Below are 144179 nucleotides of genomic sequence, written 5' to 3' on the forward strand. Positions count from 1 at the left end.
CCAAATTGACAAATGAAGCAGATATATCTATATATATTTACCCCAGCACTTGGCAGTCTTTCTTTAATTGCAATGTACCTCTGTCTCTCTGGTAGGTAATAGAGTGGTCTTTTACCATGTTTATTCCATGCAAACATTTCCACATTTTATTCTTTTTAATTATTCTCTTTTAGCATTCTCAGATGTTTTTGTTTTTTTACATTCATTGCCATATTTTGAATCGTTAACTTGGCGTAGCATTTTGCTTCCAAGTGGTCACATTCGAACTGTTTCAACATGTCTTTTTTTATGAAAATAAATAGGCATCTTTGACTGAAAACGATTGCAGTATGTTTATTTTATTATATACTCTGAAATATTTCTCGGTTAAGCAGAGAGAGTGCATTTCTGCGTCCTACAAGAAGCATTAGGAATTATAGAATATATCCGGTGGATCTCTGGGGAAACTTCAAACGGCTTCTTAAAATCAACGAGAAATAAAATGCAGCAAGTGTTCATTTTAATATGCATTTGAATATTCATTCGGCCTTAAGTACATGATAATAAGGGATGATTTGCAATATAGCTCAAATAATTAAATGGCCATTCATTATACTCCTGACAAATGCTCAAATTGGGGGTCTACAATTATATAAAGCATCATTTTTAATCTTTAAGTCTTTCAGTAGGCACGCTGAATGCAATGGCAGATTCACTATGACAGACAGCACACAGAACTGTGAATGTTGGATGTTCTGCATAAATGTTTTTAGAATCAGTAAAGCTCACCGTCACCATTGACGTTTATGCTACTACAGTGCCACCTCATGCATGAAACACTGCCATCTGAGTTATGGACATAACAAATAATGTTTTAAGTGTAGTTCTTAATAAAATGCTTGTCATTTCAGCCTATATGATTTACAATTATACAGAATTCTAATTGTTAACAGTCTTTTGTTCCGTCTTGATGCTTTTCTGTGGGTGTTGTGCTCATGTTTGGCAAGTGTTTTTTTGGTCTCATCAAGGATGTTTGTTACTACAACTGAATTGGCTATAGAGGACAATGTATGATAGGGCGCCACCTACTGGAAGAAGATGAAATAAAAACATGACTGCCTTATTACACTACTACTCTCATGTACAGAAGTAGTAGCAGCTAATGTTTATCTGATACAGCACCTATAGTATCGAGCATACTAAACTATCTGTATGTAAAAGACTAAAACAAATATTGAATTTGTCACAAGCTCATTTACATGCATTTGTTTTAGTGCTCGATCAAATGCATCTAACATAAAAGTTTGTTTATATAATCTCTGTGTGTGTGTATTGTATTTTATATATTTATATATATATATATATATATATATATATATATATATATATAAACAAACGTTTTTGTTAGATGCAATTAATCACGATTAATCGTTTTGACAGCATTAATTTATATAGGTCTACATTTATTCAAAGGCAAAAAGCATTTTACAACGACTAAACGCTGGATGTTGCAGTAATGTAGTTGTCTTCCGTTTAAATGTGTTAAAATAAGGTAAGTGCAATATGACATTAGAAACAAGTTACCCAAGTACCCTACAGACCTACCAGGAAATAACTAAACAGTGGTTTAAACATTTACACACACACACACACACACACACACACACACACACACACACACACACACACACACACACACACACACACACACACACACACAATAAAACTGTTTGTATTTATATCATAATATTGTTCATATTTGTGTGTAGCCTATTATTCGTAATCTTGGATCTAATTATTGTTTGAAGTGAACTAATTTTGTGAAAATAGGAATAGCCTATTCAATATATTAATATAATATAAAAAAGTGCTGTCAATCGATTTTTAAAAAGTGACTAAAACAAATTTCTGTAAATAAGCGCAATTAATCGCCAAATTAATGTAGAAACAATACAACAATACAATTTTAAATATTTGAACTGAAAATAGGCCCATTATTCGCAGAAATCAACGCGGTTTTGAATACAAATACAACATTTGGTTAAGAATATCACGTTTAAGAAGCTAAAAAGTTCAGTTAAATGATCAATTGTCCCTCACATACATGTATGTAAATACAGTATTAAGTAAGTTTGAAGTGTTTTGACTTAATGTGAGCTTTATCAAGCTGTCCTCGTGGTTCCGAACATAATGATGATGTGAAATATGATGTAGGTGTGATGTCATTTACTCACTCAGTCTCAGTCTGGTCTCTGTGGGCATCGCTGTAATGATGGCTGTCTGAAGCGCCGCCGCTCCCACCAGGCGCATCACGCGCTGTGCGTGGGGCACCAAAAATAGCCTAATGAAAAATATATATAATGCCGATATTATTTCATTAGCCTATAGAAATATTATTAGGCACATTTTAGCCATGTATATGTAACACATTATTTTAAAAAGGGGGAACAAGATAATTTAATTGCGCTAGTCTAGAAAGTGCCGCCCCCCCGCGTTGGATGGTCCGTGCCGGACTGCCGGTTGTTCGCGCGGGCGCCTTTGCGAAGGACGCGTTCGCGCGGACGAAGTTTGACAGACAGACAGTAGGCAACTTTTTTGGAAATGGCCCCTAAAAGACAGTAGGAGTTAGGATCTGAGAAAAGAAATAACAAGAAACTGCGAGATGATGCCCGTGCATCAATTGCAGGTAAGTCCATGTTTAATAATTCTTAAATACGGGAAATGTGCTGCTGCTAATCGTAACGCGCCTCGAACTTGCTGACGTTAATGTTAGCAAACTATGTTATTATAACTTATAACTTAGGTGCAAGCTAAATTGAGATTTTACTGTTAAACATTACCTATTTTACAAATAACTGACACCAGCTAGCTGTTACTTTCTTTATTTTGACGTGACGGTGGTTAATACTTTCTCAGTAACAGTTAACGTTAGCAGTCAGTGCAGTGCACATGGTAGGCTAACAATTCCTGTTAAATATATAAAAAATATAAAATGTCATTATGAATGATATAAAGCAAACAATACTGTTTAATTTTGTGCATTATTGCACCTCATTCTATTATGCTTTTATATTATATTATATTTATCAAATAGTTGATAAATAAGGAATAAAGGGGGAGAACTGCTTGGCTGCCATGCTTTCAGTTTTAAATGTTTATAATTGTTTCCGGTATGAGATTCTTTGTTTGAATATTTTGTCTAATAAATGTAATTTATTCAAAGTGACATTGAATTTGGGAAAAACATGTCTGGATTATTTTGATAATTTTTTTTATCTTGCTATTCTGTTTACTGAAGAAAAGTTTGCACTTTCAAATGTGTGTGTGTTGGCTATTCTACATATGTTTACAAAGTCAGCAAAGCTGTGAAGATTTTACTTTCTCATTTTAGTGTTCTTAAGTTTTATACTGTGATGCTGCTATTGTGTTATTGGTATTGAGTTATATGTTTGGTAAGTTAAACTGACAAAAACAAACGTTTTTTTTCTCGGGGTCGGGGTGGGGGGCATCATAAAGGAATTATGCTTAGGGCACCAAAATGGCTAGCAGGGTCTGCCAGAACCTCAAACACAAAGTGACCAGCGGCCTCAGAACAATCACCACAACAGAGAAATGAGACAAAAATGGCTGTTTGAAATGGAAAGTCGTGTAGTATGAAACTCTCCACTGTTCCCATGAAGTGTCCAGACGGCGGGATTCCCAGGAAGGCCTCACCGTCCGGGGGAAAAATGAGTTGGAAAGCTACAGTAGGAAATCATTTGTTTGCAGCTGCCACTAATATTTAACCTAATGCAATTAGATTTAAAAAGGCCTTTTAAAGACCTGCTTGTCGTCATCATAATATTGTACTTATTCTGGACTGTAAAATTAGAGATGTTGGCCTAGTTTTGAATGATAATTTAAGAAATCAATGTTTTGAATATTTCCATAGTTCCATGTGAAATTTCTGAATAATATTGATGACAAACCCCTGTTGCTGGCCTATCTTTTTTTTTTTTTTTTGTCCAAGTTTGCAACAACTGGAATTACGTGTCTAATATAAATGCATATGCACTATGCAGTTAGGACTGAAATACATGAATATTTTCATGAATTCTTCAGAAGGCAAAGTTCTTACATCAAAATGTGATGCGAGTCCACAGTAAGAGCATCTTGTTGAGTTCACTGTAAAGTGCCTTTATTTTAAAAACTAAGTCGTCAGATTTAGTCAAATAAATAATTCAGCAAACCAGCTTTCAGAAGCACCAAAAGTTCATATAAAGCATAAATAAACATTATTCATCAATGTTATTTTAATATTCATAGCTTCAACTAAAATGCAAGATTTTTTCAATGAGCTTTCTCTATGATTGTAAATCATACAGTGGCTACAAAATGTATTTGGACATTAAAATCTGCCAACTTTTTGCTTGAATAGTCTTTAACATGACTGTCACTTGGTTTAATATTCTATTTATTCATTTTTAAGTGTGAGCGGAGTGTTCATATAGTTTTTAAGGCCAATGTACATGTAATTTTGTGAATTCATTGATATTTGCTTTTTGGAAGACCAGATTTATGTGCAGGGAGCGCATTTACATCAGATAACACTTTAGTTAAAGGGACAGTTCACCCAAAAATGAAAATTCTGCCATCATTTACTCGCCCTCAAGTTGTTCCAAACCTGTATGAGTTTCTTTCTACTGCTGAACACAAAATAAGATATTTTAGATAATGTCGGTAACCAAACAGTTGTTGGGCACCATTGACTTCAATAGTAGAAAAAAAATAAAAAAATACTATGGAGGTCAGTGGTGCCCCACAACTGTTTGGTTTCAGTCATTCTTCAAAATATCTTCTTTTGTGTTCCACAGAAGAAATAAACTCATACAGGTTTGGAACAACTTGAGGGCGAGTAAATGATGACAGAATTTTCATTTTTGGGTGAACTATCTATCCCTTTAAGATCTATTGTTGAGAGTGAACTCAGTTTGAATTAATGATGAAACACCGACCTCTAGTGGCTGAATGTTGTACTACGAAGTTTACCTCACAACATAATTACTCCAATAATGATTGACAATAACGAAGACTATAAAAGCTTGACTTCCTGCTAATATCAATTGATGTGTATATGACAATGAATAATTACAAAACACATTGAAACATTTTCAAACCTTTTAATGCGACACATTCAAAGTTCATATAATCATAGCAAGGCACTAGATGTAGAGGAAGACATTGCTGTCTTATAAACCTTTCATGTCCCGATTGATCTGGTCCAGAATTTCATACAGGACTTCCCTGGGACAACTGGTGCATCTGATCACGCTAATTAGGTTTCAATCCTGACTATATACATTAACATTGATGCAATTCATAAACAGTCTTTTGAGGACTAGAGGCTTAGTCCAGTACATTTCGTTGACAGGACATTTTTTGTCGGTTCATAAGGTGAAAGGCTGGTAATCTTCACTTGTTACTTGTATTTGTAGAATCCCTCGCCAGTTTTCTTGCCTAACTTTCCCTCTGACACCAGTTTGTTGAGCAGAGGACTGGTGCCAAACAGGGGGTTATCGGGGTCCATCGCATGCCAACCTACACAAACACACAATTAGAAATCCTCAACACGATACTATTACATTAAAACTGGGTACAGAAAATTCTAAATGCTCACCGTCAATAATAAACTTTGAAGTGTCCAATCCAACATAGTCCAGAAGCTCAAACGGTCCCATAGGATAACCAGCCCCAAGCCTCATCGCCACATCAATGTCTTCCTTGGAGCCGTGACCTGAGAAAAATATACAGCATTATGAAAACAAAAAAATCTGCACCAAAATGTGTTTTGGTATCCGTTCATCGCCCTGACTGCTTCACACACGTACCTCTCTCATGTAGTCGAACGGCCTCCATCATGTAAGGAACCAGCAGACGATTCACTATGAAACCTGGAGTGTCCTGAGAGGAGACAGCAAGTGGAAGCTGAGGGACTTTTTCAAATCTTCAAATCTCGAACCACAACAGGAAACTGAGGCTACAATTTGCACGGTCTCACCAAAATGAGACTATAGAATATTGAAAAAATGTTGCCTGGCCTGATGAGTGACACGAAGAATTAAAGCAGTTCTGAAGGAAAAAGTGGATCCAACCCGTACTAACAAAGTGTAGCTAAAGTGGCCGGTGAGTGTATATACAGTAGTCATGTGAAAAAGAAAGTACACCCTTTTGAATTCATGGTTTTACGCATCAGGACTATCATGTTGTTGTATTTACTGACCTGCTATAGACCAGATGATTTTTATTAATGTCCTGATACGTAAAACCATAGAATTTTAAAGGGTGTCCTTTCTTTTTCATATGACTGTAATAGAAGACTACAAAATGCTTACTTTGCACGAGACGGGATGCTTCCCCAAAGCTTTGCTGAACTCAAGGAGAGCGTCAAAAGTATGTTGGCTTGTTGCTGGAGCTTTAATCACCTGAGATAAGACAGTTAGCCAAGTCAAGAGAATGACCCTACTCATGTTTAAGATATTCAATTCAATGCAAGCTTCAATATCTTGAACAGAATTTGACATTTGTATTAATGTGGATGGTTGTGCAGTGAGTGAATTGTAATTTCAATCCAAACCTCCACCAACTTCATCATTGGGACGGGGTTGAAGAAATGCAGTCCGCCAAAGCGATCTAATCTGGCCGTGGAGCTGGCGATGTCTGCGATCTGCAGGGACGAAGTGTTGCTCGCGAAGATGGTGTGTCTGAGGAGAACACAGACATCTGACTGATACAACACTGAAACAAGCTCTCTTCACCATTCATGCTAACAAGGAAGACCCTTACTTTTACTGCATACTAGTAATGGCTTCTGCAATTTACAACAAAATAAAACAATGGACATTAACCCTTATTTAATCAGCTCTCCTGAATACTAGATTCTGATTGGCAGATCTCTGGATTCTTCATCAAATGTTTTAGTATAATGATGATAAACAGTATAAGTGACATATTTCCAACATATTTCCTAAATAGCTGTGCTCTTTCTTCTGGCATAATATAAATCAGTTAATAATTGTTGAAAACAATCACTTCAGCAGCAAATTCTTGCACCTGTTTATTCTGATAAATAAAACAACAGACTTTTATTCATTTAATACAAAGTCATTGCTATTTGTTAATTTTAAAACTACAGAAAAAATGCAATTTAAAAAAATATTCTGAAAGCTTATTATAGTGCTCAAAGGACAGCCCATAATAATTTAATACAGCTTTACGGTAGCAACAATATGATATTTTATTATAGGCTATGCTATGATTAGCATATATTTAAATTTGATGGTTTCATTATAAATAAGGTGTATTTACCAGAAATTGACCATTTAAATGTCAACAAATGGAAAAGTCAGCCAACTGTTTATTATTATGTTTATCAAGATTATACCCCAAATACCATATTTTCCATATTCTTCAGATATTGCAAAACTGTTGATTTAATTACCTTGAACAAAAAAAAATTTTTGTATCAAAATATCAGTCTCAAAACTATTCTCATTTGCTACATAAATCCATAACATAAAAAAAATGGATCAACTTGGCGCAGAATTGATTTTCTGTTGCTGCTTACGATTGCATGAGTTTTTGCGCCATCTAGTGGTTACAACCCCGTTGGACCTTTAGCTCTGTTGTAGACTCCTATATTGTTTCCTGAGAAATTGAAAAATGATTTTTTTTTCCTTACTCTGGGGCCACTTTGTCCAGAGCTCCAAACAGATCTTGTTTGACTTTGAGGTTTTCCACAATAGCCTCCACCACAAGATCCGTGCCCTGAACTACAGACGCAGCGTCTGAGCTTGTGGAGACATTCTTCAGGACTTTCTGAATGAATGCTTCTCCCTCCTAGAGAATGTGAGCCACAGTTATCCTTCCATGATTTAATGAACAATAGAGTAACATCAGCCATTAAAGGGGTCATATAATGGTACCTGCACTTTTACAAGCTGATTGTACTGAAATGTGTGTTGGCAGTGCCTGTACACAACCATCATAAAATGATAAAAATCTATCCATCTTATATGTTTCCTCCCATCTCAAATCAAGCTGTTCGATATTGTGACGTCACAAAATCGACGCCCCTCCCACGATGGTTGATTGACAGCAGCGTTTCAACACAGACCCGCCCTCGTGAGCGAGCTGTCAATCATAGCCCGCGCCGACCGGCACGTTCATTGTTGATAGCTGGAACACCGAGTAGAATGGTGTCTAAGTTATTGTGGTGTTCTGTTCTTGGGTGTAATAAGGAACACAGCAGTCATATTGATGTTCCTAAATCCGTACAGCTGAAGACGCAGTGGCTGAGTTTGTTTTCGAAGGGAATATTACTCACGATCAACGTCAATGCTTTCATGTTTTGCGCGAATCATTTCACACACCAGACTGCTTTACAAACGAGGATCAGTAAAGCTGGTTATTTGCTAAGAAGCTGCTCCTGAAAAAAGGATCAGTACCAACTATTCGTGTTCCTGCTGCACCTCCAGAAGAACTGAAGTGAGTGTAACGTTTTATTTACCTTTATATTAATCTTTGCAAATCGCTAGCACACTTCACGATGAATGCGGCTATTTTTACACTCAGGGAGGGTGCATTACGGCATGTTTTCTATGTACGACGTTATCAATATAATTCATAATCCCACGTTTATAATGAACGATGCGTTATAGTTATTGTGTTACAAACGGTGTACGCACAGAACAGAGGGGCGGGGTGAGCAAAGCTCATTATCATTTAAAGACACATGCACTTAAACGGCGTGCTGAAAGCAGAGCTGTTTTTGACCAGGTAAAATTAGTGTTTTCTTACAATACTAATGAGAATTTTTAATTAAAGTATATTACAAACTTTTAATTTAGACCCTAAAGAATCATATTAGCTTGTACAAAAATGACATTATATGACCCCTTTAAACCCCACATGAAATCAACAATGTCGGTGCTGTCAAACTAACCTCAGGTTTTTCTGCAAACTTCTTCTTCGCCACTCTCTTCAGACTAGTCTCAATGCCCTTTGCAGACTTCTTCAGTATGTCCTCAGATGTGTCCACTAACACCACTGAATGTCCTGTGGATGCAGCGACCTGAAACATTAAAGGGATGGTTCACCCAAAAATGAAAATTCTGTCATCATTTACTCACCCCCATGTCGTTCACAACCCGTAAGACCTTCAGAACACAAATTAAGACCTTTTTAATGAAATCTGAGAGCTTTCTGTTCCTCCATTGACAGTCTACGCAACTACCACTTTCAAGCCCCAGAAAGGTAGTAAAAAAGACATCATTAAAGTAATCCATGCGACTCCAGTGGTTTCACCTCAATTTTATGAAGCAACGCAAGTGCATGAACCTGTTTAATCGATGATCGATAAGTTTCATCGATTAAATGTATTATCGAAAATTAATCGATTGTCGATTAATCGTTAATATCCCTAATATAGAACATACTTTTTTAGCGGTCATAAATAATTACTAATTCAAAATAAGTACAAACTCATGCCCACACAATGGGTTACTGAAAAAAATTAAGTCATACAGGTTTAGAACGACTTAAGGGTGAGTAAATAATGACAGAATTTTTAATTTAGGGTGAACTATCCTTTTAAGCTATTTATTTGAAGCAATTTCAATATGCTTATAAACACACACACACACACACACACACACACACACACACACACACACACATATATATGTGTGTGTGTGTGTATACACTACCGTTCAAAAGTTTGGGGTCAGTAAGATTTTTTTATGTTTTTAAAACAAGTATCTTCTGCTCACCAAGGCTGCATTTATTTGATTAAAAATACAGACAAAAACAGTAATATCGTGAAATATTATTCCAATTTAAAACAGCTGTTTTCTATGTGAATATACAGTAAAGTGTCATTTATTCCTGTGATCAAAGCTGAATTTTCAGCATCATTATTCCAGTCTTCAGTGTCACATGATCCTTCAGAAATCATTCTAATATGATGATCATCAGATCAAGAAACATTTATGATTATTATCAATGTTGAAAACAGTTATTTACATTTTTATTTCATGATGCTATGATGAATAGAAAGTTCAAAAGAACAGCATTGATCTGAAATCTAAAGCTTTTGTAACATTAAACACTACCGTTCAAAAGTTTGGGGTCAGTAAGAATTTTAATTTTATTTTCGGGGGAAATAAATAAAACAAATCAATGCTTTTATTCATCAAGGATTAGTTCAACTGATCAAAAGTTACAGTAAAGACATTTATAATGTTAGAAAATGTTCTATTTTAAATAAATGCTGTTCTTTTGAACTTTCTATTCATCAAATAATTTTGAAATAAATTTGTACACAACTGTTTTCAACATTGATAATAATAAATATAATTTATGTATATATATCATATGGTATATAAACAAAATCGATAGGAAGGAACACATGATTAAGCATTAACCTTAACTATATGCAGAAGTGGGTGAAAGGTCACTCTAGAAGTAGAGACAGTCGCAACATGATGGGAGAAGTTTGCAACAAATTGGCCACGATTAATTGACACCCATCCTGATCATCGCATTGCAACTACAATATGCAGCTTGAAACTATAAAGAACATTCTTCTTCTTTATTAACTGTGTGATAGCGCTTAGCTTGTAGCCTGAATGGCTACACTAACTCAAATGAATGCAGTGATGATATTTCTCTGTCGTTACCTGTGCAATGCCAGCACCCATCAGTCCTCCTCCGATAACTGTGACATGTTTAATTGCATGTAGTGCTGCAGAAGATGAGAGGCTCCTAATGTACTGGCGCGTGATGAATGCCATGGCGGCTGTTCCGATAATGACACTGAAGACAGCCAAGCTTGAAGCTTCTCTGCGCGTGCTCGTGCTCGTGCTCGAGAACTGAAGCAAGGTTGAACTGATCACGTGGTTTCCTCCTCGCGCAATGGCTTTTTCACATATGGAGTAGTATTACCTGTTGATTTGCTGTCATAATATAAAACTCTTTGACAATGTGTTTAAAGTTCTTGTAATTTTTTTTTATAAAAGTTATTAAACACCAAAAATGTAACGTTTTATCAAAAAATAGTGCAGTTGTTTACCAGGAGACAACAGTGTTATGTTTTGGCCATTTTAAAACCAGTCCGATTTAGCTCATATTTCAAGAGGCAAATTGAAGGACTGAATCAGATTTTGTTTAGTAGTCAGTGATGAAATATGATGAAGTACAAGGCAAATGTTGCTTTTCAGCAGAATATTTTATTGTGCATCATTCCAATCAATCAGTATTTTTTGTCACGTTATATAAAAAGTGTGAAAATACTGTTTATATATAGGACGTGCAATTAGCTCTGAAATTAGCCAGTAGCAAGACAAAGCTGGCCATTTTATTCCAATTTTTTTTTTTTTTTTCACACAATGACATCAGAGCCGATACATCATTTTTAAGATGTGGTGGAAATGACTCTATCCTGGAAATGTTTATGACTTTTAGAAAGAGGTCCACTGTCCATTGTCCCTTTGCCCATTGTTAGTGAACAAATTAAATAAATTAGCAAGTATTATTTAAAAAAAAAAAAGAAAAGAAAAAAAATCTAATGACCTATTTTCTGGCCTACATCAAACAAATGTTTTGTTTTTACTATAACATTGAACAATGAAATAAAATGTTTTAAATCATTTTCGATAATAATTCAATAAAATAATAATAACAGTCTTGTAGTACAGTACAGTAATCCAGTAATCATTTTGAAAAATAATGCAGTTCAGTTTGATTAATTTAAGAAATTAATATTTTAAAACAAATGCAATAATAAAACTGAAATATGCTGATATAATACTTAGGTATTTGTTCTTATTTCTTGAAATTGTTCAGGCAAATTTTACAAAAATAATATCAAACCTTTTGCTTCATCATTCAACTATAAAGCCCTTACTTAGTAGCCTGGTCAACATGGTCCACCAGTGCAATTTACTTCCCAATGATGCCTGTTCAGCGTGCTTTAACACAGACAGTAAATGGGCATGGAGCCAGAGTCAGGCCGAAGCGTCCATGCATGGAGGGAGCAGATTTCCCCTCAGGAAGCCTGAATGTGAAGGCCTGCATTAGACTGGTGAACATCAGAAACATCTCCATCTTAGCCAGCTGTTCTCCCATGCACACCCTGCGACCTGTGGTGTACAGAAACGACTCGTTTAAACATAGTCCTCATCATAAGAGCAGTTGGTAACTTAGGGTACGTTTACATGACAATGATGTCCTAAAAACGGAAACTTTTTTCCTAAGCATTTTTCACGTACAGACGACAGCATTGTCAAAATGTGAACCACGAAAATGACTAAAAGCGCTGTTGTTACGTCCAGAGCCGGAAGGTTTTGTTTGTGTGTACCCAAGCTGTGCTCTGTTTCTCTCTCTCTCTCTCTCTCTCTCTCTCTTCGTAGGAGAAATCGTTTCCACCTGATCCAATAATCAATGCCCTGCTGTGATTGGATGATTGGAGGGGAAGGAGAGTATTTAAACTGCAACCATCATCAGAGCTGTGTTGGTCTGACTGAAGAATTTAAGAGAAAAAAAAAGGAGGAGATATTAAAAGAACATCCTCATCTATTGGAAAAAAGAGAAGAAAGAGATAATACAATGGATGTCCCATTTGGAATGACAGAACTAAAACGAGCACTGAGGAGAATGAGAGAAACTACTCCTGGTCAAGATGAAATCAGCATTATATGATTAAGCAGTTAAGTGAGGAATCGTTGAACGTAATGTTAGAGTTCTATATTAAAATTTGGGAAATGGGGGTACTGCCACAAAGTTGGAAAGAGGCACTGGTATTGCCAATAAGGAAACCAGGGAAGGATCCAAGTAAGCCGGCTAATTTTAGACCAATAGCCCTTACATCTCATGTAAGGGCTATTGGTTACACTTTATTTTAAGGTGTCAGTATTACAGTGTAATTATACATTTAAGTACTGAGTAATAATTAACTACATGTACTTACTATAGGGTTGGGATTAGGATGAGGGTTTGGTTTAGGGTTAATGGAAATCCTTCAAAATCTCTTTGAGTTAAAACAAGGTAGGATAGAAGCACATATTATGTGGGTTCCAGCCCATGTGGGAATTAAAGGGAATGAAGAAGATAGATAAATTAGCCAAGCAAGAAGTAGATGACGAAATGGTAATTGAACTACCACATAGTATAAGAGAAATAAAATCAGTAATAAAAGAGAAAGTGATTAAAAAGTGGCAACAGTATTGGGATAATGAGACTAAAGGGAGACATTTAAATGCAATACAAAAGAAAATTGGAAAAGGTAGAAAGAGTGGGGGAAATAGGAGGGTTGAAAATATAATTACAAGATTAAGGATGGGACATACAGATTTGAATCCAACATTACATCTAATATCTAAACATCCAACGGGAATGTGTGAGAAATGTGGACACTGTAGAACATGTGGTTATAAATTGTAAGGATTATGATGAAGAAAAAGAAGTGCTAAGAGAAGAAATATGGAAGAATGAAGGAAAAGAGTTAACATTAAAGAATATATTAGACTCGGATATAGGAAATAGTATGGCAAAGGTGTTGTTTCAGTTTCTGAATAACATAGGATTAATTAAAAGAATATAGGAGAAATCTATATATAAGAGAGGTAGAGGGTGTGGATAAGATGATGATATACGGTAGGTAAAGGAATGAATATCTGAAGGAAAACAAGGATATAGTGAATTATTGGGAGCTAAAGGGGTGGAAACTGGAGGAGCTGAACATGCAGCGCCAGTGGTATATATATATATATATATATAATGTAGTGGGGATGGTTAGAAAGTGTTAAGAGGAATAGGAAAATGTTTCTGAGCCAAGCTACCTGATGATGGCAGTAATGCACTGTTTAGAGCGGTTGCCAATAAAAGACAGAAGAAGAGGAAGAAGAAGAAGAAGAAGAGCTGTGTTAGTGGTGGCTTGACTGTGTGCAACAGCTTTGAGGTCTCATCTTCAACCCAGACTTGATGTGGTGTTGAAGCAAGTAGTTGGTGGTGTTGTGTATCTTCACCTCATTTGTGTTCTACTTATTGAAGTAGAGTTTCTCTCTTTAGTCTCTTTTGAACACATTCTACTGAGACTTAAAAGGCAGAAGTGAGTGTTAACTTCTATGATTATTCAATGTATGGTTTAATCCATCTGTTTCGATCTTGGTTTACTTGAAGTTTGCTAAGTCATTTGTGGGGTTAGTAGGGAGGTGGGTGCCATTTATATTCTGTTTATGTTAGCAAGGGAGTTAGCTTATTTTGCAAATATTTTTTTTTTGGCAATTCTGAATTTGATAACCCTCTTTTTCTTTTGCTTGATTTGTAAATAAAAACTACTTTCTTCCAAGAAATATTATGTGGTCATTGTGAAACAATTCTGGGTCTGGAGACGGGGTGGCTTCATGCTGTTGCACATTCATTTCAACACCATCCATTTTTGCTGTTGCTTTCCTCCCCAAGACCAATCAGGAAATCGTAACACTGTATTATTCATGCCAGGCCAGTAGATGGCGATGTTACTTTTTGTAAAGAAACACCACACGCCTAAAGACTGAACACAAGTTAGCAAGTTCACAAATTCATGTTTCAAAAGTTAGCTTTTTCAGGCCCCCAAAACGCTTTGTGATGTAAATGAATGGCCAAAATGCATATAAAAAAAGTTTTCAGTTTTTTTTGAAAATAATGTAGTTTTTTTTTGTTGAGAAAGTTAAAAATGTATTAATTTTTTCTTTAAAACTGCGGTGAACCAAAGACAGTCTCAAAAAAGTGGTTTGAAATCGCTGGTGTTTCTGACGTCACAAACTACCTTCATGTCAACGTGTGATCGTCAACGAGTGCATCTCTGAGCTGGTGTGAGTGAGTGGAGGCGGGGCTCATTTGCATATTCATAGAACCACGTATACTAAATGAGGCACAGGTGTAGAGTTACATTCAGGCTATTTTTAGGCATGAAGAACATATTTTCCCTAGCAAAAACCGTTTAAGACCATAGGTGGCCATTATGTAAATTTGATACAAACCCTCATGCAGGAAAGTAAGACTAGAATTATTGACGACTCGTTTGAGGCAGTTCAAAATCTATTATTTTGGGGAGACAATAACTCCATTTATCCTACACTTTGATCTTTGAAACTTTGCAGACCTTTTACATTCACAAACAGCTATATTACACACTATATGAAAGGTAATATATGAAAAACCATAATAGGAGCACTTTAAACGCTAAATATTACTGTTTTTTAGGCGACATTTTGTCATTTGAAAACATACCTATTCCAAATGGAATAAAACAATCTTTCCTGAGAAGCCTGCCCTGTTCATCCAGAAATCGGGCTGGATTGAAGTCATCAGGATTTTCCCACACAGTAGGATCCCTGTGTACTGACCAGAGGTTTGGGATGATAACTGTTCCTTTAGGAATAGTGTACCCTCGGAACTCTGGGAAGAGACAAATTTAGCTGAAAAATTAATTAAAACAATTTAAAGTATTTGTACAGTGATAATATTTGTACAACCTTTGGATTTGATAAAAAAAAAATACAGATTTTAAAGGATAAGGTTGACTATTATCAACCTTGTGGATGATGGCAGAGGTCTAGTTGACCTGGTTCAGTTTTATTCATTAATAATTTACTTTAGACAAACATACAAAAAACAACACAGAAAAAAAAAAGTCCAAATATTTTCAGCTGGGCACTGTATATAAAATATTGAAAATTCTTAGGTGAATCATAATCATAACCAGGTCACATTTCACCTCATCAAATGATAAATGATATATATATATGTGTGTGTGTGTGTGTGTGTGTGTGTGTGTGTGTGTGTGTGTGTGTGTGTGTGTGGTGAGTAAAAAAAAGAAAGAAATACAAATACATACATTTTATTTATACACTACTATATATATATATATATATATATATATATATATATATATACACACAAATACATATGTATTCTTGATTCACCCAAGAATTTTCAATATTTTATAAGTCTATGTAAATTAAAAAAATTATTATAATAATAGCAATAGAAAGTACTACATGAGTAATGTATCACTAACTGTTGTTTTTGCAATACGGTTATGATGATTATTAATTGTATCATTTGTTTTGCATTACGGCAATAGCCAATCATTCTTGGTGTTGTGTATAATGTTTCTGCCGCTAAAAATCTGCTTAATTTTCTTACTGCAGGATCAAATTTCTTATTTCTTTCTTTTTGGTTTCGGGATGAAATATAATCAAGGCACTCAGATTTGCCTCACTTTCTGTATTTTTCTGCCAAAGACCAAAACTCACCAGTGGTTTCGGAGGCCATGTGGGGTATTGACAGAGGAACCACTACAGTCATCCTCTGCACCTCCATAATGGTGGCTTCTGTGTATGGCAAACTGCCCTTATCGGTCAGAGACGGGACTCTCTCGGATCCCACCACGCCATCAATCTCCTGCTGAACTCTCTCTGAGGGGTCACCAGACAAAGAGCTCGTATATTATCAACCAAACCTTCAGATGTTTGTAAATGACATCACCTTTACCTTGCACATCAGGATACAAGGCCATATAGAGAATACTCCACAGAACGCTATTTGTGGTGGTATCAGTGCCAGCGATGAAGAGGTCCCCAATGATGTAGAAGAGATCGTCTTCTGAGAACAAGCACTCTTCTGAACTCTCTTCCCTTTGCTTCGCCAGCATCTCCACCAGATACATATCTATGAAATCCCTGGGATTGTCCGGATCCAGCGTGGCCCTGTGCCTCGCTATGATTTTCTTCAGGAAGGCGGTGATGTCGACCTCGGCGCGCCGCAGCTCCTTGAAAACGCCCCAGGGCAGGTAGTAGAGCCAGGGGAACACGTTGATCAGCAGAATGGAGGTGTTGACGCTGATCTCCAGCCCGTGAGACATGAGATCCAGCATGGTCCGGAACTCCTGGTCCTGGTGATGGAAACGCTGGCCCAGACTCAGGGAGGAGATGACGTTGGAGACTGCATTGCTGATGAGCGGAGTGAGGTCGATTCCTGACGGCCCCGCGTTCTCGATGAGGTCCCGCAGTTCTGTTTTGATCATGGTCAGGCCTTCGCTGATGCACGGCTCCAGACTAAGCTTCCCGAAGCCAAAGCTGCGCAGAGAACTGTGACAGAACTTACGGTTCGTCCGCCACAGCGGGCCATAGGGTGCAAACACAATCCCTGCGAACGACATCCACTTCAAACATACAAAGCTTTGCTTTTTCATATCGAAACGCGATCGTTTTTTTTAGGAACTATTTTTTTTTATTTCGAAAAAATTATTTTATGATCCCCAATAGGGTGACCAATATTTGGTATAATATAAAGTACATTGAATTGGATTTCTGAAACTATGCCCAGGTTCTTTGTTCTATTCTATTCTGCAATTTGTTCCTATTCTGTTCTGTTCTATTCTACTGTGACCTATTCTGTTTTGTTTAATTCTATTCTACTTTATTGTTTTATGTTGTTCATTTCATGCTTGTCCTGTTCAGTTATATCATTCATACTCTATTGTGTTCTGCTCTAATCAACTTAAATATTATCATGGCATGCAGCAATCATTAACTACGACTGGTTTTCTTACTTTACAGATCAATTCTATTCAAGCTCAGAAATTATATTTTCTTCTTCTTTGTTCTATTCCATTCTGCTATTTTTTTCTGTTCTGTTCGGTTATGTTCTATTGTATTGTGACCTATTCTGTTTTGTTTACTTTTTTGTTTTATGTTGTTAATTTCTCGCTTGTCCTGTTCAGTTCTATTATGTTTTATAGAATTATATCATTATGTTCTATTCTGCTCCAGTCTACTCTATTGATCTATTCTATTAAGGCCCAGATTTTATATTTTCTTCTTCTTTGTTCTATTCCATTCTGCTATTTTTTTTCTATTCTGTTCTGTTATATTCTATTGTGACCTATTCTGTTTTGTTAATTCTATTCTACTTTATTGTTTTATGTTGTTTTTTTCTCGCTTGTCCTGTTCAGTTCTATTCTGTTCTACAGAATTATATTATTGTTCTATTCTGCTCCAGTTTACTCTACAGATATATTCTATTCTGGCCCAGAAATTATATTTTCTTCATCTTTGTTCTATTCTATTCTGCTATTTTTTCCTATTCTGTTCTGTTATATTCTATTGTGAACTATTCTGTTTTGTTTTGTTTAATTCTATTCAACTGTATTGTTTTATGTTGTTCCTTTCTCACTTGTCCTGTTCAGTTCTATTCTGTTCTACAGAATTATATTATTGTTCTATTCTGCTCCAGTTTACTCTACAGATATATTCTATTCTGGCCCAGAAATTATGTTTTCTTCTTCTTTGTTCTATTCTGCAATTTTTTTCCTATTCTGTTTTGTATAATTCTATTCTACTTTATTGTTTTATGTTGTTCATTTCCCGCTTGTCCTGTTCAGTTCTATTCTGTTTGGCAGAATTAGGCTATATAATTATGTTCTATTCTACTCCAGTCTACTCTACTGATCTGTTCTATTCTACCATGTTTTATTCTGTTCTATTCTTTCTGGTGTCAGTCTCTAATACCATTCTATTCTGTTCAATTCAATTCTGATCCATTTTATTCTGATCTATTCTATTATTTGTCAATCTCTTCTACTGCTCTATTCAGTTCAATTCTAAATTATTCTATTCTGCTCTAGTCTTTTATAATCTGTTCTATTCTAGTTTGCCCTGTTTTATTCTGTTCTTTTATATTCTGTCTGTCACTTCTACTGTTTTATTCTGTTAAACTCTAAATCATTCTATTCTGCAGTAGTCTATCACACTCTGTTATATTCGATTACATTCTGCCTTGTTTTATTCTGTTCTATTCTATGTCAGTCTCTTCTGCTGTTCAGTTCATTCTAAATGATCATATTCTATTCTGCTCCAGTCTGTCATACTCTGCTCTATTCTATTCTGCACTGTTTTTTGTTCTGTTCAATTCCGAGGCAGTTTCTTCTACTGTTCTATTCATATTATCCTGTTCTATTCTATTCTACTCTATTGTATTCTGCTTTAATCTACCGATCTATTATCATGGCATGCAGCAATCATTAACTACGACTGGTTATCTTACCTTTCCTCTTGGTGATAATAGTAACGAGCGGTATATGTGGTCTGTCAGAGAACACCTCCGGATAGTTTAACATCGCGTCCCGGACAGCGTCATATCCCGTCAGCACGACCATGAGCTGAGGCCCAACAAAAATGCTGAATATGTTTCCATACAGTTTGGACATCTCGGTAAGTCCAGCCTGAGGTGATAGCGGATTTGAGACCGTCTTTGCAAATTCTTCACGATTCTTTGCAAATCGTTTTAAAATAAATGAAGGCACTAAGAAGCCCCCGAAGTTGCCCACGATGGGCCATGGCTTTGGACCTGGAGGGATGTTCGCGTATCTGTGATGATTCTGGTACTGTTGCAGTACATAGAAAACAAGCAGGAACGCAGTTAAACCCACAAGGTTTGCAGGCGAGAACACATACTGCCACACCAGACCCGGGGAAGCGTCCATGACTCTCTCGCTTTTCAGATCCACTGACTCCTAAAACAGACGCACAGTTCCTCCAGATCAATACTTTTATCTGCTGCTGATCAAACACATTTTCTTCCTGACTGTGTTCTTGGAGCTGCCGCATGGGTTGCGTGTTTTTGTATTTCCCATTGGCTGAGAGGAGCACGCTGAGAGCTGATTGGTGAATCAACCGATGACGAGAACGAATGGGTGGGTTCAACTGAGGTCACTATCCAATTGAGGAAGCAGAGAGAAGTTTCACAAGAGATAATAATCCCTTATTATGGGGTTTCACTTCTTTTGTCAAGGAAAACAATATATATAAAGGAGTCAGTTTTCTAAACGAACAATGTATTTTAACAATCTCAAATATCAATAATCATGATTAATAAATACCTTTCTTTAGAGCCTCTACAATAACAGTAAAACTTGAAAAGACATGTAATTATATTTACAGGTTTAAGCATCCCAATTTGCTGCCTCAATGCAATTTTGAAAGAGATAATTGAGAAAATTATGCAACAAGAAGTACACCAGGTGTTAATGTAGACCATTTATTTTTGTAGGTCTTTATGTTTTTAAGACATAGAAAATAAGCATAAAATAAACTAAACTAAAATTGAATGCATGCATTTAAAATATAAAATAGCGTATAAAATTAATAAAACCCAGTTTAACCTGACAAACCTGTTTGTCAACATTATGACAAATCTGTTTTAAATAATTAAATACAAGGTGGGGAAAAAAAACAAGAGGAAAATATGACAACTAAGAAGCATGCACAAACTGATAGATTTGTTTTGATAGAGATTTCCCAAAAATCCATCATTTTACAACCATAACACGTCCAGTAGGCCATTTAAAATACTTACAAAAGTGCTTATTTAAATAGCCACAATGAAGGAATATAAATTAATGGAAAAAAAAAGAAGACTTTTCTAATATTATTAAGTTTTAAAATTTTTGGTCATCATGAGCTGTTTGGCTCTTTGTTAAATGAGATGTAATTATAAACAATAGCCGAACAGTCTTTGGTCTTTGGTATGGTGTAAACACTGTGATAGCCACAAGCCAAAAACAAAGCATTTCCACGTGGTGGTCGAAGCGCATCACTCCTCTCGGCTGCTCTGCACCATGGAATATTTCTTACAGGGGTTCTTCAGGCAGGCAGGGGGCCATGTGATCGGCCAGCAGAAAGAACAGGGCACTTGGGTCTGGACGTTCCTCTCGAAGAAGTTAAACACGGGGTTCCACCAGGTGTGAGTGAGGTAGTTGTTCGGAGAACACTTTAAAGTCTGGTGAAGACAGGACAATATTATTTCTATTATAATAATTAATGTCATACTAAGGATATATACAAATAATAGAAACAATAGAAAGAAAATTTTATGCATGCTCATGGTTTTCTAAAATTCTAAAATCAAAAGTGGCTATGTCAAGGATAAAATAACTAATTTAAATTGAAAGGATTTAATTTTCATGAAAAAAACAGTTTGGGTAAAGTTGGTTGGTTGCACTGTGATGTAATTTTTTATGAAAGCTTGTTTACACCACAAAAAAAGAAGGTAATTGCGTAGAACTGCAAGTTAAAAACGCAGAATTGTGAGGTAAAAGGCAGAATTGCGCATTATAAACTCAGAATTGTGAGGAAAAAAACAATTGCGAGTCATAAACTCAGAATTGCGAGTCATAAACTCAGAATTGTGAGGAAAAAAACAGAATTGCAAGTCATAAACTCAGAATTGCGAGATATAAACTCAGAATTTTGAGGAAAAAGCCAGAATTGCGAGTCATAAACTCAGAATTGTGAGGTAAAAGCCAGAATTGCGCATTATAAACTCAGAATTGTGAGGAAAAAAACAGAATTGCGAGTCATAAACTCAGAATTGCGAGTCATAAACTCAGAATTGTGAGGAAAAAGCCAGAATTGCACGTTATAAACTCAGAATTGTGAGGAAAAAGTCAGAATTGCGAGATATAAACTCAGAATTGTGAGGGAAAAGTCAGATTTGCGAGTTATAAACTCAGAATTGTGATGAAAAAGTCAGAATTGCGAGTTATAAACTCAGAATTTCAAGGAAAAAGTCAGAATTTCAAAAAAAAAAGTTAGATTTGCGAGTTTTAAACTCAGATTTGCAAGGAAAAAGTCAGAATTGCGAATTTTAAACTCAGAATTGCGAGTCATAAACTCAGAATTGTGAGGAAAAAAACAGAATTGCGAGTCATAAACTCAGAATTGCGAGATATAAACTCAGAATTTTGAGATATAAACTCAGAATTTTAGGAAAAAGCCAGAATTGTGAGGAAAAAGCCACAATTGCGCGTCATAAACTCAGAATTGCGAGTCATAAACTCAGAATTGTGAGGAAAAAGCCCGAATTGCGCATTATAAACTCAGAATTGCGAGTCATAAACTCAGAATTGTGAGGAAAAAAACAGAATTGCAAGTCATAAACTCAGAATTGCGAGATATAAACTCAGAATTTTGAGGAAAAAGCCAGAATTGCGAGTCATAAACTCAGAATTGTGAGGTAAAAGCCCGAATTGCGCATTATAAACTCAGAATTGTGAGGAAAAAAACAGAATTGCGAGTCATAAACTCAGAATTGCGAGTCATAAACTCAGAATTGTGAGGAAAAAGCCAGAATTGCACGTTATAAACTCAGAATTGTGAGGAAAAAGTCAGAATTGCGAGATATAAACTCAGAATTGTGATTGAAAAGTCAGAATTGCGAGTTATAAACTCAGAATTGTGATGAAAAAGTCAGAATTGCGAGTTATAAACTCAGAATTTCAAGGAAAAAGTCAGAATTTCAAGAAAAAAAGTTAGATTTGCGAGTTTTAAACTCAGATTTGCAAGGAAAAAGTCAGAATTGCGAATTTTAAACTCAGAATTGCAAGAAATAAAGTCAGACTTGCGGAAAAAAAGTTCTAAACTCAGAACTCGGAGAAAAAAAGTCAAGAATTGCTAGGAAAAAGTCAGAACTGCGAGTTATAAACTCAGAATTGTGAGAAATAAAGTCAGATTTGTGAGATAAAAACTCGTAATTGCTAAAAGATAAAAACTTCTTATTCTTCTTTATTTTTATATTCCATGGCAGAAACAAGCTTTCATATGTTTTAGATCCAAAGCAATTCCATCAAAATCAAAGTTATTATTAAAGGACAGAAGCCCTAAATCAACATCAGGACACACAGACATTATTGTGTTTCCGATCTCTCCTGTCAGGATCCAACAAATCACATTTGCATAAACCTCTCACTGCATTTACATTTATTCATTGATGATTCTTCTGGCTATAACCACCACAAATATAATTTCAGAGATATGACAGTTTTGATAACGTAGGCTACTCTGCTCATAACTGAATGGACAAGTGTGATGTGTTTTGATAGTTTGAAAGGATTTTTTCCTGTGTAAAAGATGGAGATTGGCTCAAATCGAATGTGCTGCACTTTACCATCATCAGGGAGTCATTTCTCAAATGCTCGGCCTAATGGATTTTGATATTCTCAGTATACTCTGAGTCATGTAAACACTTTCAGTAAAAGGCTCAGTGCCATTTTGGTGCCTTAGGTTTAATGACCCCCAGAATCTAAATCACTAATTGAGCTGCAAGCATCCTTTGGTTTCAGTTGTCTACTTTGGGTTTGTAGTTGTCTACACAAGGCTGGAGGTCAAACCTAAGGTCAAAGAAATCAACAATACGCAAAACAAAACATATCAAGCTATACATGTGAACGAGAACTCATTTAAATAAAAACATATTTAGACCCCATGAAATACAAATGTTAGTAGCCTTTATTGTCACTTAGTCACAAGTACCAGCGAAATAATGTTGACTTTTATCTTACATTTAAGCTTTGAGTCAAGCTACACTACCATTCAAAAGTTTGGGGTCAGTATGATTTAAAAAAAAAAAAAAAAAAATTTTTAATACTTTATTCAGTAAGGATGCATTGAATTGATCAAAAGTGTCAGTAAAGACTTATATTGTTATACAAAATATTTCTATTTCAAATAAATGCTGTTCTAACAGCTGCTCTGACACTGGAGACTGGAGTAATGATGCTTAAATTCAGCTTTGCATCACAGAAATAAATTACATTCAAAAAATATATTCAAATAGAAAAGTTATTTTAATATTTTGCAAAATATTACTGAATTTACTGTATTTTTGATCAAATAAATGCAGCCTTGGTGAGCAGAAGAGACTTATTTTAAAAGCATTTTAAGCATCCCCAAACTTTTGAACAGTAGTGTATACGCTAGTGTAAAATATTAACAAAATATATGAATGACATAATCTGATGCTTATTTTAATCCCTTTGATATCATATGACACACCTGATTTTCCTCTTTTAAAGGTGAACTAAGTAACTTTTTTTACCTTAACTGAACAGCTTCGGAGTCATTGGAATGGTTATATTTCTTATTTCGGATTGAATGGTGGTCGTTTCGCACCCCCCTGGTGCCCGTGAGCGGAAAATACGCACTTGCAACTTTGAGCCGGCGGGCCGCCGGCCGCTGCGTCAGGAAGTCTCGCGTGATATCAGGTCTCGCGATGTAAACAATTGCTTTACGGCCAAAAGAAATCTGCTAAAATGCTGTCATTATTGCGCTCCCTCACGCTGTCCGAACCCGAATGAAGAAGACGTTTTAAAGAATGTCCCGTCTGCTTTGATGTCGTTGATCTATAGCCTCTGGTGTCTGAGAATCAACAACGAGTTTTTACAACAGTGTTGTCAAATATCTATTCCGAAGCTGTGGGGGGAGCTCTAGAGAGAAACCTGCGAGCAAAAAGCGAGAATACAGCGAAGAAATCCCGAAGCTACTACTGAGTGCTGCTTTAACCCTCTGATGGTCTATATTTATGTCTACACTCGTGTTTTTTGGGGTCTCCAGAGACCCCAGACAATAACATTTAATTTTGTAACAAGATAATAGTTTTTTTTTTTTACAAATGTAATTTTATTCTGTTTGTTAATGTTTTTACTCAACATTTGTGCAGTTTTTGGAGAATTTATGATATCTTTTAAATTTCTATAAATAAATAAATAAATATTTTTTACAAAAAAACAGCATTTGATGTAAAATTCACTTTATAAAAGACCCAGATTTCTAACTTTCATTCATGGGGATAACATGGATCATTTTAAATGGTTTAATGTAACATTTATGCCCATTTTTTGGAAAATGCAGTTTTAAAATAAAAAAAATATCACTTTAACCACTAGATGGCCATAGAGCTCCACTATATGCTATTTGCTATTTGACTACCTGAAAGATATCTTTTCACAAGTTGGATTCAGTTGGATTCATATCTAAATATTATAAAATCACAATTATAACAAAAATAAATTTTTTTTGTCAAAGTTTAGCATTTTTTTGTACTGAACCCACCCCCCCCCCCCCCCCCCATAATTTTGACAAATTATAGCCCTACAAATGTTCCTGTGTGTGTGTGTGCATGTGTGTGTGTGTGTGTGTGTGTGTGTGTGTGTGTGCGTGTGCGTGTGTGTGTGAGTGTGCACATTTTCAATGTGTCAGTGTCACCAATTTATTTTTGTGGTGGTACTGCATTTTGGATGATTTTATTTGACAAATGATAAGAGAACAGTTTTTATAGTCTCAAAAATGTATTCCTCTATATGTGTGTGTGTGTGTGTGTGTGCGCGTGTTGTGAGCAAAATAATTTAGCATTGTGGATGTTTTTTGCATTGGTGGAAGTGTGCCACTTTATTTGTGCCATTTCTGTCGATGTGTTCTGCGTTGTTTCTGATTTTGATGATGAATTTTGTATATTTTGATTGCGGGGTCTCCAGAGACCCCGAAGACCACGAGTGTCACAATTTTTATCACGCTAACATAAAAACAGATATCATTCCAATTTAATTTTTTTTTTGTAGATCTAGAAAGTGTGAAGAGCCGTAGAAGGTTTCATACCATTTGGACTAAGGGAACATTTTTTTTAATTTGAGCAAAAGTCATTTGGGGTCAAAAAGACCCCGTAAACCATCAGAGGAACACATAACAGGAAGACAACCAAAATCCTTATATAATAAAAGCCCTATTCAAGCATTTCTATTATTTCACATTACTGATATATTTACCTGCAGATTAGCCATAGTGTGATACCAGTAGAACAGTCGTGTGGTGATAAAATATGCCACCACCACGTCCACGCTGTAGTGTTCATGAGCCACCAGGATACACACAACTCCCACAGCAGCCGTTAACCAACACATCAGATGGTACCACCAGAAAGAACGAGGAGAATCTAAAAAAGAAAAGAAAGAGTCAGCGATGAATCATAACGGGATGCTGTGCGAATGCTGAACATGCAAAAATGAAAGTGCCTCAAAATCTTCTGACAGGCTAAAAACAGAATCTAGGTCTGTAATCAACAAACAGCCATTGTATTTGTGCGTCAAAAATCAAGTCTGGCATCTGAGAAAGTGACATACACTCCTTGAGGAAGAGGTACGTGAGCGTGAGAATGACAGTGTGTCCGCTGTACAGGAAGTCTCCACACAGCAGATGGGAACCAGTGATTGATAATCCACCGCCAGAGAGCAACTGCAGAACACGCTGCAGCTTCGCTTGCGAATCTCCGTAGAGCTGAATGAAAGGGTCGGGGAAAGTATGAGTGAAGATACTGAATGTTTAAAGATGAGTGGTTTGTTGACATGAATCTTGAAATGAAAAGTCATTCCAAAAACTGGTAGTCTGAACTTTTTGTAAAGGCCGTGATATTTGTCTCGAGGGAGGCAGAGGATATTACAGATTTAAGAAGCCAAATACCTTCTCTTCTCTTATAATATCCAGGTATAAGATCCTGAGGGGATCATGAGAAGGAGGAACAGCTGAGATACTGTTTTAAATTGGCGTTTACCTTTGGGGCGCAGACCATGTGCATGCCAGGCACGGGTAGAGTGGTGACGTACATGGTTATGCATCTATACATGTACAATGTGCCCAGAAGGAAGAAATATCGTCTTCCTACAATAGCCCTATATGGAACAGAAGAAAATAAGTCATCATTGAATAGATCATTTTTTTTAGTTAGTACGTTTTTTTAAATGTAATATTTATGTGCTACTGCATGACTTTCCCCCCATTCAAAAATGGAACAATCCATAAAATTGTAACCCAATTATTTACATCAGTTGGACCCTTTTTGGCAGGATGGGAGTAAAAAAGTAAATACGTCAATTTTTCATTTGGAAAATTCCCTTTTTAAAAATAGAATTATGAAAATTCATCAAGATCAATTTTTTTTATGGGAATGTTCATTTTTATGAAATTTAAGATGTTCATTTAAGGAATTTAAAATGTCAACAGAATCACACACACACACACACACACATATATATATATATATGTTCAAATGTTGAAAAAAGGTGTAACCTTAGTGTGTGTGTGTGTGTGTACAGAATTACACACACACACACACATATATATATATATATATATATATATATATAGGTAATTATGTTGACAATTAAAAATGGTAAAAATGGTAAACCTCATGTAAAGTATATAGGAACAAAAATATTATTTAGTTCACCTTATTTCGACATTCGAGCACAACATTAGACATTCTACTTACTAAAAGTAACTTTGCAACTACATATCAAATTCATTAGAGTATTAGTGGACTGTTAGGTTAGGGTTCAGGTAAGTAGAATAAGTTGACATGTAGTTGCAAAGTTACTTATAGTCATTAGAATTTAAAATGGCATTTGAAATTTTATATACTATATGTATAATGACAATAAAGTCCAAGTTCAAGTAGAATGTCTGTTGGGGAGCATCAAAATAAAGTGTTAGCAGATATTAAACTAACAGTCTACTAATACTCTAATGAGTGTTAGTTGACATGTAGTTGCAAAGTTACTTATAGTTAGTATAATGTATTAAGTGGACCATCAAAATAAAGTGTTACCTTTAGTTATATAATTAAATATTTTTTGAAGGTTAAGGTCCTTTTACTACTGACCATGCAAAAACTTTTTTAAGAGTGTCAAGTCCTATTTTATACTCTTTTTTTGTGTGGAAAGTGCTTGGTTATGATATCTATGAAATTGATTTTCTCAATGCGATATTAATTTACATAACTGTCCTCAAGTTTCACATTTCATTTTCCCTGATCTACATCATCTTAAACATAACACTAAAAAACCATTACATGCCAGAGTAATCTAAAAGAGCAGATCAATAGCCTATAATGTCATCATCAGTATAATGTTGAGTGATGCATCTTACTTGTATCTGTGAAAGAGCAACTGAATGGACCATACAGACACCAGAACCATTCCATTGACCTCAGTCACGGTAAACGCCCACTGCACGCGGTCTATATAGTCAAAGAACTTATCCGGCAGGGGTGGGCTGTTCTCCTTGGGTGGTACTCTCTCATGAACCACCGTGATCATAACCGTGGTCAAAACCAGGTTCAAAATGGCATAAAACAAAGCGATGAACGTCTTCCACCATTCTGACGGCAATCGGTTGACCTTTCCTTCAGGCACAGAAATTTTGACATAGTCTCGGTGTCTGACCAGTCCTTTCCTCAAGCCATTCCGCTTCGCGTCTTCAGCGGTGTGGCTGTGGACGGGGCAAGATGTGCCAGGGGATGGAGCTCCATCTGTTATGGAAGTGTCTGCGGGGTCCTTGTTTCCTTGGTGGTCTTCTGATGCCATGAGTGCCCACAACTACCCACTAACAACTGACTTCCTTGCCAAGACGCTCTCCTGTAAGGCACTGAAGTTTCCTCTCCTCTGCAGTGATAATGAAAGGCCTCTGTTTTCAGCTCTCAAATGATGTGGCAGGAACAGTCTTTTGAAAAAAGAAAACAGAAGTACATTGAATGGACAAGTACATTGTAGACATATATGAAACATTAAAAGTGTTGCGTCATCTAACATGTAATGGCTATTTTTGACCATGAATACCACAGGGCACACACTTACCCTAAAAGCAAAACGAATGTACTTAATTGACACGATAAAACAAAAGAGTAAGTAAAAAAAGAACATATTAATCCTTTTAATCAGCAAGGACACATTAAATTGATTAAAAGTGACAATAAATTCATTTCTAATGTTACACAAGATTTCGGAATCAAAAAAATGCTGTTCTTTTGAACTTTCTATTCATCAAAAAAGAAAATCAGTTTCCACATGAATTTTAAGCAGCAAAACTGTTTTCAACATTGATATTAATAAGAATGGTTTCTTGAGCAGCAAATCATCATATCAGAATGATTTCTGAAGGATCATGTGACACTGAAGACTGGAGTAATGATGCTGAAAATTCATTAAGTTGTAATAATATTTCATGTTATTACTCTTTCTATGTATTTTTGATTAAATAAATGCTGTTTAAAAAATTAACGCACACACACACACTAAAAATCACTAAATATTAACAGTTTTATTATATGATTAATTAGCTGATTAGCTATTTACTTTCTCAATTTGTACAGTCACAAAGTTGATGCACTGTTTGTATGATTTGATTTTAATATTTTTTTTTAATTTTTCTGTAAGTCTAGAAATCGTTCATCTATACTGTATGAAACATCATCGCAAAGCATATCATTTAAAAGCCGAAACATCAGAAACAACTGCAAAATGCTGTCTAGAGAAAAGCCACATGGACTAAAAGTATCCGTGTTCATGTTTGAGTCCAGCTGTGACTTCTCAACCCAGACACGAGAGCATTTCAGGAATGGCCTTTTCTATTTATCCGAAAGCTTTCAGATCTGAGAACATCTCTTCTCCATCACACCCCAAAGTGCATCTCCAAAACCACAATTACGACGACATACAATATTTATAAACAACAAACAGATCTTCAGGAAATACGCAGAAACAATGATGGATTGTGCGAATCACTCAACACGAAGGCATCGATTTCCTCCAAATCAATTTAGGCTGTATTGTAATTGCATTGGAAATGAGTTCTTATTTCAAATCTGCAACATTTGTCTACAGTACAGCAACAAGAGAAAAACACCCGTCATCATATCTAATAACTCTTCTACATAACTACATTATGTGAATGCAAAAAAAAAACTAAATCACAGATTAAAACAAACTAAGAGTTTATCCAATAGCTATATTTCTCTCATTCAGAATCACTTGCCTGTTGTTTCCTGCAGCTCTACACTCCTCCTCTGACAATCCCTCTCAAACTTACATGTTCAGAGGGGCATGTTTTCCCAGTCTCCACCCTGCGCTCTAATAGTGATGCTTGTGGTGGAGACCAGGCAGGGGAAAATCTCTTCCACATGCTCCCAGAGACAGTAAATGTATGGCTTGGCTCCGCGTGCTATTTCCAGCCCTGACTCCTGCCTCCTGCCTCCTGCCTCCAGACCAAGGCTGTATTTTACTCCCAGGGAGCAGCGCTGCCCGATCGCAAACAAATTGGTAATGATATGTTTCCGAGGCCTGTTGAGCTCCCCCCCCCTCCCAGCTCGCGCGGAGGTTCAATTCAGCATCAAAGGGAAGGACGGAAAAAGCTGAAGAGACCCCGCCCCACACTTAAAAAGATGAGAGAGAGAGAGAGGCTTTTCTTCTCGTGTGCTGACTCTGAGTTGATTAAATGATCCCTTTCAGGCACACTCATGCACTTGCGTTTTTGAACTCGCGTACTTTACTGAATTCGAGCGGCTTGTGAAACATGAAGGATTCAACACTTGTTGTCTGTGTCGTTTGCATAAAGGCATCTGCTTCATGAATAATGTAAATGCACATATGAATACTACACTAACCTACGCTTCTTGGAATATGTTTTGGATGTGGATTGAAAACCAACTTTTAGATATTACCGTTTCAATTTTGACATTGCGTTACATTGTTAAAGGTTGCAGTTGCTACCTTATGATGAGTTATTTCTACACTGCAATAAATAAATAAATAAATAAAATAAAACAATGATTATTCAAGCATGTTTTACAAGAAAAACATTTTTTAATCCAACTTCAAAATGTCATGTTTAATTCAGTGTAACTTGCTGTTTCTTTGCAATTATGGCTGAAATTTACAAGCAGTTTCTGACTAAAAATTGTTTCTACACCAAATGTTTTTCAGTGTGCCTGTTCTGACATTTAGTGGAGCGGCTAAGTGATATAATCGTTCAGTTTATGATACAAGCGTGAAAATTGGCATGAGCAGTCTCCATGGGTCACTTGACAAGAAAATTGTCCGAGCCACTTGAAATTTCAAGATTTTTCTTTTTTCAAGATGGCCAACACCTTAGTAGAGCAGTTAAGTGATATAGTGGTTTATTTGGTGACATAAACATGAAAATTGGCATGAGCAGTCTCTGATGGTCACTAGACAATAAGCCACCCACAGCTACTTGAAATTTCAAGATGGCGGCCATTTTTCAAGATGGCCACCACCTTAGTGGAGCAATTAGGCTCATGGCAATTTTCATGCTTGTATCACCAACTAAATAATTTCTTAAGCCTAATTGCTCCACTAAGGTGGTGGCCATCTTGAAAAATGGCCGCCATCTTGAAATTTCAAGTAGCTGTAGGTGGCTTATTGTCAAGTGACCCACAGAGACTGCTCATGCCAATTTTCATGCTTGTATCACCAAATAAACCACTTTATCACTTAACTGCTCCACTAAGGCGTCGGCCATCTTGAAAAATGGCCGCCATCTTGAAATTTCAAGTGGCTCGGACAATTTTCTTGTCAAGTGACCCATGGAGACTGCTCATGCCAATTTTCACGCTTGTATCATAAACTGAACGATTCTGCCAAACATAAGCACTTAGCCGCTCCACTAATTTAACAATGTCTTTAGTTGACATTTTCTAACGTATTCAGTGATATTTTGACTTGAATAAAAACATGATGTTGATGTAGAAACAACCTAATTGTCAGTTTTGAAAGCTGATGGAGGTGCGTGTACAGGTTTGGCTATGTAAATATAGTGAAAAACGAGCCCCTGATTTGCAATGGGGGTTGAATAATTTCGAGTACAGCTATATATATATACATTATATATTTTCAAACTTTTATGTTAGATGTGATTAATCGATTTGACAGCACTGGTTCTCACTATTTGAAATATGTATACTAGGGTTGGTTTAACATACATCACCACCTCTGAGATGTCTTCACTGATATAGTGAAACCAACATGTGTGTGTAACCATACAATTATGGTCAGATGTAAATGATGAACTATATACACACCCTTTGAAGGTTTATGGGACGCCTCCTTGGCTGGGCTTAAACCACTGCGCCTCTCCCAAGTGATTTGATAGCTGGATGGGAGAGAGGATGGTTGCAATGTAATGATCTGAGTTATTACGTCCTACATAGAGTGCATGTTTGTAATGTTCAGCAGGTTTCTAAATTTAGATTGTGTTCATTGAATTGGACTGTCAATTGAACATTATGTAACCGGAAAAAGTTACAAATTATCTCCGAATATAATCAAAAAGATCCAGAAACAGGATTATAGAAATTCCATTAAAGTTTAGTTCACCCAAAAATAAAAATTCTGTCATTGTTTACTCACCCCCAAAGTTATTCCAAAACTGTATGAATGTCTTTCTTCTGCTGAACACAAACGAAGATATTTTGGGATGTCAGTAACCAAACAGCTGTGAGACACCATTGACTTCCACAGTATGGAAAAATATTATTGAAGTCAATGGGGCCCATCAAATTTTTGGTGCCAACATTTTTCAAAAGATCTTCTTTTTTGTTCAGCAGAAGAAAGAAACTTATACATAAGTAACGTAAATGATGACACTTTTTTATTTTTGTGTGAACTATCCCTTTAAGGGTCGCAATTATACCAGAATTCCAGCTGTCCTTTCTCTTTTAATCCAAAACCGAATATCAAAGCAATGACAGCATCAAATTAGATGTCATAAACTGTCAGGTTTATAATATAACTAATTTCTCGTATTAAAGAAGAAACATTACCTTTTTTCATGTTTAGTGATCTCTTCCTCTGCAGAGTTTGTTTATCATCTCTCGCGCTCAACGCCCTTCACCGCGACCTTTTGCTTTATTAAAGACTGATTTGAGGAGATCAAAGAAATCTGTGTGAAAATGCTGATTTGGTTGCAAAAAATTATGACGTAAAGTTAATTTTGGACCTTTGTAAGATTCGTTAAACTAATAAACATCAGTGCGACTCGTACTCTTTTTACGTATACGAGTTTATAGCCTCCTCTTTTCAGTTGTTTTTTCAAGTGCGTCAGTGAAAACAAAAGCAAGATTTTAAACTAGATTAATTACAAGATTACAAGTCAAAATGTTATACAAAATGTTATGCACTGGCGTGAGGAGCGTACACTCCTGCGCTGGAGTGAGGACGTAACCATAGCAACAACAACGGTACGATGCTGTGCACGATTACTTTGAAAAACAGGACCAGTATTTATTTTTTTATCATTCAAAACAAGTTTGGAAAAAAATTGTGTACTAAATGACATTTCGCGTTTCGAGACTTTGAAACCATGTAACCGCACAGAACCGTAAGGTCACAAAATCAGGTTTTAAAAAAACAGTGTTCTGTAGCGCATTTCTTCTCATACAAATTGAGCACACAACATATCTATACAAATAATTAAGAATAAAATAAAACACTTCTCGATACACTAGTTTTGAATTGATCATTAAAAATAGTTTTGTGCAGCATACTTTTAACTTTACTTTATAAAGTCACTACAAAATAAACATCACATTGATGGTTTGCATATTTCCCTTATTAAAACATAATTAGTGGAATAACGACACAAAAGTGGCATTCACTCACTGTTACGCGATAAAAACCTCATTATATGTTAAACAAACGATTGCAACGTTGTTTTAGGCGTTACTTGTTAATTCTCTTTGATTATAAACATCATAAAACAAGTAATGTAATATAATCGAATTTAATTCGCCCATCAACTTCCCAAAGAGTTGATGGAACTCAAGCGCGATTGTCGGTTTATAGTCGGACTATTTTTAATGTGACACAAACAGTTGCACATGTGTTTCCTAGTGGTTGTTTTGCTCATTTCAAACACTATTGTGAGTAGGTTCACTTCATATTCTTTCTTCATTTATTTTTTACCTGATTGTACTTTGTTATGTCGTGACGCCACGGAAAACGCAGTCAGATAGCAATCTCACATAGTGACTAGTGACATGTATTGATGTGCTTAACTTAAACATTTATGTCCAGTTATTTATTGCACAAAATGACAATTCATGCTGCATAGGAGGTTTTTAGTTATTTATTTTTAGTTATAGAAAGCGTTATTTATAACTGTGCATCTCTTTGTAACTGTGTTCCAGACATTCACTCTCATGTTTAAGTCTTTCACTGGCATAATGCTGCTAAAACATTCATTTGAATCATTTTTAATGAGTCCATCCCTTTATTTCTATTGCAGACTTCAAGCCCTCCACTAGACAGTCAGAATGAAGCAAACTGAGGCACAATCAGACAGAGAGAGCCTCTATCTGGAAGTGTCCAGTGTGAACGGAGCCGTGTCTCTCCCCCTGCACTCCTCCATCGTCCTCTTCCTCCTCTCCTACACAGAGTGCTCATCTTTCCACGTCTACCTGGTCACAGATCAAGCAGACATCCTGCCATCCCTGTCAGGGCTGGTGCCCGGGGGTCTCGCTGTGTCTGAGGTGAGGAGGGACGAGCTGCCACGGCTGGTTAAGATGTGTCGTCTCCCGGCTGCGCTGGAGCCTGATGTTTGCTTTTGCAGAGCCGGGCTAGCTGTCGTACTGAGACACATCATTCAGAGCGCATGCCAGCTGATGTCAAGCCGTAGGGATGTGGCCTCCCTCTTGGGCTTCAAGAACACCTGTCTCAAGGCTTGTGCTGAGGTGAGATTACGATTGAAAAAAACCCCCAGAGGACAAGTGCTTAAAATCCCATTGCATAGTCATAACAGGGCTTAAAACTAACTTTTTGCCACTCCTGCCAATGGCCGGTGAGTCTGTGACTTGTGAAAATGTACCGGCCGAAAATATTTATGGCCGGTACATCTTCACAAGTCACAGACTCACCGGCCATAAATATTGTCTTCCGTCCATGAAACTGTTTTTGCAAAAACAGTCAGTGATGACACCAACATTTTAGTTACCAGTGAAAATTCTCTTTTCCAATTTCGATACCACAGCTAAAACTACTAGCCTACTAGTATATATATATATATATATATGAATAAAAACAAGTAAACCGTCAGTAATAAAATAAGAACAAAAATCAAATTACACAGCAAATGCACAAATAAATACAAATAACAAAGACACAAATTAAATAAACTGCTTTTCAGGTTTTTCATGTAGGTCTGACAGTAGTTTTCAGGTACAGAAATGTAAGTAAAATAACACTGCGTAGTCTTCACTGTATAAGTTAAAGGATAACTGTCGCCAAAATGCAACTTAGGGTCTTTTTGTTAATCTACCCGAGGAAAACTTTCGTTTAAAAGTATAATTAGGATGGAAACGCCACTTTTAAGTTTGACCGTATTTTCATTTTCGGTCAAATTGCCTTTTGAATGGGAGTGCTAGGGGCACTACTATGATAGCATCAAAAATCGCTGCTCGAAGTATCACCAGAGGCTCTTCACATGAACTCGAGCATTGAGAACATTGTTTGTGTACACAGAGTTTACTAAAAATAAAGATTTTGAACAACTCACTGTAGCTGTGTCCGCCGGCATTTTGTCAGTCACAAATAGTCTGTCACTATGTTTACTAGAATTCTCACAATCTTTTGCCTTGAAATTGTGTAAAAAAAATTCTGCATCTTCTTGCGCTTGAATATTTAAATTGTCAAGGCTTAAGCTTTTGTGACGATGCAGTGTCAACTGTCCCGAGCGCCATTCACGTTTGTTCACGTTCATGCAATTGCATTGTTAGAAATTCATAAAAATTTTACCGGGAATTAGCCTAGTTAAAACCAGACCATTCTCAGTAGTAACTGAGTTATGGTCTGGCAAAGCTTCATTAATAACTCATTTCCAAAGGGGCGTCACCAACGGATGTCGCTCAAATGCCTCTGGGGCCTAAAACCAATCAGAGCGATCGTCATCGTGTAAAGCCATATGCTGCGTCCCAATTCGCCTAAGTTACACTACGCCATAAAAGTATGTACTCTTTTTGTGAAGAAAAGGTATTTACTTTTGAATGTGTAGCAAAAAAGTAGGCAAGCTTTGGGACATACTACTTCGTCATCTTTATCGGACGGATCTGTCGCGTGCATCCTGTCACATAAACTGCCCTGTCAATCATCTTGTCACAGTTAAAATCCTCTATTAAATCTAATTTCATTTCCTACCGTTTCGGAGAGAAATGTAGCAGCACGTTCATCTGCCAGTGGGTCTTTCATGGAGACTGTCCTCATGTGTTTGCAATTTTAATATAATAATGCATTTAAAAGTTGCTGCGCCTGGCCTGCGCAATTGGTTAGACCTAAAACCAATCAGAGCGATCGTCATCGTGTAAAGCCCGCCCCAACGTTTCTGATTGGTGCCGCGATTTCGAGGGATTGGAAATGGGCTTGAATGAGCTCTTTGCCAGACTACTTGCAGAGCAAATCTAAATTTGTCGGAAGTTGTCTGGGTTTTCCCAGGCTAACCGGGAATGACACCATTTCATATACTCGGCAACGCAGATTTTTACTCGCATTTGGCGCTTGGCGAGTGTTAATTTTAGGCCTTATTAGTGTGAACTAATCTGTGTGAACTAGCTGTGGGGTGACAAGCATGTTGACATGTTTTGACAGGCATGATCACTTAAATTTTGGAGGTCAACATCACAGAATCACACATTCAGCTCATGACATTTGAGCTCAATGCTTTCAGATAGTAGCTATAAGGCATAACAGAGCAAAAACAAGCTTGGGTTGCTCCCCTGATTATTTTTTTGCTGTCTTTAGAGCCATGGGCTGTCATCGGGACAGGTGTGATGTCTCAAGACACCCGTTTCAGACAAATCTGTCATTTGTGGTTTTAAAATGCCTTAAAGCAACTTTTTTTGGGAAGCTTTTGTTGTGTGTCAGTCAACCTACTACAATTTCAAATGTATGCCATGAGTCATATCGGATGTTTGGGATGACAAATAACGATTAAAATATAGTATAGTATAAGTACACTTAAAATTTCTCTTATGCTAACCAGGGCTGCATTTATTTGATCAAAAATACAATTAAGACTGTGAAATATTGTTACAATTTAAAATCTCAGTTTTCTCTGAATATATTATAAAATAGAGGCAAATCCTGTGATCAAAGCTGAATTTTCAGCATCATTACTCCAGCCTTCAGTGTCACATGATCCTTCGGAAATCATTTTAATATGCTGATTTGACACTTATCTGAAAATTGGAAACTGTTGATTTTTTTTTCCAGGATTCTTTGATGAATAGAAAGTTCAAAAGAACAGCATTAGTTGAAATACAAATAATACACTGTGAATGTCGTTACTGTCACTTTTGATCAGTTTAATGCATCCTTGTTTACTGTTTCTGCTTGTTTTAAGAATTACATCAATTGTCCAGCACTTATTTTATTGGCTATCGACCATAACATAAAAATAATGATCAGCTTTTCAGGATCGGCCACAATTTCAGAATTGGTGCATTCCTAGTTTTCTTAATTACATGAAACTCTGGACAACCATCCAAATAAATCATGGATCGTACATCACATTTATCAGTTATTAAATTATTTCTAACTGTCATTTGCTCCTCAGGTGAGTCAGTGGACTAGATTGTGTGAGCTGGACATTCCCTCTGCAGTGGAGGAACACTTACGAAATCCTGAAGACCAGATGTGTCGCCTTCCTGCTGCGATCCTGAACTTAGAGAAGAGGTTAGGGGAACCCGTCAAGGTCCACAATGACGACAAGATTCGCAGACAGAAGCTACAGCAGCAGAAGAAGAGTGATTCTCAACTAAAAGGCCCAAGCACAGAGAGTGAATCCCACCCGGGAGTCGAGCTCAGTGCCGCTCTGGCGAAGCTCTCTGAGGTCGCGGTTCCTCCTCCCTCCACCAGAGAGAGCTCTGACATCAGGAAAGTCAAGAGCACAGACCTTCCAGAGCTGGAGCACGTGTTTGCAGAAGGGCTGTATTTCACCCTCACTGATGTCGTGCTGCTGCCCTGCATCCATCAATACCTGGTAAAACAAACAAATCGAACATCGTTTTTATCTCATTACGTGTAAATCACTATTCCTCACAAACAGAGCCATTCATTCATTTGATTTTGCAGTAGAGTAGACCATTGAGGCTCACAGGTGCTTTCAAGTTATATCAAACACAGAAGTCTCCCGTGACTCTGACTTCTCCTACTTCAAGTTGATTTTCTCAGTGCTGCATTAAATAAGGCCGGTAGTTTCTATTTCAATTGGGAGTGTGAATTAGATTCATTGCAGTGTGATGTCCCTGAACTCTTTCACTCTCAGAGCTTGCCTCAGTCTGACGCCAGCATTCACTTGACTATTACTCATCAGTGGCGTTTGGTTTATAAAGGCCTCTTCACAACATGAATTATAGCTATGCACTATAATTAAAAATAAAAATATAACTATAAATAAAAATTAAAAATAAAGGTTCTTTATTGGCGTTGATGGTTCCATGAAGAACCCCTCAACATCCATGGAATCTTTCCATTCCACAAAAGGTTCTTTATATATGGAATTTAGTTTTCTCGAATATTAAAATGTTATTTAAACTAAGAAAAAGATTGTTCACTGAAATGTTCTTTAGGGAACCTAAAATGGTTCTTCAATGGCATCACCCCCCCCCCACCCCCCCCCACCTTTATTTTTAATGGTCTGTTAGATAAACAGCGCATTAGCATCTGATGGAGGTGTGCACACTAATAAAATAAAGTGCTTGATGACATTACTGCTGTTATGTTTTATGCCGCATTAAGTGCTAAAGCTCTTTAAGATCTGTTCCTACTAGGGACAATAATTATGACTATGAACTTCGTTCTTATTCTGTGCGAATAGAAAGTCCACAGCTACAAAATATAATACAGAGGAACTATATTGTTGGAATCCCTTTCAGAGTGATTTTTTTTTTATATACAGCTGGTGACAACCAATCAGAATCCATCCTGGCAGACTCTGATTTTGAATCTTTAATGACAGACCTACTCTTAGCTATAAGGTTATTGATTAATGGTATACGCTTGAAGTCATCAGTCGTCACATGAGCTCAACTTATTTTTTAAATAATCATGTTTGACAATGGAATTGCTGGTGAAAAATGTAATTACCCATGATTCTCTCCACCAATCAGAGAATCGAAAGCCACAAATGTTGTTGATTCAGCTTAACTTGAATCTGTAATATTATTAACTTGGAATCTGTAATTAATTAATTAAAAAATTAAAAAATTAATTAACTTGGAATCTGTAATATTCCTTTAATGAATAAAATCATGCTTATTTTCATTATTCACATTTTAATTAGTGATGCATGCAATATGGACAAGAATGATACCTCAATGTATTCCTACACACACACACACACACACACACACACACACACACACACACACACACAAACTTTGCAGTGATATCTAGGGAGCAGAATATCATAGAGACTTTGTCTCTTTCAGACACCCTGCTGTGTCTTTGCGGTGAAGTTTGTGTACGTCTGTCATCCCTTTCTCTTTCTCTCTTGCTCTTTTCTTTCTCCTCTGATGATCATTGTTCATTCTTCTCTCTCTCTGCTCCTGTCATTCTCTCGCTCTCGGCTCTCTGTGGTCAGCGGCGCATCGGTGCCTCCTAGTTTCACACTCCGTCTAGCATGTCTCCCTCCTTCTGTCCTCCTCATCCCTTTCTCCCCGTCTTTCCTCTGCGGCGCGATGATAGCTGGAGCTGATCTCGGTTCAGTGGACACGGCACTCTGATGGGTTACTTAAGTCACAGCATCTCGCTGTCAGTGTGCATTTTTTAATATGCATTTGCGCTGTTTTCGAAAATTCCTCGGCAGCAAAACATGCACACAGAGCCTCCACTGTCTCGCCTATTTGCCATAACGATTGCACATTTGCTTTCTGAAATGTGACCTCAGTTTTTACTCTTAAATTTTGATAAATGGCTTTTGTTTTGTTTATCAATGTCAAGATTCATCAGGCTCAAATTGTGAAAGAATGGTTGGGAGGGAGCATGAAGAATCTTTTTTTTGTTTTGATGTTATTTCCATCAAGAGGTGCATGAAAAGCTACACACTCCATCATTTAGGGTTAGAAGAGCTGTTGCCAAATATATAACATGCTAGAAACATAATAATCACTGTAATAATAATCCAATCATAGACATTTGCCTATTTAAATCCAAACAGCGACTTTTTTTTTTGTTGGGCCGGGCAGTGTGTATATATATATATTACATTTTACATTCCATTTAATCATTTAGCAGATGCTTTTATCCAAATGAGAACAAAAGAAACAAACCAACAATACAATAGTGCAACGATATGCAAATGAATATGTATGTGTGTGTGTGTGTGTGTGAATTATATATATGTGTGTGTGTGTGTGTGTATACGTGTAAATATTTTGATAATATCTATATATTGAATTTTTAGACCAAAAAAAATAATAATTCTGGTAACATTATTTATAATGACAATTAGGCATATTTTACTTCCATATTCTCTTTACTGTAAAGCAAAAATCTCATTGTAACTAATCTCACTGTAATAAAATGTAATAAATAATGATCCATTCCAGGTATTTTTTTTTTTAAACCAGCTTGCATTTAAAGTCAAACAAATACTACCATGATGTATAAATATTTAGCAATTTAAATAATATCCTTATTCTTTTGCACTGCAATAAAGAGAATCTGTGGGGAAAATGTGCTTGATAGTCATAAAATAAAAAAAAAATATATATATTTCATATGTGTGTTTCGTGTGTGTGTGTGTGTGTGTGTGTGTGTGTGTGTGTGTGTGTGTGTGTGTGTGTGTGTATGGGTATATATATGTGGTAATATATATTTTTATTAATGCAATTTGATTAAACCATTCTAGATCTCTATCCAAAAGCACACCCCCTCCACCCTGTCCCATGTGCCCTTGCTGCTGAGATGGTACCAGCGTGTGCAGGAGCTCCCCAGCGTACTGAGGGCCGCAAAGGATTGTGGGATGGCTCTCTTCAGTCTCAGCTCGGTCGACCCTCGCCCTCCTCAGCCAGAGGCCCCACGATCCGGTGGAGCAGAGCAGGACGGCCCCAAACTTAAGCAAGAGCCGTTCATCGGGGGCCCGAGGCCAACTCTCACCAAACTGCAGGTAATTGAATTTCACTCGCTCTCTTTTTCTCCCGCTCTCTTGCTCTTTTATTTTATTCTCCTCATTTCTCTTTCCCTAACTCTTCCCTCGCGCAGAAGGAGATTACACATGCCACGCACAGAAGCGCTTCTCTTTGCCACTTCACTAAACCTGTCAGAGGCGAACTCACATAATCCCTAAACAGCGATCTGCTCTCAATACGTTCAGTGCTGTGCTCTCGTCCCTTTACGGCAGCCCTGTGTGTCACTGCGGGCCTGAACCGTGATGATAAAGGATTTATGCACTCCAGCGAGGCAGAACAGCAGCCGCACTGACTCGCTCTTAACTGATGGGACTCCCTGCCACTTGATACTTTAAGGAGGCTGGTATTACGTGGCTGTCTGACTTTGACAAGCACTGCGAGTTCTTTCAGCTGTTAGTCTGACATTCATTAGTTGTGGTAAAGACGATGTAGAGGTATATAACAGAGCAACTTCAATATACTATGAAATCCTAATCCATAAATCAAAGAAACATTCATGAGCTTTATTTAAAAAGAAATGAATTGTGATCAATTGTGACTCACCTAATTTCATGCTTAAAGCCAGTGGTTCCCAAACTTTTTAGAGTGGCGTACCCCTGAGGAATTTAACATCTTTCTACGTACAGCTTGTCTTCCACTTAGACTGCAGTGACACCTTTTCTATTAAGGGACAATATTTTTTAATATAAATAATGTTTTAAATAAAAATGTGCAATAGAGAAATATGAAATAATGGCAAACACGAAGTGATACTTAAAAAAAAAAAAAACTAAATCCGCCACTAGGTGGCAGTAAGTCACTGTCTTAATGAGTGAGCCATTTGGTCATTCATTCAGCAGCAAAGCTGTATTTATAAATGGGTCATTGAATCATTGACTCTTAATTTGTTCAAAGCTGCAGATGTGTTCACGAAACACTGCTGTATATTGCAGTTCTGCGGTGGTTTTAGTTGGAACTATTATTTAGTTGCAAAATAGAGCAAGCAATAATGTATTTTAAATGTACATCACTTAATATTACCCTTTTGTCTGTTAAACTGTTGTATAAAATAAATATCACATTTGCAATTGTGTGGATATTTGGGAAAAATTACATTCTCATAATATATTATCAACATATAACTCACAGAGGGCATTTTTCTGTATCGAAGAGAGTTTGAGTCTTAAATCGATCTCTATGCACAGTCTATATTTGTTCTTCATGCTAGTACGTGCTAAACCCCCACTTTTACAAAGGTACATTGTCGAGAACGGCAGTAATGTAGTGAGATTTATAGCAGGATACTCTGCAGGCCACCTATCATACACGCTGCTTGTGTGGAATGGAGACTGTCAGTTTTGAATGCAAAAGATGAGGTAATTTGATTGGATGTCACATGCTTGAGCTTTTACGGCATTTTACCTGCTAGAAATACATGCTCGGTTTTAATGTTATTTTAAGGTGGGGTAGAATTAAATGAACGGGAAAACGCAGCATTTTGTTTGCGTACCCCCTCTGTCACTTCACGTGCCCCAGTTTGGGAACCACTGTGCACATTTTTGCTTCATAAAAATAAGGTATTAAATGATTAAATATGTATTAAAATGTATTAAAAATTCACACTTTTGGGCGAGTGGCAACTACAATGCCAAAATTTGTTAAATGATATATGCCACAGTATATATTCCATTTGTTTTTCCACAGTAATCTGTTTAGTATTTGTACAATATATATACTACCGTTCAAAAGTTTGGGGTCAGTAAATAAATAATACTTTAAATAAATGAATCCTTTTATTCAGTAAGGTTGCATTAAATTGATCAAAAGTGACAGTAAATGCTTTTACATTGTTACAAAAAAACATTCTGCAGCTGTTTAACTGTTTTCAACACAGTTGTTTTTATCTTAGCATGAATAAATTACGTTTTAAAATGTGTTAAAATAGAAAACAGTTAAATTGATATAATATTTTTCTATATTATTGATCAAATAAATGTTGCCTTGGTGAGCTGAAGAAATCCTTTCAAAAGCATAAAAAATCCCCAAACTTTTCAATAGTAGTGCAAATAGGTAAATATTAGGCTTTGTTCAGAAAGAAGACATGCATTACTGAAAATATATCAGGTGAAGTATATAGATTGATTGATTTTATTTGAAGTAGAGAACAATTTAATGAGTTTCATATTTTAGTCCATTAAATGTTATTATAAAAAGATGTAACAGTTTAATTCATCATCATTGTCTTTAGGAATCCTACACACCACAGGTTTTCATGTTATTAATAATGATGTATTATAACAAAACTGAAAGAAACAATTCTTTTCTCACAGTTCACCTAATTCCAATTCACAGTTCACTCTATTCACAAACAGAAGATTAGTTTTTCAAACATATTTGTCCTGAAAGGTGGGCTAACGTTTAACCAAAAGTGTAAGATGGAGTTTGTCCTTAAACAAAAATGACTATAGTGACCCTATACCAAGCCAGTCAAGCATCTAGACGTGTGTGTGAAACGTTTAACTATATTAACCAGGGTAAGGGGCCTTTTTTCTTGTGTAACAAGAAAAACTAGTAGAAAGTCCGTTTTTGGACATATATGATGCCAAAGTGGTTTTCTTTGATTATGGTAAAAGTATACGTTGACCTTTAAAAATGTATGCATGTCTTTACACTGTCACAAAATAATAAAACAATTGATATTTCTTTAAAATAAAGATGAAATGTCAATCAAATACAGTGACTTTTAAAAAAAAAAAATTATTGTTGATTTAGTGTTCAAATTGGTTTGGGGCCTCTATATCAAAATGTTTGGTATTACCAACGTTTCTATACCATGGTACCGCCAGCATACTTTTTAAGGGCTGTAACTGATGTCCCTCTCTACTTGCAGACCCCCATGTTTCCTCACCTTTCCAGATAATAATGCACCCTTAAGAGGCTGTATTACATGGACGGCTCAGCTTGTGGCATCATCTTAACTGTCCTGATGAGTGCTGTTTTTCCTCCCCAGAGGAACCGCTGATTCGGTCCATAACCTCCTGCACACAGTCTTCTGCCTGCTTATTCAATTTCCCACCACTTCCATAGCAGTCCTGCTGATTTACCCAGCATCTAAACGGCCCACAAACTCTAACAACACTTCATCCCCGGTGCAGAAATCTGCCGATAATGAGTAAAGAGCCCGCAGTGGTCTCATACACTTCTGGCGTACGACTCCCGCAGGAGAGGCAAACAGAGTAACAATGCTGGGTCTCTATACTGTCTGCCCCGGACCACAATGCTGAAGTCGAGTCCCCAGCAGGTGATAAAAAAACACACAGCTGCCGTCTAGTTTTCAGGCCTGCTGCAGAACTTCCAGCTTTTTATGTGTGTGCTTGGTGTTTTCCACCTCTGGCATTCAGATACTATAAATCAGATATTTCCCGTCACGCTAGTGGATATCAATTTGGTGTGTGTCAATGAGTTGGAGCTCAGCAGGCTCTCTTAATGCATAGCAGTCCACTGGGATTTTCCAGGCTGCGTGCTTTCTGCTTTAGGTCTGCTCTGCAGCTGTTGCTGGTGGCTCATTGCTTTAGACAGAGCAAATGACATTTTCATTCTCGGAGCCAAACCTTATGTCCAGCCTGGATTTGTAATGCCAGAGGAGCAAACATAGATGCACCGTCACAATAGCTACTGTTTAACAAGCAGAACCAGGCTTGTTCTAAATCAGTGACCGAGAGCATCTCAGGAGCTTCATTTGGTGGTTTGAGAGATTTGATACGGTTTTACTCAATTTAGTCACTGCTAAAGAGTGTCATTAGGCTGATTATCAGATTAACTATTTGAAGTCTGTTTTGATATATATTGTGGTTGTGGATATCAGCATGTCTGGAAGGCTGTGTTGACCAATTAGAAGTCAGGATGGGAACTATCCATTTTATAATCTTGTTTTTTTTCAGGTATTACACAATGTTGGATGTATATTTAACTTTTAAACGTATATTTCATTAAGTTTTATAATGTTAATATGCAGAGTTTAACTACCAGAATATTTTTTTTACTTAAAATGTACTGATAACCACCATAATTACAGGTATACAATAGAAAGTCACATGATGAATCTGAGTTCATTGCAAGTGCACAGGGGTCATACACACCATCAGGTAAAAAATAACAAGAAACAAAACTACTTAAATAAAATTAAATCGTGTGTGTCACACAGGGACTTCTCGGAATGTCATTTTACTGTTACTCACTGTAAGTTATATGGTGAAGTTTTTGTGTTAATGCAACCATAATGTTAAACCATTTACAGTTTTTACTGTAATATGGTAAAGTTACTTAAGGTCAATCATTTATTTTAAATCTACAGTGTTTCTCTTCAGACAAAGTGCATGAGTCGTATGGACTAGGCTACAAAAATCTATGGTTCTTTGCATCCTTTTTGAATCTTAAATACTTTAACTTTTCCTTTAGTTTCTTATTGTTTGTACATTTTGTTAAGCAAAAAGTCTTTCCTAGAGGTTTTAACACCAATCTGACACTGTCTCCACTCCGTTCCACATGAGTTTGTTTGGTCATGTAGGTTAATTTAATTCTAAATAGGTGACTAACCTTATCTCATCAAACTGGTGAAAACTTGTTTGGAGTAAAAAAGTACCCTATGAAATCCCCTGACACAACACCATATATTTTCCCTGTGTTCTGTAGCATTGCATGTATTAGCACTTGGTTTGCATCTTATATTCTCAATGAGGAATAATTGTCATAGCACACTTTTTACCCATTCTTGTAGGTCTCTTTGATGATTAAGTACCAACTAGAAAAATGTCAAATCAATTACAGGACTTCAACCTTTAAAGTAGTTTGTAAAGTGGGTTGAACTGCTCTGTAACGGGTTCCTGATTTAATTAGCACCTTGTCTCAGGCGTTCTGAGGAAGTGTGAGAAGTGGTCATGCTGTTGCCTGGAGGCTTCTGTCGGGAGTTTATGGTTTAACCTGTGCTTATGTGTTCTTGTGTCCTGCAGGAAAATGGGATAGACGCTGTTTACACCGCTCACCCTTGCCCGTCATGGACGGTTGATTGGGAGAGCCTACCAATGGCCGTCAACCCCACTGAAGGTAACCTCGGCTGTATTTTCCAAACAAGTGGAACAAAACCCTATACTCTTACCATACCAATAGTGATAAGCATATTTTTGATTCATGTAATATTGAAATATTTTGGTAGTCATGTATCCAATGCATTTTGCAATCCCATTTCCCCTTTCCTTCCACGTTCTCTCCTTGTCTCTATATTCTACGTGTTAGTAAAACCTTGTCATTTGTATAATTTCCATCAGCCAATCCTGTAAAGATGTTGAGAATTGTTTTCCGGCTCTCTAGTGAAGCATTTAAAATTGTAACCCACTATGCTTGACAAGTAATATACTTGTCAAATAAATAACCAAGGAAGTGCTGCAATAGTGTTTTCTTGATTTAATTTTCAACTGTTGCTGGTTCACACAGTGACTACGAAGGAACTGGCTTTGATATGATTTCAGCTATTGATGAAGTGACAGCTTTATGTCTATGATTGATGGGCATCAACTTAGCATATAATAAGCAATCTAAAATCAGTTACGGACACTTTATCTCTTATCTCCAGGCATTGCTTTGCCTTTTTGGAAGAAAATGTATGCTATACCTGTAGAAATGCGTTTCTGAGCAGAGATTGTTCGTGGTTGTCCTGTGTCATGAGCTCCCCGCAGCCGTGTTCTGGAGTCTTAACTAGCTCAAACAGCAGGCAGCTGTTTTTCACCAGGAATGAGCGAGATGCCAATCAACTTGCACAGTGAGTGAGCTCCGAGTGAGCTCCGTGGAGAGACAGAAATCCAGTTCGTTTCAAAATCCAGTCTGGAAACAATCCTCATCGACCCACGCCCCTGAGAGATTAATTTACTTAAGTCGAAAAACTACATATATTTTCTGTTGGTAAGAAAGAAACAAAAAATAAATACAAGGGATTTCAGAGTTTGTGCTCAAGAAATGTAGTACTTAATTGTATGCTTCAGTAGAACTGGGTTTGACAGCTCTCAAAATTGCATTACATAGAAGAGAGCAGCATGAACATTCTTCAAATAGTCTTCTTTTTCTTCCATGGATGAATGGAAATACAGGTTTGGAATGATATAAGTGTAAAAAAAAAAAAAGACAGAAATTTCGGAATGTTTTAGTCCATATAGCAGATTCAATGTTCTGTAAGTACAAAGTAACTCTTTTTTTGCTGCACAGGCCAAGGTCATGATTTTTAGTCTCTCTCAAGATAAAAACTGATTCATCTTCCATTTGCATTCTAAGATTGCTTATTATTTGAGGCTTTTAGGAGATTTTTCCATTCAGCGCAGTCTGTAGTGAACTTCCATTGCTCTGTTCACATTTGCATCAAACTCTGTTTCAGAGATGAACTCCCAAATGACTAAATGATTGTCTGCAACGTGCCGTGAAGACACAAAAATATATTCCCTGGACATTTTAGATGGTTCTTGAGTCATGTTGCCTCTTTTCTGCTGATTTTCTAGCGTTTTAATGCAGGGCCCTTCAGTGAAAACAGTTCTGAGAACAAGTCACACATGTAGATGAACCCCCACATGCAAAAGTATGTTATCTTTTATTTGGTACCATCTTTTTCTTTTACTACAGCAGCTCTGTCTTTCAGCATGCGCCCACACACGCTTCACCGTAATGTCTTTTCAAGTGCTGAATCCATGTGCAGCAACAGAGAGAAGGTGTAAGAACAGAGAGACCTGTGTATGTCCTGCTGTTTGTTATGAATCCTCTATCGCTTCAGCGCTCCACTAATCGCTCCTGTCGTCTTTCAACATTCAGGTATCCCGTAGAGTGAAGACAAGCTCTGTTGTTATGAGATTGTCATAGTCTGCAACTGTTGGAGAAAGTGTATCAGCAGTCTGCCTGCGCCACCCAAAGCTCTGACTCTTGAATTGTTGCATCCTAACTTTTAAACCAGATTACTCAAGCAGACATTTACGTCTAGTCAGCAGATCCTGCCTTCCTACACAAAGGAAAAAACATTTCCTCAGTTTTTAGTGTTAGCCAGTAGAGCTTCTGACTAGAAGATGGGTGTAGGAGTGCCTCAAGGCACTGTGTTGGGCCACTCCACATTGTTGAACTAAACATAGTTTTTAAATATTCTCACTATGTGTGTGGTGATAACCCCAAGTTTTCACTGAGCATTCAGAGTCTCTTCTGGGACATATCTGCTTCTCTTGTAATATTTTTACATGCATTTAGTTGTTTCAGGGTGCGTTAGAGTCGATGACTGCGTCATTGGATAAGATGTTAGTACGTGGGCACATCTATAGAGGAGCTGTCGTATGGACAAGATTACAGAGTCCTGTTTCATTTGGGAGATTGGCTTCGCCACTAGAGTCTTTAGAAATTTGACACGCTTCGTTCCTAAAAAGGCAGCGATATGAATTTATTGGCCGTTTTCTTTGGGAGCCATTTTAGCTAAATATTTAGACGTTTGTGAGACTACCGCAACTACCACCCACATTTTGCGAGCCACCTCCACAGTGCTGATAAATATTGTTTTAAATCGAGGGCAGTCTGTGGGAGGATTGCATCGCCAGGGTGTCTATTATGCAGTTTGTCGAGAGCAGGAGAGAGAACTAGGCGCTGTCACCACTACAGAGCAGAGAGAAACCCCACCTGGGAAACGTGGTTGGCAGTGGTGCCTTGAATGTGAATTCATTTTCACTGTCAACACCAGCCCTGTTGAGCATTAAGAGACTTCACTGTGTTTATGTGGGAAGGGGCCATTTACATGGGAGGCGCATTCCGGACGCATCTGCCTGTTTTGGCAACTACTTGTCTGAAATGCTTCATCTCTAGACAGTTTATGGCCTAGGAGGAGGGAAGTTCAACAGCCTACAGAACCTTCAAAGATGCATTATTGCTCAGTCACATGATTGAATGACTTAGAAATGACTTCTAAACCCTCATAGACACATGCTGCTTCGTCTCAAGAACCAGACTCTGACTGTTGGCAAACGTTCGGTCCATACAGTGTTTTAGACCGGAAGGCCAGCTGTGATGTTAGGACGGATAAATCTGAAATCGGTAATACCTCAGTAAGACGTCGGCATGCAACCCTGTTGCAACCTTGCAAAAATGGCTTTGTTTCTTGACTCAAAATAACCATTGCACCCTGATTCACGGAAACTGTAGAACTTAGCCTGTTACATTTCAAAATGTTCTTGCCATTTTAATGTGCAATTTGCTTTAGACAGTCTTTGGCAGTGCAGTCTGAGGTAGAGATTACACGCTGCTTCACCCATTAGTGCTCACTCCAGTGGCTTGGCTGTATTAACACATTTAGAAGCATTGTGAAGAATTATTGTGGCTTGGCTCATACCTGAATTTGTCAGTGTTGTTGTTCGCACTTCTCAAATTACTATTCACCATTCCGAGTTGAACTAAAAAAGCCTTTTAATTTCCAGTTCAGCTCCTGAATTTAAATGTATGCAGCAAACATTTGAATTTGAACATAAGGATTTAGAATTAAAATAACTTGAAATATATGTAACTATTTTTGAACTGAATGTATGTTGACAAAGCCTTTATTGAAAGGTTTCAAATATTTTTTTTATGATGCCTATGGTATATACATTTGTATTTAGTTTATATATATATCTCATTACCTGTTTTTAGTATTATACATTTTTTTTACAATTACAATCCTTCCTATCATTCAAATTCAACTTCCTGTGAATTGAAAGGGAGACAATTCTTCGATTCTGACAATTTTCGGGATTTACCAGATACTTGTAGACGAAAGTCCCACTTTTTCCCCCATACATGTGCCAGCTACAAATGTCACACACTTCCTGGAGCCGATATTTTATTCAGTTTGATTAATTGAGCCTCAATTTCTTCAGTTAGATTGGTTCAGTTAATCAATACCAATTAAATGTTGCTGTCAAAGCTGGCTTTCAGTTTTGTTGGTCCCAACTGGAGATTCATCAGCACTTTCTCAACTTGGTAGCTGTTCCAATATAGCCTACACTCTAGAGAGCTTTAAACAAGTTTTACTAATTGATGAAATGTTTGAGTCATGAATTTGAGTGCAATACAGCAGTCCTTTTTATTTGTAAAATGCCACCTAATGAATATTCATTCCACTTTCTTAACATGGTAATGTTATTTTCTCATTATGTGAAGAATGTTTTTTGTGGGGGGGGTTTGTACTATATTTACACAGTCTATTCTTCTGTAGTGCTTGGGTGCCAATGGTTAATTAAATTTATGCTGGTATTATAATTTACAGCCTGGTTACAGTGTGAAATAAGCATCTCTTCCGCTCTCTTCTCAGCCTTTAGATTGTCCTAGTTAATTTTCATGCTGTGTTATTCTGTTGTCATTCTGAATAATACATTGGATCAGGCCACAAATAACCGTAAATTACAAGTAGTATTTGCATTTTTTTTTTCGCCCTTGTCATTTACCTGTCTCTCTCTTTTATATATTTCACTGTATCTTCTTTTCTTCCCTTTCAAGTTCTCATTTCATACGCAACATCTATGGTTAACCGTCATCCTTCAGATGCTGACCTCCACCTGTAACTCCTGTCTAGCTGTCAAATTTGTTTTTTCTTGAATGTCGTCTTGGGTAAACTAGATTCCTGCTCTCTGTTGAATGGCTGTCAGGGATTTTTATTATACACCATTTGGCATGAAGACTCAATTAAGAGTTTACTTTTGAGTTAATTTGAGTCTGTTTAGAAGAACACTAGGAGTCGCGTTTAAAATTCCTCTTGCTTTCTCTCCTCTTTTTTTCTGCTAAAGATGTAGTGTTAAACTGCAAAAAAACACCTTATTATCACCTAGCCCTTGTAAGGGGCTGTGAGGAGTTTTATCAAAACTCATTTGAGTTAGTGATCTATGGTGCGGATGGAGTTATTTGGTTTTAGCAATATGGAAGTGATGTGATTTTTTTCCTTTTCTTTTTCTGAACTGATAAAAAAGGCTGAGGAAATTGAAGCATCTTTTGCTTGCGTACTGGGCTTTTTGGCCACATTTGTGTCCTTTTTTCCAATGCTAAGCCTTCAACTGCTGACATGTCTTGAGTGGTGCGATATAGGCCTCATTATGTTTAAAAGAACGGTGAAAAGCCAATGCCAGCCTCCTTGTTTACCAAACAGAGTTATTGAATTGACAGGATGTCGGAATCTTCCACTTTTCCTTTCTTCCTAACAAAAACCTGACAACCCAAGTGATGACTGCCTCAATCTTTTAAAGGGCCTTTTTTTTTAGTGCTATCTACCACTGCTTACATTTATCTGGGATATTTACAGACGTATCACAGTTAGTGAGTTGCGCACCATTTCTGTTTTGTCTACAATGCAGGTGCAAAAAGATGGATGTAGTTCATTCTTGGAATGTGCTGAGTGTAGTAGTTGTCTTCAGGTGTGACAGATATTTCCTGGAGTTCAAACATCAGTCAACGTCATTTCAGAGAGCCAGTGCTTCACTTGAATTTCTCTGTTGAATGATAAAGGGATGTTAAAGGCAAGATCGACACATCAGTTAAGGCTCCTCTGGATTTATTTTTTCCTAGATCACACTTTGAACAAAACTTTGTGTCAAGGTAAGAGAGACTTTTATATGGTAGGGTTTATGGAACAAAGATGAAATGAAACCAAAATGCATCTAGTGCATTTACTTCATGCACCTTTTGTATCATTGAAGGTGTCTCATCACCTCTGACAGGCACGTCTTCATAGGGCGGGTCAGCCCCCAATACGTCTGTTTTTCCAACACCCGCCCTTCCTCGCAACTCAAGTGTGAATTTGAAACTCTTGGGTATGGTGAAGCTGTTAGACAAACAGAACAACTATTGTACACATCGCCGAGGAACAATGTAATCTCTGACGTGTTGTTTGAATGTGGTGTAAGGGTGGTGTTTGGTTTCACAGGCTGTATTTACATTTCTCCAGACTAGGCATGTGTATGTTTTGGCGGCGTCTTTGTCCGACATGAACCCACATACTGAAGGTACGCATGAGGACATCAGTGTTATCATAGCTGCGTTGGATTGGGTGTTAAATACTATTTATTTCCTGTGGAAGTAATGTAGAGTGTGTTGAAGTATAGGGGTGTATGGGTGTTCCCAACTAAATGGCTTTGCCATAACTCTTACCTGAAACCTAACTTTTAAAGCAGCGTTACTTAAATTGACCATTTAGTTCCTCTAATTGCACCACTGAATATTGGGGCAATGTGATTCTTTTATAAGTGTTTAATAATGAAAAATCATCTAGGATATTTCAAGTGTTTGAACTACAATGTAAATAAGGTTTACATTTTAAAACTTCATTCCTCGTCTAAAAAGACACATTTTTGAAGTTAATCTGTGCTTTTGTAAAATATGGATTTAAAAAATAAATAATTATGACAATAGATGTAGTTATGCTCTTATTAATCTTGGTTTTTTATCTGAAATTTAGCATTTGAGAGATTCAATCTGTCTGGATAATTTTGAGGTTAAATGCTCTTATTTCTTTGTCATTGGATAATAGTGATTTGTGAATTTAATGGACGGTGAATATTAAACTTTTAATGTCTGCATGCTAATGGCAGATTTGTGGATACAGTAATTATTTTAGTTGTGTATGGTAAAAAATAATGTCTTTATTTTGAAATGCAAAGTGAGACCCTTCGGGTAAGATGTTCCCATAATTGGGAGTTATTATTTAATAATCCAATGAATTAGATTCCCTGAATTAGGTTCAAACATTTTCATTATTTATCATAACCTATAGGCCAGTTAAATGAAATTATTCAATCCAAATGCATAATCTATTTTACTATGATATTTCTTCAATTAAAAATACAGGCCAATAATTGATTCATAGAATTATAGTGTAATTCAGACTGGGATCGTTTTTTTTTTTTACCAAATTTAGCTGAAAAGGCACACTTTTCTTGAGAGCAACATACTCTATTTCCCTGTATCAAGAATTAACCGTAAGTCACCTAAGATAAAAGCATCATGCATAAATGTAAAATGTGTAAAAGTGTGTCATTCCAGCTGATATAACCAACGATAAGAGAAAAATTGGGAGGGGAAGTTCTGCAATTGTTTGTAAAAAAAAAATGTTTTCATTACAACTGAAAAGCCTGAGTCTAAAACTCGGTATTGAATACATTTTGGGCAAATGTGAGATTTTTAGCCACACAGCTATCAGTAAAGAGTCCCATGTGGCTCGGAGGCCGCAGGATGAGTTCCTGGGCTCCAGCGTCTATAAAGATTCTCTGTTTTCTTTCACAGACAGAGATCATTTCCCAGGCCTCTCTTAAATCCTGACTTAAAGCCAGGCTCCTCTGTACCCGTAGAGTCTTGCTCGTCTTTCTGTGAGAGTAAAACATTTTTCGATTGGATGGTTCCTGTCAGAACTGGAACCATTCTGGCTGAACGCACATAAATCCCAGCAGGCTTTTGATGATTCATGCTTCTGCATCTATCTACCCAGGTGGGTCGCTCTTTTGGACGTCTTTGTCACATTAGGATACAGTCCTTGTCTTGACGGTTCAGTTGTGCACGGTGAAATAAAGGTGCAAAGTCTTCTGGAGAGAATGTAAGGTTGCACAAATCACTTCGTATTTTCTTTCCGCGCCGCCTAATGCCCGTTCTGCCGTGGATTTTTTTGCTTCACTAATAAACCAAAGAGCTACTTGAATCTCTTTATTATTTCTGTTCCCTGACAGCATACCTGCCTGGAAATGGGTCTCCTTTTTCTAGCTGGTCTTCTCTCTTCGTCTTTGTAAGAATGAGAAGCACACGTCCATCAAACACTAGGAGGTCCATCATAGCTGGTGAAAGCTGCCGCGGGACTTTTAGAAGTATGCACTTGTGACCTATCCCGAGTGGAGATGTCAAAAGCTGTAGACAAGGAAAAAGTCCATTCAATCATTTTCAAAACCTTCCAAAAACAGATTGGGCACTTGCAAACACCTACTGTAATATAAAGAAATGTGTGATTTTTAAATGTTGCTTGTTAAAATCCTATTTTATAAGAATATACGCTAAGTCTGACTGAGCATCAATGGAGAAAGATAATGGTCTACTTGCGACGTCAAACAGCAAACGCCAACTGGATCATGCTAACCAGACCTCGATCTCTTCCAAGAGGCTGTTTTCCCCTTTTCACACCATGTTCTTGTAAGAGTGATGTATAAATTGTGTTGTGGGGGAAAATAAGACATTTTATACATCTTTTAGCCCAAAAGCAATTTGAGGTTGCGATTTCGCAGTTATCTTGGCTCTCTTCAGAAACTATGCAGTGATTTTGGTTGCCCTCAGAGCGGCGGTCAGGGAACATCATGTAAGGATGTGAAACACTTTATTTTCAGAATCGCTGCTATGAATGATCAGAACGAAGAGGGACTATTGATTATTTCAACATTTTCTGGTCTTTACAGCATAATTTTTCCCTCTGAAAGTTCCTTACTGAAGGCCAAATTGGCATATAAGTGAGTTCTGTAAAATTTTTATATCTTCTCTTTGTTCAGTCTCTTTTTACGGTGCCTCTGCCTGTTCGTTTACAATTAAACAATGTTTGCAATTTTAATTGGTCAGCATAATCAGGTGCGTTATATTGAGTCCTCCTCTCCTGTATCTGCATTTCGTATTGATCATAGGAACTTTGTCTTTGTAAATGTCTCAGCACTTCATATGTGGCTAACAAACCTGAACATGTACATTTCTGAGAGAATTTAGTACTGATTTCCATACTTCAACCAAGTAAAATACCTTTTACAATGCATTATTTACTGAAAAGAAAAGGTTGGTTTATTAGATGTAGACTTCTTAGCATAGTAACACTTTAAATTTAATAAATATCAATTATATTAATTTATTACATGACTCCATGGCAGTGATTCTGAACTTTTTTGACTCCAAGCCCCCTATATAACAAGACAATATCTGAAGGCAACCCATTATTACAAGACAATATTCAAAGGCCTTGTAATACTTGTACTTTATAAAAATTCCAGAAGTTTCAAAAACTGAAATTTCCAGTTCAACATTTAAAGGTGCATTAAGCAACTTTTCATGTTAAAAATACCCGTTTTCTAACCCATACATGCTTAAACAATTGCCTGATGGGCTGAATGAGCCCTTCTCTGATCACTGAGATTGTCTCTATAATCCTGTAAAGTAAAATAAATAAGAGGGATTCGGGCCAGAATTTTAGACTGGGCGTGACGTCATGCGCGTTCACGGCACGCTCACCTGGCTGTCTGGCAGGTTTGTGTATTCGCCGCCATTCTCCGTAGAAGATGGATTCTAAGAGACCGGCTTGTAGTTCATTTCAAACACCAACGCAAACTCCACGTAAGATTAAAAAAATAAAACTTTTGTCCGTGAGCGTGCACACTTCTGGCTGCAGTTTCGCTTGCCGCCAGAGGGGGCATAGTTCTGCAAAAACTCAGAGACTTGCGCAATGCACCTTTAAGGTTTATATAAGTAAATAAATTAATGATATTAGTAAATAAATAAATAAATATATTTTATTCATTCATTTATTTACCCATTTACTTATATAATTATTAATTAAAGGTGAACTAAGTAACTTTTTTTACCTTAACTGAACAGCTTCGGAGTCATTGGAATGGTTATATTACTTATTTCGGGTTGAATGGTGGTCGTTTCGCACCCCCCTGGTGCCCGTGAGCGGAAAATACGCACTTGCAACTTTGAGCCGGCGGGCCGCCGGCCGCTGCGTCAAGAAGTCTCATGTGATATCAGGTCTCGCGATGTAAACAATTGCTTTACGGCCAAAAGAAATCTGCTAAAATGCTGTCATTATTGCGCTCCCTCACGCTGTCCGAACCCGAATGAAGAAGACGTTTTAAAGAACGTCCCATCTGCTTTGATGTCGTTGATCTATAGCCTCTGGTGTCTGAGAATCAACAACGAGTTTTTACGACAGTGTTGTCAAATATCTATTCCGAAGCTGTGGGGGGAGCTCTAGAGAGAAACCTGCGAGCAAAAAGCGAGAATACAGCGAAGAAGTCCTGAAGCTACTACTGAGTGCTGCTTTAATTTACTTACAAATAGTTCTATCAAATATTTCACACTTGCATAATGTAACGGTGGCTGTAACAATCGCACATTGAGTATTAACTAGAATAATCTTTAATCAGGAATACGTTGGAAACGCAAACATAAACAATAACCAACAAAGGACTAAACTGAACAGAGTATATATGCAGGGGATAATCAGGACATAAATAAGATACAACTGATGATGATTAATCACAGAAACAAACAGGAGCATAATCAGAAACCAAGGAAACTGAAACTAAACAGAGCAGGGAAACAGGAACTAAAGGAAAAAGACCAGAATATCAAAATAAGAGTCCAATTACCTCCTTTTCCAAGACTCTGAAATCTAAAAGTTTTTGAGGTAAAAAATTACAATAAGAAATATGTCAGTTTACATCTTAATTTGTAGCTTAATTTGTTAGCAATTTAAAGAGATTACTATTAGTATAAAACACTGGTTGTTTTAGGGACAATTGGGCCCATCTTGCTTTGTCTGAGAGCTTCAAGAATGTTCTGGAACTCAAGTTTCAACAAAGGCTCTTCACGGGTATGAACTCTGTTTACATTGTGATCTCGGAGATATTGTCGTCTGAGGTGCAGAGCATTGCTGATGGATGACTGATAAGAGATCCTCAGCATATAGAACGAGGAGAGAGTTTTGAATAGATATGCTCTGCAGGACAAACCTTCTCTCACTTATCCTTCAGGCTTTTAATGCAGGTTACCCTCTGTTTTTTTTTTTATTGCTCTGGTTTCTGTGTAAATTCTGTGCTCCTGTGAGGACAGACTGACCTGTGGCGGTTCCAGTGGGGGACGATCTGAAGTGTTTTGGATGGAAAACAAAACCAGACAGTGCTGTACGTGTGAAGAATACACATTGATTCTAATTGCTAGTTGTCACTGTGAGAATGAACAAGGCTCTGGATTCATTTATTACCCTTTTTTATTTCATTGCCCTTCCACAAAAAGCTCACAAGTCAATAACGGGTTGCACTAATCAAGCTGCCATCTTTACTAATGAGTTTCCCTATATTGGTTAACCTCAGAGTCACTTCATAGAAGCATCTTTAAGCTTCCGTTGGCTGCCGTCTACTTCCCCCACCACAGCCTTCCCACACAATCCGCGTGGGCTCCCTGGGAACGTGAGCTCAGCCAGATGGGCCGCACTAGCGCCACCGCTCATGCTTTATTATGGACGCAATACAGCTGTTGTTTTTCTCTCTCAGCAAATGTGTCTGTCTCAAAACGAGAGCTCAGGGCTGGGGAGAGATTGCCGGCTGTGCACCGCTCTTCCAGTTTCCTCTGAACAATGTAATCGTGGAGGAGCAGGCCTTTAGTTAGTCAGAAAACAACCTTCCTGTCATACTTTATGTGTATGTTCTCTTTGAAATCACAAAGAGGTCGTTAAAAAGCCGTTAGATGGTTCAGTTGAAAATGTCTCTGCATTTGTGGAAAATGACCCTCAGGCTGCATACGCATTCAATAACTAATGCTCAATTTTTTTTCTTTTTTTTTTCTTGGGTGACTTGTTTGATAGCTGAAGATATGTTTTGGTTTCTTTTTATTTAAATATTGTGGCAAAACCTTTGTGTTAGACGTGAACTGTGGTAGTACTATGGTTTTGGATTTGCTTGCCGTAACGGTGCCATGATACATTTAATAATCATTTTGCTATATTAACACCAAAGCATCACACAGTCTTGTAATTCATGGGGGGGAAAAGTACATTACAAGGATAATACCATATGTTTTTGTCATGTGCTACATTAACTAGTGTTCAAAAGTTTGGGGATAAGATTTGAAAGAAGTCTCTTCTGCCCACCAAGGCTGCATTTATTTGATAAAATACAGTAAATATAATAATATTGTGAAATAATATTGTTACAATTTAAAATGTCTTCTATTCGAATATATTTTAAAAAGTTATTTATTCCTGTGAATCAAAGCTGAATTTTCAGTATCATTACTCCAGTCTTCAGTGTCACATGATCCTTCATAAATCATTCTAATATGATGATTTGTCATAACTGATGAGATAGAGATGTCATAACTGCCTATTCTGGGTCATTCTACACCTTTCTTCTCAAACATTTAAACGGTATATCAGTGAAACACTGTACCGCCACAGTACTTTTTGTACAGGTTGTGGTGTTATTTTCAGAAACATTAATTTCAAACAGACTTCTTTCATTTGAAGTGTCATGATTTGTGTTTTAATGCAGGTTAATCTTTTAGGCTTAATATAACATTGAAGCTCGTCGTGATGTCTGTCTGAAATATATCGCATACACGCTGGATGTGGATAATTCAAATATGGTTTCAAACTCTTGCTTGCCTACTTTGAGAATTAACCTTGTACATGTTTGACCTGAATGTGTCAGTGTTTGTAAAGTAGAAGTGGATATTTTTAGCTATTAAGTTCAGCAGTCAAAAATGCAATTGATACAAATTTGACCCGTTTCTAACCTCTGCATGGCTCTGTTATTTTTCCATCTGGCAGCATTCTGTCTTAAGCTCATATTTCACTGTGTTTTGCACCACTACATCCAAAACAAGAACCAAATATGTATTTCTTAAATGAGGAAAATCGTTGAATGAGGTCTTTGAGGTTTGGCTCGGTTCCTTCAGAGAGTACAAACATGTATACTGTACATTGAAGCAAAGAAAGTGACACATTTGCTTTTTATGGATTTATATAGAAGCCAGAATGTGAGCATAATGTGGCTTATTTTCAAATCCTCACAATTGTTTAATGCTTTTAGGTTGTTGTTGTTCCCTGAAAATAATCCCTCATTAGTGTTTGTTTCTTATTTGTATGTTACAGTATGAACAAACATCATAGATTAAAGAGTGAAAAACTACCTTTACAAAAAGTGCTGCTGAAGCACAAGTGGTGCTTTAAGTTGCTTTAAGATGCATGGCCTACCAAAAAGGTTCTTGCTTTTCAGTTTATCAAAGGTAACAGTGGGAAGTAATGGTGGGCGGCATGACTACAGTTACATGATCACAAATGTTTTTTATCCCTTCTAACTGTGACTTGAGGTCACGGATTTTGGCCTTTTATCTGTAAACTCTCTAAGTGTTTTGTTCCTGCTCCAGATTGCTCAGTGAAGCTGTGACTGTGAATTGTTAGCAGAAAAACAACCTTGGGGATGTCCTCATGAACAATTCTTGCTTAAATACCTTCATTCAGGCCTCTCCTCATCTCGTAAGCACAGATGTAGCCACTTGAATATGCTATTCTGATTGTCCACTCGAGAGGCCTGTTTTCTTCTGCTTTTGTGTCTACCGTACAAGTTCTCCCTCCCCTGCTTTACACGTTGCAGCAGAAAGGAAGGAAATTGAGGTTTGGATTGCTGGAAAATATTCTCCCCTTGGTTTACTGTTTGGAAGCCTATTGCTTGGATGCCATGAGCCTCTTGTAAGCCGAGTTATGATGAAAAGAGAGTCCCTGTTATTCATTTTCCTGTCCTCCATTCTGTCGATTTTTGAAAAAGCTAGTTCAGTGGGAACATTTCACATTCCAGGAATTTGCTGTTCTGAATCACATATTGATATGCACCACTGTTCAAAAGTTTGGTGTCAGGAGGAGTTTTCATTTAAAGAAAGAAATGTATACTTTTATACAGCAAGAATGCATTAAATTGATCAAAAATGACAGTAAAAACATGTATAATGTTAATTATACATTTATAATTTTTTCTATCTATCAAAAAATACTTAAATTTATAACATTTTCCACAAAAATATATTCGGCAGCACAACTGTTTTCAACATTGATGATAATCAGAAGTGTTTCTTGAGCATCAAATCATCATATTAGAATGATTTCTGAAGGATCATGTGACACTGAAGAATGATGCTGAAAAATCAGCTTTGATCACAGAATAAATTACATTTTAAAATATATTCAAATAGAAAAGTTATTTTAAATTTCACCATAGTACTGTTTTACTGTATTTTTGATCAAATAAATGAAGCCTTGGTGAGAGAGATTTCTTTCAAAAACATGAAAAAAATCTTATCGACTCACAATGTTGCATTGATGCAATCAGATTTATGTTTTCCAATTATACTAATCTTCTCCTACACTCTTAAAAATAAAGGTTATTTATTGGCATCTATCTTTTTCTGAAGAACATTTAATAACCAATGGAATCTTTCCATTCCACAAGAGGTTCTGGAAAACCTTTTCTGGTACTGGAAAAACAGTTCTTCTTCTTCAGATTAATGAAATGTTCTTCACACTAAAAAGTTATTATTTTAGTTACTGTTCACTGAAAGGTACTTTGGGGAACCCCAAAATGGTTCCTCTCTTCCATTACTGTGAAAAAACTCTTTAATTTAAAAAAAAAAAGTGTATTGTTCACTTAATGGAGAAGCAGGTCTCTTAAACCAGCATTGGATTGTAAGTTAGCCGATCTATAATCATCTCTGTTACAGTCAATATAAAGTTCAGTACATCACTATACATTATGATATTGTTAGAATGGTATGTTTGTGATGAGAATTGATGTAGGTGGAGCCCATGTCATTGTGAATCACAGGTGACCATACTGAGAAATGTCAGTTTATTAAAACAACCTGTTTCTTCATTAATAGAACTGTGGGAAATCATATGAAAGGGCACATAAACAAGGATCTAAAGTATTGTGAAAAAGCAATATCATGAGAAAAATAATTGCAATATTGATATGTGATTTTATCAGTACAGCCCAGGATATTTTCTTATTTGTTTCATCCTTTTCCCCCCCAACAAATCTCACTTGCGTCTCAATCTTCTGTGTCTGCACTATCACAGTCTCTGTTTGTCTTAAAGGACTGCAGGGTGTTTTGGACCAAACCTGGGTATCTTTGGTAAATTAAAAACTCTGCCTGATCAATATATCTCATTATTCTATGAAAGTCTTCCTGGTTTTTCCACCAACACTCTCAGGCCAGAATCATCTGTCTGCAGAAAACATCTTTTGTAGGAATTTCCCCACTCTGTATTTTTAGAGTTGTTTTAATAGTATTACCAGTCACTTTTTGGTGACACCTCCATGTTAGGTAGGTACGTGTGTATTTATGTTTGTTAGTTTTATTTTATTTCACTTATTTGCTTGCTTTATTTGCATTTACTTTGCATGCTTATCTGCTGCTTTATTTACTGTAGTTTTTTGTTTTAACATATTCTCAGCCATTTTGCTACTTTTGATTTGGAAATAGTGAGAAAACAGCAAATTATTGCGTTACAGTCTCTCATAAATGCTATGTTCAAAGTTTTGGAGCATGACTCCTTGTTGGCAGAGGCCATTTACATTAACTCCGCCCACTATTGTCTGATTGAGCCAGACAAAATTTTAAAAAATTGTCAGAATCTGTGGCGTGGACAGTGAGGGTGCGTTTGACCCGAGTTCGAATCCATCTTTTACCGAACTCATTCTTCTCCCTTTTTCCATCGCATATCAGCCCGGAGTAGCGTTCATTGTAGATAAAAATCTGTTAGAGGAAGAAAACATGCAAATTCCACAGGCGTTCTTTGAAAAAAGATTCTGCATGTTTGTCTTTTCTTCCTCACCTGAGCCTGATTGATTCTTTTGTTGCCTGTCAGAATCATAGACATTAATTAATTACCAGGTGTTGATAACACATGATGAACAAATCTTTACAAAGCTTTTGTTGGGGCTGTTTCGTGCTTTTGTTTCCTATTTGGCTCCAGGTAGTTCTTCCGCTCTCATCAGAGAGTCGTGCACAAAATGAGCGCAGCAGTGCTCGACAGACGCGTCTGTGATTTATATTACACTGATGGTGTTTCTTCAGCGCTCGGCTCAAAACAGGAAATCTGCTGCAAATTTATTCCCCGTGGCAGAGTGTGTGGCTGTGTGAAAACAGCCTTCAACTCCAATTAAAGTTTGAGACGACTTGAGTGGCTGGGGGGGGAGAAAAAAGGGTCTAAAATTGTATTTTTAGAGTAGGCCTATTCCCGCTTTTAACATTTCTCAAACAGCCGTTGAAATAGTTCAATCCGTTTAATCACAGCTGAAAGTGGCGCTTGGCTGTCCTCTTTTCAATTTGCGAACTGTATGAATGCAAAATGTACCGAATGCCATTTTTAGGTAGGCAGCTTGTTTATACTGATGTTCAGAGCCAAGCGGAGGACAAACCAAACAGAACCAAAATAATTATTCTCATCACTAGACAACCACATGTTCTATTAATAATCTTTATTATACATTATACAGTAGTTCATTTATTATTATACCCATTGTGCTTGGTAATAAATGCATGTCTTGTGTGACTTCATGCATGTTACAACAGAATATTACCCAAATTTATAAATGTACAGTGGGTACGGAAAGTATTCAGACCCCCTTACATTTTTCACTCTGTTATATTGCAGCCATTTGCTAAAATCATTTAAGTTCTTTTTTTTTTCCTCATTATTGTTCACACAGCACCCCATATTGACAGAAAAACACAGAATTGTTAACATTTTTGCACATTTCTTAAAAAAGAAAAACTGAAATATCACATGGTTCTAAGTATTTAGACCCTTTGCTGTGACACTCATATATTTAACTCAGGTGCTGTCCATTTCTTCTGATCATCCTTGAGATGGTTCTACACCTTCATTTGATTCCAGCTGTGTTTGATTATACTGATTGGGCTTGATTAGGAAAGCCACACACCTGTCTATATAAGACCTTACAGCTCACAGTGCATGTCAGAGCAAATGAGAATCATGAGGTCAAAGGAACTGCCTGAAGAGCTCAGAGACAGAATTGTGGGAAGGCACAGATCTGGCCAAGGTTACAAAAAAATGTCTGCTGCACTTAAGGTTCCTAAGAGCACAGTGGCCTCCATAATCCTTAAATGGAAGATGTTTGGGACGACCAGAACCCTTCCTGGAGCTGGCCGTCCAGCCAAACTGAGCTATCGGGGAGAAGAGCCTTGGTGAGAGAGGTAAAGAAGAACCCAAAGATCACTGTGGCTGAGCTCCAGAGATGCAGTCTGGAGATGGGAGAAAGTTGTAGTAAGTCAACCATCACTGCAGCCATCCACCAGTCGGGGCTTTATGGCAAAGTGGCCCGACGGAAGCCTCTCCTCAGTGCAAGACACATGAAAGCACACCTGAAGGACTCCAAGATGGTGATAAATAAGATTCTCTGGTCTGATGAGACCAAGATAGAACTTTTTGGCCTTAATTCTAAGCGGTATGTGTGGAGAAAACCAGGCACTGCTCATCACCTGTCCAATACAGTCTCAACAGTGAAGCATGGTGGTGGCAGCATCATGCTGTGGGGGTGTTTTTCAGCTGCAGGGACAGGACGACTGGTTGCAATCGAGGGAAAGGTGAATGCGGCCAAGTACAGGGATATCCTGGACGAAAACCTTCTCTAGAGTCCTCTGGACCTCAGATTGGGCCGAAGGTTCACCTTCCAACAAGACAATGACCCTAAGCACACAGCTAAAATAACGAAGGAGTGGCTTCACAACAACTCTTCATAGTTTTTGGCTTCATAAATGGCCCAGCCAGAGCCCTGACTTAAACCCAATTGAGCATCTCGGGAGAGACCTGAAAATGGCTGTCCACCAACGTTTACCATCCAACCTGACAGAACTGGAGAGGATCTGCAAGGAGGAATGGCAGAGGATACCCAAATCCAGGTGTGAAAAACTTGTTGCATCTTTCCCAAAAAGACTCATGGCTGTATTAGATCAAAAGGGTGCTTCTACTAAATACTGAGCAAAGGGTCTGAATACTTAGGACCATGTGATATTTCAGTTTTTCTTTTTTAATAAATATGCAAAAATGTCAACAATTCTGTGTTTTTCTGTCAATATGGGGTGCTGTGTGTACAATAATGAGGAAAAAAAATGAACTTAAATGATTTTAGCAAATGGCTGCAATATAACAAAGAGTGAAAGGGGGTACTTTCCGTACCCACTGTATAACCATTTTTTTTTTCTTGACCATGGCTTTGTTTTCAGTCATTTGTATTACTGCAATTAAAAAGTAACGATCTTAATATTTAAATGTCCGTACTTTTGTGAATTTTTTCTGTTCACTGTACTTATTCATATATTATATTATATCATATTATATTATAATATATTATATTATATTATATTATATTATATTATATTATAATTAGTGCTGTCAAATCGATTAATCACATATAGCAAAAGTTTGTAAGTGTGTGTGTATATATATGTGTGTGTATATATATATGTATATATATAATATATATATATACACACTCACCTAAAGGATTATTAGGAACACCATACTAATACTGTGTTTGACCCCCTCTCGCCTTCAGAACTGCCTTAATTCTACGTGGCATTGATTCAACAAGGTGCTGAAAGCATTCTTTAGAAATGTTGGCCCATATTGATAGGATAGCATCTTGCAGTTGATGGAGATTTGTGGGATGCACATCCAGGGCACGAAGCTCCCGTTCCACCACATCCCAAAGATGCTCTATTGGGTTGAGATCTGGTGACTGTGGGGGCCATTTTAGTACAGTGAACTCATTGTCATGTTCAAGAAACCAATTTGAAATGATTTGAGCTTTGTGACATGGTGCATTATCCTGCTGGAAGTAGCCATCAGAGGATGGGTACATGGTGGTCATAAATGGATGGACATGGTCAGAAACAATGCTCAGGTAGGCCGTGGCATTTAAACGATGCCCAATTGGCACTAAGGGGCCTAAAGTGTGCCAAGAAAACATCCCCCACACCATTACACCACCACCACCAGCCTGCACAGTGGTAACAAGGCATGATGGATCCATGTTCTCATTCTGTTTACGCCAAATTCTGACTCTACCATCTGAATGTCTCAACAGAAATCGAGACTCATCAGGCCAGGCAACATTTTTCCAGTCTTCAACTGTCCAATTTTGGTGAGCTTGTGCAAATTGTAGCCTCTTTTTCCTATTTGTAGTGGAGATGAGTGGTACCCGGTGGGGCCTTCTGCTGTTGTAGCCCATCCGCCTTAAGGTTGTGCGTGTTGTGGCTTCACAAATGCTTTGCTGCATACCTCGGTTGTAACGAGTGCTTATTTCAGTCAAAGTTGCTCTTCTATCAGCTTGAATCAGTCGGCCCATTCTCCTCTGACCTCTAACATCAACAAGGCATTTTCGCCCACAGGACTGCCGCATACTGGATGTTTTTCCCTTTTCACACCATTATTTGTAAACCCTAGAAATGGTTGTGCGTGAAAATCCCAGTAACTGAGCAGATTGTGAAATACTCAGACCGGCCCGTATGGCACCAACAACCATGCCACGCTCAAAATTGCTTAAATCACCTTTCTTTCCCATTCTGACATTCAGTTTGGAGTTCAGGAGATTGTCTTGACCAGGACCACACCCCTAAATGCATTGAAGCAACTGCCATGTGATTGGTTGATTAGATAATTGCATTAATGAGAAATTGAACAGGTGTTCCTAATAATCCTTTAGGTGAGTGTATATATACATAATATAATATATACACATATATAACAAACTTTTCATTTGACAAATTAATATAATATACATAAAATATAATACAATACAATATAATATATAATATTTGCTAGTCTGTAGAATCACTTCACCTCTTTCTTCTATTATAATAAAATAATTTTAAATTAAGCCAATATTTATTTATTTATTTATTATTCTCCTATAATAAAATAATTTCTACGTAAACCAATATTTGTTCATTTTGATCTGTTGTTTTTAAAGCCTTCTAATTATTATTATTATTAATTTTTTTATACTTATTTTTGACAACACAATGAATTAGTAATTTCCCAAATAAACCCATTCAGGCTGATGGACTGATTCTGATGTGGGTTTAGTTTGCGTTAAAGATCTGTTTGGCTGTACAGTATCACATATCTACTGTATTATGTAACATTTGTAACTTGGACACACATTTCTATTTTGGCTTTGGTTAAGAGTCTTGTTGCAGTGTGTTGCTGTTGGCCGTTTCGGTGTTAACATTCCCTTGTCTCCAAAGGTAAGATGTCAGACGCCCGCGCTGTGCGCAAACAACAGCAACTCAACAACCTGCTTGCCGCGGTGACGGATATGGCCCACCCGGGGAACACTGTGGTGGATTTCTGCAGCGGGGGGGTAGGTTACCTTCTGACATGTTAAAAATGTCTTGGACTTGTTTCTGTTTTCATACGGGACTCACTGCATGCGTGTCAGTAAGCATCTGTTCCCCTCCCTTGTCACCTCGTGTAATCTTTGGGAGTGCTCTTGTTATTCTGTGCATACATATAAGCCCTGACGTTACAGCTTTTGGGCAACAGGTCAATATTCTCGTGTTCTCTTGAGCAGACTTTGATCTGATGAGCTCTTTGAGGTCTGTTTCTCCCATGTTCTTAGCAGCTTTTTCTTCGTTTGTTTTCTCAGGGGCACGTTGGGATTGTTTTGGCGTACACACTTCCTAAATGTCAGGTAAGACTTTCTGATTTGTTCAAGTCAGGTTAACAGAATCAAAGAAAAGAAACTAAATCTGCCTTCCTCCCTGGTGAGCTCATTTGTAGACACTGGAAAAATAAACTGATTCCACACTATTGTTGTTTTTTGTCTCCCTAAGCCCTTGTTGGGGAAAATTGTACTTTTACCTATGCGGATAGGAAAATCAACTCAATACTAGAACACTCTTTGAGTGCTAATACATATTTAATGGTTCAGTGGATTATTAGGTAGTTATTTAGAAGATGTACTTCTTATTCTCTGCTGATTTTCTTTCCTTTTAATGAAATGGCTTTTTAAAGAGCAATTTGAGATGAATCAATGAGCAATTTGGCAATGAACCAGTGAGTTGTAAGAGATATGATATGCACCAAGGTGAAATATATCCCATTTTTGTCATTGTTCAGGTTATTCTCATTGAAAATAAAGAGGAGTCTCTGGTCAGGGCCAGAGACCGAAGTGCTCAGCTTGGATTGACAAACATTGGCTTCATCCAGACAAACCTCGACTACTTCACCGGAAACTTCAACATCGGGGTGAGAACCGTCTTATATAAAACATACATGATATTTGTGAAGTGTTTCTCTTGGAAATGTGTATAATATATATTATTATTATAGTGAGACAATATTATTATAGTGAAAAATATACATTATTATAGTGAGCCAGAGGAAGCCAAGACTTTTAAGACATATTAATATGCACCATTGGCTTCCTCTGGCTCACTATAATAATGCTAAAAGATTTAGATGGCACATTTTATTGTGTGTGTGTGTGTGTGTATTTGTAATTTAAAGCAGGTTTTTTCTTTATGAATTAGTTAGCTTGTGAAAATTCAAGCATGTTTCTGATACTAGGGTGTTTAATGGCTGTTATGAAGTTGATATTAGGTTTATAATCATTTCTCATAACATTAAGAAAGGTTGTTTAGCTTTTAAAATAGCATCGGAGTCTCTCAAATGCCAAATAGTACATGAGGGTTTAATATTTCATTGTGTATCTTGGTGTTAAATTTTTGTTTAATTGTTTAATTCTAGTTTTATATTAGATAGATTTCAATGTGGCCTCAGACATTTGGATCAGCTGCAGCCTTTCATCGATAATTGCTTTTGTTAATGTTTGCTTTCAGCGCTTGTTCTTGCTATGAGCAGTTTCAATAATTTCACATTTTTGTCCAGAAGTTATAGATATCTCTTTATTTGCATTGCAAAGCCTGTTTTAAAGGATGGATTCGGGCACCCTGTAGTTGTAGCTTGTTTGAATTCTCTCTGCCATCCATATTAATTATGCAGTTCACCCTCACGTTTGTCCTTTAAACCCTTTCAAAAGAGAATGGGTTGCTCATTACTGCATTTTGAGTGATGAAATTGGCTCCTCGACAACTTGCCCAGATTACATTTAATTTTTAATGAGACTGATTGTGGAACAATGATATTATTAATAGTCATTTACACTCATTTGTTTTGTGTTCTCTTCATTTTTAATTCGGTCAAATATTGTAACCACAAGCATAATAGAAATTAGATAGCAAAGTTATATTACTGTATGCAATCTAGTTGGATTGTATATTTGTTAAGAGCACTCCCTAATCATATTTGAGGTAGACAGAAATCTATTTACAAAAAAATAATTAATTTTTCATACAGCACTGGCGGCTTGTTTTGAGTAGAAACCTTGCGAGTTTTGTTATTGGTTTGTTATTTTGTTACAGTTTGCCAATGTGGTGAGAAAATAAAAAACTTAATTCAAAATAAATTCTCTGAAAACAAGTCTTATCTTACACAATTGTGCATTTTAAGTGGTATTTTTACTGGAAAACAAGATAAAAAATACTGATTAAAATTATTTTTTTGACGTGTACTCTTTGAGGGGTGCTGTTTTCTGTGATAACTGAGGAAGTATGTACTTTCTTCAGTTCTTATATTTGTTTCTGGAGGTAATGAGATGTTTCTTTCTGCCAGAGACCTGCAGCCTCTGGCCTCGTATCCACAGAGAGCTGCAGCTGCAGTATTGAGCTTCACACACTGCTCCTGTGTGTGTGTGTGTGTGTGTGTGTGTGTGTGTGTGTGTGTGTGTGTGTGTGTGTGTTATTTTCTTCCAACACAGAGTCTTTATCAGACCTTCACTGGTTCCCAAAACTAATACGTGTATCTGTGTAGAATTTCTTTTGGGCACCTTGCACAATCATTAAAAATAAGAATGTCAATGAGATTCGTATCAAAAAGTCAACTATTTTTTTTTCAATAATTTAACATACTAGGTTTATCTAGAAAGAAGTATTTTTCTTTTTCCTCCAGACCTCCATGCGGGGATGAAATATCCCTCCACTCACATTGCCGGCACTCTGCATTAAGTGATAAAAGCTTTCTCTTTCATGAAAATCTTTTAGCACCTGTGACAAGCGGACATCATGTATTGTTAAACATTAGATAACCTCCAATTTGTCACGTTACGCAGCAGCGGACAGAGATTTGTCTCTCGAGTCTTGTCCTATTTAAAAGTTTAGCAAATAAACAAGGTAATCTAATATAAAAGATGTAGGTGTATATTTAGTTGTGATAGTCTTTTTTTCCCCCATTGTGATGTATATTCAAGTGAAATGGCTTCTTGTACAAGAAAAAATGTTGGGCGGGTCTTGATTTCGTCCATCGGGAATTGATTGGATGGTTGTGGTTTGCTATTGGTGGATCTCGTGTGAGTGACAGGTTGCTCCGCCCTCACGCCAGTAAACGCGTCATCAGAGAAGAAAATAACTGCAAGAGGGAGGGGAAGTTATTTTGATAATTAGATTATGAGGGCACATGAAAAAAAATGAAAAAAGAAGTCACTTATGGATGCAATATTCCATAAAAATATAAATAAATCGTCAAGGGTTTAGAACGAACTACATTGTGTTATTTTATGTGCATCTCGGTAATGAAAAAAGTATCAGGGACATTATACAATTGTGATTTACCGGCTTGAAAATGAATAATTAGACATTGAAGTGGTTATGAATCAGTCTAAATATAAACGATTCATCTATGAATTGGTATGAATTTGAATTATTTTATTTTAAAACTTACACGGCGATTGCAAGTGAAAGGAAGCATCATAGAAAAGTCTTCAGATGTTCAAGATTGTTAACCTGTTTGGGCAATGTGAAAGCTCCGGAAAGTGATTGTGTTCATTGTGTTGGTAATTAAAGACCGATTTAGGTCTTTAAGTTATTGAATTTGAAATTTTAACCTTTGAGTTTCTAAGCTATATTGTGTTATCTTGCATAACTCTGCACATATCATTAGCATAAATGATTAAAAGGTTTGCTTGCTAAAGCAGCAGAGCCGGAACTATTGTTTCCCAGTGGGTTAGATGCGTGAAAATAGCTACTATTCCTTTTTTTAAGACAGTCTGTAATAAGGCTTGCAGCTACACTAGGAAAAAATGACTAAACATGGGTAATGATGTGAAAAGAGAAGTTATGGGCTGTTTGCTCAAACTTGATTTGTTGTACCTGTTGAATGATGGTGAAACAAGCACACTGCTGTGTTCGGTGGCTGTGAATAATGAACTTGCATTGTTGTCGTGAAGTTGTGCCTTCCATCCCTCGGGCAAACTACTTAATTATAAAGACTCCCATTGAAGGGAAGAAAAGAAACATCATCAGCAAAAAAATGAAGACCTACTGCATGAGAAAAACTAATAAAGAATATGCTTTTGCTGCATGCTTTATTATTTTTCCATCGCTGAATGATTTATACAAGAAAAACTAGCATTGAGGATGACGTTAAGCTCTTTGTCAATGTCTTATATTTTCAGTGCTTTCAGAAAACTTAATTTATTAGATCCTCCAGAACAAGAGACCACACAAAACCATTGCAGATTCCACTTTATTTGCTTGCAAAGGAAAAACAAACTTGCGCTTTGTAACACTGCTTCTTTCCCATGCTAAACAATATTCATCTGATCTTTTGGGAGACGGCCCACCAGCTTTGTCTCATTATGACTGTAAATTTGTACTAGAGGCGGAGCATCCGACATTCCGATGGAAGACTGTGATGTGCTTTTCCAACCTCTTTGCATTTTAAAGAAAAGATTCTGGCATAATTGCATGATGCCAAATAATGCTTTACAGTGTTATTACCGAACATTCACCCACAAATACTAACAATCAATATTTTGTTTCATTTCTACAGACCTGTTCAAAAAAAAAAAAAAAACTTGTTTTTTGTTTGGATCCTATTTTTTGTTCCTGATTTTGTTTTCTCGCTTTTGATTTTGTTTTGACATGGATTGATTTCTGTTTAACTGTTTTTTTGTGTGTTTTTTTGTTTTGCTTTTTGCTTTTTGTTTATTTTGTTTTTTTCTTTGCTTTGATTTTTCTTAGTTTTTTTTGTTTTGCCTTGTTTTGCTATGAGAACAGTTCATGTTGTGTGTGTTGTGTGTGTGTGCGTGTGTGTGTTTGAGAAATGAGATATGAGCCTTTTGATCATTTGCAATGAAGCAAAAAGACATGATACAATTGTAATGATAAAACAAACAGGAGTGTTTTATATTTACACTTTAAACCTAGTGACAGTTTATTGTGAAAGCTCTACTATTACCATAAGTACACTATTATTGTCATTATAGCTCATATTCCTTTACCATGCATTTATTATAGCTACATCTTTTTTTTATCTTGTATTTAGGGTTAGGGTTAGAATGTTTGTTTTTTGTTCGTTCTTTTGCCTCTGGTGTGAATAGACTCGCCTGTGATTTGCTGTATTTTTCATTTAATTCGTGTTGTGAAAAAAAAAGAGCTTTCCTCCCGCTGTTTATTCCTGAAGTTCTACTGTAGTTGTGCATTGATTTACTCTTTAAAGTCTCTCGTCCGTTATTGTCAGAATTACTTGTGAATTTCATCAGTGAATGGTCATTCAAAGTTGTACTTTCACAAAATATCTTCTGAAAGTTCTCCCTGCGTCCTTAAGAAACACTCTCGGTAGTATTGTCATTTTTTTAAATTCACCTGCTGCATGATGTCCTCAAAGCTAAAGGTTTTCACGGTTGATTTTGCTTGTTGTGGTGATGAGGCATTCTGTTTTTCGCTTTAGATGCGAATGCATGGCTCCATTATGAGATGGTGGTCTACTTCAAAGAACTGAAACCCTGCGTTAATGGATTGTGATTAGTACATTAGGGTGGCCCTTGAATACTCAAACACCTGCCCAGGGTTTTTGAGAGTGGCTTTATTCCAGATCCTGTTAAAAAGACATTATGAATCATTTCGTTCTAATTAGCGTCTCGAGAACTTAATTACAATCCACACTGGACGCTTTGCCAATATTGCTTTTTCCCTAATTTATTTCGTCTTGGCTTTAAGGCTGTGTGTTTTCCCACACAAAGTTCACGGACGTAATTCCTCTCCTATGGCAACTCCAAGCTGCGTGTAAAGCGAATCCTCTGAGATTTGGTCACATTTCCCAGAAAACTTCTTATGGGGGATTTGAAGGGTGTTAATCCATGGGTTTGGTCAACTGTGCGCTCACACTCACTGAGACCAGAGTTTGCATTATTTGTTCCAGTTTCTCACCCTAATGGTGATGGATACAGGCACTGTTCCGGTAAAGGCGTGAGCAAAATCAAACGCTTGATCTTTCACAAGTCTCTGTATGGACATCTAAAGCTTTTCTTTACCCTCCATCAAGCTGTTTGATCCAATTTTCCTGCTAATAGGCAGAGAGACATCTGCTGTCATGCAGTGTCACACCGGAAGGGTATGACTGGCATGCTCTCTCTCTCGCTCTCTCTCTCTGTGCCCGAGTCACTAACAGATCAATGAGAACGCACTAGATACATAAAGGTGGGAAGAAATGTGGCCAAGGACAGGCATGAGTTTAAACCGTTTTTTAGTTGTCATGCGTAGATTAACGCCACTCTGAGCACTGGGAAATAGTCTTAATTCACACATTTGCAATGATTTAACCAAAATTGTGTTATGCTTTTATGCATTATGCTTTAGATAAAACAACCTACTGGTTCAAATGCCAAGTTCGTTCTAGTAATTTGGTTGCACTTTATTTTACATTATGTGCACTTACATGTACTTACAGTGTACTTACCTAAAAAGCTCTGGTTAATATAAGGTAACTACATGGGTTGAGGTTAGGTTTAGGGGTAGGTTCAGGGTTAATACCTAGTTATTACCCAGTTATTTTTATTACTATAATAAGTACATAGTATGTACATGGGGAACAGGACGGTCAAATAAAGTGCTACCAGCAATTTTTTTATCTTTCATGTTGGCTTAATTTGTTTTGGAAAAAACTGCTATATCATTCTCCAAATTTGTTTTCAATTTACTGACTTTGTTGTGTAACTATCAAGTAAGCAAATGTTTTCCATATACCTTGTTTTCTCCCCTTAAGGATTTCATCCTTTTAATTAGCCATTTCTTTTTTGTTATATTCTCATTCCAAATATACCTTTTATATATTAACCGAATATACATCTGAGTAACCTTTTCAGAAAAATCTAAACATTTATTTTAATTATGAAAATGAAGACTATATATATATATATATATATATATATATATATATAATGAGCCATTTTTTCAAGTCCTTGTCTGTATAAATAGCTTTTTTGAGTAAATACATTTCCAGTTGATTTTGTAACCAGAATAATATTAAAAATGCACTACTGTTCAATATATTTATTTTTTAAATGAATACTTTTATTCAGAAAAGATGCATTAAATTGATCAAAAGTGACAGTAAAGACATTTATTATGTTATATAATGATATTTTAATGATTTCTTTCTCAAATAAATATTCTTTTAATGTTTATATTAATCAAATAATCTTGAGAAATGTATCATGATTCCACTAAAATATTAAGTAGCTGTTTTTCAGAATTGATAATAATAATAAATGTTTTTTGAGAAGCAAATCGGCATATTAGAAGGATTTCTGTGACACTAAAGTTAAAAATTCAGCTTTGCCATCACAGGAATAAATAGAAAAGAAAACGGGTATTGTAAATTGTAATAATATTTCAAAATATGACAGTTTGTATTGTGTTTTTGATCCAGTGAATGTGGCGGCCTTGAGGATAAGTGTCTTCTTTCAGAACATTTGTCGACAAACATTTGAATGCATTTGTGAAAAATGACTGACCCTTTTTGTCCAAAGTGACTTACAGCACAGTAGGCTACACTTATTACAATAGACAGTTTCCCACACGTATCTTGCTCTAGAGCTCAGGTAGTTTGATTACCAACTTTTGTTTAAGAACCCATGCCTGTAACCTGCATGACTGGTGTGTTGTGTGTATTTCAGGTGGCCCTGCATGCGTGCGGAGTGGCAACAGACATGGTGTTGGATCGCTGCCTCCAGGCGCGGGCGGGATTCGTCATTAGTCCATGCTGCTACGGGTTCATTCAAAACACACTCAAGTTCAACTTCCCCAAGAGGTCAAAACTGCTTCTTCTTCTTCCTCTCTAACTTTTCTCACTTGCTATCTTTCTCTCTTCTCATTTGTTCCCCTCATTCCACAGTACACAACGACAGTGTAGATATTATAATCCACAGTATATTAAAAGCTAAGCTCTGCATACCCTCAAAAGATACTGACAAGAACATGAGGACGTTTGAAAATAGCCAACCATAATAGACAAGCATAATAGACAAGCATAATAAACGTTCATTATTGCATCTATTTCTGTCTTTCACTTCACATGAACGTTCTCAGAATATTCTGTCCTGTATCAACAATCACAGCTGAGCCTCGTCAGTACCACGTTAAATGTTGGCAAGAAAATGCAAAAATTTGAGAATGTGTTTTTAAACTTCTTAACAGTGAAGATCAGTCATCAGTTTTTCCCCCAATCTCAAGCAATCATTCTCCAAATCTGGCATAAACTGTCATTTAATCTCCGGCAGGAATTTTGCCGCAGGCCATGAGCATCAGGGTGGCGAGAGCAGGAAATTATTTTTCCGTGGTTGTGTTCATGGTGTTGCTATGACAGCGGCCCATCGAGGGATTTGTCATTTGTTGCGTTCAACAGTAGGACAGGAAGAGCGACCTGATGACAGACAGTTAATGTACCAAACATTACCTACCACACACATAATCTCCAAGAGTTGCAGGGCTCTTCTCTATCATCCAAGTGTTACGTGAGACATCCCGTTGTGTTTACAGTACGCAAGGCTTATGATCCGGATGGACTGTCCTCTCCTTAAACTTGTTTTCTTTTAACGTGTCATGTCATTTTTCATTCGCTCCTCAGTCTGTGTGAGTTCATTAAGTCTGCCCCCCCCTCCGTCTCTCTCCACAGCACGAGGTTTGCGGAGACTTTGAGCTATAAGGTAAGTGTTTCAGCACTCTCTTCATTATCACCTACACGTGTGGGACGCCACACTGCCTGATTCTTATTGCACAACCTCCACAGGAGTCCATACGCCTCATGTATGTGAAGCACAGTGTTTGGTTTAGTCCTGTTCAGGTCATGAGTTTGGATGCACGGTATATATGTATATGTATACATATACTGTGTATATACTATATATACATAGAGAGAGAATGTGTGTACTTTATACATATATAGAGACCCCTCTCTCTCTATAAATATTGAGTACTTTGTATCTATTTGGTTAATGTTATTTTATATTAGTTTTTGTCTTTTTACTTTTTTCTAGTTCGCTTTAAAGGAACCGTATGTAAGATTGTGGCCAAAACTGGTACTGCAATCACTTTCAAATTACTGTAGAGCGGTGTATCCCCTCCCCCTCCCCCTGACTCGAGGTTGCCAGATAGGCTGCAGGATCCAGCAGGAACGTAGGCTGCTACAAGGAGTTTTTAATGGCAAGTGACGAGTCCTACACAGTAAGTTTTTTTTTCGGACTTTGTCACGACGTATTTCGGATTCATAACGAGGTCTTTTAGGTTTCGTAACGTTAGACATTTTTTATCCGACACGTTTGTAGCTGCAGCTGTGGTAACTAGAGCAGAGCTGGCAACCCGGATGCCGAAACACTACTGACTTCGTGATTGGTAGATAGGTGGAGGGTGGAGCATCAGGCCAAAACACAACATGACAACATCAACATCAGTTGAGGGCTGCAACTTCACTTTTAAATGACAATATCCTGGCCGGACTACTGTTGTCAGTGATATAAGTATTTGAAATGAACATGATTTCTTAATGTCTAGTGACATATCAGGGCCATTTTATGATTAATTGAAATACATTTGTTACATACGGTTCCTTTAATTTATATTTGATATTTTTCTACTTTTTTCTTCTATATATTTTTTTTCCAGTTTGTTGCCAACATTAAAACTTGTAAAGTTTTTTGGTAACACTTTATTTTACAGTGTCCTTGTTACATTGTTACATGTACTTACCATAGTAATAACAGTAAATTATGCATAATTACATGTAACTAACCAAATCCTAATCCTACCCTAACCCTATAGTAAGTACATGTAGTTGCTTAATATTACTCAGTACTTAAATATGTAATTACACTGTAACAACGACACTTTAAAATAAAGTGTAACCGTCCCCCCCTAACTGTTTTCATGCCTGATTTAAAAAAAATTATTTTATTTTTTTTTACTTAAAGGGGTGGATGATTATGATTTCACTTTTCTAACTTTAGTTAGTGTGTAATGTTGCTGTTGCTGTTTGAGCATAAACAACATCTGCATAGTTATGACGCTCAAAGTTCAAAGCAAAGGGAGATATTTGCTTTTAAAGAAATCACTTTTTAAGGACTACAACAAACGGCTGGTAGGGACTACACAAGCTTCCTCCCGGGTTAGTGACATCACAAACCCTAAAATTTACATAAACCCCTGAACATAATTTATAGATTATCAAGACAGAATATGCTAATCAATGACTAGAAGATAACTACACATCAGCTACATAAATTCATCAACTAATCATTCAGAAACGCCCTGTTGCTTCTACATGTTGTCACTTCTTCTCGAATCTCTCCATCATTGTCTGAATCCGGTTTGAACATAAAAGGCTAAACGTTTTTGAAATGTTCAGTGCATGTCTGTGTGAGTGCAAGCTGTTGTAGCTCCGCCCCCTATGCTGGGAGCAGCAGCTCATTTGCATTTAAAGGAACAGACCCAAAACGGTGTGTTTTTGCTCACCCTAAAACATTTACAATTTTAACATGCTATATAAAAGTATCTGTGGGGAATTTTGAACTAAAACTTCACATACACACTCTGGGGACATCAAAGACTTATTTTACATCTTGTGAAAACGGCATTATACCACCCCTTTAATGTGAAGTAGGGTTAGGAATCAAGAAAAACATTATTTAATTTTTTTTTATTCAGAACCGGTTCATTTAAAAAAAGTAATACAAATGTATTGAACAACTGATTTTAATGATGCTATTATTTTAATAGTTCTTGAACATTAGTAAAATTACTAGAATACAATGTGAAATGTTTCTCGCACTGCTGTTGAATCTACAGCGACACGACAAAATAATTATTTTTTGTGTCATTTTTGTAATAGAAATTATGATTAGTGAACCTTGAGTCTGAAATAGATTTGAGTGAAAAAACGAAATAATCAACGTCAAACAGTGCAAGCATTGTCATGGATGAATGACTCTTTTGAGCTGGTCCTTTTAAAGAATTTGACTTGTGTACTTGCCTATTAATGACCATTGCAATCGAATTTGACCTCTGACGAAATTCTGGCAATGTCAGAAGTTTTAACGCACAGTCCTGTAGTCTGACTTTGACCGTTAAATCAAAAACCAAGGAGCGCCGAACCTGATGATGCAACTAGTGAGACAGCAACAAACCACCACTTGCTCCACACACACCGTCTTCATATTTTTTCAGTTTCCTTTTCAAGAGAAGCCATGATCAAAATGAATGCTAGAGATTGTGTTTTGTTTACTAGACACCATTTCAATCCTGCATGTAAATGCAGCTCACGTCACTGAACGTGTCACGGATTGATGTCAAACTCCAGGTCAGTTTACTTGTGTGCGTCTGCTTTTAATGCGTCTTGACTGCCGTACAATCTGACATTAATGACAACTGAGATCCCACAGTGTGACATGGCTTACAGCGGGGATCATGTTCATGCAGTCTGACAAGCAGCAATCATAAAGGACTATTATAAATCGTACAGTGTGCACCCAGCTGTAGTATGAGAGGTATTTTTGTGGGTAAACTGGGTTAGCAGTATAGATTTGTAATACTGACAATCAGTTATCGCCATGAAAATAATTAGTTTCAGCCACACTTTCTGTACTAGTGCATTAATCATCATGACTCATCTTTACTATAGAGGATTTTCATCAGCTTTTTGCTCTCAGCACCAGCTCTGTAAAAATCTTACTGTACACGCAACAAATTCTGAGTTGCATAAAACATCTGTCCATAAGCCAATGTTTTTCTTTCTCTTCTCTTGATTCTCAGATGAAATTGTGTATTCCTGGGAAAAGAGTGCCCCTTGTAGCCCCTTTCCTGTAGCTCAAACAGTATAGCGTTGGCGCTTGCAACGCCAAGGTCATGGGTTCGATTCCCAGGGAAAGCAAGAACTGATTGGAACGTGAATGTGTACCTTGAAATGCAATGTAAGTCGCTTTGGATAAAAGCGTCTGCCAAATGCATAAATGTAAATGTTGTTGCACGTTGTATTTTTCCTGGTGTTTTCCTGCTCCAGGCACTCTGCTGGAGCGGAGGCAGAAGTGTGAGAAATGGATGAGGTTAATCAGCCGTACTGTATCTCACTGTCATCAGTGTTTGCTCGACTCCTGGATCTGCCTCTTTCACGCTGTGTTCAAGGCCACTGCTGAGATATCACCTACAGAGGACCCTACAAGAGACAGCCAGTACCTTGGGAATAGATCTAGAACAATTAGAAATTGAATCTCTAATGTTTGCTAAGACGAGCATCACTGTTGCTATTAGTATTTGTACTGAATTATGAATTAAGCTGTTTGTACACTGTAAAAAAAATCCGTTAAATTTACAGTAAGAAAATACTGCAGCTGTGGTTGCCAGAAATTTAACGTAAAATATACGGTAGCAACATTTTAGGCTTTAGATTTAACTTAAAATTTACAGTATTAAAAAAATAGTATTTCATTAACTTATAAAATGTTAATTTACCGACCTATTTAAGTACTAATATCTGTTTTGAAACCTTTGTAATACCCTGAAAACCACGAAAAACGGGTGGTGATGAGAAAGTCACATGATGAATCAAAGCTCATCACAAGCAGCTTTTCCACAAGCTGAGAAGATAAATATATAATATATAAAAAGAGCACAGTGTCATTCACACAAGCACAAAACACCATCATGGTAACACACATGATACTAAAGTGATGCAATAAACATTAATTTAACAACATTAGATGTAACATAACACCCTAATGTACATAACTAATAAGACAAACTAAAAAGAAACTTAAAAGATAAGTTATTTCAACAAAATCAAATGTGAAGTGTCACACGGGGAATTCTGGGAATCTCAATTTACAGTTTTTCACTGTAAATTAAACAATGACTTGTTCTTTTTCACTTCCAAAAACTTATTTACCGGTATTTTACTGTAAAATGTAGGTTTACGGTTAGATCTAATACAGTTATTCACCGTATATAGAACGGAAACTTTCTGTTAACCATTAACAGTTTAATGAATGTATTTTTACAGTCTTTTACTGTTAAAATCACAATAATTGTTTACAGTGTACTGTAAGCATGAGGTGAACCTTTAACACCCTATAGCAACTTTGGTACAGGTAAATATCACTCAAAGTTTGGTCTACACACAGTTTAGATGCATATAATTCCCCCCTTTTTTTAATTTGCAAGTGATTTAATTTGACTGGATTATTCAATGCATTGTGATTTAAAATGAATGCATTGAAATTCCCTACAGAAAATGTTATTTTATTTTAATTGTTTGGATTTGATTTGAGTTCAAAATGTAAAATAGATGGATTCCCTTTGCTTCTTTCCAAGCAAGCATGATCGATGCAAAAGTTCTTATTACTAACAAATGCTGAAGAAATGCTTTACTGTGTTAAATTAACTCTTTACTGAGTTATAGCATCTATAACCGCTATTTGCCTAGAGGATTCAACTTGGAGGAATCAATCTGCCAGGGCTGTTACGTTCCTTTCCATCAGCACTTGTTTCACTCAGTTAATGCAGAATAATGGTTGCTTGAAGCCATCGTTGGACAGGAACAGCAGAGGAAGTCATTTTGTTCACTTCCTTGCAACAGTCCCTGCAAAAAAAAAGAAAAAAAAAAGAAAGAAACTGCAATTAGAGTGGATTGATTTACATAAAATGAACTGGGTGCTGCTTTCCTCTGTTTATCCTCTAATGGCTGGTTGTAACGGTTGATAAATGGTCTATTCCCTCACCACAACCCTAACGATCTCAAGCATTGATATTTCTCTGCAGCTGAGCTGTTTTTCAGATGTTTTTGTGTGTTTATGTGCAAGTGTGTTTATTGATGTGTCAGCATGTGTTTTTTGGTACATTATCATATGTTATATGGTTTCCACAGGAGCATATGATCCTGTGCAGGTTTGCAGACCAGACTGCCGTCAGTTTACCTCTGGATCGGCGATTAATCGGTAAGATGTTTGGTTTTTTTAACAGGTGGCTGGAGTTATTGTGACAGTTTTGCTTTAGGTCTGGAAATTCCTAATAGAGTTCGTCCATATGGCTACAATTTTTAGCTCCGAATCAGCTGCAGTGTTGAGCAGACTTTATGGCATAGTCAAAATTCTGGCTGTGCGTGACTAGTAAAACCCTTGCAGCCACGTAGAACTCCTTGGCAACTGCTTAGTAACTAATTAACATTAATTAATTGCAGCATGGTTAATTGATTTGCACTTCCATTGGGCATTTAAGAAACTTGTTAATGGTTCTATGGACCGTAAGCAGTTGTTGGGTTACCAATTTTAAGTAGGGTTTCAGTCTAGTATAAATGGAGAATCTTTAACATTGTAATGTGGTAAAACAAAAAATGTGTCTGAGATCGCCCCTCGTACCCTTAAATAGGGCACTATTTGACCGGTGTACACTCAACAGCTAGAGAATACCCATAATGCACTGTGAGAGTTGCGCGCTGAATGAATTTCAAATTCTGACCAGAAGATGGCGCCTCCATCCATTTTCCAAACCGCTGATGTCCAATGTGGGTACAGCGTAAAATCATGCAGCTGTAAATTCCTTTTTAATTGATTATTAAATTAAGGTTTCTACATAGTTTCCATGACAAATTTCAAGATGAATCTTTATGTTTGTACTACTGGAGCTGCCTAAGTTTGCTAAGTTGATGATTATTAAAGACAAGCACAAACGATGCAAATTGGCAGCCCTTCCGGCGCACTCAGTGTCTGAATTCACTCACTCGTTTTCATTTACCCCTTCGGGTGAACTATATTAGTGGACTAATGTAGGGAATAGTGAATGAGTGGATAGAGGGCGATTTCGGACACGGACAAGATCTCCCCGCTCTGTCAAACTTCTCGCTACACACTTGCAGCCCCGCAGTCTCATCCCACTCTCACATAAATCTGACGCTGCTGTCATCTTTCCTTCCACTGCCCATCTTTTATAGCTGGCGAGATGACAGCCTCTCAGCCTCTTTACAAAACACATGCTAACCAGCGCTGTTGCCTGTGCCGCGCCAGTCAAACCCCACACTTCACAAAGACTTTCAAAGGCAGATATCTTTGAGTTTAGATGAGCTGTTAATTACAGTTTGATAAGATGATAAAGTTTGTTTAAAGTCTTACTGTTTTATCCGTCAGATTACAGAGAGCTTCTTTAAAGAAATGGAATTTCAAATGACTTTAATAACAGACACTTTAGAAAAAGTATCACGATTACTTCATGCAATTTGAAAGATTGATGCTGTTCTTTTGAATTTTCTATTCATCAACTAATTTTTAAAAATGTATCATGGTTTCCACAAAAATATGAAGCAGCATGACTGATTTCAACATTAAGAAATGTTTCTTGAGCATCAAAAGTAACTTATATTTTAAAATATATTTAAATCGAAAAAGTTATTTTCAACTTTAATAATACTTCACAATATTACAGATTTTTTTTTGGTATTTTTGATCAAATAAATGCAGCCTTGCTGAACATTTGAAATTTTTTATATAACATTTTTTAAAAATCTTACCAACCCCAAACTTTTAAACACACTGTAAAACCTATAACAGTCAAATATATTAAAGTAAATTAGTTCATTTCATTTAAATATTACTAGTGCATTGCACTTAATACAACAAGTGATGTGAACTCAATAACTGATTATATTAAGCAGAATGTTTTTTATCAATATAGTTAAGTTAATCGAGGGGAGTTTAATTGTATTTTAGTAAATATTCTTTTAGTGAACTCAAGTGAAATGAGTTCACAGTACTCAAAATTAATAGTTTCTAAACTTAAATGAATTGAGGCCGCATTTTTGATCATTTCACAAAACTTTCATGGCCCCCAGAATATTTTATTGTATGAATATATGAACAAACAATACACCAAAAGAAAGAACAGAGCCTCAGCTTTTATTACAAAGAAAAATATTTTATTCTAGCTGTATTCTGTCAATGCTGGGAAAAAAAAGTTAATTAAAAACAATGTAATATCTGAGTAATGTTTTCGGCATAGATTTCTGGCCTGCTCTTAATAAACGTAACTCATTTCATTATTGGTTTCATTTCTAAATGTTTTCTCCCTCGATCACCAGGGAAGCGCTGTATGGGACTCGTGGACTTGGACCGCAGTTGGGCCGCCGAGACTCATGGGTATTCTGTGAGAGTGATGACCATGGTCCCTGAGGGCTGCTCGCCTAAGAACAATATGCTTGTGGGCTTTCCTACAACACAACACTGACTCACTGAGAAATACCCACATCAAGACAACATTCAGGACTACAAAAATATTGTTTCATTTATTCCATGGGATGTTTGATTTTAGGCAATTTATAACTTATCATTTAGACGGATAGTTCCCTCAAAAATTATTTAATCACCTTCAAGTCATTCCAACCTTGTATTATGTTTTTCATTCTTCTATGAAACAAAAAAGGCGATGTTAGGCATGTCTGAGTCAATCTTTTACATAACATGAAAGTAAATTGTGTGAATACTGACAGAAAAGCACCATTAAATTATTGTAAAGTCCATTGGATTAGTGTTCTACTGTACATTCCAAGTTTTCTGGAGACATACAATAGCTTTGTATGAGGTACAGAATCTAAATTAAGATTTGGTTTTTTATGCTTTTTTTTTGTAGGCCATCCCCATTTCTTTTATGCAGAACAGAAGCTTTGACATTTTGCCTGACATCTCGTTTTATGTAACGCAGACGAAAATAATACTGGTTTTGAATGACATTAAGGATGAACTATTCTTTTAATTGTTTTCCTTTGATCTAAAAGCATGGAATGCTACTTATTTGCACACACACACTTGAATCATGGTTTGAGCTAATTGTGCAATTAGTATGTTTGATTTTTAATTGCCGATTTTAAGCTTAGCTTTTAAACTTGGCTTCATCTAAACTATTAGAGATTTTTATTTCAGTAATGTCTTTCAGATCAGTCTGAGGTTTGTGTGTAAATGGAGACCAAAACCAGCACGCCCCTCAATAAATGTAACTTGACTTCAATTGTTGTTTGCAAATCAGTCACATTGAATTGTGTAAAACCACCTTGCACCCCCTCCTCCACCATTATCGCATATTACGCACAAAACAAAAGAGTCCGGTCTTCCCAAGTTATTAACAATGTAAAATGATTCATTGTAATTTGCATTTCTCCCTCGCAAGAACGCCGCGACATCGCTCTTGAGCGTTTGTCTCAAAGTGTTTGATTAAAAGAATGGAAAGTAAACACGAGGAGGAATTTATCACGATTCCCTTGTGACTCGGGTCAGGAGAATTGTAGGGGTTAATATTTATGAAATGGTGCATGCATGGATTAATCTGACCACGGTTATGAATATTTGATTAGGCCACGGCTCACGCAAATGTCAAAGTCTACAGCGTATGCTGATATATGAACTATTTCCCCGTTTTACTTTGCTGTGTTTGCACCCATACTGTCATCAAACACGCCTCTGGTTTGCTCGCTACAGAAGAGCCGTGGACTGTCACATTTGTGATGTAGAGATGAGATATGTTCCTCCGCCAAGAGGAAGTGCACAACCTTAAGCTTTGAGGAGCCGAGCTAGCGAAACTCATCTGAATTCTGCTAGCGGAGCCAATCTTTCTGAGTGTGAAAGACTGGAGACGGGGGCACCTTCCAAAGACCTGGAATCATTTCAATGGGAAACGCTTCTTCTTTCCCCAAGGATTAGCTCTGGTCCTTGACTAAATGTACATGAAAAACAAATACAAAATAGGATAGGTTGAAAATAAAATGAGTCTAGATATAACTGCATTACTGTAATGTTGACAAAAATATTGAAAGATTGTTTGTCTTTTTTCCTTGTTTTTTCCCCCACAGAACCACATGTAGTTACATGTTTGCAGAATATAAAATATGATGCAATATGGCAAAATCTGACAGTGCCACATGCACAATGCTAAAAAAACACTCTGCATAAGTCAATACTGAAGGCAGAAGTGTAGGTGCGAGTATTTTTTTATTATTTATTTTTTACTGAAAACATGTTGAAAATGCTCTGTAAATCTTTTTATCAACACAATCTTTTGCTATATATACACAGAAAAAAAGATGGGGATGGAACCCTTAAAAGAACATTTGTACCTTTTTTTTTAACTCCTAAAAGTTGCACATTAGTATCTTAGAGTACAAATACATACCTTAAAGTACTACTATGAACCATTTTGTGGGGAAAAAAGGTACAAAGATGTCAAAGTTATTAAAATTAATATTCAATGTAGTAACAGAAGTCACTCTATGTTCTGTATAGAGCTGAGTTCATAGAAATGCTGTCGGCGGGAAAGCACAATGTGCAGTTGTGCTGCTGTTTTGCTGAAGAACTACTTGTGCGAACAGTACGAAACGGTACACAACTCTTCCCATACCGTTTGTACAATAGAAGTGAATTATAGAGTGCATTAGTTACCATCCACTTTTTCATCAGCGTCGGTTCCGTTCATTTTTCCCATAGCGAGTCTTCGTAGCCTACCAGGCAGTTACGAGGTGAATCACAAAATCTGATTTGAGGAAAAAAAGTATTTGAAAGTTGGACAAAAAGACAAAGATACAAGACTGTATACTTAACAGCTTTGATGAGGGGGAAAAAGCTACAATCCCATGAAGTCTTTTGACTGAAAATCATATTAAAAAATGGAGAAATTAAAAACTGTAAAAATAAATTTTAAGTTTATTGCTACAGGTATATAAATACAATGTTCTGTCATGAAACGCTAGATGACCCAGGTTAATTCAATGTGCTTGCATTCACATCATTCTCTATAGGGAACAGCTGATTGGTTGGTTGCTGCTCTATCATTAGCCAATGAGCTCGCTGCTCAACCTTCAAATACTTGGTCAGTGTTTGCTGTAGCAGTTTTCAGTGCGCTTTCAGAAACCCTCCACCTTCCCCAGCTCCGCCTGTATAGATCTGCTACGGTTAATACATGTATGCCATTGTACAGCAGCAGCATGTCTTACTCACAGCAATGTGTCGTGTATTTATTGACAGTAGAAAGTCCTGAACTTGCAGCAGAAACAGCCATAACCAACAGCAGCAGCAGCGTAGCAGATCTATTCCGCCTAGACCAAATATGTCCACATTGTCAAATCCATGACCATGCCAAACACTCAAGAGTTGTCATGACCAATAAATATATATATATTGTTCACAAATCTGTCTAAATCTGTGTTAGTGAGCACTTCTCCTTTGCCGAGATAATCCATCCACCTCACAGGTGATGCATATCAAGATGCTGATTGGACAGCATGATTATTGCACAGGTGTGCCTTAGGCTGGCCACAATAAAAGGCCACTCATTGCGGACAATATAAGGGGTGGAGTTGAAATAGGGGCCCATCAGAATATCATAGAAACTTGGGGGCAGGCCAGTCAGCAACCACTCAAAACCTCATGACAAGCGTATATAGCAATGTGCTGAAAACCCACTCAACACCTTAGCAATCTTATGGCGATGCCCTTGCAAACACCCTAGCAAGAATTTTGTGTTTTGGTTTTACAAAAGTCACTTTTCACACGCTTTCCTAAAATGCTAATCAAAGTCTGCTTATGTAGCCAAATACCCAAGAGGTAGAAAAGGTGCATCAAGGGTGCTGAAAACTTGTCAGATGACAAGTACAGACTGTGCTATTGCTTCCTTCACTGTATCTCCTGTTTCCTCCTCACCTCGCATACAGGAAAGTCAGTTCCTTTGGAAATATCAGAAGCGCAATGTGCAATTTCACCTATTGCAGGCCGCAAAATTCATGAGCAAATCAAGCCGCAATCCGCCTTAAATTCATCTGTGACAAAACCTAATCAGAAAGCGCGACAGGCTCTCCAGTTCTGAAGAGGTTGAAAATGAGTTTTTCTCCAGTGTCACCATTCATAGAGGCTGTGGACGTATCTCCATGAATTTAGAGTGACCTTAACATATCTTTGAAATGTCACTTTGTAGTTCATGCTGAACTGGACTGAAAATACACATGAAGCACGTTTCTCTTTGACACTGTAACATTTATAACACTTATAAAGTTGCCAAATTTGAACAAATTAACTTAAAGAAAGCTGTAACATGTAATTATACTGTACATTTACACCACAGCTGAATTTAGGCCAAATATCCCCCCTACCTCATGAGAGAAAAAAGAAGAAAAAAAATCACATAAATCTATATCTGGACCTCTTTCATATGTGGAAATAAATATGACGCATAACAGTATCAAAATCTTGGCAGTGTAGAACATTCAGGTAAGAATTCATATAAATGTTACATCAGTTGAATTTATACGTCCTAAAATGTCATAATCATGTTCTTGATTTACAGCGAAGATGGTAAAAATGGCCAGTGCTGTGATGAGGTTTTAGAGCTTAGTAATATAAGCTGCACCTTAATATTTACTACTGTAAATCCTCTGAGATTTTGGTCCATATTGACATGATATCATCACACAGTTGCTTGTCGGCTGCACATCTATAATGTGAATCTCCCGTTCCTCCACATTGAGATCCGGTGACTGTGTGGAGGCTGTTTGAGTTTAGTGAACTCATTGTCATGTTTGAGATGTTTTGAGCTTTGTGATGGCACATTATCCTGCTGAAAGTAGCCATCAGAAGATGATACACTGTGATCATAAAGGGATGGACGTGGTCAGCAACAATACTTAGGTAGGCTGTGGTGTTTAAACAATGTTCAATTGGTACTAAGAGGCCCAAAGTGTGCCAAGAAAATCTCCTCCACACCATTACACCAGCAGAAGCCTGAACCGATGATACAGGGATGGATCCATGCTTTCATGTTGTTTACACCAAATTCTGACCCGACCAGCTGAATGTCAGAAATCAAGACTCATCAGACCAGGCAACTTTTTTCCAATCTTCTAATGTCTGATTTTCATGAGCCCGTGTGAATTGTAGCCTCAGTTTCCTGTTCTCGCCTGACAGGAGTGACACCCGTGTGTGTGTTTGTTCTGCTGCTGAAGCTCTTCTGCTTCAAGGTTCAACATGTTCAGAGACGCTCTTCTGCAGAACTCGGTTGTAACGAGTGTGTTTGAGTTACTGTTGCCCTCAGCTCAATCCAGTCTGGTCATTCTCCTCTGACCTCTGGCATCAGCAAGGCATTTTCGGCCACTGAACTGCAGCTCACTGGATATTTTCTCTGTAAACCCTAGAGTTACTAAAATATTCAGACCTGCTCGTCCGGCAAAAAAAAACAAAAAAACTTGTCATGTTCACTTAAATCACCTTTCTTCCCCGTTCTGATGCTCAGTTTGAGCTTCAGCAGATCGTCTTGACCATGTCTACATGCCTAAATGCATTGAGTTTCTGCCATGTGATTGGCTGATTAGATATTTGCATTAATGAGCAGTTGAACAGGTATACCTAATAAAGTGGCCGGTGAGTGTATGCATGCATGCATGTTTCACAAAATAGCATTTAAGCAGAACATTGGAATGGGGCTCTTTGGCTTGCAGTATAAAAGTATCCCAACAAGGCGTGCACAGTAACACTTTTGAGTGTGACTTTTCCAATATCTCACTATACTCCACTGCAACATGAGCTGTTTCCTTGTTATTTATCTCTGGGATATAGCACTTTAGTTAAACAGTAGAGCATGATTATGGCACTGAATATGACTGATTTGAGATGAGACCAGATATAGATGCCATCTGGCATACTTGCATTTGTGTTAACCCAATGGAAATAGAGACGGAACATAAAGACCCTTATTTCACATGCCCTCTACCCAACGCTATGGGGAAACTAAAAATGAGACGTAACCCTGCACACGATTCCTTGAGACCTGAAACTCAAGTGATGACTTGGAACCATAAATCTTCCTTCCAGCAGTTTTACATGACAAAAGCAGGTGCCCTCCTGTCTGCAAAAACCTTTCCCAGTGATTTCTTATCATATACAAAGAATATATATACTGTATATATACAATATGTATATTTATATATGTGTGTGTATATATTTACACATATACATATGTGTGTGTGTATGTGTGAATATTGTCTATATGCATATACATGGCCCTATATAGGCTATAACCTCATCCTGTTTATAAACAGTATGTTTACATATAGCATAATGAATGTGCTTGTAATTATATGGGGTATAGGGGTATGTAGAATAAGCGTTCCCGTCTCTCCTTATTGGGCTCAGTGCTCATTCAGTGTGAGTGTGTGTGAGTGTGTGTGTGTGTGTGTGTGTGTGTGTGTGTGTGTGTGTGTGTGTGTGTGTGTGTGTGTGTGTGTGTGTGTGTGTGTGTGTGTGTGTGTGTGTGTGTGTGTGTGTGTGTGTGTGTGTGTGTGTTGAGAGAGAGAGAGAGAGAGAGAGAGAGAGAGAGAGAGAGTGTGTGTGAGTGCTGAGCGCACCGACTCTGCGCTCCAGTCCACGGTTCTCCACCGGAGGAGCGGAGCGCAGACAGAGACTCTGCCGGTATCTCGTGCATGAACAGCAGTCAACGCCTTCTGCTCGACCCGCTTCGTAGCTTTGAAAACTGACGGATCTAAACATCACCATCATTCCCATTTAAACACCAGAAACCAGCGGCGTCGTTTGGATATACGCACCGTACACGCAAGGAGATGTGGATCATAAAGTTCACGCTGATTTGGACCTGCTGGTTCGGAGTGAGCGCGGACTTCGACGGCAGGTGAGACGGCAATTAAACGTTTAGACGATTGTATCAATGTGATGTTAAGAGTTTTGATAGAGCAGAGAGTTTGTTTTAAGAGTCATTTTATGATTCTGGCTGTTTTTAAAAGATGACTTTAAAGTAAACTGCTTTAAGATTTTAAACATTCAATGTCTTGTAAGTATTAATAAATTGCATATCAGGCAAAATTTAAAATAGGCTATTAATACATATATGCTGGGCTATAGATATGCTTGTAGTTGACATTTTTTAAAGTTCATTTAGTGATAATTAGGTTTGTGGTCAAGGTCAAAACACTACAATGTGTTTATCAGAAAGAGAATTTAATGCTGATAATTCTTCAAACATCCAGTTTTGAATAAGTCATTGTATTATGTAAAGAAATCGTGGAAACAGGGCTTTTTAAGATCATCCCCTGACAAGCCTCACAAAAGAATGAGATAAAAACCATGAGACATTTATGCTTAAGGAGTCAACATCCTGAAAGTATAATGATACCATTATGACAGTGTTACTATTATTATTATTATTTTTTTAATGTTTTATGTTTTTGAGGAAGTTGCTGGTAACAGGGTTGAATAAATTTATTTATTTTTTTAAATAGTAAAACAAGTAATTCTTAAAGTCAATGTTTATGTTGACGATTTATAGAAGTCACAATTTTCATGAAACGAGCCATAAATACGCTTCTGAAAGCATAACAGGTTAGCCTCACGTTTAGTGCTGTTGTGATCGGTTCAGTTTAGGACGGGCTTAAAGTTTGTGTTGTGTTACTGTGTTGTCAATCAGCATGGTGAACTTGTGAACTTGCATCAGTCTAAAGCTGCTCTTAAAGATCTTCACAAATGCAAAATACTAGCATTCATTCTTTAACTTATCAGTATGTGTTGAATGCTGTATGTAATGGCAGTAAATTTTTTTTTAAAAAAACGTGTTTAAGAAGCATTTCTTCTCCCTTTTGGACAGTCAGCGCACATGCTCCTGGTTGTTTCGTGCCCAAACATGTAATGTGAAATATGTGGTGAACAGAAACGTGCCAAAGATTCAAATCTGCTTAAAGCTTCATTGAGATTAAAGGGGATTGAATGTCCATGCTTGAAATTAACTATGTGCTTTAGTAGAAGTAGCTCAGTATACCTTTAGGGCAAGGTTTCTCTGTCCGTTCCTACAGGCCCCCCTGCACTGTCTGCGCGTTTTAGGGGTCTCACTAATCTGACACAGTGTTGTTCATGAATCCCTCTGCTAGTAAGACTGATCGTTGAATAAGATGTGCTAAATAAGAGAGATATCCAAAAGGTGCAATCTGAGAGACTTTCAAGATTGAATGGCTCTAGGGCCATTATTAGAGGGGTTCATTGATCTCTCCTGTGACTTGGAGAAACTTTTAAAACGGTGCCTATGACTCATCCTTATTGAGCATGCATTGCTGAATCACATCATTTATTATGGAATGCTCAGTTACTCATTCAATTATGCATTGTTAATTAGGCCTCATTAAATATGAAAGTTAAATACTTTATGTATACATTCTAAAGTATATAACAATTAAATTCATATGCATCATTTAAAAGTCTGCAAATTCAAAACTGAGCCTATTTACTTTCCTAATGCCATGGAATTAATTTCACTTTATTTTGGAATTAATGCCACTTTTCCTAATTTCCATGGTCCTGTTACAGTATATGTACAGATTGTTTTTGAACATCTTGCTCTGCACTGATTCCTGCCCTACAAGATGAACTTGTTTCTTCTTCGGAACACAAATTAACATTTTTTTTTTTTTTTTTTTTTTATATAAAAAAAAATATATATATATATATATATATATATATATATATATATATATATATATATAATGAAAATCAATGGGGTCCATTGTTGTTTTGGACGCCATTCATTTTCATTGTATAAGAAAAAATTAAGTGCCTTGTCAAAGGAAGCTATATAAGTTTGAAAATGACAGTATAAATGACAAAATTTTCATTTTTGTGTGAACTGCCTTTTCAGTTCATTATGCAAATACATTATGGAAATAAAATTGGTTTCAAATTGCTTTTCAATGTAATTTATTAATTTAGCGATGCTTTGTCATTTAACTGCATTGCTTAATTACATCATATATTAAGTGTGCATTGCCTATTCACGTCATTTATTAAGTATGCATTGTCTAATTATGTCATGTATTAAGTATGCGTGACCTAATTACGCCATGTATTAAGTATGTATCGTCTAATTATGTTATATATTAAGTATGCACCGCCTAATTACGTCATGTATTAAGTATGCGTTGGCTACTTAAGTCATGTATTAGGTATGCATCATCTAATTACGTCATGTATTAGGTATGCATCACCTAATTACGTCATGTATTATGTATGCATCGTCTAATTAGTCATGTATTATGTATGCATCGCCTAATTACGTCATGAATGAAGTTTGCATCACCTAATTCTGTCATGTATCAAGTATGCATCGCCTAACATCATGTATTAAGTATGTATTGTCTAATTATGTCATATATGAAGTATGCATTGGCTACTTAAGTAACGTATTAAGTATGCATCATCTAATTACGTCATGTATTAAGTATGCATCACCTAATTACGTCATGTGTTATGTTTGCATCACCTAATTACGTCATGTATTATGTATGCATCGTCTAATTAGTCATTTATTATGTATGCATCGCCTAATTACGTCATGAATAAAGTTTGCATCACCTAATTCCGTCATGTATCAAGTATGCATCGCCTATCGTCATGTATTAAGTATGTATTGTCTAATTATGTCATATATAAAGTATGCATTGGCTACTTAAGTAATGTATTAAGTATGCATCATCTAATTACGTCATGTATTATGCATCACCTAATTACGTCATGTGTTATGTTTGCATCACCTAATTAAATCACGCATTATGTATGCATTGCCTAATTACGTCATGTATGAAGTTTGCATCACCTAATTACGTCATGTATTATATATGCATCGCCTAATTACATCATGTATGAAGTTTGCATCACCTAATTACATCATGTATCAAGTATGCATCATCTAACGTCACTTATTAAGTTTGCATCGCCTAAATACATAACGTATCAAGTGTGCATCGCCTAACGTCATGTATAAAGTATGCATTGCCTAATTACGTCAAGTATTAAGTATGCATCTTCTAATTGTGTCATGTATTAAGTATGCATCGCCAAATTACGTCATGTATTAAGTATGCATCGCCTAATTACCGGTAGTTCACTGTTGTGAATGCATCACTTCCCATTCACTGTTACAGTCACTCGGTTCCCACAGGGTGTTCTGCTGAGACACTGGCCACCCAAGTGTGGACTTGTGAATACAACTCCTGCGGTGAGCTTTATGGCATCTTCTATCTTCCGCTCTGCTGGGAAGCATTTTGCCCTTTTGGCAAGATGAGCAATAGCTGTCCTTCCAAATGGACTGGAAATTTATTCACTGGCAGAAGCATTTGTTGTGTTAAAATTCAAGCTTGGTTCTTTTGCTTCTTCATTGTCCCCTTATTTATCATTGCCAGTTGCCCAGAGGCAGAGCACAGCTATGATGCGGTTTCACGAACACATCCGTACTCAGTTAGGGGGACATTAATAACAGGTTTTTTGGTACAACATTAGCAGCGCTCTTTAAGAGACATAATGAACAACTAATGTGTCATCTATATTTGTCCAAATGACCTTAGCACACTCATTTAGTCAAGACTCTGTTATTCATTGCATTCTATGCATTCTGACTTCTCTTTGTCATCCCATATATCATGAGCTTAATGTTTGTGTAACTCACAGACACAATATTGATGCTTTTTCTTCAGGGCATGGCTTGTGCTGGCATTTCAGGAGCGGGAGCTGCCCACTGTAATGAACGTGTACATTAACCTGCTGGCGCACATTATTAATTTCAGTCGTGATGGAGTTCGCTTGTCACCAGGGCCATTATTTGCCAATTTGCCCTGCTTACAAACCTGCTTCACTGCCCCGATCTAAATTCATAGAGAGAATATAGTGCATGAGCGCACTGTGAGGGGCCCATTCATTATATCCAGGCCCTTAGCAGGGGCCGTTAAGCTCCTGTCTAATGGCTTGTGCTACACCTGAGGGATGACTCGCCGCTAAACCGCCAACTTGTCATTTGCTGACATGATAACAAGAGTAATCAATTATAGACAGACTCATTAAAGTGTCTAACTTTTTCAACTCTTCCAACATGGGGTTTTGGACTGTTGAGCAGTGGGTTCCTATGACTCACTGGAGCAGAATGGATATTCCCCACATCTCTAATTATTCTAATATATTTTGTCAACAGTGCTTTGTTACTCCCTCACTCAGCCTCGGAGTAAACCCTACAGGCCTGTTCAGAAGGGCTTGAATAATGTCCACATGTCCGGTTGACACTCTTTGTGGTCTTTCAATTGATTTCATCATCTGAATTGTCTCAGGGAGCAGAATTTGACCCCAGGCCTGACTTTGCTATCATGCAGTGGCGGAGTCAGCTACCATGGCCAACGAATGTGCATTTGACTGAAAATGCATTGTCACTTGGTCTGTAGTCAAATTATTTTCAATGTTTGGATTTGACCCTCTCCGTCAATCCGTCTGCTGAAAATAAGATGCGCACACGACTTTGAGAAGAGATATGGGGAACAAGATATGCTGTCACATTCTATGGATTTTGTTGTTGTGAATAAAAGAAAAACATCAAATAATAAGTTGAATATATTAAAGGGGATCTATTATGCCCTTTTCTTGGTTTTCCTTTTGGGCTCTACTAGAATAGGCTTTCATGCTTAAATGTTCAAAAAACACATTATTTTTCACATGTTAATGTTGCAGCACCTCTCTTCTCAGTCTATCAGTAACGCTCTGATTAGTTTCTGTCTCTATGAAGCTCCTCTTTCTGATAAGCACAATGTGCTCTGATTGGTCAGCTGGAGCAGTGTGTTGTGATTGGTCAACCGCTTCGAGTGGAAATGTCCCGTCACTTACTATAACCACCTAACTCAACCAGGTTTCACACCTTTATTTTTCGTATGCCTTGGGCGAGAAATATTTAAATTAGGAATATTTAGGGCGTGTTCGTTACCGGAAGAAAACTCAGAGACTAATTGGGGCGTTATAAGGAGTAAAATGTACTGTTTACTCCACTTTTCCGGGAACACTGTAAGCAATGCAGCTTTGAAATTTGCATTCTTTTTACTGAGCCAAATGTTTAATCTGTGACATTTGAATTCTTAATTGGTTAACCATCTTCTCCCCATGCAAATTCACTGGCCAGAGCTGAAACTTTGGCCTGCATTTCCTCTCGCCCACGTTTGCATGCATATGAATGGAACAAAGTCTAATGTGACTGCACTTGCGATGCTAAAATGCTCTTTTTCGATTGCCACTCTTTTTTTAGGCTAAATCTACTTCTAGATTTTTAACCCTATCAGCCAGACTGCTGACTAAATAACTGCGCTGGCCATTGCAAAACTCATATCTGTTGTCTTCAAATGCTCATAAACATCTCCGAAACTGTGGGAGATTCATAAATCTGTCCCTTCCACCACATGGGGCGTTTATTTCAGACTTGTACCTGCTGCGTCTGATTGCCGCTTAGCTCTGGATGAGATGGACTTTGCTTGACCGGTGTGTCATTCTCCAGAGGCACATATTCTATATGGAGGCTGGCGAATGAAGACAGCTCAACTCTCTCGAGCGCATGTTTCAAAGGCGCGTGTCTAATTGTCTGGCAGTCTGTGGAGGTGGTGGAGGAATGTGAAGGGCTGTAATTAAACCCCCCTGCACTTGCACCCGAGCCCCGCTGCATGTCATCATTCATATACATGTGCGGACTCACTACGGAACCGCATGAATTGTGTCAGACCGCTCCAGACAAATAGAAATGCGAATTGCATGAATTTTTCATGACTCAAATGTACCAGTGCACAGAGATAAAGGCATCTACGTCTAATTTTCGTGACCCGGTTGCCTCCTTTGAGCAGCCGGGACAGAATTGCATTATGTAGATATTTGTCGTTTGTGTAATCCGCTAATGCCAGATTTAGCTGGAAATTGAAACTGTGTAATAGCTGCATCTTTAACAAGGTGAGGAAAGACTCTTACTCAGGTGGACGAGGGATTTGTTGTGACAGACTTGTTACCTCAGTGAATGTGGCGCCGGTTTCTCGCTGGGCGACGCTCTCTCTCTTTCTCTCTCTCAGTTTGGTGTCTCTTTGGATCGGGCCCAGAGTTTGCAGATTGCTGACTGGCACGCATTTGCTTGTCTCTGGTGGGGCAAGTACTGCACACGAGGAGATTTGTATCTCTCTTTGACACCCCCCCCCATCCCTTCTATTTGTTTCTTTCTTATTTGCTTTCTTTTCTATTAAAGAGGGCCTTTTTTTAAAACTTTCTTTAGTGTGTAATGTTGCTGTTTGAGCATGAAAAAGGGCTGCAAAGTTACAAAGCACAAATTCACTCTCTGTTCTCTATATCAGTAACACCGTTTCTGAACTCCCTGAAACGCCTCCATTGTTGTCTTGAGTTTTCTTCTGGGAACAAACACGACAAATATCCCTCATTTAAAGCTACACTGTGTAATTTTTTAAGTTGATTCTTAGCAAAAAACACTTTGTTCTTTCAAAATGATATGTGCTCATTAATGTGTAATTACTTCTACCAACTAATCAAGTATTCTCGTAAGCGTAGAATCTGCCATTTAGAATACATACGAGCGAGTCGCTCGAATGGCGGCAGCCATGTTGCGCCTCCATCTTGAAAATACATTAGCCAAAGAGGGACAATCCTGGAAATTCAAGCTTCGCCTTTCGCGTTTTTACACTCAGTGGCACCGTGACGAATGCGAGGGGGAGATTACTCGCGACTGCCGGCAGATTTGAAATAATACGGCCACCGTAGGAGTTAAAACGCCCTCGGAATGGGAGGGGCTAGAAGGTAATATTTAGTTGGTAGGTAGTCATAAACAATTTCACCACTAGATGGGAGAAAATCCTACACAGTGTAGCTTTAAATAATTCCTATCCAAGGCAAACGCAAAAAATGGGCGAGGCCTGGTTGAGCTAGTTAGTAGTGTGTTAAAAATCACGGTTGTGGTAAGTGGCATGACATTTCCAATCAAAGTGGTTGACCAATCACGGCACACTGGTCCAGCCGACCAATCAGAGCACATTGCTCTTTCGGAAGGAGGGGTTTCATAGAGACAGGAACTAAACAGAGCGTTACTGACAGACTGGGAAGAGAGGTGCTGCAACAATGCGAAATATGTGAAAAATAATGTGTTTTTTGAATAGTCCTTTTCTAGCAGAGCCCAATACCAAAACCAAGGCATAATACGTCCTCTTTAAGCACTGCAGTTTATGTGAATTATTCTCTGTTGTCTTATTGTAATAGCATGGTGTCCTAAAAAGCTTTCCATCAAGCATTTTTTTCTGTCCTCCCTGAAAGTCAAATATTTTGTGAAAAGACAAAATCACAGCCAATTGGAACATATTTGGAGTCCCGCATATCTGGAGAGCAACCATGAGGATGTTTAATGAATGTTAGTATGCATTATGATCCCTCTCTTTCATTTTTAAGACACTAAATTCTGTTCTGATATAGGGTCATGGTCAGCTAAATGAAAATAAACCACGTGATTGTGTTAGAATAGTTAAATAAATAGTTCGATATTTTCATCTAAAAGAAAAAAGCAAAGAGCTTTTTATCGTTGTGGAGAAATGCAATTAAAATTACTAAAGATTGGGTATATGGGGTCATTATATATGTACAGTACATATGTTCTGCTATGTGTGCAGTCCACATAAATTGACAACAACCATTTGGTTTTCTTACTTTTAAAACCTGAAGACAAAAGACAATAGAAATATATGTGCAACCCTGGGAGCCATTGCGATATATGATGTATTCTGCACCCAGCATCTTTGCAGTGAGTTAGAAGTGATGTTTTTAATGCATACAGAGGTGATTGTGTTGGAACATGGTGAGTCCGGCCAGTCTCTCTGTGTGTGTGTTTGTGATTAAATGTGTGTTTCAGGTAAGATATAGCAGAGTGACAGGCAGGAGCCCGAACTCAATCCTCTTAGCATGCGCTCTGTGTCTTTAGAGCCGTCTCCTTTTCCTCGCAGAGCTGCACACGCAAACATTTTCCCTTCGGCCTGTCACTCTCATTTAGTGCCACCACCACACTTTCTTACTGGAGTGACTGGCAGCCATAGTAGCCGCATTAGCATTTTCACTGGCTTCCGATCCAGAGTAAACGGAAGAGGACAGTGAGCGTGCGGCTAAAATTCACAATCATTTCCTCCCTCACTTATGCATACTATAACATATGCAACTTTTAGAGATATGTCAATGTTTTTTATTCTTGTAATGGTATTATAATTCGTTGCCTAGAAGAATCAAAATGTTTAATGTAAAATGTAAAAATCTAGCTAAAAAAAATCAAGTTTGGAGTCGGTAAGATTTATTGAAAGAAATGAATCATTTTATTCAGCAAGGATATATTAAATTGAGAAAAAGGTACACGACATTTATAAAATATAAAATTATATTTCTGTTCATCAAAGAATCCTGGAAAAAGTATCACAGTGTATGTATGTGTATGTATGTAAGGGTTAAATAAAAAAATCATTTTAATTGTTTGTTTGCTTTTTAAATAAAGTAATTCAACAAAATCTAGAATGTTTATATATGATATATGATTAGCTCAGTTTATTTTCTTTCTTGTTTTCTCTTCTCTGTTTAAATACAGCCAGCCGTATTAAGTAGAAGTTTAATTTTAGATTGTGCGCTGTGCTTTCCCTGTATCTATTACCCATGATGATCCATTTACATTACGTCACTTGACCTGTGTTCATTCCCTTTTGCTTATTTTCACAGACCTTAAATGGTTTTACTTCTTCACAAAAACATTTGGAGCTCTGCTGGTGGAAAAAAAGAGATTCGTCCTGGCGTGCACTGCCAAGAAACTCTCAGAATCAAAAGCACTTCAGCTGTACCTTTATTTTCCATTTTATGGAAAATCGGTTTTAAACGGCCTTCGCTGTTGTTTCCAAGAATGATGTTTTCCAAAAATCTGTCTTGTTCACTCACATTGTTAGGTCATGTAACATATCTTTTTCTGAGAACACCCTTATTTTTCATAAATTCCCTCTAGCATAAGCACAGATAGACTTCATCTGATCTCTGCGCTGTATGTGCATCCAGCATCATACGAGAAGATCTGCCTCTGGTGGAAGAGTGATAACTCACAGTGCTCTTATCTGCAGCACCTGTGTCACTGAGTACAACGGAAGCTTTGTGAATATAGATAACACGTCACTGGCTGACTGATGCAATGGATAAGACAACAGTAAAAACTGGAACAATAGAAGTTACCTCATGACTTGCAAATGTGTTTGAATCTTGAATCTACAGATTCATGGGCTTAGATAGACTTAGATAGACAGACAGGCCAACTGATAGATAGATACAGTAGACAGACAGACAGATAGACCGAACAACCTGGTCCCAGACCACCCTGACCAACTGATAGATAGATAGATAGATAGATAGATAGATAGATAGATAGATAGATAGATAGACAGACAGACAGACAGACAGACAGACAGACAGACAGACAGACAGACAGACAGACAGACAGACAGACAGACAGACAGACAGACAGACCGACCGTCCAACCGACAGAAAGATAAACAGACAGACAGATATATAGATAGAAAGATAGATAGATAGACACAGACAGATATAGATAGAAAGATAGATAGACAGACAGACAGACAGTCAGACAGACAGACAGACAGACAGACCGTCCAACCGACAGAAAGATAGACAGACAGACAGATATATAGATAGATAGAAAGAAAGAAAGAAAGATAGATAGATAGACACAGACAGATAGATAGATAGATAGATAGATAGATAGATAGATAGACAGACAGACAGACAGACAGACAGACAGACAGACAGACAGACCGTCCAACCGACAGAAAGATAGACAGACGGACAGATATATAGATAGATAGAAAGAAAGAAAGAAAGATAGATAGATAGATAGACACAGACAAATAGATAGATAGATAGATAGACAGACAGACAGACAGACAGACAGACAGGCAGACAGACAGACAGACAGACAGATATATAGATAGAAAGAAAGATAGATAGATAGATAGATAGATAGATAGATAGATAGATAGATAGATAGATAGATAGATAGATAGACAGACAGACAGACAGGCAGACAGACAGACAGACAGACAGACAGACAGGCAGACAGACAGACAGATATATAGATAGAAAGAAAGAAAGAAAGATAGATAGATAGATAGATAGATAGATAGACACAGACAGATTAGATAGATAGACAGACAGACAGACAGACAGACAGACAGACCGTCCAACCGACAGAAAGATAGATAGATAGACACAGACAGATAGACAGACAGACAGACAGAAAGATAGATAGATAGACACAGACAGATAGATAGATAGATAGATAGATAGATAGATAGATAGATAGATAGATAGATAGATAGATAGATAGATAGATAGATAGATAGATAGATAGATAGATAGATAGATAGATAGATAGATAGATATGCACAATGTTACTTGTTACTCGTTTAACTGGCTTCTGTGCAGTGATTAACCAATATCTGATCAAACTGTCTCCTGATAGGTGGCCCAGACAGATGGCCTCGTCCAATGGGCTGTGTCGATACGGCGCTCGGGTCGACTGCTGCTGGGGTTGGACACGAGTCTCCTGGGGCCAGTGCCAGCGTGAGTAACTGCTGCTATAGGGTGAACAGTGCTGTAGGGGCTTCTAGACTTCCACGCTGCTTTAACCTTCTTCCGACACTTAACAACACTTCACAGCAAGTCACCAGTTCATTGGAGTAGCTGCCAAATTCTGTTCTATTGAATAAATAGTTCTATTGTCAATACTCTTTTAAGTCTTTTATTCTTAAGTCTGGTATAATGTTTTAGATGCTGATTTGATTGCAGGATCCATTTGATTCCACCAAATACTGTATAATGAACTGGTGACTTCACAGAAGTGGTAGAAAATGATGGCTGAAAATAAGCAAGACCATGTCTTGGGAAATAATGCTTCTAAATTTCATGCTTACTAACTGGTTTAGTCGCCCGCCGGTTGTCTGCTTTGTCTTTGAGATATTCTGCATGACACCCAATATTATGTGGTTCAGTCATTTGGAATAATTAGAAGGTACAACGAGTAGTTTGCTGCAACAGCACCACATTCCTGCAGGATTAGTTTGAGGTCTAAAAAAGACATAGAAGTCCAAGCATTCATTTAGAAAGCACATTTAAAAACAACTGAAAGTGCTGTACAATAATAGGAAAAATATAAAGAACATTAAATAAATTGATACTGAAAAAAAAACAATATATATATACAGTATATATTATCAAGTTTAATTGTATCCCTTCCATCCATTGTATTACCCGTAATACCTTTAGTTGGATCAAGCTTGGATTATGCAGATCTGTAATGTGCGATCCATAATAAATGCATTCATCTCACACTAGAAGTGATGATGCCTCTCAAATCTTACACCGCATTAATCACGTAATGATCTTCAAGTACGGATTAGCTCATTTTATTGCGTTATCATGGAATCAGAGGATGTGCTCCCGCTGCTCATATTAATAGCGTCTTATGCTTCATTTATCAGCTGCCATATGTTCGCTACAAATCTAAAAAAGATATGCCATGCTTCTGAACAAATGTTTGACCGTATCAAAAAATGGAACAAGCCTAGCGCTGATTCATGGGCTACTTTGTGATGCATGAGTATTAGCGGCACAATGTATCGGGCAGCCTGACAAATGCAAGATTCTCTGCATGGCTTGTGCACATGATAGCTCAGCTGTTGCCTTTGCCAAAGAATTACAGTTCATGAGGGTCACATGCTGAGGGGCTCCAAAAGCTAATGCTTATGCTTCTATGCTAGTAGATTCAGCATTTCGTCTTTATACCGTATTTTGTAACAAATTAATGTTTTCTTTGTGTGACTGTGTGTGTATGTGTGCAAATGTCTCTCACACTTCACGTGGCCGAGGTACGCCTTTGCAGATTGCGTATTTTGGATAGTTGAAAACGCTGAAAACGGTCATTTGAAGTAAATAAATATGCACAATGGGCGGCAAACAAACCGATTCTGTCCTCAATCACAGACAGCAAGACAGCCAGCGGCTGAACTCATTAAGGGCGTTAAGTGCTCCATCGTGACTGATTACGGGATCCCTGCATCTCATATCTTTGATGAAATTGATTGATGATCACCGACCGGCCAAAACAAACCGCAGCAATTTCAATTCAATTCGATTTGAATTGAATTGAATTGAATTGAAATTGCTGCGGTTTGTTTTGGCCGGTCGGTGATCATACGGGGTGAAGATGCACATTGAGAATGAAGGCCGTAATAAATGCATCCCCGAACACAGAGTCCTCAGGGAAAGTGCTCGGCTCTGAAATGCTTTTCAAATATCCATCCAGTCAAAGGTTTTGATAGGCGCCGCAGTCATACTTTATCTGGCTCCATTCTCACCTCAATAACAGGAACATGAAGCTGCAATATTTGACTTTCTCAGAACAGCTGGTTTAGGGGGTAGCCCTCGGTTTCTTGGGCTGAATTCGTGATTAAGATTATACCTCACACAGTCGAAATTAGATTCCCCAATCATAACAACCTAATCATCTAGAGTTAACAAGATCTCCAGCTGAGGATGAATTTTGATGAAGTTCCTTCACGAGAACGGCTCAGTGCGAGAGTGAAATATCTATCTCAAGCGTCAGGACATCTCGGACTGTAATCTCTCTCTCGTTCTCTCTCTAAAAACTGGATTTTAAAGGAACGTTCCGGGTTCAATACAAGTTAAGCTCTATCAACAGCTTTCATAGCATAGTGTGGATTACCCTGGAAGATCATTTCGGCTCATCCCTCAGGTTATAAAAAGAGCAAAAATCATAGTTACAGTAAAGCACGTACACTGCAAGTGCTTAAGGACAGGCAGTCAACATTAAAATGTCTTCATTACGGTTCAAACGCTTGGGGTCAGTAAGATTTATTTGAATAACCTAATACTTTTATTCAGCAAGAATCCATTAAATTGATGATCTATTCTTCTAAAAGATTTTTTTTTTTCAAATAAATGCTGAACTTTCTATTCATCCCAAAAAAAATAAAAAAAGATCATCACAGTTTCTACACAAATATCAAGCAACAACTTAAGCTGTTTTCAACATTGATAATAATAAGATATGTTTCCTGAGCATCAAATCAGCATATTAGAATGATTTGTCGGTCAGACGTCCTTGGCCAATGAAAGCTTCTGTCAGTTTGAAGGTCTGGATATGCAAGACTAGGTCAGGTGAATCCGAAACCAGTATCATACACTTATACTTCCAGTTAAGACCAATTTAACTAAATAAATCATTCAGTAACATGGTGTATAGCACCATGGTATCTTTTGAAGAGTAATGTTAGCTTTGAGAGTCGTCACTTCTGTAGTTTAAAGCATCATTTAATTTGAAGTAATTGGCCCTCATGAGGACCAGTGAGGTCAGGCGGGACAAGAGGGATTTAATAGTTGAACATCTGCAACACCGACTATCCTGTTCTTAAGCTGCTCCTAAAATACCAGCTCAGCAAAATGTTACTCCAATGTTTGAGCATCAGTAGTTCACAGGGGAGTGTGTGTGTGAAGCTGTGTGACTGAGGAACTGCAAAGAACCCTTTGTTAGTGAGGCTGCCCTGCCTGGGCAAGAGAACATAGGAACTAGAGGAGTGAAACTCGGTTTTGTGGACCGATGAATCAAAATTTGAAGACAAATGTCTTCTTTTTTTGTACTTTGGAAACAGTTTAAGCTTTGTTGAACACAGCTTTGATATGGTGTTTTGCACTTCGTAACAATGTGTCCATTCACAGTAATATTGTGAAATTATTACTTACATTATTACACAATTTGAATATATTTTCAAATGTAATTTATTCCTGTGATGCAAAGAATTTTCAGCATCAAAAAGAAACTTTTTGAAACATAAATGTCACTTGTGATTTTTCCCTGAAAAAAAGTTCTTATTACCACGTGAAATGTGAGAGACTTTAATCTTTAATCTGTGTGTGGATTGTATGTGTTGCGTTTATAATGCTTGTCCATCATCAGCATGGCTCCCATGTAATGTTTTCATCTCACATTTAGATGAAGCTTCTTTATTCTTTATTTTTTTTTGTCTGGCCGTTTGTTTTGCAGCCGTCTACGTCTTAACCCGCAGAGTAATCGGGATAAGGTGCCAACCCCAAGGTTAGCACCACATCATATTTCCTTTGCAATCATCTTGCCTCAGCGTCATTCAGAGCACGCATCCGCTGAATACCGAGTTCCCGTTTATTTATAGTCCCCCGCGCGCACTCCTCCTTTGAGAATATCCTGATATCCTGTGAACACTTCACACCTGCTCCTGCTTCCATCTGAATATCTGGACCCTCCAGGATATTTGGATATCACTGTTTATATTCATATTTGTTTGTTCCCCCACGTCAGCCTCAAAGGATCTCACATCAAGGGTCTTTTAACACAGCAGTAGAGAGAGAGGACAGGAATGATGGAGGATGGAATCAGGAAACCAGATTTAAACTGGCATCTCCCATATGAGCGGTACTGCTAAATATCATGCATCTGTTTTATTGGCTTCCTGCGGATAACACGTCCAAAGCAAAAACAACAACAACAAACATTTTAACTACTTAATTAGTTAGCTATCTAGTTGTCCTGTTGAGGCATTTATGATGCGACGTGTGTAATGTATAATTAAAACTGAAATATAAATATAAAAGTAGAAAATATTCTAAATATTAAAGTTAACATTTAATATAATTTTTCAGATAGCACAGGTACGTCTGTAAGATGTCTCTTAGAGATCTGGAAAACATCTGCAGTGTAAATACATCTGATAAACATCGTAGAAAAAGCAGTTTTACATACATTTTAAACCATAAACATCCTTAAGTCATCTTCTGACAGGAGACGTCTCAGAGACGGTTTGCAGATGAGCAAACACTCTAAAAAATACATCTTTCAGATGTAAATGCAGACGTCAAATAGACGTCTCTAAGATGTTCGTGTGCTTTCAGGGAGATGAATACAGCGTTGTAGCCTAACCACCATTAACCACCAATCGCAATAAGCTCCGCGTTTTGTTACTTTCGATTAGAAACAAGAAGAGTTTAAAACTTGCATTTTCAGTTGAATTTAGGGAAACCACTTAAAACATTTGTTGTGTTGAGCTATTTCACTTACTTTTGTTTTATTTGTTCAATGCAAACAGCCGAAAGTCTATACATTTTGCCAATAAACCTTATTTGTTGTGGGGGTTGAATAATTTCAATTACAACTGTGTGTATGTGTGTATGTATGTATGCATGTATAATATTTATTATAAATTGATGTATTCATTAGTTTATGTTTTATTTATTTATTCATATATAATATGTTATATATGTATTTATTTTTAGATGGGATATTGTAGTGTAGTTACTCAGTGTGAAACTTAAATATAAATATCTAAGTAAAAAGATTATAAATATTAAAGCTAACTTTTAATATAATTTTTAAATACAATTTTATGTCATTTTTAAATTCTACATTATGTCCATGAACAACAAAAATCTATTGGATGGTACAGGTCTGGCACAAACCACTAGGACATGGTGCGGATGTGCTTTGCAAGGTTTATTGATTTTTCCAGCTTGGAAAAATCATTATTAGCTTTTTAAATACTTAGTGGGCCTTATTATGAATCTTATTTTCATAAAATTCACCAATAACACTTCCTGACATTGCTTTGAAGCTGCCATCCGGTCATGCGTCATCAGAGCGCATGGATTGATAGGTATGCAATGCCGAGAATGAAAGTCTCCAGGGGTGGAGGAGCGCATGTGGTGAGAGAGGAGCTAGGCGTTTTGAAGCCAGCGGGACCGTTTGATGTGGTTTGTCAATAACGGGTACTTCCCTTGGCCCGTTTCGCCTGTGGTTTGTGTTCCAAGTGTCGGCATTTCTCTGAACCGGACCGCGGCAGATAGGTTTCCCTTTAAAGCCCTGTCCTTAAGCTCTTCATTCGTCAGCACTTAAAAATATAACCACTGCTTGTGATCACACAGCGTCCCACCAGGATTAATCCATGATTTCATCACATTTGATAACTGTCTGGCTAGCGAGATAAGGCAGCCGCCCGGATAAACTCTCAATGTCAGAGAACTCGTTTGCGGTTTCCTTGTTTGTCTCCTGCCAGCTTAGGGTTTACCACCAAATTAGGGCCCATGTTTGTCCTTTTGTGTTTTAACCGTAGGGTTTGATCTTACTGTCTAACCTCTATATTGAATAACAGGTTAAAAGCAAGGTCAACATGTACCTTTGATTAGCTTACTCAATCTAATAAGGTGGAATGAGACGGGCTGATTCTTATCTCAGCATTTTGCCAGTGTGGGCTAATGCTTTTCCGCCTTCATGCAGTTTGAACAGTCTGAAAGTAGATATATGTGTCTTTTATCACTAGTACACACTAGTCTTGCTTTCACCATCTGGGGTCAAGGGGTTATATAGCATCTTTTCTCATTCATGTCTTTTGTAGTATTTTTGTGTGTGTATTTGTGGTGTATTCTTAGCTCCTCTTTCACTCTGAGAATGGCACCAGTGAGGACAATTAACAGCTCTGATAGGCCTCTATAATTGGAGACTCAACGAAGCTTTCAATGGAAATTAGTCTCAGTCGACTGCAGACTGTATGAACCACCACTGAGTGCTCTAGTCCAGCCTAATGTTACAGCCAGGGTTGGTAAATTGAAACTAAACTTATATAAAATAAATGTTAGCTGAAATATATAAAACATTAAAACATTTTTTTTAAATGTATTTCATAGTTGCCAAAGCAAATTTGCTAAAACAGAAATAAAAATGTAATATATTTAATTAAATAAAAAACTAATAAAATTGACAAAATGACTAAAACTTTGAGTAAAATGAAAATGGAAAATACAAAAATAAAATAAAAAATATAAAAATAAATTATATATATATATATATATATATTTATATAGAGGTCTATATATGAAGACTTCAGGTGCAAAAGCCTCTAAATGCCATCTGAAATTTTCTTCTAAAATGAGCATTTTTATCAAGCTCGTATATTTAGGTTCAGTAATTTCACTTTCATGACAATTATTAGCTCATTTTCATTGCCATTAAAGTGAAATAACTGAACATAAACATACAAGCTTGATAAAAATCCTCATTCTAGAAGACAATATCAGATGGCACTTAGAGGCTTTTGCATCTGAAGTCTTCATACACTCCTGGGAGAAAAAAATAATAAAAAAAGCCAAGCCAAAAATGGCTAAAACCTAAGCTTTCAATTGTCTTAACGACAACTTATTGGTCAGAAAACTGACAAAATCTAAACAATTGCACTACTTAAAAAGCCATTCGAGTTTCAGAAAAAAACATCAAAGACAGAATGAAGTTTTTGTCAGAATATGGGAAGTTGTGTGTGGAGTGATGAATCACAATGAAACACGAGTTGCATAGTGAAGCTCCAGAGCGGTGTCTTCAGAAATCTGATGAGAAATATAATAATAAATGCATCTCTAGCACAGTGAAGCGTGAGGAAGAGACTGTGTCATTGTGTGAGGAGCCTTTTTATCTGCTGCTATTGGTGAGTTTCTTCACTGTGAAAAGTCATTTAATGCTTTAGAGTACAGGAGAATAATGCAGAATGGCTTGCTTCCCAAAAATGAAAAGTTGAAATCAGATGTTGTTTTTCAACAAGACAATGAAAAATGCAAAGACAGCCAAGAAATGGCTTGAGAACAAGTCCATCAGGCTCATGTTTTGGCATCGGTCAGAGTCCAGATTTGAACCCTATAGTTAATATTTGGACTGGCAGACATTTTCCAACTACTCATGAACTATTTGAAGCCATTAACATTGAGTGGAACAACACTGACTCTTCTTCCTGTAAAAAGCTGTCTGCAAGAAAGCTATTCTGTGCTGAGTCACTTTGTGCAATTCCTGCTAATTTCCTTACCAGTGATTTGTGATTACAATGGTTGAGACCATTAAAATACCATTAAATATTTTGGCTTGGCCCTGCAAATGCTGGTGATCAAGTAACTAGGGTAAATTGGGTAACTTTTTTTTTTAAATATACATTTTATTCCTCATAAATTTTCAAAAAATATATAATAATGACAATTATTTTATGTTATATAATCATAAAACATTTAATATGAAAATAAACCAAAATAGAATACCAGTATAATTCATACTAAAGACTCATGTTTATTTACATAACAATAAAAAATGTGCTTGGAAGCATACTTTCATTAATTCACTAATGACTATGCCATTTGGGCATCTTTGACGTACTACTTCGAACATAATTTGATTTGCGTTGCTCTGAACCTAATCTGGTATGCTATAAAAGACTTATCAGTTTCCTGTGCTGTTATTTAGCAGCAGGGCTGCAAACACAGAATCATTCTGACAACATTAGGAAGAGCAGTATGGGATGGGATGTAGCTTTTTTTTTTTTTTTTTTTTCATGTTTTGAAGATGTCAGAGGCAGTATTTACCCCATATTCAACCCTGAGGATGTTTTCGGTAACTCTTGATTTTAAGGTTAAGTAGTTACACGTTACTACATGTACTTACTATTGTAATAACAGTAAATTATGCATAATTACAAGTATCTAACCCTAAACCAAACCCTAACCCTAACCCTAACCGTAACTCTATAGTAAGTACATGTAGTTAATTGATATTACTCAGTACTTATTTGAGCAATAAAATGCAGTTCCCTCAGTCTCGGATCTAAAATGCTTCTGATGTTGCACAGCTCTGGGCTGCTTCCCAATCCAAATGTGAGATGTAATGAGACATAAAGCAGAAGTGAGGTGGACCGTACACTCGGTTCATTAAAAAGACCAAGGCAAACAATGAATTATTGATGTAGGGGGCCAGCGTTCCAAAATAATGCTTTTGTGGATCTCTCGCCACAATATCCTCAAGGTCTAATTGTATGGACACTTATTTCCCACAGTGAGAACGGTTAGTTTTTTTCTTAGCACGAAAACTTAAGCCTGTTTTTTTGTTCCGTGTTTCCACATCTACTGCACAGACTTTGGAGTAAAATGATACTGATGATCTTTTTGCCTACAGCCGTATGTCAGCACGGATGCAAACACGGAGAATGCGTGGGACCCAACAAATGCAAGTGCCATCCAGGTTATACAGGAAAAACATGCAACCAAGGTAAGTGCTGAAGTGTGCTTACAGTACCTTTAAATCCATCTCTCTTTCTATTCTAAAGCACCAATTTGTCACTGCATTCATTTAAAGGCCTCTGGATGTAGATGTTACGCTGTAGGTCTACACAAAACAATGTATCTGTTGTATTGAGTGATGTAGTGATTCAGGATGCGAGGTTTCCCTTAAGCTGATAATATCTCAATTACTGAACTAAGAACGCTGTACCGAAAATAAAACGGAGCCAAGGGACTAAATTCCGTCTGTAGTTGTCTCATCAGAAGAACGCTGGCGTCGGAGATAACCCCTGATTTAACAGGCGCATTTCCATTTGAGAGGAGAAGGCTGGGAGATTTAAACAGAGGATTCTGTGCCCTCTGGAAGGCAAAGGGAGAAGGTGTAATTAAAAGACGGGAAGGAAAGGGAAAACAATCCCCTCTGGAATGTGGAATAGAATCTTTTCGGTTTTCCCTTGCGTCATGGTTTCATGTCAAGTCGATTAAACTTCTTTAGCATTGCTGGACTGGGTGGAAATGATTGAATTAAAAAAAAAAGATCATCACAACAGATGACGTTTCTAACAGCTTCACTTGGCTTCCGTGGCGAGAGCGATTAAAAGAATCTGATGGGATTTATTGGAAGTTACAAATATTTGTCATGCCAAGGGCTTATTTGTCCTGCGTGTTTCAAACTTTGACAGGTGCTGGTTAGCGCGGACACCTGGGTGGCATATTAAAATGATCGGTGGAAATAATCAAGCCTTTCATTTTCAGTGTGACTGACTGAAGTGTTTTTCAAACCACTAATTGTTTTTTTTTTATTGAAATTATTTGTAACACAACAATCAGCATGCAAATTAAATTATACCACACAAGATGCCCAATCACTTGTATTTCATAAGCTATTGCAATAATTGCTAATATTATTCATCATTTATTTTGAATCCTTTGTGAAATCATAGTCGATACTTTGCAATGCAAACGTTGATTGTTAATAGCTCTATACTAATACTAATGTAATCAAAATGTGTTTTACGTATTAGTTCATTTTTGTATTGACAATCTTTATATTAATAAATATAATATTATACAATTGGGCCTAAAACTAACTTTTTGCCACACCTGCCAATGGCCAGTGACTTATAAATATTTTTTACCAGCCATGAAACATAATGTTACAAAATGTATTCAGTCAAGAGCAGAGTGATTGTTGTCTGTCTTTTGTTGTTTGATTGACACACAAACAGCAGCAGGTATATTAGGTTGCTGTCACTTTAAGAGCTAATGCACGGATCCAATACACTGATACACATGCGTTTTATTTCTCAACTGATTACGCTTAATTATAAATGATATAAATGACAATGTTTACAAGGATACTCGCCAAGACGGGCATTTTGACATCATTTTGTTTGAATATGTCTTTTCAAGTGCAAGAAGATGTGAAAGAGAGCTCAATCCAATGTTGATTTTAACTCGCATTTGGTGCTTGGCGAGTGTTAATTTTAGACCCTGCATATATATATATATATATGTGTGTGTATATATATATACACACACACATCAGCTCAGCCATCAATTTGCTACTTTTTTTTTATACCTGAAACCCTTTTATAAAGCAGGGCCTCAATGTTAAAAGGATCCACCACAAGTGATTAGTGCAGAGAAAACCACATGCAGAACTGAACAGGAACAATGATAAAGAGCTTAGTGCTTAATCCATTACAATGAGGTGGGATAACACCCCCAAAGTTTAATAGCCAAATTGGGATTTAAAGGTGATGCGTGTCATTTTTCGATCTTAAAATACTTTCACCTATCCTAGATTAATATGCAAAGACAAGCATTGGGCTCTGCAGTGCTTTTAAAGGATATAATATATTTTGATCATAAATATAAAATGATGAACCTGTCACAGAGATGTTGGCTCAAACAAGCGTTTGGGGCATCCGTTTATCTTAATCACGTTCTCCTGGTTCGTGGTTTGGCTGGTTACACACTTTACATGTTGTATATTTGATAGAACATGTGACATGTAGGACAGCATTTCATGTATCTCAAAATTGCAGCCTGCAAAATGCCGTGAAGAGCACCTTAAATAAAGCAATGAGAGTGCATCACAGAGATTTTACCATAGTTTTTAAAAATGGATAATTCTGACCAGTGTTGGCGTAACGCATTACAAGTAACGCAATTTAAGTACTTAGATTACTTTTCCAAGTTACATGCAAGGTAACACATTACTTTTATATTTTCAACAAAATATATGAGTTACTTTTTCAAAAAAGTAACACAAGTTACTTTGTTTTCCAATTTATTGAGTGACAGCTCTCCTGTCCTCGTGTTGAGACTAATCGTGAGAGGCGTTGTGTGCGCTGTGTAAACATGACGGTTATTGTAGTTCTAGACCACAATATGCATTTACTTATCTCACTCTTGGTGTAAAAGGACCTTTTATATTTCCCAAAATACTTTTTGTTATTAAAAAAACAAATACGCAAGCCCAGCCCAAGTGACTAAAAGTAACTCTAAAGTAATGTAACACACTTTTTGTAGCTAAGTAACGCAATCAGTTACTTTTTAGGGAGTAACACAATATTGTAACGCATTACTTTTAAAAGTAACTTTCCCAAACACTGGTTCTTACTGTTAATTCTAATTGCTTGAACCATATGTAGAGCTGTCAGAAGCTTCATGAGCATAACCAAAATATGTTTACAGTTGCCACATTAATACATAACTGATGTCTGGAAACTGAACTATCGATTTTATGACAAGAAATAGTCAAAATTGTAGTTTTATGCAATTAAAGGTATAGTTCAACCTGTCATCACTTACTCACCCTCAAGTTGTTCCAATCCTGTATGAATTTCTTTCTTCTGCTGAACACAAAAGAAGATATTTTAAAGAATGTCAGTAATCAAACTGTTGACTGCACCCATTGACTTCCATAATAGAAAAAATAAATAAAATCTATGGAAGTCAATGGGGCGCATCAACTGTTTGATTACTGACATTCTACAAAATACTATCCTTTTAAAGCACAATAGCATTCACCTCCTTTGATTCTCAATTTTGCCAGTAAGCTAATGGCTGCAGATGCTCTTCACTGTAACATCACTGTCATGGAGATGATCTGAGGCAGATGGGCATCTTTGCCCAGAACAAATAAACTCATTAAAGCGCTAATCCATTTAGGAGTCAAGTTACACAGAGCTGCATTCGGCTCTCCATGGATCAAATCAATTTAATAAGATGCTAATTTTCAGAGGAGGTCTCTGTTAATGAGAATCTGCTTACCTGCTGTTCCTAGAATCAGTCAGGAATCCATTATGGGCCATCAAATATTGTAAAATGCTCTCAGATATGAAGATAGATCTGCTTTATGGTCTAACAATGCGTTATCCAGGGTGCACTTCTCCGTAGCCCATATTAAATGGCTATTAAAGCAATTGTTTTTAACATCATGCATAAATTGCCTTGTGCACATGACATATGTAACTAAAATAGATGTTCCAGTCTCATGCTAAACTTTTGGCAAAATAGTAAGATTTCAAAGGGGTTGGCTCATACAAAATGTACACCTTTTAGTCTGATTGAACTGAATGTTGGACAGTTTGGGGCCTTTTTCATTTGGTCAGGCTGAGAGAGCAGATTATTCTGATTACAGATTAGAAAATAAATATTCACCTCTTAAAGGTTCAGTAGAAAAAACAAAACAGCTAAAAGATGAAAAATAGTCATCTAAAGCTAAACTACAACTGTTTTTGACTAACATCATACATAGTCTTCAGGGCAAGCATAGAATAAAAATGTTTTCTTTGGTGTCTTAATGTTTAAAAATAATTAAACTCACATATGGACCCACGGATTTTAAAAGTTGCAAAGCCTACATCATAAATGTTTGATTTTCGGCAAGCCAGGGGCACAATAACGGTTAATGTGTTTTGTTTTTTGAAAAACAATGTTCATTTCCGTGTGATATTTTGAGTTGGAAAGCCAAGCAGCTGAGGGGATTATATGGGATTCTTTACATGTCATCATATAATTAAGATGTAAAGCGCCGACATTGTTCTGTAACACTGACATTCCCGGCTCTCATTTTTTATTCCAGTGTCAATCACAGACAGTTGTTGGTACTGTATTCGTATTTTTGAAAGCTGAAGGGTTACATTGGACTATAAACACTTTAAATACCAAACCCTTCAGTCACTCTCCACTATTTTTAGGTTTTGTCTTTTTGTTCATCACCTAATATCAGCTGCTCCAGAACAAAAGGGGTCAGGATTTTTCCAGTCATTATGGTTGGTGCTCACCGTGTAATTATGCAGCTGAGACTAGACCTGCCCACTTTTATTTATATCCAAAAAAGAACCATTTTCTGCAGACAAGGGATCTTACTGTAACTTTTTCTTCCAAGAAATCATAAAATCAAAATTGAGTTTCAACAAGAAACAGCTTTGGCAGCCCATTTCTGTTCTATTTCTGTATTTGACAATAAATAATGTCGGACAAGACTTTCAGTTTTATGATTAATGGAATGGATTGTGAAAAGTGCTCTTTATGTGAACGGGGGTTGGAAGGAGCAAAAAGGAAAGTCATTTCAGAGGTGGTAATACATTTTGATGAAAAATGAAAAAGACTAATATGAAGAAATATTAATATTTTAATATTTATTCATTTTTTATTCAAATATAATGATCTTTTCCACCTCAGAAATGTCCCTTGCATATACAGACTTTCGCCTGCGCACAAGAAACTTTTTGCATGCTCATGAGAAACTTTTCACTTGGTAAATAGGACAATACACACAGCCGTATTGAGAAATAACCCCATTTCTTTGTGCCGTTTCTCGGCCGTCACAGAGGATGCGTTATAGTGGACATAAGGCCGTGAAATTAGAGATATACTTCCCTAACGAAAGCCGTATTTTTATTAACTCATGCGCATCCATACTCTCCTTTTCTTCATAGTAAAATGGCAGTGGACGCACAAATGAAATAGGTTATTATATACATACACATAAAATTGTAACGTTTGAGCACTGCGCACATTTAAAACGTTTCTCGTGAGTTTTTGCAAAGGTCCCTTTAGGGGCTCCGTAGTAATGTCTCTCTTTTGGTGTTACCAAGGCAATATGAATGAATACTTCTCACAATCAAACCCAGTCCTACGTTGTTTAGCACAGAATATGCTGAAGCTAAAAGCATGTCCAGGGCTTTCTTATTGTATCTCCTAATTTGCATATAATCTTTATTTACTGAATAATGTTATTATTCTCCTCTACAGGAATATTTGCATACATGTTTTTGTCCACGTTATCCTGTGTGCTGTTATCTGTCTGTTTTCCTCACTCCTAAAGAAGAGCAGGGCTATGTTATCCCCCCATTATGGCACAGTCACCCTCCTGTTTTTGTTCCCATGGACCACCAGCCGATTGCGGTGCCTTCAGAGGGTGAGCTAATCCTCTGTGTGTGATTTTCATGTAAGAGCACTCACCGGGTGATGCCTGCGTCCCGAATGCCACCCCTCTGGCCCACGTGCATGGTGCGAGAGTCAGGACTTTCCTTTCAGCAGATCCCCAAAGCCTCCACAGGCATGGCCGGAATGACATGGAGAAAGCCATGCATGCCTTGGCAGAAACACACACTTATGAAGCCTTTAAGAGGCTGTAATGTTTCACTCTGCTTTCTTTCTCCTACACACACATCCTGTCTGTGTCTGTCAGTTCCTCTGAACTTCTTTTATCCGCGAGCACTCCAGTGGCTGTCCGGCTGCTCTCCTCCTCTTTGACCTTCTGCCTGTCTCCTCTATCTCAGGCCCATCTCCAGTTCCCAAACAAATATCCTGTCATTCAAAAAGCGTCTGTCATGTTATTGTTGTTGTTGTTGTTGTTGTTGTTGTCGTTGTTGTTGTTGTTGTCTGCCTCTGAGATAATTCTGGTCATGATTTTTCAATCAGACCTGCAGTGTGGGATGTCAGTTTCAAGTGAACTGCCCTCACTATCTATCTATCTATCTATCTATCTATCTATCTATCTATCTATCTATCTATCTATCTATCTATCTATCTATCTATCTATCTATCTATCTATCTATCTATCTATCTATCTATCTATCTATCTATCTATCTATCCCAATCAAATCATCCATCCATCCATCCATCCATCCATCCAGTCCAATCCAATCCAATCCCATCTCATCCATCCATCCATCCATCCATCCAAATCAATACAATACAATACAATACAATACAATACAATACAATACAATACAATACAATACAATACAATACAATACAATACAATACAATACAATACAATGCAATACAATACCATCCATCCATCCATCCATCCATCTGCATTTTGATGGAATTATTGGTTGCCATGGTAAATATTTTAAGGGTGGTATGATGGCTGGTAAATAATCTTGTTAATCTGTTCTCTCTCTCTCTCTCTCTCTCTCTCTCTCTCTCTCTCTCTCTCTCTCTCTCTTTTTTTCTTCACTACTCATAAGTACAACACTCAGAAATAGTCTGCAGTCACACTTTCTATTCGGTGTAAACTTGTTCAATCTACCTGCACTCTGTTCATGGTTTTCAACACCTTCTCACCTCCTACCCTCCATTTTCCCCGCTCCAAACTGGACAATTTAGGCGTTTTTATTATTATCATTCCTTATCATTAGTTTGCCATGTGTTGCAGCTCAGAGCTGTCTCCTGCGAAGAATGGCTATTCTGGGAATGTGACATTTCAGTTCTGCTGTTTTCAGCGTTATTTTAGTTAGCAAAGGGCCAATGAGTCTCCTCTCTCCTGTGATGATGGGTTAGTTTCCTCTTCACCTCCGCTGACAGAAACAGGAGTTTTTCTAAACGTCTTTCTGCAGTGTATTTGTTTGCTTGCTGCTGTGCTCAGAGAGTTGAGTTACAGCCTGAACCACTGAGACTTTGTGCGATATAGACGTGTACAGTAAATGAGGTTCTGCAATTTTACAAGATGATTTGATATCACTTGGTTTAGTGAGTAAGGTGTGATTAAATATTTTGTTTTCACATATTTTTTTCTTAAAGCTCACCCAAAAATTTAAATTCTGTCATTATTCATTCTCCCTCATTTCTTCCATGAAACATTAAAGCAGACGTTTGACAGAATGTTCTGCCTGCCCTTATTCCTGCAATGGATTTGAATACAAGCTCAATTAATGACATAAATTTAACTCATTTTTTCATTTTATTATTTTTTATTGGATGATGTATGAAATGTTGATGTATGTTGTTAATAATAATAATAATAATCTTGATGTATGATGGTGATAATAATGATAATAATAATTGTCCGTACAAAGAATATGAATTCTAGCTCAATTAATGACAAAACACCATATAAATACCCCAAAAAAATATCCATGCATTTTTGTCTTTTCAAAATATCTTCTGTTGTATTTCATATATAAGTAATTACAGGCTTAGAAATCATGAGCACATAGAGAACTTTTTCTCTAATATTCTATTTATATATTTTGATATTAATATTACATTTTTAGGATGAATTATAATAATCCATATTTTAATACTTTAAGATTCTTTTAATATTTGATTCTTCCCCTAGAAGTCTTTTTATTTCTTATTTCACTTCATAGAAGTGTCTGGCCACAATTCCAACTAGTGTCTGAAGACTTTTTTCCAAAAAGTGTTGCAAATGCCCAGCTAAAATCCACAAGCAAAGAACGTTGTCAAGGAAAGGGTCAACGTTAGTCAATTATGTCCCAAATCATCATGAAACTGCAGCCTAATTGAGAATTGAAATTCGGAGTGCGTAATCACGGCTTCAGCAGCTCAGAGCCGCAATATATACTTACAGGAGAATGTGGTACGGTTTGAAAAGGTGTCAAAGATTTAGACTCGATTTTGATTCCACTTTGAAACCGAGAGATTGATTTGGTCCTAGTGGTGGACTCTCGGTAAGATGAATGGCAGTGATTGTAGCTGTCCACACGCACCTCTGCTAATCATCCCAGTCGAGTGACCTCCCACCACTGCCAATTACCAGTAATACACTGCTATTCATCTATTTAAATCAGTGCCACCTGTCAAATATAGCCAGCACGCGCTTCTCTAGGAATGCATTCCGCGCATAACCGACCGCTAAAGATGGCGCCATTCTCTCAGAACTGGGCCATGCCAAAGACCCTCATGTACACCAGCCAGGAGGATCTATTTTCAGTCCGGTGCAAATGAGACTGCAGGCATCATGCTACGTGTCTGGCCTATAAACCTGGCTGTGTAGCTTATGATATTGAGATGTAAGTGATATGTAGCCCTGCTGATGGCCCATGTGGATATATGGTTGAGCACGGATTGAACTATATCGGTTTTTTTTCCTCCCAAATACAAATCAAGCATTTCTTTGACTTGGTGATAGAAAACCTCTTACTTGTATTTTTTCTCCCAGCTCTCAACAGATGAGGGCTACTTTTGCGCGACTCAATAATCATTTGAGGAATGGATAAACAAACAATCACTTAACCTTGTGGATAAATAGATAAAATAATAATAATTTATCAAGTAATCAAAATTAATCAATTAATAAAAAAAAGTATTTTCTAATTAGCTAATTGAATTATTTTCTAATAGCTTATAGAATTATTTTCTAATAGCTTATTTTCTAATAAGCTAATTGAAAATACAATGTTTGTTTCACTATTACAATATTGAACTAATCTTTTTTTTTTATATTGATACAATTGAAATCATTATTTCTTTCGGAGAATTACACAACATTTTCACACTGACTTTTCCTTTTGTAAAATAGAAAACACCAGATATTTATTAATTAATTAATTCATTCATTCATTCATTCATTCATTCATTAATTGATTGCTTGATTGATTAATTAAGTAATTAATTAATCAACACATAAATTATGCAGTTTTCAGATCAGCATTTCATAGTTATTTTAGTATTATTAGCATACTATTATAGTATTTATTAATATTTTAAATGACTTTTTATTTTTAATTTTAGTAATTTCTTCGCCATTTTTATTATTTTTCTAATATTTCTTACATTTGTACAAATTTTCAAATGTTCAAATTCTTTTTTATATTTAACTTAAACTCACTTTATTTCAATTTAACTTTTTTTTCCATCTGATATATATAATATATATTTATGAAAATTATTTTGAATAATTTTAGTTTAAGTTTTAGTAACAATAACACCAATTCAGCAATTGAGAAAAAAGAAATCATGAAAAAATTGGTCTCATAATGTGATGTTTTTTTATGTTATGTATACGCATACATACACATATATGTTTTTTTGCTATTATGCATAGTTCTATTATTGATTTACCTCTTTGGTCTGGCACTGAATCTGCTGTCCTGAAGTTACAGTTTTAAGGTGGTTATGGTTCAAATTGTCTCTATATGGCAGTAAGGTTAGTGTTCAAAGTCTAGAAATAGTTCAACAGCTTCAAAGTTTAGAATATTGTAAAATATTTAAAGTCTGGTAATGAGTTCGTAGTTGACCTTTGCAGAGTTGAGCAGAGTTTTCAAAAGGAAGAAGTTACTTTTTGTGTTAGACGCAGAATGTTGGAAGCTAAAGCTCAGGTTTGTTGAAGTGCAGCGTCCTGTGGAGTGAGGCGCTCAGAGGTGGGCCTGTCCCGACACGGTGGCCTGCGGCTTCACCTTCTTCTAGCAGACGCCGCCTCACAGGTTTAAAAGGATTGACCTTTTAAATTTGACCTCTGGTTTAAGCCTAATTCCTTTGCTCTCTCACAGGAGGATGTTCTAACCTCCCCCTCTCTGTTCTTCTGTCTGCAGACTTGAACGAGTGCGGCCTCAAGCCTCGGCCCTGTAAACACAGGTGCATGAACACATACGGGAGCTACAAATGCTATTGCCTGAACGGATACATGCTGTTACCTGATGGGAGCTGTGGAAGTGAGTTACGTCTGTTTTACACGTGCTGTCCTACTGTGTCAATGGTTTAATAGCTCTTCGGCGCTTTGCTTGAAACGGATGATAGTGTCAACCACAATGTGTATGTTTTGTTTCTACAAGCTGGATTTCTACAAGCAATATACTTATGGTTCCAAAAAGCTTTACAAAGAATGAGATAATGCAAAAATACAGACAACAGAAAATTAGGATTATTAAAAATAGTTTTATTTTTATGGTTTCATTTAAAAAAGAGAACAAAAAACAGTACTGTCTTCCTTTTTATTTTATTTTATTTTATTTTATTTTATTTTATTTTATTTTATTTTATTTTATTTTATTTTATTTTATTTTATTTTATTTTATTTTATTTTATTTTATTTTATTTTATTTTATTTTATTTTATTTTATTTTATTTTATTTTATTATTTCATTTTATGCATTTAAATGGTTTTATTTCCACACTGAAAAAAGAGAAAATAGCCATTTTCCTTCTGTATATTTTATTTATTTGTTTGTTTTGGTTTGTGTTGTTTTGTTTTGTGAAAAAGGTTTTATTTTTTCCACATAAAAAAAAAAGGAAAATCGCAAATTTCCTTTTGTTTTGATTTATTATTTTATTTTCTTTATTATATTTTCTTTATTACATTTATTTTCCCTTTTATTAAAAAGAAAGTCACAAGTTTCCTTCCGGGATTTTATTTTATTTAGTATTTTTTATGTGTGTTTTTATAGTCTCTTCTGCCATACACAAATCACTCTAAGAGCTCAGGGCGTCCCTCAACCCTGCAGAGAGCTTTCAAGTGACTCACAAAAAAAAAAAAAAAATTGAGAAAGCTGTGAACTTCAACCCTGCCAGGCTAAGGCTAAGTGTTATTGCTGGCCTTAAGCTATCCTCCCTACGCCAAGTGGACTGTGCCTGTGCTTGCCTGGTACTAAGTGTGCTTCCAGAGGCTTCAAGATTACACTCTCTGATAAATATTTTCTCACCTACCCACAACTCACACTTCAGCAAACACCACTGAATCACAGAGTTAATCAAAGTATGGTGATGTGGGTGGTACAATCATTGTCAATGCTCGGATGGCAGATTACTGCATAGTTTGGAGAGGTTGGGTGCTGATCTGATAAAAGTCTGCACAAGCTCAAATTATTCATAACTTGATGGTAAAAAAAAAAATGCTCTTTTGAAATCAGCTTCATCACTGTACATCAAATACTGTAAGTGGCAAATTTTATTTTATTTTATTTTATTTTATTTTATTTTATTTTATTTTATTTTATTTTATTTTATTTTATTTTATTTTATTTTATTTTATTTTATTTTATTTTATTTTATTTTATTTTATTTTATTTTATTTTATTTTATTTATTTTATTTTAAATGGTTTTATTTTTCCACATTGAAAAAAGAGAAAATTGCAATTTTCCTTCAGTATATTTTATTTATTTATTTGTTTGTTTTGTGAAAAAGGTTTTATTTTTTCCACATTAAAAAAATAATATCTTTGTTTTGTTTTGTCACAGTTTGGAGAGGTTGGGTGCTGATCTGATAAGAGTATGCAGAAGCTCAAATTATACATAACTTTATGTTATTTGACGGTAAAAAAAATGCTCTTTTGAAATCAGCTTCATCGCTGTACGTCAAATTCTGTAAGTGCTAAATATGCCGACTTGTAAATTCAACTTGATGTAATGTCTGTTCGATTTTTGGGGTTTAATAGTTATTTTATGTTATTATTATTTTTTGTTATTATTAAACTTCTTTTTATTAAATTCAGTTTAATTAAAATGATCATTAATTAAACGTATTCCACCTGCAATGAAAAATAATTATGAATACAAATAAATGTAGAAAATATGAATTTATAATAATAATAATAACTATTTAATTATTCACGAAATACACAAAATTGCTCAAAATTAATGGTCAAACATTAATTAAAACACTTATGTTAAACAAAATTTGCTCAAAACTCAATTCAAACTGCCATAATTGGCTAAACAAGCACAATTTTATTTTAATGCTATTTGATTTATTTTTACTGTGGTATTTTAACCTGGCCCAGAATTGAGATCTATTACTTATGCAGTACACACAAATTTAAAGGTTTCGTAACCCATCTCTTTCTTATTTCATTTCCTTCCAAGACTTTAGAAAATAATTGAGTTTTTTTGTTTGGTTTGGTTTGTTTTTCAACCAGCATTAGCAGGAATAATGTGGCATCTTCTTTTCTCTAGAGTGTTTTTTACCTCGCTGTCTGGTGTAAAATGGGCTGTGCTGTCTGTGACGACCCCCTCGACACACTAGTTGAGAATGTTTCTCCGCAGGGCTAATAGATCACTGCACAATCTAATAACGCAAGGTTATCTGCTTCACTGCTCGTTTCCTTCAAGGCCATGAAGCTAAATATGGAAAAGTGTGTTCCCTTCTGCGACCTGTGGCCTTGCACCCTATTTAATGGCTGTTCATCTTTGTTCTCTTGCTTGGATGCTTATATATGGAACATCTGCTGGTACATTTTGCATTCCATGTACAGTGTGCTTTGTATACTTGAGTGGTTCTGTGTGGAGGAAATGTGTATCATAAGTGCTAAACCTGGTGTGTGCATCTTTCTGTCAGATGCCCGGACATGCAGCATGGCGAACTGCCAGTACGGCTGTGAAGTAATGAAAGGAGAGGTTCGCTGCCAGTGCCCGTCTCCAGGTCTGCAGCTCGCTCCAGATGGCAGGACCTGTGTGGGTATGTGTTCATGGCTAATGCATTACTTTAATTGGTAATCGAATTTTCACTGATCTTTAGAAAGAAAGCTCATTATTGTCACGGATAGGAGGCTGTAGAAAGCACACGACGAAGATGGCGGTGAACAAATACAAAAGTCTTTAATCCAACAGCAAACACAGAAGAGTACGACACTGATAACACCAACAATAACTGAACAGAACAGGGAGTATAAGTACACATAGCAAATGAGGACACTAAACAGGGCCAGCTGGGCAGAGATTAACCAATCAGACACCATAGCAACTAATGAGAATGAATACAGACATGACAGAAACTACTAAACAGGACATGATTGTGACAAACTTTCTCCCAAAATAACCATAGCTGCGCCTGGAATCTCATACTTTCTTGAGCAGGTTCTACATTTGAATTGGAAATTACTTCGCGACCGTTAAAAAAGTATGTTCTATTTAGTATGCGTGTGTATAGTATGAATGTAATCTGGACGTACTACATTCGCCATGTGGTCATTATTATGTGATCTACCAGCGTCAGTTACGTCGCTTCACTGCCATTCATAAATCTTCTCCCGTGGCCTCATGGGATAGTAAAGAGTCCATCGTATGCACACTTCAGAATCTCACCGGAAGTAATGGGTCATGCGGGGCCTTTTCACCTTTTCGAATACTATGCATTCAGACGTACTACTCTGTTGGCGCACTGTTTTTTGCATACTATAGGGAAGTATTCGATTTTGGACGCAGAGCACCTAAAAATCTGCTATCAAAAGTGTCAATATTTTATATTTATAATAAATTGTATAAATAATATATATATATATATATATATATATATATATATATATATATATATATATATATATATTAATTAATATGTATAAATTATATACAAAAAATATGTATACATTATTATATAAATTTTATAATATTTAATTGAATAAAAAATAATATATATATATATATATATATATATATATATATATATATATATATATATAGATATAGATATAGATGTATAGATATAGCACATTACTAGCATGATTAGCACGTTGCTAGCATGATTTAACATGTTGGTAACATGATTTAGCACATTGCTAAGATGATTTGACCTCTTGTTAGCATTATTTAGCACATTGCTAGCATGATTAACATATTTTCTAGCATGATTTAGCATGTTGTTAGCATGATTTAACATCTTGCTAGCATAATTTAACATCTTGCTAGCATAATTTAGCACATTGCTAGAATGTTGTTAGGATGATAAATCAGAACAGTCTGAAGGTCTTACCCGAGTTTGGTGGTTCTAGCTTTAAAGCTCTAGGAGGAGTAGCAGTCAGACATTTTAGTCTCAGAAGAAGAAGTTTAAATAGCATTCGGCTTTCTCAAGCCAACTTAATGATATGTCACTAGCAATGCCATTCCTAATACTACAACTACTACTAATAATATGAGACTAGCAATGCCATTTCCAGGAAACTTGAATACTGTAAATTGCTTTGGATGGAAGCATCTGCTGATTTGCATAAATGTAAATCGATGTAGACTTAAGGCAGAAAAAAAAAAAAACATTAAATAAAAAATGACATGACCCCTTTCAGTCAAAAGAAGAATGAGCACGATCTCTTTGCGCTCTGTCTTGTCACCTTTTGAAAGTGTGACATGTTTTTTTTTTTTTTTTTTTTGTGGCTGTCAGAAAAGATGACAAACCTTTGCTATACGAAAGTCACAAAACAGTTTTACTTTCACTCACGCTTTCTCCTGCTACAAAACCGTGCGGCTCGCACCAGCCCTTGACAACAGAGCTGTGCTTCTTTCGTTTGATATGCTTATTATGCGTTAAGTGCTTGGAAATGTCATTGTGGCGTTTGATAATGACTGTTTTAATGGCATGCCGTAGTCCTAGAGACGGCAACTACATACACAGTTTGAAGAAGCAGATATTCACATCTTCACCACACAGATCACTAAATCACAAACGGAATGCGACAAATTGAGTCAGTTAACCTAAAGCTCTTCTACGCACATTTGTCTTGCTTGACTCTTAACATTTTTTCCACTTTTTTCTGGAGGCTATGAGGAGGAGGGGAGTGCAGAAAACAGTGTGCGTTTTTTAAAAGGGCACCATAAATCATGAGACTGACCATCTTAATGTTTCACGGCACAGGTGTTCAGCTCTTTAGGCATTTCAGCAGAGGACTTTTATCGCTCCGAGGAGGGCAGCTTTTGTTAGATGGATGTCTGTACATGCACACATAAGTGTTGAGTTTGAATGGCACTCCTGCAGAGCATTCACACGCTGCTTGATGCAGATTTTTGATAATACTTAAATGCGGCATATGCCAGCACAAAACATCACAGTGTACAATTAATCCTGACAGCATAATGCAACACATCAATTCAAGGGTCATGAATTATATAAGTATACTTTTGAGGTGATCAGAACCAATGTGTTGCTGACCTTTTTTACTTTGATCCAAACTGGAGCTTGAAAAAGAATAGAGAAATGATGGATTGGTGTGTTTGTTTCGCAGATGTGGATGAATGCGCCACGGGTCATGCGGTTTGTCCCCGTTTCCGTAAGTGCATCAACACATTTGGGAGTTACATCTGCAAGTGCCATGATGGCTTTGACCTGCAGTACATCAATGGGAAATTTCAGTGTACAGGTAAGCTGGTGGTGGATATAGTGTACATTAACATTACATTCAGAGACAACATCCAAAAACCTTTCAAACAATGGGATTTGTTGGAATAGTGTAGCATTGTTTGATTTGATGATTCTCAAACACAGAAAAAAAATTGCAATTGCTTTTGCTTGTCTTGAAGAATTCCAAAGAAAATCTTTGACTTAACTCACATTCTTGCCAACAGTGGACATTTTGCGCCAAGTTCAGGTTTTAAATGATATTGTGCCACTTTTTTTAAAACATTCTTTTTGAGTTTAAAATAATAATAATATTATCAACATTTCTCTGTTTCAAAGCTCAGGGAGCTGGTCTGTAAGAAGCATTTTATGGGTTTTTATGTGAACACAGTAGGCCTATAAGTTACCTCGTATTAGCTAATTGTAAGAAATTATTGCATGTGTCCTTCATTGACAAGACATTTCAATAAACCATAATGCATTGAGAAAATCTATCCAATGGTGGATGAGCCAAGTAGAAAATGCCTGTTGAAAAATGGCATGTTATTGTGAAATCTTGTTTAATCAAAATAACTATTTTTAACCTGTTTGCACTATGCTAAGTAGTGATGCACCAAAATTTCGGTAACCGGAAAGATTAGGAAAAAACAACAACAATAAATGTTTTATTGAAAACATTACAGAGGCCATTTTATGCCCTTTTATAAAGTCTTGATTTAGTTTTTGGTGTCTACTAGAAGAGGTTTTCATGTTTGAATGTTAATAAAAAACATTATTTTTGAGCAACCATTGTTGCAGCACCTCTCTTCCCAGTCTGTCAGTAACGCTCTGTTTAGTTCCTGTCTCTATGAAGCCCCTCCTTCTGAAAAGCACACTGTGCTCTGATTGGTCGTCTGGATCAGTGTGTTGTAATTGGTCACCGCTTTGAGCGTGTTTGGGAAATGTCACGTCCCTTACCATAACCACGAGATTCAACACACTATTTACTCAACTCAACCAGACCTCACACCTTTATTTATTTTTGCGCATGCCTTGGACGGCGATTATTTAAATGAGGAATATTGTGACGTGTTTGTTCCCGAAAGAAAACTCAAGACTACCAAAAATCTAAAATATTCGGCCAAAACAACAACAACAACAAAATAATTTTTGTGTTTCGGCTGAAATGGCTTTGGAGGGACAAAGTCATTAATCATCAGTGACGTTTAATTAGTGCTTCTTCCAGGAACAATGGCACTCTGATTGGTCGGCTGGACCAGTGTGTTGTGATTGGTCAATCGCTTCCAGCGTGTTTGGGAAATGTCACGACCCTTACCATAACCGCTAGTTTCAACACACTACTAACTCAACTCAACCAAGCCCCTTTATTTATTTATTTTGCGGGAATTATTTAAATAAGGAATATTGTGATGTTTTTGTTCCCGAAAGAAAAATCAAGACTACAATAAAGGCATTTTAAGGAGTTCAGAAAAAAGAAGAAGCTAGTGTTGTTCTCTAGTTTTGGAACAGAGCTGATGACTTCTATTTTAAAATCTACCTGATCTCACAGAAGCAATTCTTTCTGCTTTAATGATCCTTTAGATGTGAACGAATGCTCTTCGAGTCAACACCAGTGTGGACCCTACGCCACCTGCTATAACACACCTGGTTCATACAAGTGCAAGTGTAAGGATGACTACAGAGGCGTGGGTTACGACTGCAAACGTAAGTATGCAAACCAAAGAATTACTGCGATTGAATATTGAGATCCACTTCAAAGTGTTTACTTTTTGTCACTGTTATAACGAACACGTTTTAAACTGAGAATAAAATCAATATCACAACAAAAAAAATATCTAATTTGCATTAATGAACACACTCTATGCATAAACTGATCAAATTATAGCTCAGGCAACAATTTAATTGGTCCCCATCTGTTCTCAGTTGCAGTGATTTTGATTAATTTTGATTAAAAGCAGCTGTATAAAGTAAAATAAGGTGGAACGGTGCTTTCAAAGGCACTTCAGGATAAAGGTTTGGAAAGGCTTAAGTCAGGAGTCATTAGTATAAAGGCTTTAAGCACAAAAGCTAAGGCAAGGTTATCATTAAGAGGTGGACCTCGAAAGTAGACAACCAAAGAGGCTGATCACAGACGCTGCCAGGAGATTGATGGACTTTGATGGAGCTATAGGCCTTTTTGTGGCAAAAACTGATCTGGCTTTTGTGCATGAACGGTGACAAAGTAGACTGAGGTAAACCATTACTGCAGTTTGCACTGGTGAATGCATGTTCTTTGTAGATGTTCTTCGCCTTGGCCTGGGATTGGGGCACTTGTCAGGAAAGAAAAGAAGATGGATGATGAAAAATCTTGACGAAAAGCCGGAGCCTCAGCCCGGATGTTGAACATAGGTAGATTGTTCACATTTTTGTGACAGCATCCCATAGCACAATCCCAATGGAGTGTATAGTGGCTGAATGACAGGAAAGATAATGTTCATGAGCGGAGGTGTCGGAGTCCTGACTGAAATCCTTAAAAAAATCTCTGGAATGAATTAAGTCAGACAGTCCCTCAAAGGTTACAATTGCATATTTGTAGATAATGATAAATTATACAAAATGTAGCACATTTTGTAGTAAACATTTTAGTAGTAAAAATGTATATGAAAAAAAACAAAAAAAAACACTGCTGTTCAAAATATTGGGATAAAAATAAGATTTTAAAGATTTTTTTTTCCGAAAGAAGTCTTTTATGTTAACCAAGGCTTAATTTATTTAATCAGAAATACAGAAAAAAAATTGTAATAATGTGAAGTGATATAGCAATACTGTTTTCTAATTTAATATTTTTTAAATGTAATTTAATCCTGTGATTTTTCATCAGTCACATGATCCTTCGGAAATCATTTTGAATTCCTGCTCAAGACACATTTCTTCTTATTATCAATGGTAAAACAGTTGTGCTGCTTAATATTTTTGTGGAAACTGTGGCACATTTTTTTTCAGGTTTCTTTGACGAATAGAAAGAACAGCATTTATTTGAAATAGAAATGTCTTGTAACGTTATAAATGGTTTTACTATCACTTTTGATTAATTTAATGCATCCTCGCTGAAGAAATGAATGAATTTATTTAAGAAAATAGTACTGACCCCAAATTTTTGAACTGTAGAGTATATATAATATTTTTTATATATTTTACACACACACACTCATTTCTTAAATTATTTTTATTTATGTTTTTTTATGCTTTACTGTTCGAAATGATCAATGTTTTAAAAATAATAAATTACATGTCTGGGTGTATGTGGTATGAAAAAGGTGCTGGTTTTAGGTGCTATTACACTTTAGATCTGATGAAAGAAAATATCTTGCGTATCTCCTCCCTGTCTGGAATTCTTTTGTCTGCTGTGCCTTTACTCAGGAGTGACTTGAGGTTGATAGATGCCATGTTTTTAATCTTCGTGAACAAAGAGAGGTTCACCGTGAGCATCTGATGACACCACAGCTGCACGCTCTTCACATGCACTCTCTACTGCCTTTACAAACCACTGTCAGTGGCTTTATGTATGAAGTATTATGCATGCATCGTTGCAACCTGCTCAATCTTGTTATTATTTGTTAAGTGGACAAAAATACAGTTGTTGTGAGTCTGACACCTGATTTAATCATTGTTAAACCAATGAGGCAACCCATCCCTCCTTAGCATCTGTTCTGAAAACTTTCAGCCAGGTGTGACTCAGAGGTGCTGGAAGTGTTGAATTACTGCCTTTTGGGAATCGCATATCAAAGCTCCTGTGAAACCTGAGATGGCATTGTCACATTCATTCCTTTAGTGATCCCTCCTTAAGAATGACACAAGCGTGAGGGTCTACGCTTCTGGTATTGATTTCGAATGTGATGGATGACTTTCGTGCATTCATTGTACATATGAGCTAAAAGTGTCCTTTTCAGTTTCATTTAAAATATGAATGGTGATGTTTCAATTGGGCCTAATTTAGCCGCAGACTTCCCAATTCCCCAAAATGTTTAAACCAGATTAGACATATTCAACACGAGAATAAAAAAAGGTTGAGATTTGATTTTCAAGTCATGTTAACTTCAAATTAAAATGAGAATCCCGTTTGTTCTCCTTTTAGCAATCCCAAAAGTGGTCATTGACCCTCCACAACCTGGAAAGACCACGCCAAGCAACAATGACAACAAAGGGGGCAACAAAATTCCAGGCTCAGACCAAAAGAGAACCACCACAACAATCAGACCACCAGTGACAGCTAAACGGATTTCACCTACAACAACAACTACCACTAAATCTCCTCCAACCAAAAAAGTCACCCCTCCAGCGAGAGTCCCGGCGACTACCACCCGTAGGCCTTTCATACCGACACGTAAACCCCCTGTTGTGGTGACAATCAAACCTAAGGTCCCGTACCGTCCCACAACCAGAACTACCACAAAAGCCCCAGTGGTTACAGCGGTGGTTCCCTTTATCCCAACACGCAGACCTTTAATCCCCTTTGTGACGCCAATTGATAACAGCATCAAAAACATTACCCAGAAACAAAGAGGTGATGTTCACAGTAAGTAAATTTACTTTTTTTCGAACATATTATTCAGAATTTTAATTCACACTTTCTTGTCTTAAGCAAAAATGTTCCATTGTCTATTGTCTGTAGTGTTGTAATGTATAAGTTTACACAGAAGTCACTTTCGCAGATAGCAGCTTTCTATTGGTCAACATACATGGCGAAACGGCATGACCAACTTGAACCCGTTGTGAAATCTGTATGGGAAAGATCCTTTGCATAACACAAAATTCCCAATTATGTGAATTCCTATAATGACTGGATTTCGCTCACAAAAATTGGTACACGTACATTACTTTTCACGGATTGTTGTACAGTCCTGCTCCTTGAGGGCCAATGTAAAAAAATTTGCTTCCATGAGAGTTTCCCAAATATTTGCAAAAATGTGCTTTAAAGGCTTTTTCATGTGGATTATGATGTGGTCGTATGTCCTTTACTCCTGTTTCTCTGTGAAGTCTGAGACTGTAGGGTATCCTATATCATTTTATGATCCAAAAGCATGCTCACAAATGCTCCCTTTGCTACCATACGGCCTCGATGCACTCGCACTTAGCTCGCACTTGTCTATGCAACAGTCCATGTGGTCTTTTGTAACCAATGTGTGAATTTAGAGGAGGGCCGCTGAGTGCACCCTTTGGGACAGGGCCATGAAGGCCTTTGGATCTATCCAAGAAAACCATTTCCTGGCCCAAAGGACTATGCTGTATCTATCATGTTCATAAGCTCTTTTTTGGGTATCTCTTGGGCTTCCCACAAGGCGAAACCAGATTTTTCAGGAAAGCAAATTGCATCCCAAAGCCTCCTATCCAGATGACAGCACCTAATGAAAACAGAAGACTCACCTAGAGAGATTACATTACCAGTTGGCCCTGCCTCAGGATATATAAATCAGTTACCCCACACTGCCTCCGAGGGCTCACAATAGGCCTAATAAATAATGATGGCTCTGAAACAGTGGGGAAATATCAAATATACAGCCAGGGTTTAAATATAATTATATCTCCTTAATCAATTATAAACCATAACGATCGTGTCAGAGTTGTATAGCCCCAACACGAACACCTGCAGTGTTTGGAAATGACCTTAGGGTGAAGTTGGTTTACTACATGTTCTTATTAGCTGTGAGGACATTGTTTCTATTGGAGGGCTGTACATAGTGCTGTCACAAGCAAAGGCTTGAGGGATAATTGAAATCAATAGACTAATCACAGACTTGACTTCCTTTCTGCTGATATCCTGCCACATATATTTGATGTACACTCACTTATCTCCTATTCTCTATTAAGCCCATGTTTCAGTTATAGGTAAAAAACAATTGAGGGAATAACTTGTCTTGTCCTCAACATTTATTTGTTTCAATTAAGCAATGGGGCCGAGATTTATAATCATGGCTTAGCTGATTGCCTGCCAACCCTTGACTACATTCAAATCATAGTGAATTATAATATAAATAATAATTTATTTTATAAAATGGTTTAGTAATAACTTTAGTAATAATAGCTTAAAGTAAACAGTCCTTAAGCTAGGCTATATATGCATTTAAAATGAATATTTTGTTACTTTAAAAAGATGAATTGTGTACTTTTTGTTGGGAATCACTATAGTCTAAACTCTTTGTTTTCTTTTTTCCCCTCTAGTACCACGAAATCATGGGAAAAACAATGTGCTTGATATCGATTTAGACATTGAACTTGGCAACACAGAAGAGGAGCTGAAGGATGACCCAGGTAAAAGAAGGCTGCTTTTATTTTATTTATTTATTTATTTGCTGAAATTGCGGCTGGATTTTAGAGTGTTCAGTTATTGGATGCTGTAGATAGACATAGACATACAGCAAATGGGAACACACAGTGAGACTGCCTATTTGCAATGTTTATTCTGTTATTTACATCACAGGCATTTTGTAGGTATTAATCTTGACTTCTGGTGTCACTCCAGATGAATTGGATCAGCGTTGTGAGGCGAACAGCTTTCTTTGGCCTTCATGAAAATACCCATGCTTCACTGATCCCTGTGGGAAATTCAGGAATAGCGCAATTCTGAGTTACTTTTCATTTAGCAGTTTCACTTACGCTGCTTGCAAGGGCAGTTTCCCTGGAGTTTCCTCTGTTCAGTGTGTTACTCAAGGGCATGATGATAATAGAGGATCTCTGTTAATGGCTATTGTGAATTGAGCCTGCAATGCTGGGAATACCAGCCCAGAGCCTTAACCAATATTTGTATTGTTTGCAAACAGGGTGTGAAATTAACACCCGTCCCCAGTCAAATGCTTCATTTTGTTATCTAGTGTGGAGGGTGAATCTTGGCTTGATTTCTGTCAAGAAAGCCCTTTGCGCTGAAGATGCTTAGATGTTGCTGCCACGCCATTAATTCCATCCATCCATCCATCCATCCATCCATCCATCCATCCATCCATCCATCCATCCATCCATCCATCCATCCATCCATCCATCCATCCATCCATCCATCCATCCATCCATCCATCCATCCATCCATCCCAAAAAAAGGGCTACATTGTTTACTATGGAAGCTTGTTTCCACCACTGAATAAAAAAAGAAAGCATGTAATAGGAGTTTATATCTCACAATTTTTACTTTTTTTCTTATAATTGTGATTTAAACTCGTAATTGTGAGAAAAAAGTCAGAATAGCAAGGACATCTCGTTTATATCTCATTGTTTGCAGATAAACAAACAAACAAACAAATAAATACATTTATCAGTTATATTATTCTTTATTCCACAAAAGGAAAGTCAATTAAATGTAAAGAAAATGAAAAATTAAATAAAGATTATTTTAAATTATTAATATCATCTAATGTTTTTGGAAATGTCCAATATTTTGTATGTATGAGTAATTCATGCAGACAAAATATATGCTTTATTGACAATTATACTTTTATAAATTGAATTTTATTTTATTTCAATTTCTCCTTCAAATTACAAATCTCCGCCTTGTTTGCCGCCTCGTGCATTCTCAATTCAATTCTGAGTGGTTCATGATCCTCGTGGCTGTAGGACAAAAATGTATTTTCCCACACTGGTTGAAGTGAATATTTTTGTTCCCAGTTTCATGATCAAATATTTTTGTTCAGAGTAATTTCTAAAATTCTTTTTTTTATCAATTGTGTCATATTCCACAGAGACGGGCCATCTGAGCTGCTCTTTTACTCATGGTCTCTGTGGATGGATCCAGCACAGAGAGGGAGATCTTCACTGGGAGACGACTGCAGATCCTTCAGGTATTATGGTGTTTTTCTATAAAAAGTTATTGGGTCAATGGCAAATAAGAATTTCTCAGATGAAGAAAAGAAAAAATTATTAAAAAGTGTTACAGCTGCCATTTTCACAGAAATGCAGTCTTTTCGTACTGTAATAATCATCAGTTTCATCATTTTACATTTTACATTTACATTTAGTCATTTAGCAGACGCCTTTATCCAAAGCGACTTACAAATTAGGACTAAATTCAGCGAGTCATCATAAAGAGGCAAAAGCAACAACAACGCAAGAAGTGCTCAAAATACGAAGTTCAGGTATTATTCAGAGTAGCATAAGCCTGATAAGTGATGTTTCAAAGGGAAAGGAAAAATTATTATTTTTTTATTTTATTTATTTTTTTCTATAAGGTTAAGTGCTCACGGAAGAGATTGGTTTTCAGCTGTCTTTTGAATGTTGTCAGCGATTCTGCATTCCGGATGAGGGTGGGGAGAGCGTTCCACCAGCATGGAACTGTGAATGAGAATGTTCTGGAAAGTGATTTTGTGGCTTTCTGTGATGGAACCACGAGACGTCGCTCGTTGACCGATCGTAGGTGTCTGGTAGGGATGTAGACTCGTAGGAGTGAGTGAAAGTAGGAGGGAGCTGAGCCTGTGACAGTTCTGTAAGCAAGCGTCAGTGCCTTGAACTTGATGCGAGCAGCGAGAGGTAGCCAGTGCAGAGAGATGAACAGAGGAGTGACGTGGGCCCTCTTGGGCTCGTTGAAGACAAGACGAGCTGCAGCATTCTGGATCATCTGTAGGGGTTTGGTTGCACATGCTGGAAGTCCAGCCAGAAGAGCATTGCAGTAGTCAAGCCTAGAGATGACCAGGGCCTGGACGATAAGTTGTGTTGCATGCTCAGTTAGGAAAGGCCTGATCTTCCTGATGTTGTGCAGTGCAAACCTGCATGATCGAGCTGTCTTTGAAATGTGATCTGTGAAGGTCAGCTGGTCATCAAACGTTACGCCAAGATTTCTGACCGATCTTGATGGGGTGATTAATGATGACTCTAGCTGGATGGTGAAGTCGTGCTGTAGAGATGGATTGGCAGGGAGGACGAGAAGCTCAGTCTTTGCCAGGTTGAGCTGCAGGTGATGTTCCTTCATCCATGTGGAGCTTGAGACCCGTGCAGCTACTGTGGGATCATCTGGTTGAAAGGAGAGGAAGAGCTGCGTGTCATCAGCATAGCAGTGGTAGGAAAAACCGTGTGCCTGAATGATGTGTCCCAGTGATGTGGTGTAGATGGAGAAGAGGAGGGGACCAAGAACTGAACCCTGGGGAACACCTGTGGTCAGCTGATGTGCTCTGGATACCTCACCTCTCCATGCGACCTTGAAGGACCTACCTGTGAGATAGGACTCAAACCAGTGGAGTGAAGTTCCTGTGATGCCCAGTGATGAGAGGGTGGACATAAGGATCTGATGATTCACCGTGTCGAAGGCAGCAGACAGATCCAGGAGAATGAGGACTGAAGATTTGGAAGCAGCTTTTGCGATCCGTAGGGCTTCTGTGACTTGAATGTCCTTTCTTGAAGCCAGATTTCATCAGTTTTCATCAGATTTCATCAGTTTCATACTGTAATAATGTTTTCAAAATGCATTTATTTAATGACTCTAAAAAGGTCAAGTGCTGAAACCATTATGTATAGTAAGTATTTCCACATTTAATTCTTAAAAATTATGATAAAAAGAAAGCTTTTCAAGGTACAGTTTTTTCCCTTATTTTTTTAAATTATCATGCATTTTTGAAATATGAATATTGTTGAGATATCAACCTAAACTAATCTTATCATTCCATAAAAAAAGTTATTATCCCCTTGAAATTATATATTAAAGAGACTTCTTGAGGGTCTCGAACGTGATGTAATTTCTGTTTTATTAATAAAAGATTACCCCAAAAGATTCGTATTTTTTAAAATTAAGAAATTCAACCTTTTAGGGGTCGTTAACACAACACCGTTTTCACGTAAAAACAGAACTTTTTACACGTTTTGGCCGTTTATTTACACGACAATGGCGTTTTAAACCCGTTTCGAATTTTTTATGATGGATGAAAGTTTCGGAGGCAGTGTTTAAGCGTGATTAGACAAGGTCGTATTTATTTTTTAACGTGCAAAAATTTCGGACGTGCAAGAGTGTGCAAGGACCTTTAGACTGGTTTTTTAGGTATCTGCCTGTAGCAGATTATACTTAATATGTATTCTGTGCACACTGTGCTTTTGTGTAAACTGTTAACGTGACTCTCGTTGATTGCCCCTTGGGGACAAATAAAGTGTTTTGAAATTGAAATTGAAATGCACGTAATCAGCTTGTCTCCGTCATGATCTCTTTGGCAGGTGGGCGGTACCTAACGATCTCTGAGGGCGGAGAGAAGCGAGGTGGGCGTGGCGCTCAGCTGATCCTCCCCTTGACGACGCCCTGGAACGAGGGGAACCTGTGCCTGGCCTTCAGACACAACATGGCGGGCCACCACGTGGGCATGCTGCAGGTGTTCGTACAGAAGGGACGGCAGCACAGCCCCGCGGTCTGGGGTCGAACGGGAGGAAACGGCTGGAGGTCCACGCAGATCACCATTTGGGGCAATGGCCTAGAAAGTGTAAGTATCAACACTGAATCCACTCACATCTGTGAATGTCTCGAAAGGTTTCACCAAGGTGTTATTTGATTTATGTCACTACAGGTGATCGTGAAGGGCGAGCGGCGGAGAGGCCGTAAGGGCGAAATAGCTCTGGACGACGTGAGTCTCAAACGAGGTTCTTGTCAGGAAGAGCACAATCTGAGGAGACTTTAACACCGACAACACACTAAACAGAGACTTTTAACGCCAGCTTTACTCACGGGACTCTAGGAAGACGGACACCTTACGGAAAGGGACGTGGCTTCCTGTCAGTCCCGGTACGGTTATGGGTGCACTTCCCCTGGCCTTCCTCAATGGCTACAAGTGCATGTGCTCAGTTGAGTGCTGTAGGGACGACGTATTTTTGTAGGCCAAAACCCTGAAACAAGTTAGCATTTTAGCATGTCCAGTTCCATCGTTTCAAAGTCAATGGGTTTTCTGAATGGGTTTTTGGTTAAATGTGGTTAAGAAAAGCTCAAGATATTTTCATGTTTTTTTTCTACAACATAAAGTACATCAGTAAATACATCCTTGTGATATTTTAAAAGCTTTTGTCTTGAAAAAGGCGGTTGCTAACAAGTGGCTAAATGGGACTGCAGAAATTTTGGGGGGAATTAAACATCACCATGCCGAACATTTAACTCATCTATACACGACCCAGCTAACAGGGAATATTCTCTGAACTTTGGCTAAGTTTTACTTAACTATTTCCCTGCCATTGACGGAATTTTCCAACTTTCTGTTTTCAACTTTTCACTGTTATACGGTAGGGGGCGCTGTTACACATCTTCTGAAAGAGTACTTAATCTCCGGAACAAAACACAGGCGAAAAGGAGCAGAAACAAGCGATAAAAGCTTATGCATGTTGTAGTCTTTGAAAAAAACTTGATATTCTCAGCTTTTTGTTCAAAATGTTACTTTTTTATGAAACTGTGGAAGCTTGTTTCCACCACCGAATAAAAAATAAAAGGGGTAATCGCGACTTTTCATCTCACAATTTTGACTGTATAACAAGCAATTGCGAGTTTATATCTCACAATTCTGAGAAAAGAATTGCAAGATATAAACTCGCAATTGTGAGTTATATGAATTGTGAGTTATAAAGTCAGAATTGCGAGATATAAACTTGCAAGTGTTTAGTGACGGTGATGTTGAAGTCATGTGACCGTTTAGCTTTTTACTTAGGTTGACTGTATTTAGGCTTCAAAATTCCCAAAAGTTGTATTCATTTGTGAAGATTATCATGATGAACAAAGCGTGTAAGAATCATAAACTTTCATTGGATTTTCACAGAGCTTATTTTCTGCAATAATCCAAAAGCCAATGGAAAAATCCTATAGGGTTTTTGTCAAGGGAACCAGAGTAATGGCTTACAAAAATATGTCATCAATGCAGCACTCTGATGGATGAGATGTCTAAAATGTCAAAGTCTGAAATGTATTCTTTTTTTATTTTTTTTTTATTTTAATTTTGTAGATGTCAAATTTGTCTCCCACCTCAAATCTTTTTGTCAAACTGTCGAGCCGACGCCATCGTGCCATTGTAAATGTAAGTTGCCCAGTTCAGCTGTTCGTCACCCGAATGATGATGATGTCCTTTCAAAATCCCCTTTTCAACTTGACCGACGTGATTTGTTAGCCCAGTTTGCAGCTAATCTGAGTGACTATTTTTGGTGTATTATTGTAAATGTATTCGAACATGTGTATATATATAAATATATTTCAAATATGCTTTGTAGGTGCACATATATGTGAATTCTTCATCGTATAAGTGATGCAGGACAATGTTTACATCACACGACCCAGTATTTTATTGACGTATATTGTTAAGTACAAACCAGTAAACAGTTCTGAATTTTTCTTATTAATGGCTGTATCAGCCATTCTTTATGATCATCACAACCATGGTTACCCTTTAAGACTGTATGTTGATTATGAAAGATCTTGGTTTAATATTCAGATGAAGCAACGACCTCCAGACATTAAAAGGCGTGAACATGAAATATGTCTTGTATTTTTTACTCTTGTTGGGGAGTAATAACTTAATTTCAGAGCAGCTTTTTATGTAGAGTTGTAAGTTTTTGTCATGTTGTTTTGCACACACAGCTTTAATTAATAACCAGCTCTCCTAAACTATTTTCTCTTTCATTTGAAGAACTGGAAAGTCAAATGATATTATTGAATCAGATTGGATGCTGCAAATAAATGAACCAAACGATTTGCCTGTTAATTTGATTCCCTGCATGGGATGATGCTTGTACAGCACTTTATATTGTCTTTTTTTGTAGCATATATAGTTTATTAATTATGGAGTTTTCTAGTCATTATAGTGGTGTTTAGTGTAAATCGATCTGTTCAGATAATAGTCACCCTCATTGAAACCCTCTTTGCTTTTGTGCCAGAGAAATATTGTTGTGACTAACAGAGTCTGAAAAACATCCGGCCCTCATTCATGAAACGTGCAGAACAATTGTGTTAATCGTTCAAAAAAGCTTTCTGTGTGAAGGGATTGCATTCAATTCAATAATGATTTGCACAGATATTTGTTCTTGCTTGCATTTTCCATGCATGAACAAGGCCAATTTCTTTCTTTCTACTCTTTCCATCTAATGGCCTTGATATTAACCAATGAAACTCCTCATAGAAGCAATTTAATAGAAGTCCCATTGTAAATAACACTTATTATTATTTTCAACTGTAATTTAAAGAAATGAATTTTTCAGCGTTACCAAATACTCAAGGAAAATAACGCCTCTTCCGACCTCTGTTTGGATCCGGGTGATTGCTGGTTTCATATATATTTAAAATGAGACATTTCTAATCTAAACCACTATTGTGGTAGTTGTTTTAAATAATATTAATGACAACATAATATTTGTTATAATTATTTATTCAGATATATATTCTGGGGGCCATGAAAGTTTTGTGAAAATGCTCAAAAATGCTGGCAGTGGCTTAGATTAGACTCTACAAGACTGTGCTCCTCCGAAGGCACATTACAACCAGTACGAGAGAATGATGAGTGTTGTTTTATATTTTCCTTTATGCTTTGGGGCCGGGGAGCAATGAGGTTCAAAATCCAGCAGTTATCTAAAATATACATTTTATTGATCCCCGAGGGGAAATTGGAAAATAAAATAAGCACATTTGGCTCAGAACTTACTGTTGAAACGGCAGCAGTGGAAGTGAAGAATGTACTTTCAGTGGCAACTTTATTTGGTGCACTAACCTGCTGTAGACTTTAATAACTCCATATTTTTCCTCCAGCAAAGCCTGAATTCTTGCATAATGGAAACATTTTGCCAGGACCTTCTGGTCCGTTCTGATTTCTTAGAACCAAACAAGTTTTTCCATCTCATGAAAAACTCAACACTGTATGGGATTGAAAAGTGAAAGGTCTCACTACATCTGTGGAAGCAGATAAAGGTGCTTTGTAACTTGACATTTAATGTAAAAGTTCAAATCAAATATACATCACTCATTTCACTCACTTTCATCCATGGAACACAAAAGATGCTATGCAAAATGTCTTGCCACTTTTATCCGTTAAAAAAAAAGATGCCTCTAGAGGCAACAAATTAGAATATAAATGAGAAGCAAATAAGGGGAAGATTTTAAATAATGATTCAAGTTTAGTTTGTTCCTTCACAAACAGCTTCGGTCCCCATCACTTGCATTGTGTGCCAAAAGTAATTTTTTGTAAATTATGCAAAATATCTCATTCTGTGTTCTACACAACAAACTCATACAGGTGTGCATCGACATGAGGGTGAATAAATGATGACAGTTTTATTTTTCTGGGTAAACAATTTTTTTTGCGGTGCTTAATGTCTTCCAAAAAACATCTCATCATATTTTTTTTTACCAGCATTTAGGTTGTACATTTGACTCAAAATAGGAAGATATACAACATTTTATTAAAGAGGTTTTAAAGGTCTTGATTTTGAAGTCTACTAGACTGGCTAGGTTTTCATGTTTGAATGTTCATAAATTAACTTATTTGACAGCACCTCTCTTCTCAGTCTGTCAGTAACGCTCTGTTTAGTTCCTGTCTCTATGAAGCTCCTCCTTCTGAAAAGCACACTGTGCTCTGATTGGTCGGCTGAACCAGTGTGTTGTGATTGGTCAACTGCTTCCAGCATGTTTGGGAAATGTCACGCCCCTTACCATTAGCTTGAGTTTCAGCACACTACTATCAAAACTCAATCAGGCCTTGCACCTTTATTTTGCGTATGCCTTGCTCGAGAATTATTTAAATGAGGAACATTGTGACGTGTTTTTCCCGGAAGAAAACTCAAGACCACAATGAAGGCGTTTCAGTGAGTTCAGAAACAGTGCGCACTGATAGCGAATAACTCCCTTTGGAGTGACTTTGTGCTTTGCAACTTTGCAGACACTAAAGAATGATAAAAAAAAAAAAAAAAAGTCCAGGTATGTATTTTCCCCAGACTTCAAATATCCAGTAATCCACTATAGCTCCTCTTCCTGTTTTTAACTGACAGGACTGGAACCCACAGTGCATTTCTGATTCTACAAGCCCATTCACATCAGACGACGCACAGCGTTCGAAGAAAGCCTTTGCACACTAATGTGGTTATTTAAATTTTCCAGACCTTTTTGTCAGGTTGGATTGGTCTAGGCATTAATAAGGCACTTTTACCCACAGAATATCATCCACCGTTTATCATAACTTTCTCTGGAAGTTTTTTTTTTTTGTTTGTTTTTTTTGACAATGTAGGTGCCTGCAAATTTCCCCATTAAACCCTCTGCACAACCTATTTTTATTTCTGTACTGGCACGAATTTCAGAGTGAAACAGGATATTCGATAACAGAACATGTGGACTTCACATTGATTGGATCATCAACATGATCCAATATCCAGTATCCAATAGTCAGAACTCAAAACGTCCTCGTTAGTCCAAAAACAGCTTTTATTGAATTCAAGCTCAGAAAAAGACTTGTTTGGAATTTTGGCACATTATGACGCAATAGTGCGACAAAAGTCTTGAGTTTTCTTCCGGGAACGAACACATCACAATATTCCTCATTTAAATAATTCTCGAGCAAGGCGTACGCAAAATAAAGGTGCAAGGCCTGATTGAGTTGTGATAATAGTGTGCTGAAACTCACGCTTATGGTAAGGGGCGTGACATTTCTCAAACACGCTGGAAGCAGTTGACCAATCACAACACACTGGTTCAGCCGACCAATCAGAGCACAGTGTACTTTTCAGGAGGAGGAGCTTTTTGATTCCGCCTCTGCAGAATCAAATCAACATCTACTTCTGCAACCTTTCATGCAACGGGAGTCTAAATATAAGGCTCAACACTTTACAAGATTAGTTAATCTCGACAGCTGTGACAGTAAAAACGTAGTCAAAGATTTCAAGAGAGTTGCATTATTTCATATGCAAAGATGTTAGCCAATCACAGCAATGGGCGTTTACAATGAAGTCTCACAGCAGACACGCCCCTTCAAATCAGGGTAGAAAATGGCCTATTTTATACTGCAGTTCATGACCCTTTAAAGAATCAAGTAAACGGTTTAATAAATACTAAAACAGGAATTTTCAACTTAGTGACTTTTGAGAAATGAAAACTACTAAAACAGAAATTTTCAACTTAGTGACTTTTGAGAAATGAAAACTACAAATCAGGCTTTTATGACAACAGCTGTAGTAAAAACAACAACTTTATTTTTGTTGATTGGTTTGGTCCCAGAAGTTCAAACAGCTGTGTGCATTTTCAAGTTCAAACTTTTCAGTGCTGACATGCATAATGCCTTTCAGGAACTCTTGACATAGTTTAGATTTAGAAGAAAAATGTTTTATCTGAGAAATGTATTCACGTCTTGCACCATGTAAATGACATTCAAACAGTTTCCCTTTATCAAAGCACGCACTGTTATATCTGCGGAGATGGGACCGTTAACAGGCCAGTGGACTTCATCTTGTTAATGCCACCATCCAAGACACAAACTCGAGGGAAATTTACTTTCACCAGGTGAGCAGCAAACTGCAGGAGAAAAGGAAGTAAACGTGTGATTATGTATGATTATTATTCATTTTTATGCAAATCGCAGAACTCTAATATAAAGTGACTTGCAGTGAATGCATTTAACAGTGTATGCGTTTCCTACAAAACATCAACAGGAGGATGAAATAACCTTACCGTAGTAGCATTCTTCATGATGTTGCTGAGGATCACGATGACACGGAATCTATATCCGGCCAGGGTGCTGGTGGCGGGACACTGGAGCAGTTCTCCCTCCGGCCCAAACGTGGAGGTGTAGGGAATGTTAATGCTGCCTGGGATGTGACCGCGACTGAAGCTGCACACGGGCGGTCAAGGGTCATACGGCTGCATTCATTTGATCAAAAATACAGTACAAACGGTAATATTGTGAAATACTATAATAATATAAAATAACTGTTTTCTACTTTTTTTTTAATTTTAAATTTTCAGCATCATTACTCCAGTCTTCAGTGTCACATGATCATTCTGATATGATGAACTGAAGTGACATCGCCACTCAAGATTGGTCACTTGTCTGTTGCCCGTCTACCAGTTTCTCTGTAACTGTCCATAAAAGTCCATAAAAAAAAAATATATAAAAAAAAATCTCATAGTCTGTAAACTGTTGTGTTAACAAGAAAATGACTGACACGTTTGCATTACATTCCAAAGAGTGGCCGTCATCAGCCTCAAAGCGGATCGGCACGGAATGGAAAGGAACGGTGGAAAAGCGGCTAATGCTGAAAACAGTTGTGCTGCTTAATATTTTGTGGAAACCATGAAAATGGTGCAACTGGGAATGCTTACCAAATATAAATATCCTAAAAGTTTTCAGGGTAACACTTTATTTTACAATATCACTGCTACATATGTTAGTAGTTTCTATAGTAATAACTATAAATTATGCAACTAACCCTAATCCAAACCAAACCCTCCCTAACCCTATAGTAATTACATATAGTTACTTAATATTACTCAGTACTTAAATATATAATTACAGTGTAACAATGACACCTTAAAATAAAGTGCAACCGTTTTCAGACTTTAAAATATGTTTCTTCATCAGTATTCTGTCTTGTTTTAAGAAAAAATATTTAAGCATCCTTAAACCAAGATAAATATACTTGAGAATCAAAATGATGAAAGATAATAATTTATCTTGAAGTATGTTTATTTTTCTTACCCTATTGCTTTTTTTGGTCAAAATGGTTTTGTACATACAAAACCTCACAAACAATCTTAGATTGATGCTTAAAACAAGGAAAACCTATTTGCCAATGATAAAAGTAAGAAAAATCTGATTTTTAGTTTATTTTTATCATTCATTTTATTATTTTTATCATTAGGATTAGGAAACTTTATTTTGATAGTCCACTTTAGACATTAACAATAAGTAACTTTGCAACTACATGTCAACTAACTCTCACTAGAGTATTAGTAGACTGGTAGGGTTAGGGTTAACATGTAGTTGCAAAGTTACTTATAGTCAGTAGAATGTCTAAAGTAGACTATCAAAATATTTTTTTTGCAGTGTGGAGGAGGCTTTGATTTAGATCAAGAAGTTTGGTTATTGGTTAACGCCCACTGGCTTTGAGAGTTGATTGAACTGTGTCAGATTAAACATGTGAAGACCATTATAAAGTTCAGCTCTAATGTGAGCATTACAGTGTTTTCAGTGAATACCCAGAGGTACTTTGGTATACATGTGTTGTGGTAAGACATCTAAGCAGCACACAATCTCCTGTAAGCTCTTGAGCTGGTCGTTTGTAATTGTGTCAGGTGAAGTTCACTGGATTTACAGAACAAACCCTACACAGATCTATGGGCTTCGTGGAAACCGTCCAACTCCATCCAAAACCCACTGCAGCACTACGAAAGAAAGGAGACAGAGAACAAATTGTGCAGGACAAGATAAAAAATATGAGCAGAATAAAGTCCCTTGGGACATTGCTCTTGCGTGCACTTGTCTTGGTCATGTTTAATCAGTGTCTCAAAGAGATGAAAGAGGGCAGAGTGTAATAATAACTGAATAATAACACTTCTTAGCTGCCTTCCTCCATAGATAAAGTTACGATCAGTGATATTTGTGCTACATCTTACAATAAAAACGAGTGGAACTTCTCAGAAACATTTAACAAGACCTTTCTCCATCTCTCAAGAGGATGAGAAAATGTTCATGCAGATTTTAAACGGGTCTTAAAACAGAAAGGGCTTTGTCTAACATTCATATCAAATATTGATATGGCCATAAAAGGTACAGAATACAAAATGAGAGAACAATGAATATCTACATCAATATACCCGCGCTGCAGCTTTTACATTCAGTTTTCCCTGAAAGCCTTGTATACATGTATTATGATTGCTCTTCCTGCTTGTGTACGCTATCGTGTATCTACTTACAGCTGCGCTAATGGAAACGGTGACAAACCTCTTAAAACAAATTAACCACAGTAATGCTCTCCCACACATTCCACTGGGCCTTCACTACTAGCAACAGACAACAATCTGTCTTTAGGTTCTGACTTATTGGTTTCAATTAATCAGATTTTTACATTATCTACTTAAAGGACAAGTTCGGTATTTTACACTTAAAGCCCTGTTTACAGATCGTATCTGATGAAATAGAACGGTTAAGATTAAAATTTGGACACATGCTCCTGTCCCGAGAATTTTAGGTTTATTTCGCTTTTGTGGACCTATTTTGCCAAACGCATCACACCCGTGATTCTTCCGTTGAGAGCTTGAATAATAGACACTCCAGCCCAGTTGGTGGCGATAATGCACCTTTGCCAATTGCAAGCAAACCACGGGCATTTCATTGAATACACAGAAGAAGCAGAAGAAGAAGCGGCGGAGTAATACCGTAAAGGTGCTGCGGTCTCACAGCACGTCCTATTTAGTCAATGGAGTTGGACAAAAACTACGATAAAACCTGTTGGAATGCATCTTTTTCAGCGATTTTTGAGTGAACATATCAGTGAACACCCCTGACCACTCGGTGAGTTTCACGTCTTTGTAAACGAAAGTTTAATGTGTTTTTAGGACGGAATCTTCCAGTGCACATAGACAACCATTGTGGGGGTGGGGGGGTGAAGCGAAATAAACGTAAAATTCTCGGGACAGGAGCATGTGTCCAAATTTTAATCTTAACCGTTCTATTTCATCAGATACGATCTGTAAACAGGGCTTTAAGTGTAAAATACCGAACTTGTCCTTTAAGAGTTAAGCCAACTCCTAAATGAATCCTTTCAAACAACGAAACACAACTATGGAAACTCTGCAAGTACATTACAAATGTTTGTACAGTTTTTACTGTATTTTTAAATAGTTTTGCATTTATTATTAAGACTAAAAGGATACTCTTCAAGGCTTCGGATGTCCACTGCCAGGATCTTGGGTTTCCCATTCCTGGCCCTCTTGGCAGGAGTTTTAAAGCAAGCCGGTCCACTCAGCTCACACAGGTCAATGAGGTCTTCCACAGAGATACGCGGAGACACTTCTGCTTTCAGCTCGCTCAGCTTTAGTGGCTCGCGGCTCTGAGGGTGCAAAGAAATGAGTGGTAAAACAACAGATTTTTTGCAGCAGTGAGTGGTATTAAAAAAAGAAAAAGTGTGAGAGAAAATGATGTGTGGGTTGAAATGTTAGCCTGTGTAAGTATTGAGCAGGAAAAACAGTGAAGAGTCATTGAGTATATTCAAAGAAAACACATGCATATGTTAAATTCCTGCACCCTGATGATACTGGTATCCCTCAAGGATCTGTTCTCAGTCCGATACCATTCTCCATTGTATAAAATGCATAGCTTTTTTTTTTTCACTGCCATGTCGACAGAAGGCAGGGCTACTTTTCATGCCTCTATCCGTTTTCACCTATGTGATCTCACATCTCAACCTGAATGAATAATCAACACCTCAAGCTCAACCTGTCAAGACTGAGCTGCTGAAGAAGGCTTCTACCTCAGTTTCTCTCCATCTCGGTTCAAAAAACACAGTTGTAACCCTGAGGTGAAAAAAAGCCAAGATGACCAGCTCACATACAGTGAACACATCAAAGCAATCACACAGTTCTACAGCATTATGGTGCACAACTCCAGAAAAAAAAGTTTTTTTCTTGGTCTCAACTTCCTAATCAACCTTTTTTTTTTTTTCAGATTGCAAAGGCTGAGATTATTGCACTTGACCCTAAACCACAAGTAAAAACGAAGCAAACTGTGTCAGATGGTCTTTTCCTGCCCAAATAGGTTATTTTTACCTTGAAGTTAAAAGTCTATAAGACTAGCTATTTTTTATTCAAGCGACAGCTCACCAGCCTACCTGTATGTGCAGCACGACCCTT

General features: G+C 37.1%; 6 protein-coding genes and 1 long non-coding RNA gene across 15 annotated transcripts in view; 3 read left to right on the top strand and 4 right to left on the bottom strand.

Annotated features, from left to right (window-relative positions):
* Nucleotides 1-5122: 5122 nt before the first annotated feature.
* hadh (hydroxyacyl-CoA dehydrogenase) lies at nucleotides 5123-10875 on the bottom strand. The gene is made up of 8 exons (XM_082164321.1): nucleotides 10695-10875; nucleotides 8960-9088; nucleotides 7697-7854; nucleotides 6593-6719; nucleotides 6351-6440; nucleotides 5847-5919; nucleotides 5636-5752; nucleotides 5123-5556 (listed from the first exon to the last, which is right to left on the bottom strand). Exons 1-8 carry the CDS (start codon nucleotides 10806-10808, stop codon nucleotides 5438-5440), a joined length of 927 nt encoding a protein of 308 aa, XP_082020447.1. The 5' UTR covers nucleotides 10809-10875; the 3' UTR covers nucleotides 5123-5437.
* Nucleotides 10876-11369: 494 nt separating this feature from the next.
* cyp2u1 (cytochrome P450, family 2, subfamily U, polypeptide 1) lies at nucleotides 11370-19687 on the bottom strand. The gene is made up of 5 exons (XM_082164316.1): nucleotides 19105-19687; nucleotides 16552-17205; nucleotides 16314-16475; nucleotides 15286-15453; nucleotides 11370-12155 (listed from the first exon to the last, which is right to left on the bottom strand). Exons 1-5 carry the CDS (start codon nucleotides 19541-19543, stop codon nucleotides 11977-11979), a joined length of 1602 nt encoding a protein of 533 aa, XP_082020442.1. The 5' UTR covers nucleotides 19544-19687; the 3' UTR covers nucleotides 11370-11976.
* Nucleotides 19688-19817: 130 nt separating this feature from the next.
* Nucleotides 19818-28380, bottom strand: sgms2a (sphingomyelin synthase 2a). The gene is made up of 5 exons (XM_082164319.1): nucleotides 27813-28380; nucleotides 26440-26557; nucleotides 26012-26165; nucleotides 25658-25824; nucleotides 19818-20838 (listed from the first exon to the last, which is right to left on the bottom strand). Exons 1-5 carry the CDS (start codon nucleotides 28247-28249, stop codon nucleotides 20653-20655), a joined length of 1062 nt encoding a protein of 353 aa, XP_082020445.1. The 5' UTR covers nucleotides 28250-28380; the 3' UTR covers nucleotides 19818-20652.
* Nucleotides 28381-33532: 5152 nt separating this feature from the next.
* Nucleotides 33533-83058, top strand: gstcd (glutathione S-transferase, C-terminal domain containing). Of its 4 annotated transcripts, XR_014204457.1 has the most exons (13): nucleotides 33533-33600; nucleotides 33966-34410; nucleotides 37284-37709; nucleotides 40581-40838; nucleotides 45849-45942; nucleotides 65932-66047; nucleotides 66333-66377; nucleotides 66806-66934; nucleotides 73701-73834; nucleotides 74699-74729; nucleotides 77827-77984; nucleotides 78074-80003; nucleotides 82136-82215. XR_014204457.1 is itself a non-coding variant. In XM_082164314.1 (12 exons), exons 2-12 carry the CDS (start codon nucleotides 33994-33996, stop codon nucleotides 82279-82281), a joined length of 1866 nt encoding a protein of 621 aa, XP_082020440.1. In that variant the 5' UTR covers nucleotides 33533-33600; nucleotides 33966-33993; the 3' UTR covers nucleotides 82282-83058. The 4 variants fall into 4 exon arrangements, 2 of the variants coding, with proteins under 2 accessions (XP_082020440.1, XP_082020441.1); XR_014204456.1 differs by having other exon boundaries at nucleotides 77827-80003; XM_082164314.1 differs by lacking the exon at nucleotides 77827-77984 and having other exon boundaries at nucleotides 79934-80003; nucleotides 82136-83058.
* Nucleotides 83059-88410: 5352 nt separating this feature from the next.
* npnta (nephronectin a) lies at nucleotides 88411-135832 on the top strand. Of its 6 annotated transcripts, none has more exons than XM_082164308.1 (14): nucleotides 88411-88713; nucleotides 99421-99521; nucleotides 103021-103071; nucleotides 107983-108075; nucleotides 113431-113523; nucleotides 117890-118009; nucleotides 120629-120748; nucleotides 123282-123416; nucleotides 124976-125098; nucleotides 127509-127949; nucleotides 129593-129682; nucleotides 131098-131196; nucleotides 133550-133809; nucleotides 133894-135832. In XM_082164308.1, exons 1-14 carry the CDS (start codon nucleotides 88646-88648, stop codon nucleotides 134002-134004), a joined length of 1905 nt encoding a protein of 634 aa, XP_082020434.1. In that variant the 5' UTR covers nucleotides 88411-88645; the 3' UTR covers nucleotides 134005-135832. The 6 variants fall into 6 exon arrangements, with proteins under 6 accessions (XP_082020434.1, XP_082020435.1, XP_082020436.1 ...); XM_082164309.1 differs by having other exon boundaries at nucleotides 113434-113523; XM_082164310.1 differs by lacking the exon at nucleotides 103021-103071 and having other exon boundaries at nucleotides 88413-88713.
* A 3495-nt stretch (nucleotides 135833-139327) lies between these two features.
* On the top strand, nucleotides 139328-139639 carry LOC309494868. Its single transcript, XR_014204460.1, has 2 exons — nucleotides 139328-139372; nucleotides 139420-139639. It is a non-coding gene; the product is annotated as an uncharacterized lncRNA (long non-coding RNA).
* tbck (TBC1 domain containing kinase) overlaps nucleotides 139504-144179 on the bottom strand; it is a 57404-nt gene continuing 52728 nt past the window's right edge. Inside the window, exons 24-26 of the mRNA XM_082164307.1 lie at nucleotides 143205-143380; nucleotides 140001-140160; nucleotides 139504-139844 (exon numbers count right to left, since the gene is read on the bottom strand). Coding sequence (XP_082020433.1) covers nucleotides 139734-139844; nucleotides 140001-140160; nucleotides 143205-143380 — 447 coding nt within the window. The 3' untranslated portion in view covers nucleotides 139504-139733. The remainder of the gene's footprint in view (nucleotides 139845-140000; nucleotides 140161-143204; nucleotides 143381-144179) is intronic.

Source organism: Leuciscus leuciscus (genome assembly GCF_965113295.1).
Source record: "Leuciscus leuciscus genome assembly, chromosome: 3".
NCBI classification, from domain to species: domain Eukaryota; kingdom Metazoa; phylum Chordata; class Actinopteri; order Cypriniformes; family Leuciscidae; genus Leuciscus; species Leuciscus leuciscus.

Coding starts and splice junctions, on each gene's coding strand:
- sgms2a (XM_082164319.1), bottom strand. CDS start 28,249: ATGGCATCAGAAGACCACCAAGGAAACAAGGACCCCGCAGACACTTCC. Junction 26,558..27,812: donor TTGCTCTTTCACAGATACAA/GTAAGATGCATC, acceptor TGTTCCATATAG/GGCTATTGTAGGAAGACGAT. Junction 25,825..26,011: donor GTACCTCTTCCTCAAGGAGT/GTATGTCACTTT, acceptor TTTCTTTTTTAG/ATTCTCCTCGTTCTTTCTGG.
- npnta (XM_082164308.1), top strand. CDS start 88,646: ATGTGGATCATAAAGTTCACGCTGATTTGGACCTGCTGGTTCGGAGTG. Junction 120,749..123,281: donor AGATGGCAGGACCTGTGTGG/GTATGTGTTCAT, acceptor TTTGTTTCGCAG/ATGTGGATGAATGCGCCACG. Junction 125,099..127,508: donor CGTGGGTTACGACTGCAAAC/GTAAGTATGCAA, acceptor TTCTCCTTTTAG/CAATCCCAAAAGTGGTCATT.
- hadh (XM_082164321.1), bottom strand. CDS start 10,808: ATGGCATTCATCACGCGCCAGTACATTAGGAGCCTCTCATCTTCTGCA. Junction 7,855..8,959: donor AGTTTGCAGAAAAACCTGAG/GTTAGTTTGACA, acceptor CACATTCTCTAG/GAGGGAGAAGCATTCATTCA. Junction 5,753..5,846: donor CGTTCGACTACATGAGAGAG/GTACGTGTGTGA, acceptor TATTTTTCTCAG/GTCACGGCTCCAAGGAAGAC.
- gstcd (XM_082164314.1), top strand. CDS start 33,994: ATGAAGCAAACTGAGGCACAATCAGACAGAGAGAGCCTCTATCTGGAA. Junction 37,710..40,580: donor CCTGCATCCATCAATACCTG/GTAAAACAAACA, acceptor AAACCATTCTAG/ATCTCTATCCAAAAGCACAC. Junction 45,943..65,931: donor GGCCGTCAACCCCACTGAAG/GTAACCTCGGCT, acceptor TTGTCTCCAAAG/GTAAGATGTCAGACGCCCGC.
- cyp2u1 (XM_082164316.1), bottom strand. CDS start 19,543: ATGGACGCTTCCCCGGGTCTGGTGTGGCAGTATGTGTTCTCGCCTGCA. Junction 16,476..16,551: donor CTTGTATCCTGATGTGCAAG/GTAAAGGTGATG, acceptor GTGACCCCTCAG/AGAGAGTTCAGCAGGAGATT. Junction 12,156..15,285: donor TTTTATTCCATTTGGAATAG/GTATGTTTTCAA, acceptor TGTACACCACAG/GTCGCAGGGTGTGCATGGGA.